We start from the raw sequence: 121896 nt of genomic DNA on the forward strand, positions 1-121896 counted from the left end.
ACTATCTTGCCTCTGTAAACAGAGCCCTCCTCCCAACATGGGTATCTGCTGCTTCTGGTTGTTGATATCTTTTTTTATTTGTTTTATTGAATTTGCCCAGTTTGGGCTGATTTTCAGCAATGCTGCTTCTGACATCCATCTACTTGATTCGCCTTTGAAAATCACGTCCTTAACTTCATATGCTGTCTACATAAAACAAGTATGGGAATAAAGTGGTGGCTTAGAGGGAGAGTGTCTGAGTCAAGATGTGAGACACAGCTAGCAAACACTGAACTGAAACCCAGCCTGCTCATTTTTGCCTGATTGTTTGTTTTCAGACCTACGGGTTGGACCTAGAGTCTTGTGTGTGCTAGACAAGTACTCACCACTGAGCTACATCTCTGGCCTTCTTTCGGATTCTTTTATTTGGAGAGGGAACCTTGATAATTTGCCCAGTCTGACAGGAAACCTGTGATTTTCCTGCCTCATCCTCAAGAGCAGTGACATATAGGCATGTACCCACTCCTTTAGGCTCCCCCTTGCTCTTCCTTTGAGTTAGGAGGCAGGGGACTGGAGCAGGCACCATTGCCCAGCTGGGAACTCACCCACTGGGACAAAAGTGGAAATGCTTTACCTTTCTAAAGAAAACGTAGAAAGTAGAAATGTCTCCTAGCATCTGCCATGGTGATAAATTTGTGGAATGGAAACAAACAGACTTGCTGTAGGCAGAATTCTAGCATTTACATGCAAATTAGAGCACATTTCCATTCAGCATGAGGAGCATGCAGTATGATCTGGGTAAACACAGGAGACATACACAGACTTGAGTTTGAGTCCTTGCTCCATTGCTTCCTGGCTGTGTGATCTTGGGAAAAATCACGTGTGCTCTCCAGAACTCATTTCCCACATATTCAATGTATTCCAAGTTGATCTGAGGATCAGGGGCCATGGGCACTTGGCATATAACTTAGTATGTAAGAGAGCTCACAAAAAATGGTCATCATGATTTTTTTTAATGTTGTATTATAGCTGTGTGACCCTGGCTACATGGGATAATCAAACAAAGCAGGGAGGCTCATGTGCCCAATAAGTGGAAGAGGCGGATTGAGAACAAGCCGAGTGATCCCTGATGTCTTTGAGGAAAGAGGGGTGGCAGAGTTTGAAGCTGCAAAAGACTTTGCCCCATTGCTCACCTACTGAGCTGTTATCACCAATGCTACTTTGAACAGACATCTACTTTCTCCGCTTTGACTCACCAATGGCCATTAATTCGGAGTCTCATTCAGCTCATCAATGAGATGACTCTCCCGGGGACACATGTCCAAAATAATCTGTGCTTCTGATAAAATGGTGGCCATTAGCCTCTGCTGCCCTTAACAACAGCCCCAGTAGTTTATGGTGTTTGTGAAGAGAGGCAGCCAGGATGGCAGGGCGCTCCTGCAACTCCCAGGGCTCAGGATACAGTCTGAGGAATTATCTTTCTTTCCCCAGAAATGTCTGCAGGATTTACAGAGTGGACTGCCTGGTCCCCAGGATGGTACAGGAGCCATGAGGGCCCTTCCCTGGTCCCCCACCTCCATCTATGGGATGCTCGTGGGTTTCAGATAGTTGGTCATTGGGTTTGGAATGTCAGGAGTGCAGCCTGACACATCTTCCATCAACTTCATTGAAAACAAGGATCCCAGAAAGACAGCCTGCCCTCATCTCCTGACCTCCTCAGCCCAGCAACTTTGGTCTTTATCTCTTCATTGATCTCAATCCTGCCTGATGCCCATCACTTGAACGCCCATTACAACAAGCCACACATTCCTCATCCTCACTGCACAGACCCCATTTGTCACGAAAGAATGGACAGAGTTGCATTCAGGGGGGAGGGGTGGCTTGAAGCAGCTTCACCTCATAAATTCTGACTGGGTACATCTCAGCCAGCTTTCCTTTTCCTTCACTGAACATTTCTGATTTGGGTCTCCTGAAAGCACAGCGGGTCAAATAAAAGCTCTGAAGCCACATAGCCCAGATTTGGCATTTATAATATAGCATAAAGCCATGGTGTGTTAGGCACCTCGTTCCGTGCACTCAACGGAGTAAACACTGTTGAAGTTAGCTGTCAGTATAACCGCAGGATCTTATATAAATTCTCTTTGCCTCTTTGGAACTGTTTCCCCATCTGGGAGTGGAGACAGCTACAAAGTGTGCATGGGAAGGAAGCACATCTTACACTCGCAGTGGGCTGGGCTCAGGCCTTACAAACCGTGTGTCCTTGGCATGTTATTCAACTATTGCAGAGTTCAAGGCTATGGATTGCAAATAAACATATCCATCTTTCAAGGAAGCTGGGTCGAGTGGAGATAACATCTGGAGAGTACCCTCTGTACTGACATCCACATGTCATTTCAGGTTTTTCTCACAGCAACCTCCCTAAAGGAAAGACTCTTGTTATCTGTGCTTTGTAGAAAAGAGACAGAGCCATGACCAACAACATAGCACCCTCTGAGTTGCCTTCCCGCTAGCTCACTGGGGATGCTGAACGGGCTCCTCAGGAAGTGTAAGGACCCTTTCCATTGTGTGCTTCAAAGCTTTCCCACATCACTGAGCCTATGGGAGTGAGTGATCCTTCACATCACTGAGACTATGGGAGTGAGTGGTCCTTCACATCACTGAGGTCACGGGAGTGAGTGGTCCTTCACATCACTGAGGCTATGAGAGTGAGTGATCCTTCACATCACTGAGGCTATGAGAGTGAGTGATCCTTCACATCACTGAGACTATGAGAGTGAGTGGTCCTTCACATCACTGAGACTATGGGAGTGAGTGGTCCTTCACATCACTGAGGCCATGGGAGTGAGTGGTCCTTCACATCACTGAGGCCATGGGAGTGAGTGGTCCTTCACATCACTGAGGTCACGGGAGTGAGTGGTCTTTCACATCACTGAGGCTATGAGAGTGAGTGATCCTTCACATCACTGAGGCCATAGGAGTGAGTGATCCTTCACATCACTGAGACTATGGGAGTGAGTGGTCCTTCACATCACTGAGGCTATGAGAGTGAGTGATCCTTCACATCACTGAGGCCATGGGAGTGAGTGGTCCTTCACATCACTGAGGCTATGGGAGTGAGTGGTCCTATGCATGACTTGTCGTGCTTGCTCACAGGAAAGCCATAGAGACCAGAGTGGTGCCTGGAACTAGCCTGGATTCAAGCTAGGGAACTGTTACATCACAGCAGAATCCTATCTGCTTGAGCATTTGCCTACTATATCACAGACGGGAGGGTTAGTCTGTGAGGTGGAATGTTGGGAAGCTAAGTGCTCTCCCATGAGCTGGAACCTTAAGGTCTCTAGGTCATTGGGGTATGCGCTCAAAGGGGACTGCAGGACCCTAGTGTCTCTCTGGTTCCTCTGGCAATGTCATTTCTCTGTCTCACATGATTGTGACATCATTTGCTGTTAGCCCCTCACCAGGGGAAAAACAAAATCCCTTTCTATGGAAGTAGGAGCTAAACGAACAGTATTTCATTATGATGACATATTTTTCCAGCACCCTTTCCCTTTCATTTTTAATGATTCTCACTGTGCATTATGGGAGCTCCCCTATGCTTTCCTTTGGGAAATTTTGTGAGGGCTTTGGTGAAGGATAAAAATGTGTACAATGGTGACCTCTCTAAACAGAATAATTCTTTGAAAGAAAAGCCCAGCCACGTGGATCCATAAAGCATGATAACTCTGCCTACTCCCCTACAAGTTAACACCCAGCTGCTAGAAAATATAAATAAGTAACATATGCTTGTAGCTAGATAACCAAGATTTATAAATTCCTAATGTCTACTCAGGTTCACGGTATTTGTCTAGCTTTGTCTTTGCTCACTTTTATGCTGTTCTATAATGGAATGTCTGTTCCTAAGGAACCTATATGACTCCATTTTGAAGGCAGGAGCCATTATACAGTATTTTTAAAAATGTTTCTGTTTACTGTGAGAGTTGGGTTGCTCTCTGTTTCCTGGAACCTGACCTTCCCCATGACCTTGACTCATTTTTGAGAATACCCTTACCCTCCCTGACCCTCCTTGCCCCCTCCCTAATAACATGGTGACCATATGATTTTTTTAAACATTTTATTGTATTCCCTTATTGCCCTATTTTCTCCCTTCTGTAAAACTACTTGTGATTTTACTTCTTAAAAGGGGCCCAAGGCACGGATTTGGGTTGTTCTCTTTAACCCAACTTAGGAGGCAGTCACTGGCCAGATCTTGGGTGCACCCCAATAAAAAAAATCAAGCTTGCTTCAAATTTGGCTCAAATTGTGGTAGTGGTATTCTTGCTGTTGGAATTAACAGTTCTTCAAGAAAGTCCTTTTCCCAAGGCCAGGCATTTAGATAAGTTACCATTTCCTCAGGAGCTTGAGGAAAGTTTGTGCTTGCTAAAAAGGGAGACAAAGTCTTATCTCTGGCAGGAGGAACTTGTGGCCCTTCCATTAATATGTGACTGGTGTCCATTGTCAAGACCAATGCTAGTTTCCTCAACCTTTGACCTCAGACACCCCAGCTCCCATGCCTCCTTTCTCCCATTCAATCCTATGTGCAACTTTAGAGCTTAAAGGGTGCATTCATTTTTCAATAAACTCACTGGCAGCCATCCCAATTCACTCTCAGATCATGTCAGCCTTCTTCTTTTCACCAACTCCACACATTTCTTTGGGACCTGAACCCTGCCGACATCAAAATATAAGTCATGAACAAGCTATTTCTACCACCTAGCTTCAACTGAAGCTTGCCTTCCTATTATACACTCCTCAAATTCATTTATTTCTCAACACACACAGTTACACATATTAGGAAAGGAAGACTGTAAAATTCATGATGATAAATAACCCGTCTAGTCGGCTCATTGTGATCTCTGCATTCACCAAGTGAACAGAAGGAAAAATAGGACCACATGACCAGGCAGCGGTGCACACACAGCACGACTCCCACTCAAAAGGAACAGCTGAGAAACATTAGCTTGGTACACACGGATGACCTCAGGACCTGCTGGTCAGGGTTTGTCAAGTCAAGTAGCAGCAAGCCTGGGGTAAGATTAGCTACACTCTCCTGAGGAGGTAAAGGTTTAATCTTCAAAGGTCAGAATTCAAGTCTCACCTCTACCCCAAATCACACTGTCTGACTTCACGAGAAGCAATCTTCTCACACGCACACACACAAAAATAAGGAAAGAAGCCCTGACAAGGAGCAGGTTAGGAGGCAAGGCTGCCATTTACTAGTGTTGTCTACTGCCTGTTCCCCAGATGGATCCTTTTTTGTCCCAGCCTGGTCCACCTGAGCACAAAACTTGGCCTCATCAAATTTATGCAAGGGACTAACCTTAGCTGCTCTGTTAAAATGCACATTTCCACGTTGCCCCGTTGCTCTAGTTTCAGTTTTGATGCTGTGATAAAATACCCTTCAATACCAAAAGCAGCTCAGAGAATGAAAGTTTTATTTAGCTCACAACTCTAGGTCACAGTCCGCCATTGCAGGAAGTCAACGCAGAGACTTGAAGACTGTCCTGTTTGCATTATTGCTTACTAAGGAACACACTTCACAGCCAAAGAGGTACAGAGTGTCCTAGTTTGTTTTTATTGCTGTATTTAAACACCATGACCAAAGCAACCTGGGGAGGAAAGGATTTATTTGTCTTTTAGATTACAGTTCATATTAAGGGGAAGTCAAGGCAGAAGCCTGGGGGCAGGCAAGGAGGGATGATATTTACTGGCTTGCTCTTCATGGTCTGTTCAACATGCTTTCTTACACAACACTGAACCACCTTTCCAGGGATGACACCGCCCACAGTGGTCTGGGCTCTCCTGTATCAATCATTAGACTTTCATGCAGGCAATCTAGGAAGACATTTTTTCAGTTGAGGCACCTACCTCTTCTTAGATGGCTTTAATATGTCAAACAAAGCTAACACACACAAGCAAGAACCATGACAAATCCTACTTGTTAGGCAGATGGCTGACAGGCTTACACTCAGCTAGTTTACTTGCTTTCCTGCTTGCTTTTAGACTTCTATTTATTTTTATGTGTATGAATATTTTGCCAGCATGTATGTATGTGCACCATCTTCATGTCTCGTACCCACAAAAGTCATAAGGGCAGATTCCCTGGATTTAGACAGTTGTTAGCATCACACAGGTGCTAAGAACTGAACCTATGTCCTCTGCGAAAGCAGCAAATTCTCTCAGCTGCTGAGCCATTGCTCTAGACCCTTAGCTAGCTTTCTTATATAGTTCAAGCTCACCTATTGAAGGATGGATGGTACCATAGGTTGGGCCCTCCAATATCAATTAATAACCAATAAAATCCCCACACACATACCCACAGGCTAATCTGATTTAGGCAGTTCTTCAACTGAGGCTTTCCTCTGAGATGACCCTAGGCTGTGTCAAGTTGATAGTTAGAGCAGGCATCCACAGAGTCACTAAATTAGCTCTTTGCACACAGCCCTCACTACCCTACCTATTTCCTATGCTTTATAACTTTTGAGGATCATCAAATGACTACATGGCTCAGTGTGGAGTCTCTCCAAATATGCCAAGCACCTAGCAGCACAAAAATAATGAGAGTCTAATAATCTACTACCTTTGAGCCTCAAAAACAGAGATTTCATGTGGTCCAACCTAATTCATTAACATACTTCCTTTAGATCTCATCCCCGAACTCCACAATGGCATGATAGTTTCTATTTTAGAGCAAGAAGACGGTTCCCAGGGCTTAGGCCACTTGTGTGGGACACATGCTTATTAAGGAACAGATCATTTGAAATGCCTGATGCGAGCAGCCTTTCTCTGATTTCAAACAACCAACCCTATTCCTCAGGGGACATAGGACGAATGTGTGTCACCTCAGCCATCTCTGTATCCTCAGATGGTGGCAGCCGCTGACTCCAAACAGGGTCCTGAATGTCTCTGGAGGCCTGAACTGTGAGCAAGTTTTCCCACAGCTTCATTTCTTGTTGAAACTGAAGTGTTTTTCCTGGAAGGGCTGTTGGAAGGCACCAGGACTGATGATTTGAACCAAGTGACTTAAACCTAAGTGTCTTTCTGAATAACTATGCTTACTCCTGCCCGGGTAGGAGTTGCCAAGGGCCTGTCTGGATTAGCTATGATTTTCACATAGCCTTTGGGCTTGATGCCCCCAGGGGATCTGTGTCCTCAAGTGGCCTGAGGGCTAAAGGGAGTGTCCACAGCTCTGCAGATTGAACCTTGAAGAGACTCAGCTCTGGGACAGAAAGGGAGACTGAACACAGATTGGCATCTGTGGCCCTAGAGGAGGGGAGAAGAGGACAGCCCTGTCTGAAGGATCTACTACATCATGTCTATGATCTCTCTGACTCCCCATGGCACTCTTGATGTACTCCTTGTATAGACCATTGTTTCGGGATTCCCGCCTGGGTCCCGTTGCCGCTTTAGCCCCCAAATAACACACAAGACACTGTATTAATTATGAAGCTGTTGGCCGTTTGCTAGGGTTTCTAATCAGCTAGCTCTGACTTAATCATTAGCCCGTAATCACAAATATGTATTTTTTATAAGGACTTATCTTTCCGAGAATGCCAGAGTTGTGTACTTTCCTTCAGGGATCACATTGTGACGACTCTTTTCACTACATTTCCCAGAATCCTCCTAGACTCCTAGTTCCACCTATCTTGCTTCCCTATTGACCAACAGTGCTTTATTTACATATACATAGAAGGACATTCCCCATCAGACCATGAGTTTTCTTTTCGTTTTTTTTTTTTTTTTTGGTCTGAAACATATTCTTGCTATGTATCCTGAATTGGCCTTTATCTTAGTCTCTTGAATGCTGGAATTACAGATATGTGCTAGCCTGTCCATCTGCCAATGGTTTTATAAGTGCAAAAACCAAGACAAAGTTAATATCCTCACCCCACCCCCAAGTTCTTTGAGGAATTGAGCCCAAGTCTGCCAAGTTCTAAAGTACCTGAGTTGATTCCACAAAAGGTGGGAAACCAAGGAAGGGAACTTACATTTGGCCCAGAGCTGGCCTAGGCTCTTCCTTCTCCAATGTCTTTATTTGTTCTGCTTCCTATAGAGAATGTATCATTATACCCATTGCACAGGTAAGAAAATTGAGGTCCAGGCCATCAAGGGCTAGTAAGTAATAGAATCAGGCTGAAGTCCAGTCTCGTATGAGGTCACCATTCCTACAGGCTGACCCTCGAACACTGTTCTTCCAAGTCTGAGTCTTTCCCTTACTGTGCAGCTACCCAGTGTGTGATTTGGAGCAAGTCAGTTAGCTCTATCAACCTGTTTCTCCTTCGGTATTATCAAAGGTCTCAAGTGACCTCTAACCAGGTCTTCCCCCTGCTCGGCTTGAAGTAAATACCCTCTTGCTGGCGGTGGAGCTGACTGCAGGTATCTTAACAGACGCTAGGGAACTCACATAATTAAGAGCAGCTAAGGAAAGGTTGGAGGAATGGGAGTGGGGGGAAGAGGCAAAAGTAGGGGAAATCCTTGAACCAGGGAGTACAGCAACGGAGCAACTAGAGTGCAGGGAACTGGGCACGGGCTTGGCTCTGGCCTTGCTTACAGGACATGGTGGCAGCAACGGTTTCTCTCCTCTGCCTGTCACAAACATTGCCCAGATCCTCACTTCCACTGTCTTCGCCCTCTGTTTTCTCTTCTCGCTCTCCCTATACTCAAGGAAGGGACCCAGGGCTGTGCACATGTGGGCAATCATTTCTACTGCTGAGCTACGTCCTCCAACTCCCCTTGTTCTTTGTCTCGGACCTCTCATATTGGCAAGAGTCCAGGCTCTGTGACCCCTTTGCAGAACTCAGTCCTGGGGCACCAGTTAGAGCTGAGTCAGACTAGACTAAGCACCAGGAGAAAAGGAACCGTGCAGCTGCTCAATAAGCCAGGCATATATTCAATAAGGAAACATACCACAGTCTGGTTTTATATGTAATAATAAGAGAGCAAGACTAAGACCAAAGGAACCGAACACATGGCGCCTTTTTGCGTCCTTGCTCTGGTGTCTTGGCCTCCACTGTAGTAATTGTTACAACTGAATAAGACAGTTGCTGGTTCTGTGCCTTTATGGTACACTTCCTCAGGCGCAGAGTGAAGGAGAATATTATTTTAAGGCGTGTGACTTTTGTTTATGTTACGCTGTGTTACTGTGCCTGTCTTAAACACCTGATGATCTAGTAAAGAGCGAGGCAGGGGCAAGGATAGGTGGGGCTGGCAGGCAGAGAGGAGAAATAGGAGAAATGAGGAGGAGGAGAAGAAGGACTAGCAATGAGAGAACAAGGAGAGGAGGAAGACAGGGGGGGGCACTCACCCAGCCACCCAGCCAGACATGGAGTAAGAAGGAAAGAAAAGGTATACAGGAATGAAGAAAGACAAAAGTCAATGAGATAATTTAGGTTAAGAAAAGCTGACAAGAAACAAGTCAAGCTAAGGCCAGACACTCTTAACTAAGAATAAGCCTCCACATATTAATTTGGGTGCTAGGTGGTGGGCCCCTCGAAAAGTCAAAAGAGAAAAACATCCCACAATAACAGAGTAGTGGAGTAACTTACAGGAAACCCCACAGAAGGCAGATTGGGCATCTAAACCTGCGTCTGTTTTACTTGAATAGTTTGGCAGCTCATCTTTAAGGCAGGAGGCCTCTGGGAAGACTGGATTCTCACACATCACCTTGGTCAAAGTGTTTAACTCTCTGAAACTCCACATCCATGGAGTAGAACTGCGTGAGGGCCAAAGCAGATTCTAGATCCTCTCACGGCAGTGAACAGTCATGTCAGACCTCTGGTTGGGGTCCCTTGATGTGTTATACCCAGACCTGAGTGAGACTGCACTTACCAGGACAAAAGGCTGTATCAGATGCCACCAGGGCATGCCTGTCTGCACATCCAGAAGCCCTTGTGGTTTTTACAAACCTTATGTAAATGATTATTATTAGTGCTACTGTGTGCAACATGGACTTCCTGACATTCCTGCTCAGCTCCCTCATTCCTCAGGAGGATGCCTGAGCCAACTGGAACTGTACATACCATTGATTTCAGACCTTGCAACACATTGGACTCTTTTTTTCTTTCAACCCTGCAGGAGTGTTGGGCCTGGAAAATCCCAAAGGTGACTCAGATTGCCAGGGAAAGTGACCAACTCTGAGACCATTGAGACTCTGGGATCTGTCCACTGTAGCCTTCCCTGAACAGGAGCCAGGGCTGAATCACAGGGAGCCCTGTGAGGGGGTCTCATCTCTCAGTGCTATTTGACCCTGTTAGCAGGGTTAGCAGCAGAGAGGGTCTCTGGGAAAGTCCCTTCAACATTGATGGCCTCGTGCTTAAAGTGGGGGCAGAGTTCCTCCCTTTACCCCTGCCAAGGCTGCTATAAACAGAGAAAAAGGGAAACACAGTTTTGTACAACCCTTACCTACATACCAGAAGTCATTCATTCTGTCAGCCTTTTACTTTATGTCCAAAACTAACAAGGTAGTTCTGATAAGCCAGCTCAGCAGGTAAAAGCCCTTGCTGTGAACCTGGCAACATGAGTTCAAAGCCCAGAACCTACACAAAGGTGGATGGAAAAAACAAACTCCCCACATATACCATGGCATACATGTACCCACTCACACAATGATAACAACAAATTATAGTTACTTAAATGTTTAAATATGTTTAAAAACTAGCAAGGTAATCATTACCAATGAAGCCTGTGAGGGCAGGAGGAAGGAGCCAGATGGAGACACTTGTGATAGGAGCTGTGGCTTCTGGCAGATGAACACAGATTTTTGAGGTAACAAAAAACAGAAGCATAGGTAGGAGCCCTGCTATGCTTTTCTCAGCTCTCAGCCTAGTTGTGACAGTTTGAATAAGAATGCCCCCATAGGTGCATATATTTAGATGAATAATCATCAGGAAGCAACACCATTTGAGAGGTAGGCATGGTCTTGTTGAGGTAGGCATGGCTTTGTTGAGGTAGGCGTGGCCTTGCTGAGGTAGGTGCGGCCTTGTTGAATAGGCACGGCCTTGTTGAAGTGGGTCTGACTTTGTTGGAGGAAGTGTATGACTGAGGATAGGCTTTGAGATTTCAAAAGTCCACACTACACCAAGTTCTCTTTCTCTCTGCTTGAAAGCCTTCATGCTCCTTTCTGTGATGATAAAGACACAGTGGAGACACTGTCCCCTCTCCACTTTAGAAGGATGCTCTGAGCACAACATGAAGGAAAATGAGACCGAAAGCCAGAGACCAGCAGACACACACAGAAAGAAACACACACACACACACACACACACACACACACACACACACACACACCGAGCAACTGACACCACCACCACCACAGCTGCCACCAGTAAACCACGAGCCATGGCTGGCCTGCATCTGCCCTGGTTCCCTTCTCCTTCTGATTCAGATCCAGCTCACTGCTCCTGAGCAGTGATATGAAATTAAACTCTCTGAGCCCAGTTCTCTCCTATGTAAAGACAGGGTGCTAATTCTCTTTACTTTGTGGGCTTATGACAGCTCTGCAGAATGCAACTAGAACTGATCCTGGCAGGAAGGTCGGTCTGTAAGTGTAAGCCATCATGGTGACTGTCTGGTGCCAGCTTGTTCCAAGGGGCACCATGCCACAGCAGACTGTGTCCCCCAGGGAGGAGAGAGATGCACAGGCCTTCCTGGCTTCTCCTGACACAGGGCTAGGTGTGATTTCATTCACATTCTCTCCAGGTCTGTGACCTGGTTGCTGGCTAGTTTCATGTCAGCTTGACACGGGCTAGAGTCATCTTAGAGAAGGGAAACTTGATTGAGAAAATTTCTCCAGAGATCTTGCTATTGGGCATTTTCCTAATTAACAATTGTTGGGGAGGACAGAAACTACTGTGGGTGGTACCATATGTAGGCTGGTAGTCCAGGGTTCTATAAGAAAGCAAGCTGAGAAAGCCAGTAAGGAAACCCCTCCATGGTTTCCACATCAGCTCCTGCCTCCGGGTTCCTGCCCTGTCGAATTCTTGCTCTGACTTCTTCAGTGATGGACTTTAATGTGAAAGTGTAAGCGAAATACACCCTTTCCTCTCCAATTTGCTTTTCATTGCATTGTATGTGAAAGTCAGATGAATTCAGAGACTTACAAGGCTCCCACAGCAATCAGGAAACCCAGCCAGGGTCACTCCATTTTCTGTTGCTGTATCAAAATACCTGAGGTTGGACATAGTTTATAAAGAAAAGTAGTTTATGTAGCAAACAGTGTTGGAAGCTGAAAGTCTAAATAGCATGGTCCTAGCTGTTACAAAAGCTGTCTTTTTTAAATTAAATTAGAAAAAAGCTTGTTTTGCATGTCAATCCCAGTTCCCTCTCCCTCCCCTCCTCCCCTGCTCCCCACCGACCTCCATTCCATCCCCTTTCTGCTCCCCAGGGAGGGTGAGGCCTTCCATGGGAGATTTTCAAAGTTTGTCATATCATTTGGAGCAGGGCCTAGGCACTCCCCCTGTGTTTAGGCTGAGTGAGTATCCCTCTATGTGGAATTCATACACTAGGGATAAATACTGTTCCATTTCCAGAGGTCCCATAGATTGCCCAGGCTTCCGAACTGACATCCAGGAGGTCTGGATCAGTCCTATGCTGGTTTCCCAGTCATCAGTCTGGTGTCCATGGGCTCCCCCTTGTTCAGGTCAGCTGTTTCTGTGGGTTTCTCTAGCCTGTTCTTGACCCCTTTGCTTATCACTCCGACAAGAGCTGTCTTATCTGAGTCATATCTTGGCAAATGGCTTTGCGATAGGGCCATTTAATGTAAAAGTGAGAATGGAATTTAGGGACTGAGGCAGAGCAGGGTCCGTTCTTTTTATAACAAACCTCTCTTGAGAAATAACCAAGGTCCTGTATAAACAGCCTTAGGTTCCGCAGAGGGCCATGTCCCAAATGTTGGAACTCCAGACATTAAGTTGACCCTACCCTCTGACAATGGCGTGGCCAGGTCATCGCTATATCACTCATTATGGGGCTGCATAAGGACTCAGTGCACATGGGCAAACTTCCCCTTTTAAGCTTGTGCCCCTCACTCCCCTCTCCCTGGTTGGCCAAAACCTAATCCCCCCTCCACTCTCTCCTCTCTTCTCTTCTCTTACCCTCTTCGTCTCTTCCCATCTCTCCCCCTCTCGATCTCCCGCCCCGTAATAAGCTCTATGGTTAATGTACTCTCTATGGTTCGTGTTCCATCTCGCCATAGTAATCTTAACCAAAAGAACAACACCAAAGAACCAAATCACCTTGCATTGGGCTCCACCTGTCGAAGGTCCCCCCACCCTGAGGACCTAGCTTCTTGACCTGGTAGGGTTACACCAGCCCTAGAAGCAAGTCGGCCAGGCCTGTCTATCCCAAATCTCCTCTTCACTGTGTGTGAAGCCGGCCGCCTCCTCTCCTCCTTTTGTTTAGCACCTCTCTTTCCTGCCACTAACCTTCTTGATCTTAGACATAACCCCAGACTAGTTTCCTGGCCCAAGGTATGTCCTGTGGGGTCCTCACCAGGCCAGGATGGTGGTAAAGCACCTTCTACTCCACAGGAAATCTGGGGTACTTCTGGAATCAGGAAGGCCTGTGTATCGCCCTCCTTCTCCAGGGAACACAGTCAGCTGTGGAGTGGTGCACCTGGGAACAAGCTGGCACCAGACAGTCACCATGATGACTTACACTTGCAGACCGACCTTCCTGCCAGGATCTGTTGTAATTGCATTCTGCAGAGCTGTCACAACCCCACAAAGTAAACGCTATTAGCACCCCCTCTTTACAAAGGAGAGAGTTGAGGCCCACAAACTTAATAATAACCAAAGGACATAGAGACAGCAAGCTCAGGGCTGGACAGCAGCCCCAGTGGGTTTAACCTCCTCAGAGGCTCTTTGTCTGTACCGGAAAGCCCCCAAACAGATCCAGTACTGCCCTGGTTTTAAACTTGAGGGAGAGGTGGCCTGTCAGAAACAGAGAGGCAAGGCTAGAGCCTGTGGAACTAAAGCCACAGCTGAGGCTACCTCCTGCCAGTCCAAGTCTCCCTCTCACCTACCAAACTCTGCCACAGGCTGAGTTTCTCACTCACAGCTCCAGAGCGCTAGGGTGAGCACTCCTCTCCAGGAAGCCAATTTGCAGGACCTTAATGGGCCTTGCTGTTGACCTATATTCTTCTAATCCAAACTGGAGCTCAGCCACATTGCAAGCAACTTCTCATCTGAGAAGCTTTGGCTAGGAAACAAACAAAGCCAACCCCATTTCCAGAGGCAGGAAAGCCCCCAAGGGTCCTATTCCCCAGCCTGCTACAACCCACAAGAAGATTGCTCTGAGGCCAAAGAACACTCTTGTCTTTCCTCCCTGAGACCTTCAGATGATCCTTGGCTAACCAAGGGTCACTGTCGCCTCCCAAACAACCCTACCTATATTTATTTACATATTTCATAAATTTAAAAAATGGTTTGGGATAAGAAGTTTAGTGTGTGGGAGGCAGTGTGGAACTAATTAAACAGTCAAGAGTGACCTTTATCTTCTGATCCTCTTGCCTTTACCAGCCGAGTGCTAGGTTACCAGTGTGGGCCACCAAGTCCACTTTATAAATGCTGGAGATCCAGCCAAGGGTCTTGCCCATGCTATGCAAGGAACTCTACTAACAGGGTTACATCCACATCCCAAAGGGGAAATACCTTCTCGAGACTGTTCCTTGAACCACTGGGGAAATGGAGGCTTGTGAGGAAAGCATGCCGTGCCCCAAGCTGCACAGTAGGGAAGGTCAGAGGTCACCAGAGGCAGCTGGAAGCCAGGCCTGTCCACTGAGTTCTAGCTCTTTGCAGCATACTTTGCTCTTTATTTGTGCTGACTAAATATCTTTCCAAAAGCTTTCAGTATTATCCTCAGTGCTCTCAGCAACTGGGGCCACAGAGATGGTGAGCACTAAGATGTTTGCGGTGCAAGTCTGACAACTTGAGCTGGAACCCTGAAACCCAGGTAAAGGAGGAAGGAGAAAATCAGCTCCATGGGTCCTCTGACCACCACACATGTGCTGTGACATATGCGTGCCCGAAGACACACACACACACACACACACACACACACACACACACCAGGCACAGACCAAATAGTGAATAAAGTTTAAAACAAACTCTAAATAAAACTATAGATGTCTTTTCAAAAACACATCTGTAGAAATAAGAAAAAATAGAGTTGAGAATTAAACTCCCTTTTCCTTCTTTACTTAATCTGTTTTATTGCTTAATCTGTCCTCCTCAGAATGGCCTGGCCACATTCAGTCTTCTCCTTTCCCTTGGGGACTTAATAGAGGCACAACAGTGACTTCAGTGAGCTGGTGTTGGAATTGTGTCTATCCACAGAATGTTTTGGATCACGTTTGACAAGAGTACTGTGAAGTAAAGTCACACCTGTGCGAGGGGCCATGTAGCCTGGCTGTGATGTTACCTGAGTAAAGCATGGTGACCCTCACCACAGTGACTAGACTATGGTGACCCTCACCATAGTGACTAGAACCATGGTGACCCTCACCACAGTGACTAGACCATGGTGACCCCTCACACAGTGACTAGACCATGGTGACCCCTCACACAGTGACTAGACCATGGTAACCCCTCACCACAGTGACTAGACCACGGTGACCCTCACACAGTGACTAGACCATGGTGACACTCACCACAGTGACTAGACCATGGTGACACTCACCACAGCACAGTGACTAGACCACGGTGACCCTCACCACAGTGACTAGACCATGGTGACCCCTCACACAGTGACTAGACCATGGTGACCCCTCACACAGTGACTAGACCATGGTAACCCCTCACCACAGTGACTAGACCACGGTGACCCTCACACAGTGACTAGACCCTGGTGACACTCACCACAGTGACTAGACCATGGTGACACTCACCACAGCACAGTGACTAGACCACGGTGACCCTCACCACAGTGACTAGACCATGGTGACCCTCACCACAGTGACTAGACCATGGTGACCCTCACACAGTGACTAGACCATGGCGACCCTCACCACAGCACAGTGACTAGACCATGGCAACACTCACCACAGCACAGTGACTAGACCATGGTGACCCTCACCACAGTGACTAGACCATGGTGACCCTCACACAGTGACTAGACCATGGCGACCCTCACCACAGCACAGTGACTAGACCATGGCAACACTCACCACAGCACAGTGACTAGACCATGGTGACACTCACCACAGTGACTAGACCATGGTGACACTCACCACAGTGACTAGACAATGGCAACCCCTCACACAGTGACTAGACCATGGTGACACTCACCACAGTGACTAGACCATGGTGACACTCACCACAGCATGTGTAAACTGGACATGGTGACCCACACTTTCTCCAAACCTCTGTTTCCTTAGGCATAAAGTGGGTGTCATAGAACTACGGTGTCCAGCACACTCCATCTCTCAGTATGTGTAACTGGAGGTTATCTTTGCACTAGTCCCTGCCAGGGACTACATTGGGAAAACGGACTTTACCCCTGGGGTCTGTTATCCTAATACAGGCGAAAACTGTGTCTGAAGGGTTTTTGATAGATTCCAGATGACAAATCCATAGTAGAAGCTAGGTGCATTCAGGATTGGCGTGCCATGGCTAATTTAATCAAAGGTCTTATGGGGATCTGCTGGGGGACATGTCTGGTTTGTTTCTCTTGGATGTGAGCTGAAAGAGTGTAGACCTAGAGCTAGTGGGTACCACCTTGCCACCCTGTGGATACTGAGAAAGAAATCAGAGTGGGGGAAAGGGACCTGGTTGAGAGGAACAGGTATAGTACCTGATGACATACTCCCCCCCCCACCAACTCTTACCCCAAAGCAAGGAAACTATGTGAATGGATTCATTCCTTCTGAGAGCATAGTCCTTCTACTTGTCTGTCACTAGTTAGTGGAGGAGCCCAGTTACCAGACAGTTGTGGAAAGGGCAGAAGTGAAACTGGAGTCTGGCCAGGAGGGTGAGACACACAGGGAACTCCAGCTGGGCAGTGCAAGCTCCCACTCCTTTATCCACATGATGGATATTGAGATGTATCTGATGCCCAGAAATGGCTCGCAGTGTATCTGTAAATTCTACCTGAAGAGTGCAACAGATATGTTCATGTGAGTAATAATCAAGTCTAGAATCATGAGCATAAAAAAATAGACAGGCCTAGAAAGTGAAATTAGAGTTCATTCTTTCACTTTCTACTTCAGATCATAGTGAACTAGCCAAGTTATTCCAACTGGGTAGGGGCCCCATAATCTCAGAACCATGCAAGGTGAGGGGGGGGGAATCCAGGCAGTCTTTGAGGCGGGCTTATTTTAAAGGAAAAGAAGGTTAGGGTTGGGGGAGGGGGAGTAGAGGGGAGGAGGACAAAGGGTGGACAAGAAAAAAGAGAGAAACAAAAGAGAAAAGAATACGTTATTTTCAACCAGCTTGTATTATTTGAAAAATGATGGCAAAAGCTATCTTAGTTTTAAAGAGCAGGGAGATGGTGGCGCTTAACTCCTATGATGGTAAACTTTGGAGTACATTATATAAAGCCCCAGTGTTTGAATGCCAGGGTCTGAGTGTACAGATCTAGACGCCTATAGCCAGCAAGCATGTTTCGAGCCTCCAGAGTGTGACAAGCAACAAATGAGGAAAAGGCCAGCCTCGTAGACATAAGAACCCCACTTAGATCTAAAGAAATCAGAGTGAGTTGACTTGATGAGAACTTTCTTTATAACCATTTTATCCCCCTGTCCTGAAGATTCAGTCGACGAACATTAGATGCATGGCTACACAGGTCATCCCTTTCACTGAACCAGCTTCATTCTTTCTCCTTTACTCTTTAACCAAAACACTGCCCTCGGATGCTATGCTCTCCTCTTATACGTGAGAAAATCGAGGCTAAGGTGATGGACTAGGTCATTGGACCCTCCATTTCTGACTTCAAAGCTCACCCTCTCTCTACTCTACTGGGAGAGCCTTCCAGCTGACTCAACCCCAGCTCCTTCTCTGGAAAACAGGGGGTGATAAGTGATAAATAATCCTCACCCGAGTTTCCACATTTCTTACTCCAGGAGCCTTAGTGTCTGGGACTTTCTAAAATTAAGCTGCTCGCTTCCTTCCCTACCTCTAGCCAGTTTTAAATATAGGCCCTCCTATCCATCTTCCGTGTTCTCGGATTTCCTCGGCACTTCATGGACCATCCCACCCTGCAGTACTTTTCCTTTGCCTTCTTGACTTCCTTTGAGAAACCTGTCACTCATTTTGAACTCACTGTCCTGTAGATGGATGTGTGTGTTCCTCTTCCCTGATGCAAATGAGGAGGAGCCTGCAGGGTTCTAGTCATCCCTGGCAATTGGTCTCTGGGATATCTTGAGACCTGTACAACCTGGCCTTGAGTGAATTTCTTGAAAGCAATGAGATGCAGAGAAAGGATAAACAGATAGATGTTGCTTCCTTCCCCCTACCTATGGGTGATATAGAATACCTTTTTCGCCCAAGCCAAACATAAGGGTTTAATTAAATATTCTCAGTATAAAAGTTATGTCTTCTGGTAGTTGGGAGTTTTAAGGAAACTTTGGTTATTATAGTCAATATTTTATTTATGTACTTTTATATTATATATTACTATAATTATACCTATAATTACTTATAGAAATAGTGGAAGCTGTAAGCTTCTAGAGCAATCTCAGCACTTCCTCTAGTTGCTATGTAACTTTGCATTGTTTCTTCAACTCAGAGTGAGTTTTAAGATCATACTTAGCACCAGGGAGGCAGGTGGGTCTCTGTGAGTTTGAGGCTAACCTAGTCTACAGAGCAAGTTCCAGTACAGTCAGGGCTGTTACACAGAGGAACTCTGCCTTGAAAAAAAGAAAGAAAGAAAACAACAACAAAAAAATCATACTGAGCTCATGGGTTAAGTCACTTAAACTAATCCTTGCCCCTTGTGACTTTGTGAGCAGGCATTTCTGTGGGATACCATTATTGTTACATTGGCAGGCACTGGGCTTTTCTAAATGCCAGGCTCTGTGATAGACTCCCTGCATTCTCTCCCACATTCACAGAAACATGGCACACATCACCTCCATCATCACCACCATCCTCTGAACTGGGAGAATGTGATTAACAGAGAGAAGATGAATTGCTTCAAATTCCATAGCTAGTTAGTGACAGCGGCTGGGTTAGTGTCAGGCCATCAACGTCATAGCCACCCCCCCCCCTTTCACCCACTGTGAGTTTATCACCCCTGGCTTCCAGCTCCTTCCCCAAGGAGCCCCCTTGGCTCCTTCCTACCCTGATATCTCAGGGATATATCCACATTAATCTTCGTTTCCTTCTGCTATTTATGTTCTGTTACCTTGCTGATAGCATATCACAAGAGTTGATTCATCAGAAATCATGTCTCAGTGGTTATGACCCTAAAGGAAATGTTCCAGAACGTTCCGGAACCTCCACCAACCTGTCCCATGACTTCAGTTATGAATGATAGAGTGCTTATCATGGGGGCAGAAGGCAGTCTATTGTGGGGATACAAAGGGAAAATATCTAGATTAGAAGACCTATAAGACGGGAGCCTCAAGGACCCGCTGAGTAAGCTGGTAAGCACACAGCCTACCATAAACAGGAGGGTGCAGTCCAGACTGCCGACAGGCTGAGAAGCACTGCGTCTGTGAGACAGAAATTCAAACCACAGAAGCTGCCATTCTCTACAGACTGGGAAGAAGCCACTCATGGTTGAGGCCCCCCCAGGTCACCATCTTGTCCTCAACCTCACCCAATGTCATTTGCCCCAAGGGAATGCCTCGGATGCTGCTCTGTCTCCACAGAGCAGAATGCACCTGCCACTAAAAACAAAATTCATAGACAAAAGTCACAGCAAAAGGTAACCAGTGTTTGTACACACCCTTGAATGCCATTTTCCCCTGAGAATGGTCCTTTGTCAAAGCCACTTTCCCTTTAAGACCGCAAAGTTTTCTGAGTTGGATGGCGGAAGGCAGAACGATGATAAATCTACCAAGCGCAGCAGCCCCTTCCATCAACTCTTTAATGAGAAACACGTGGAGGTGGAGGGGACTGAGGGTGGGGGTGGGCAGAGTTCAGGAAGCCCCACCCACTTCTGGTGTACATGGGGATTTGTGGTATATTTCAAACACCCTAGCATTCCTAGGGGGGAGGTGACAGACAGCAGAAGTCCCACTACAGCTGGCAGATACCGGTCAGCAAAGACATCAAAGGCCTCCAGTGAGAAAAAGTCACAGTCTGGCGTTGCCCTGCTTTCCATGCTGCAGCACACATTTTGTAATGAGCCATTGTTCCATCCTCAGCCTCGGTGCCCGCAAGACCTATCATGCTTACAGATCACATGAGGGTATAGTATCTCAGTACAGATCTAAGGGCTGGGCCTGTAGTGCACGTAAGAGTGCTTACTTAGAAATCAGGAAGCTCTGAGTTCAATATCCAGCACAGCATAAAAACCAGGTGCTGTATTCACCTGCAATCCCGGAATTTAGGAAGTGGAAGCAAAAAGATCGGAAGTTCAAGGTCATCCTTGGCTTCATAGTGAGTTCAAGGCCAGCCTGGAATACAGGAGGCCCTGCTCCAAAATGAACAAACAAACAAAAGTGGTCTAAGATTGATCCCCGGAGCCTGCTTGCACTATTGTGGTCTCAGTAAATAACAATAATAATCACCCCCCATTCGCTATCTCTGTCATTTCCATACACAAATGATGAGCAAAGGCAACTGACCATGCTGAGATACCTGTCCCCAGCATCACTCCCAGACCAGGAGCCGGAGCTCAGACCTCTTCACCTCTCCTTGGCCTTCTCGTTGCTGTGCTGTGCTCGCTCTCCCTTGCCTGGCCTCCTGCAAATTGTCCTGCTTATGCAGACCACTATTCTGTTGACTGCCTTTTGCTTCAGATCTGTCCACATCCCGCACTGGGGAGCACAAGACCCTGACTAACTATCCTGTCTGCCTCCTACTTTCCTCCCTAAACCATACAGTGCCATCACCCATCACTCGCTTCCTCGCATCCCTGTCTGCTCCTGAAACTTCCCACACCATCTCCTTCACATCCCTGTCTGCTCCTGAAACTTCCCACACCATCTCCCAGCATCTTCTTGAGGAAGCTTTGTCTGACCTCCCACCCTTCCCACAAGTCCCCATAGTCGTCTGCTGCTGCACGGAGCAGCCAGAGTGGCAGTCGTGTGTGTGTGTGTGTGTGTGTGTGTGTGTGTGTGTGTGTGTGTGTGTGTGTGTGTGTGTGACACCCTTCTCACTTGGTTCTTGTCTCCAAGACTAAGACTGCTGCATCTCTGCACCACCCACAATTAGCCCAAATCCAGGCCCAGTCAGAAGGGAAGAACTGATGAATTAATGAGTGAACGAACGAATGCTTCGTGTACCTGATGGACTTTTGAGGAAAAGTGAGGCGCCTAGGAGGACTTCAGGTTTGGGGACAGAGTGAGCGGTTAGCTGGAGATGCCTTTCGTAAGCATATGAAATGCTCAAGAAGCAAAGGTTTGGGGAGCAGGTGCCTGCTCTGAAAAGGGGGAGACATTTGGGCGGCACTGGATCCCAATGTATACCTGCAGTTTGAAACAGAGGTATGCAGGGGAGGTCACTGGAGTACCATTGAGAGGAGAAAACTTCAGAATAGGGTCTAGAGCGAGGAGAACAGTGGGAACACTGCGGAAGACAGAGAGAAGAGCAGCTGCCCCTGGCGGTGTCACCCATGCCCTTCTCAGAAAGCACATTCTGAGCAGATCTACTGCTTTCTCCAAAAGTGGCAGAGACAGCCACCCCTGAGAGAGTAGGCAAGGCTCTTTGTCACCTAGCCCCTGCCTGCCTCCAGGAGATGCAAACCTGTCTACAGAACTCAGGTCTTCTGCATATTCCACACCATTTCAAGAGAAGCAAACCTGTCTACAGAGCTCAGGTCTTCTGCATATTCCACACCATTTCGAGAGATGCAAACCTGTCTACAGAGCTCGGGTCTTCTGCATATCCCACACCATTTCGAGAGATGCAAACCTGTCTACAGAGCTCGGGTCTTCTGCATATCCCACACCATTTCGAGAGATGCAAACCTGTCTACAGAGCTCGGGTCTTCTGCATATCCCACACCATTTGACCTCCTCATCCCTTTGCCCAGCCACCCCATCTGCTTTCAAGGTCCCCGTCCAGGCATCACCGGACTCTCATTCAAGATGTCATTATCCATTCAATGACATCTTGAGTTTATGCTCCTGGAAACCCGGTCATACCCTGCCTTGCCCCCTCAGCCTCCACACTTTCATGAACTTGGCTCTTACACATCGTCTGTATTATATTTTTCTTCCCATGTCTATCTTCCTGGCAGATCTGAGCTCTATGGGCATGCTTTGGTTTATTTACCTCTACAGTGTCAAGACCAGACACAAGTTCTGGCGTCAAATCAAAAGTATATGCAGCTTAGTGGCAAAGAAAGGATGAAGGACTTTGTCCACTGATATCTCTCAGCATGAGTCAGTATAAGCATAAAGCCTACAAACGTTAGTGGAAGTTTCCCCTCTACTGGGTTTTGGTTAAGTGAGGTACCTTTGAAGATGCCTGGCTTAACATTGTACAGGATATGGAAAGGACTGTTGTCCTAGCCTATGTGAACTCCTCACTGAGGCTGGAATGAACTATTCTCAGTGGGAGGGATCATCTTCCGAGGGGGGTTATATAGAAACATCCGTTTGTGTTGAGGCTGCCAAATTGCCTTCCCCTTGCCCTCACTACACGAAGGGTGTCTCATAAATGCTAAATAATCATAATGACCATACTCAAGGGGATGTCAGTGGCCATAAAAGCAAGTTTTTATGGAGGCTTCCCGAGTCTCCTGGTGGGTGGCTAGAAACTGCGTAGGCCTGATGGCCAGAGGTCTCCATTCAGGCTGCATGTGAGAGACCTATAAGCTTGGGTGGCAAGAAGGCACTCCAGTCACAAGCAGGAACGCCCAACCATTGATTGATAGTGGAAGGCCACCCACACTGTGCCTTCTGGAATCTATTGGTGAGTCATGGGCCAAAGGATTATGTCTTCAATCTGGGTCATTGGACCTGATACGGAGGCATTTCCTGCTCACAGCTTAGGGGAGTTGTCCTGAGTAAGGGTGATGACCTCTAAATCCCAGAAACAACCCAATGAGAGAAAAGGCCTCATCTCATTTACCTCTCTGGATGTGGCTTCCTAGGCCCCTCGCCTATGATTCTGTATTCTCTGGGACCTGGGTGTATTCATTCTGCCACTTACCCATTGCATTTATTCAGTCTGTGGCCACTAATTGAGCTCTTGTGCTGGATGCTAGGTGTACAAAGGTCAATAAGAAATGAGTCTCACTTTTACTGGATCAATAATAGAGAGGTAGACTTTAGATCTGCCCCCTAGTCTTGCTTTCCATACTTCTTTCCTTACACAAGATTGTTAAATAGTTATGCATAGAACATTAGAATTAAAAGGACAGTTTAAACCAGCAGTGATGGCACATGCCTTTAATCCCAGCACTTGGGAGGCAGAAGCAGGTAGATCTCAGTGAATTTGAGACCAGCCTGGTCTACAGAGTGAGTTCCAGGACAGCCAACTGAGAAACCCTGTCTCCAAAAAAAAAAAGAAAGAAAGAAAAGAAAAAGGAAAAAAGAAAACAAAAAGGGGGGCTGTTTAATTCAAGTGATTTATTTTTCAGAAGCAGAAGCTGAGGCCCAGTGAGACTAATAAATTTACTCAAAGATAACAAGTCAACTGAGGATCCAGACCAAGGAAGATCCAGACTCAAATGGTTTTTTTTTCCTTGGTAGGCATGGAACACACCATTAATGTTAGTACTTAGGAGGCAGAGACAAGGGAATCTTTGTGAGTTCAAAGTCAACATGGTCTTCATAGCAAATTCTAGTTCAGCTATGGCTACATATACTGTATCCAAAAATTTAAAAAGGTGTTCTTTCCCCTAAGCAAATAGTTACCAATTTTGGCTATGTCTTCCTCTGAAGCATTGTAACTCCAGTGACCTAAGTTTCAAGTCTATGAACAAACACAGAGTCAGCATCCTTCTGTGGTGTGTGATGCTGATGAAGCCTTCAACAATTTAGTTCCTGATTGTGACCATTCTGTTTCCCAATGGTTGGCTACCAAATAGTGTGTGCAGTTGATAAGCCTGGGGATAAAGGACTGGTACTTCTTTGAAATATGACAATCTAAGTGATTTTCCACATAAGCAGATTAAACCCCTGGACATATTCAAGTTGTTTTAAACATAGCCAAAATAGTCAGAATGTCACCCATTTCCCAAGGCACCAAAATGAACATAGCACGTGTGACTCTATTTCCTTTGCCTCTTTCTGTCTTTCTCTTACTCCAGCTAAAATCCAAAGCTTGTCCCTCTCTCTGCATAAGGAACACACCCTTTCTCACCTGGCCACTACGTTAGTCATCTATCGACTTCCTTCCGCTCTATCTCTCCTTGACAACTTTGACCCTCCCCTGCTCAGGGCATCCTACCAGATACAGCCTCAAGTCTTCACGCTGCCTTACCTTGCCATTTTCAATTCTCTTCTACTTCTCATCATTGCTCATCTCCCAGGCACTCCCACTCCACAAGAACTCGTTGCTATTATTCACAGTTCAACAAACCCATTGTGTTCCCTCAGGCCCACATACTCCTGCTAGGATTGTTCCCTGTCCTAGGAATGCATCTCCATCCTCAAATTCATCCATCCAGTACATCCCTGCCTTGGTAGCACACTAGAGCTGATCCTGCGGTTGACACAGATGAGCCAGCCCTGAGGGCATGAGAGTAGGAGAGTAGGCCTAAGTCCCCTACAGCAATTGGGAACCTCACCTGAGCAAAACAGTAGAGCTGCCCCGATGGTGTGAGTGTGGGTGACCTGGATCTGAGGACCCGAGAGCAGTACTGGCCCTGCTCATTGCTACAGGCTGCACTGGTTGAGCTAGATGAGGCCATGCTGGAGAGCTCACTTGGGTGGTGATGCTGAGGAAAAACTGGCCGGCTGACCAATCCAGCAACCTCAACATCCACCAAATCTATGAACTATCAGAGTATATGAAGGGGATGAGCCTACAGATCCAAAACAGCAGGATCTCCATGACACAGGACAATAGATATCCATGAGGAGCCCCAGTGAGTGTCCATTATCCATGCTGTGCGTAGCAGGAGCCAGAGGCCTCTAGCCAGACTAATGACTCATGGCAATGAACACTTACAAGTAAAGATGAATGGACTAAAGGGCACACTATGACTTAATGATCCACACTAGAGCTTCCAGAACAAGATTTTTCTTTACTTTTTTGTTTTGCTTTTTGTTTTTGTTTTTCTTTTAAATTTGGTTTTGTTTTGGGTAGGAGGTTGCAAGGGCAGAGAGCAGATGTGAAGGGACAGGGAGGTAAGTGGAATCAGTGGAAGCATAATGCATGATGTGAAATCCACAACAAATCAGTAAAAGTTTAAAAAAAAGTCACTCTAAGAATTAATGATCATTCCAGTGCCCACTTGGCTATGGCTAAAATTTAGCTCCCTAGAAACTCAAGTTAAACCTTGTGTTGGGTGACCCCTGAAGAGATGGAACTGAGGTAGTAGCCTTCCACCTCGCTGCTGTTTAGCTCTTTCTTCATCTATCACTCAAATCTCTGTGACTTCATCCAGCAGTGGTGGAACATGACCTTTCACAGTAACAGGCTCAGAAAAGACATAACACAATAAGGGGCTTGGGTATCTACAGACTGGATCTGAATCCAGTTTCTCCTCTGAGAGCAGCCAGCTTTGACATCTGTGCTTCAGAATTTCTGGGCTCATGCTACCTACCTGCAGGGTTTCAGCTCCAATATTTGCTTCTGGGCTCATGCTACCTACCTGCAGGATTTCAGATCCAATATTTGCTTCCTAGCTTATTGCCTGTATTCTCCACAGCAATCTGAAACCAGTGAAGAAGGAGTCTTTATTTCCTGGTGGCCAGGCTAGGGTCTCACGATCGCTACACCACAATTTGTGTGCAGAAGGAGCAAGGTGCTTCCTAGAAGTGGAAGGCGTGGTGTCTGGTAACCATGGTGGTTTAGCGAGCATCATTGTACAATTAATGAATCCTTGATAAAAGAGTATGGAGGTCAAGGAAATGCAAGCCTCAGATGAAACAAAAACACTTGTTGGCTAGACTCTCAAGAGGAAAGCAATTAAAACTTTCCTAAGGTCCTAAATGTTTTTAAGGAAAGAATAAAAAAATGTCTTTAAAGGAAGAAAGAGAAACACACACACACACACACTGAAACCCCTTCTGGCAATCAGAAGAGTAAAACACAGGAAAGCCCCAGACATTTGGGAGGACTTCCCGATGACCCAGGCAGCATATTTATCTACTGCTTGACACTCCCTTCTTCTTCTCCAAGGACTGGGGAGCTGCTGTGCTCTGAGGGCCCCTGGTCAACTCTTTAAGAGTGGTGCTGTCACCAAACAACCTCAAATCATGTCAGGTTTCACTCCCTTCCAACTTAAGGCTGAAAAGCCAGTCCTCCAATGTAGCTTGAACTGTTCACCCCAATCAATTAAGAGCAATCCCATCACAAACCCCAAATAAGTTTGCTTGGCCTGACCCTGGTGATTTAGTTAAAGAAACATGGCTCCTCTTGAAAGGACCTGTCATGTTTAAATGGCTCTCACACTGAGGCAGAGGAATTCAGAGTTAGGCTATATCATAGCCCTGGAAGGCCAGGAGAAGCTCAGGACTTAGAGCCCATCCTTCATTACTGACGAGTAAATCAAGATTCAGAGGCATTTTTCTCAAGATCCCAACTTGGTTATCATACTGGTTAAAAGAATCCATTACCCTGCTCTGGTTTCCAACACAGTGCATTGCATCCTAACCCGTGACAGTGTTGATGGTTGACTGATGGGCTTCAGCAAGAGCTTGGCCAGTTTCAATTTCACTTCCTATCTGCTGTGTATCCCTACTCTTCAGGTGACAGAATGGTGGCATCTACATCTCTGCGTGTCTCCAAGATAAAGTGAGATGGTGCTGACTTAAAGTTGTCACTTTCAGTGTTTAGTAAGTGTCCCTCCCTCCCTCTCCCTCTTTCCCCACTCCCTCCTTCCCTCCTTCCCTTCATTTCCTTCCTTCCTTCCTTCCTTCCTTCCTTCCTTCCTTCCCCACCCCTTTCTTCCTAAACACTGAATAGGAAACTCTGGCAGAGCAAAGAAAGATGCATGGCAAAGGAAGCTAATCTCCAAATACACTGTGCTTCAGTTTTCTTATCTGAAACAAGGAGGGGACAGAGGATTTCTCCAGTTGTACCCCAACTCATTCATTTCTCTGCAGTCACAGATCTTGGCAATATCAATCCAGATTACTAAACACCCCATCTCCATCAGGTCCTCTGCCTGATACACAGATGTACCCTTCTGGCCCCCACAGACCTCTAGAAATCTGCAGTAAAGGCAAGGGGAAAACACCCACAGCAAGCATGAAATGTATGTAAATAATTAAAGCAATCAGAAGTCAGAGAGAGAAGGGAACTGTGACCTCATCGGCAAAGAGAAAATCAGAGGGGGAAACCCAAGGCATTCTGTAGTTCTCCATTAAAACAAGCAAAAGGGTTAAAAGGAAGTAGAATTTTGGGTAGGGGATGAAGTCCTCAGAAGCAACTATTGATTTACTCTAGGTGTTGGAATCAGTAAGCTTGTTAGGAAAAATACAGTACAAAATTGGAGGGTGGAGATGGGTTGGGGACAAGGGAGGAAGAAAGAAGGTAGTGAAGAAAGGAAGGCAACGGAGAGAGAGAGAAACATGTGGGAAGAACTGGAGGGAACTGCATCTAGTGTACACTTCTAAATCCTATTCTAGACTCCTTCACTGAGAATGCTCCATGAGTCAAGAGGAGAGCAGAGGGGAGAAGAGAGGGAGGGGGCAGCATGTAGAGAGGCGGGAGGAGAGGCAGGCAAGCAGAGAGGGAGCAGGGAAGGGGGAAAGGGAGGCAGGGAGGAGGGAAGATACTCTTGAGGACCATAGATATCCAGGAGACGAAATGTCGATGCAGCACCAGGATCTACAGGCAGCTGTCTGACTGCAACCACATCCCTTCACGACATCCTCATTGCCAGCCAGGCATCATGGGAGCATAAACCCAAAGGGTCAGGGCCTTTCCAGGGGCCCAGGGAATCCCAACAGTTTGTCTGCACAAGATTAACTTCTCCTACTGACCATGTTACTATGGACAGATCACCTGCTGCCTCTGGGTCCAGAGACGCTTTTTCTGACAAATGGGCCCATCATATCTTCACCAGATAAAGGAAGCTGAATTATCTAGACCTTTGAGCTGCTGTTCAGCTTGAAGTCATTGGATTCATCTCACATTGCCCAGCTTTCTACCTGGAATGCACTCTAGGAAAGCAGGTTTCCCAATCCTAAGAGAAAGCTTGGTCTCAGCAGCAGAATTTCTGTGAACTCCTTTTCTATGTTTAAGTAGAGGTTTTAATTGGTCACAAGACTATCCTACTAAAGAGATTGGCAGGGGGCAGGGGCCTGGGGGCTTCCCTTCGAGATAGATGGGTGTGGCCATAGGATCAGCTTCTGGGATTTAAAAATAATGTGTGTACCTGTCCCGAACCTAGAAGAAAACGATGAGTTCTCCTCTTCTCTCTTCCTGGTCGATAGAATAGACTCAATGGCAGGAGTGCTTTCTTGGCCTTCAAGAATGCAGAGCGACAGAAAAGAACATAGCTATACATAATTGTGGAGCTGTGGTTTCAGCTATGACCCCCTGAGCGGAGAAGGAACTATCTCCTAAAAAAACACACCTCCTTTTTTTTTTTGGTCTTTATTTTTAAATTTAAATTAGAAACAAGGTTGCTTCACATGTCAATCCCAGCTCCCTCTCCCTCTCCCTCCCCTCCTCCCACGCCCTCCCACCAACCCCCCCATCTCCCCTCCCCCAACCCCCAGAGAGAGTGAGGCCCTCCATGGGGGGTGTCCATAGTCTGTCATTTCATCCAGGGCAGGGCCTAGGCCCTTCCCCCAAGAGTCCAGGCTGAGAGAGCATCTCTCATTGAAAACACACCTCTTTTAAGGAAAAAAATAACTCACAGATTTTCCAGTTCGGAAAACACACAGCATGGAAATTTTAATGCTAATTTTCTCTATGTTTCCACAGTGTTGCTAGAGGCATATATGTGGAGTCATATGGAACTACAGAAACTTCATGGTGGGTGAAGGGGGGCGTGGGTTAACTAGATAGATAAACCAGACTGTGCCTGCTCACATTGAATGAGGAGGGGGCAGACGATCCCTTCAACATAAACACAAACTTTAAAATGTCACCAAACTTTTAGTTTTTCTTGCCCACTTCTGAACCCAGGTTGGAAGAATTGAGCTGAAGAAAAAGAATCACATCCAGTCATTTGAAACTGAATTCCTCTATGCCTCTGGAGTAGTACCGGCAGTGTCAGAAGCCTAGAGAGAATGAGGAAGAACAAACAGATTGAAGGAGCTGCCCCCCATGTTCCTGGTCTAATCTCCACCATAGTATACATCTTGATCTAGTTTACAGATTAGGTTGGAGAACCCAAAGAATTCTGCTGTAGCACAATTAACAAAAACCCAGAGACAGATATTGGGGTTAAAGCTGAAGATCAGAGAAGCAAAGCGGCCAGCCACTAGAGAGTTCTCACCTCTACCAATGCTCAGACCAAAGGGGCAACCCACTAAACCTCAGACTGCTCTGCTCTCCACCAAACCTCAGAATGTTCTCTGCTCCTGTCTTCTCCCACCTTATGTACATTCCTCTCTAATGCTGGAACTAAAAGCATGGGACCCCAAGTGCTGAGGTCACCTTTGTGTGAGTTCTCTTTTAGAATGGGTCAATTTTGTGTAGCTCAAGGCAGCCTTGAACTAACAGAGATCCTTCTGCCTCTGTCTCCTGAGTGCTGGGATTAAAGGTATGTACCACCACAGCTGGCCTCTATGGCTAACTAGTGTGTCTAGCTTTGCATTCCAATCTTCAGGCAAGCTTTATTTGTTAGAATGTAAACAAAACATTGCCACATCCTGCTGTTGTAGTTGATCAATTCTAATCTCTGGATTAACAAAGGAAGGAACGCTCATCTAGAAAGGGGTTGTGGTTTGCTCAAAGTTACACAGCCAGCGGTAGCAAGTTCCCCAAGCCTAAAACCCAGTTTCTGTCACCACATCTGACCTAGTGATCTGGCAAACCTACCTCCTGCCCGGGACTCACATGAGAGGTCCTCCTGGAACTGCAGGAGATCCTGTGCTCTAGAAGGAATTGCCCTTTGTTCATGGCTCCAGGTCCTGTTCACTCATTTCACCCAGAGGAGTCTTGAACCACAGCATGACCATGGCCTGGGGATGATGTGATCAGGCTCCAGGAAGTCATGGCCCAATAGCCTTTTCAGTCAACCCATCATCTCCTTAAGTATCCACAAGAAAGGCCAGGCAGGCGTTTGAGACTCAAATTCTGAGTTGGTTACCTACTCAGGGTTAGGATGCTTTACAAAACAAACCAGTGCTTCCCAGTTTGCTTTTGCATGCAGGCCCTTATTTAGAGGCTCACACAGAGTTAGAAAGAAAATGAGACAGAAACTAACACCCTTTTCTGCTAGACTAACATGACACTGGAGGCGTATCAAGGTCACAGTAGGTGGGGACCTCTTCAAGGGAAGGGAGTTTTACTAGCTTCGTTCCCTAGGACTCCATGGTATTTTTTATACTTCACATGGAATGGTGCCCAATAAATCCTTGCCTAATGAATGGCTAAGACATGGTATCTGCCAACTTCCCTAGCCTTCCCTGGTTTTGAATGCTATCAGTAAAGCATCTCAGACGGGGTACTTTCTAAAGACTAAATGTTTATTTGTCTCACTGTGGTGGAGACTGAGAAGTTCAAGGTGATGGCACTAGCATCTGCTTGTCATGTGATGAGAGGGTCCCCGGCTGCACTTTAACATAAAGGAGGACAACACAGGTGAGACCGGGGAGGCTGCCAGCTCAAGTCTCTGCTCCTTTCCTGCAAAGCCATTAATGCCACCACAGGGGTCCCTCTTCCAAGACATCATCAAACTCCCAAAGGCTTCACCTTCTACTGCCTTTAACATAAACCTAGGGGTTGTTTTCAACATACAAGCCCTTATGGGATACATTGAAACCTCAGCACCATCTTTATTCAAGTCCTTGATGTACTTCTCCGTCTCCATTCTGGTCATGTTGGAGCAATCACAAGTGTGCAAGCTTAGGGAACTTTGCCTAACCTTGGGAAGCTTGTACATTCCCTTCCTGAAGCCAGGGATATATTCTTCCCCTTTATAGCTCAGTCTTGACATTCAGGGCTGCAGCCCATTCAGTAGACAGGAATAATCAGATCATGGAAAAAAAAGAAAAACCTAAGGGTGAAAAGAATTCTCTGTGCTCAGCGTATCGAGCCAGGCCTCTGGTGCTGCAGTGGGTACAGAAAAATCAGAAACTGGTTTGTTTGTTTGTTTGTTTGCTTGCTTTTCCTAAACAGGATCTTCCAGCCAGGATCACCTGGATGGCCTGAAACTTGTTATATAGTCCTGGTTGTCCTCACCCTCACAGGGATCCACTAGGCCTCTGACTTCTGAGTGCTGGCATTAAAGGTGGACACCACCATGCTCGACCTAACTTTTTAAGTGTTCATAAGGACTCTGTAAGGGCTAACTATGCTCCTGGCAGGGGAACCTTTGTTGAGACCCCAGCATAGTCTAGTGTCTACACACAATCCTTTGGTTTGACTGTTTGCCCAAAGAGGATGAGTTCTTCCACAGCAGGGGCCCTGTGGTCAGAAGTGTCTCATCCCACAGGCTCATGGGAGTCAACAAATGCTTACTGAGTGACAAAGTGAATGAATGATGCCTGAGGCCTAGAGAAAAGGGACTTTTCCAGTCATACAGCCAGTAAGTGGCAAGCCTGGTTGAACCCCTGACCTCACGGAATGCCATCCATCCTTAGTGGTAGGTCTCCTCTGAAATGTTCCCTCTAGAAGCCAAGCCCTCAGAAACACCCTGTCAGTGGTGAAGACAAGCCAGACAAATTTCATTAATTTTGATTACTCTTGTTCATCTTCTTTTCTGAGGGTTTCTGCCACACAGAAATATTTCGGCAGATTCATTTTTGCACCTCCAGATTCCTAATTCTGCCTGCCATGACTCTTCATCAGATTTAAGAGGTGTTAATCAAGTTCACAAAACCCTCTCACTCTGTCCCTGCAACCCTACAGTGGCTTTACCAATCAGCTTCTCTTCAAAGCAATCTACACTGCTACTTGTTAAGATGACTCCAGAGCCCCTCATGACATGCTCCACAGGAGAAAATGAGGAGGGATAGGAAATAACCACATGGGCAAAAAGGAGACCCATTTTCTTATCCCTGCCTTGCCACACACTCAGGCAGGCTCATAGCAAGTAAGTCCTTATTGCAGAAATGAGGTCTGATCCATACTGGACTTCATCTGCACAAGCCAAGACTCCAAAGATAGGCCTGCTTGTCTTTGGAATATTTGAAAGACTATCAAGGTGTGTGTGTGTGTGTGTGTGTGTGTTGTGGCCTGTGTGTGGGGGTATGTGGTGTATATGTGTGTGTGTGGTCTGCGTATATATGTGGTGTGTGTGTGTGTGTGTGTATTTACTTACTCACCTAAAATAGGAGCTATGTTCAACAGAGAAACATGGTCTCCAATGTCAGCCCTATCATTCTCTAACTTAGACTGTCAGAAAAATCACTGGGCATCTACACGGCAGTTCCTCAGGTGAATATGAGGATCCAAAGATCTGCACTGAGTGTTTAGCAATCCCTTGCTTTGTGGTCTTAAGTCCTAAACATTCTCAGGGCCCCCTCCTTTCTTCGCTGTATCCTTAGCACCATAGCAGAGCAGGAAAGCACAAGATCAAACATGTAGTTCGATCTTGGGAAAGTTGCTTCTCTGTGTCTCTGTGTCTTCTCTGCAAATAGTGTCTGTTTAGTTGACTCAGTACCACAAAGGAATCTAAAGTACTCACAAGGCCCGTTGTTAAGTGCCAAGAAAAAAAAAAAAAGAGCTCGTTTTCATAGGTGTGATCATTATTGGTAAGCTAAAGAAACAGTGTTCCTTATTCTTTCACAATTTCACATGTATGTATATATAATGTACTTTGATCATATTCATCCTCATTTCTCTCTCTTACCCTTTTCCAACTCATGCTGAACCTCTTCTCTACAAGTTCTCTCCTCTGTGTGTGTGTGTGTGTGTGTGTGTGTGTGTGTGTGTGTGTCTGAGAGAGAGGAGAGAGAGAGACTGAGAGAGACACAGAGAGAGGGAGAGACAGAGAGAGAGACTAACTAGGGTTGCCTGCGTGAGTAGAAGAGGGTTATTTACTTAAGCGAAGGCAGCTTTAAAAATGCTGAAGGTGAAGTCTTAACGAAGACCCAAAGCAGCAGACTGAGCTCAGACGAAAGAGCAGTGCACCTGAGAGCTGAACTCCTGCCCTGTCTCAGACTCTCTGCTGCTGTGATTTCAAATACTTAGTTACCTCATCGTGTCTCCACTCATTTCTTAGTAAAATGAAGGAAAGCGCACTCCCCAGGGGCCTTCTCCTTCCTGCATCCCCATCCCGTGGGTACCAGGACCTCTGTCCCTGTGCACCTGCTCCTTCTGGGACCGAACCGCTTGGGTCTCAGCCTCGTTTTCTACGGCTAGGGAAATTTGATTTCCCTGGTGTATTTCTCTGAATCATGTAGACACATACCTTCCTTCTTTGAACTATCTTTAGTTTGTCTTGCTGTCTCCCTGCCCACCACAAAAACTGGGCGTTTCGAGAGGGCATGGCATGAAAGGATTGATGTAAAATGTTAAGAGTAAGGAAGGCAGGTGGGGTCCATTTTGAACTCTGCCCCCTTCTAGTTTGGTGATGTTGGATAAACCACTTCAGGCTTCTAAGTCTCGATTGCTTCGTCTAAAAAAGAGACAGCAACATCTGAATCACGGGGCTATGAGGATGAACATGCATCCAGTTGTTGGAACAGAAACAGGAAAGGGCTGGAAGTTTGCCTTTCCGGAAACGTAAGGTGTGGCTGAAAGGAAGAAGGAAATACAGTGTTGGTGTAGAGCATGCGGTAGGGGCGATCCGCTTGAAAACGCCAAACTCCACACACTAGGCCTGCCCTATGGATAAACTATCTGCACAAAGATCCTAAGGTTGAGCCACTCTCCCGGAAGCCGGGACTGATGGAAGCCACTAGCTGTTTCCATGACATTGGGCGGAGCCTGTTCTGCCCACCCACTGGCTGTCCCTGCCGCCCGCCTTCCTTAAGCTGCGGAAAGGAGGAGCTGGGGGTCGTGCAAAACTCCCTCAGCTGTGATCTCGCTAGGGATAAAGACGCGGCTACAAAAGCAGTATGTATTTGCATTCTAAAGTCACGTGACCTGGACTGAGACGCCCAGAATGAGGTCCAAGCAGCTGAGGGCAACGAAGGCCTCTCTGCTCACCTGGCATCTGGAGGGACACCGGCTTAGGGAGGACAGGTGTATTCAGGACCAGAGGAGGAGCCCCGCTGCGCAGTGATCCTTGTGCGCCACCCCCGGTGGGGGGTGTGTGTGTGTGTGGGAGGGATCCCTAGGTAAACCCCGGTGGAAAAGAAAACCCAGGCATCAGGAACTGCTTACGCGCTGGGGTCCTCGGCACAGTAAGAAGTGCCACCGGAGGCTGTTGCTGGAGAAAAGGGAAAGTCAGAATCATGATGCTCTTGTGGGGAATGTGTGTTTGTTGAAATTGACAATAGAGAAATTAGTGCTCTCCCCAGGGTCTCAGAAATGGCTCTGTCACACCGCCCCATTCCATCTTCTTTCACAGCTTCAGGCCCATCCTTGCCCACAATCCGTTGGATATATATATATATATATATATGTACATATACATATACATATACATGTATATATATATATAACACTTAGGCTGGTCCGTCCATGCTCACCTGAACCTGAAGGACAGCGTGAGACCGAAGGCACATGGATTTGCTATTACCCATAAATTCTCCACACCATAGAGGAGTGGGTCCTGACACTGCCTAATAGAACAACTTTCCAAAGGGCTCTCTCTTATTCTATTGTATTACACGATCCTCTTTGTTCTCAACCTCCAAAACCCTTATCCCTGTTGCTCATCTTTCCTGTTTTATTGCAGAAATAGAAGCAATTAGGCCAGAACTTTGAAAATCTCTCCCACCTACCCTATACCTGCCCTCCTGCCCCACGCCCCACCTAGGCTCCAGCAACCCCACCTTCCTCTGGAATAATCTCAGCATTATTTTCATGGGTGGGAGGGATAGCAGAGAGTTCCTAAGCATCTCTGGGTCATTTTGCCCAGCAAACAGATATTCTCTCTTTTCTTCGCTCTTTAAAAGTAAATTGAAAAAAAGAACAAAACATCTCTTTTAGCTTTTGATCTCTCTGTTTGTCCAGTGACTTCCCATTTCTCAATTCCTGTGTTCCCAACAACTACAACCACAAAGACCTGTCCAGGTCAACTACCTACAGAGGGAAAAAAATCTGCAAAAATGGTATAGTCAACACATTCTTAAATTGTCCAAAACCTTCATTATTAGATTAAGTTGTTGCAAAGAATGCAATTAATGCCAACTGTGAGCACTAGGATTTAAAACAGACTAGTTTTCAAAACATTGCTTGTCCACAACGTGGACATTTCTCAAGAATGGAAAACACTGGGTCTATGTTTCTGGACACCTTATCTTTTTTTAATTTTTATTATTTATTTTTAAATTTAAATTAGAAACAAGGTTGCTTCACAAGTCAGTTCCAGGTCCCTCTCCGTTTCCCTCCCCTCCTCCCGTGCCCTCCCTCCAAACCCCCCCAATATCCCCTCATTTCCCCAGGGAGGGTGAGGCCCTCCATGGGGGTGGACACCTTATCTTAAGAAGTAAGAGAAACAACAGTAAAAAAGACCAGTGGGAGAGACAGTGGGGTGACTAGAGAGCCAGTGTACAGGCCTGGTCTCGAACTATGTTGGAACACAAACCATGCTCCCTTGCCCTTCACCATGGAGACCTCAAGAACTCAGTAGGGGTGGGAGTTTCTCTCTACCTGCAAGCAAGCAAGCAGCTCTGAGGCACCATTGGGAGTCCTCAATCTGGTCACTGTCTTCCAGCTCACAGTGCCACATCCCATAGGTGGAGGGCTCAGTACCCAAGATTGTCTGCCTGAAGCTCCAGTCCCAACTCTCACCTTCCAGACCTCCTGATGGGCAAGTTATGTATGGTCCTGTTCTCACAACTATCTCCTTTGGTTTGATTAACTCGTCAAGTGACTCACAGAGACCCGAATAACACTTGCAGTCTTCTCTGGGCATGCTGCCCTCCATGAGTCTCCAATGTTCAGCAATCAGAAGGCCCTCAAGGCATGTCCTTTGGCTTATTTTAGAGGCCTTATCACATAGTAATAAGGGATGTCCTTCTGTATGCTGTGAATATGTTGCTTTTATTGGTTGATGGCTAAAGCTGCTTTGGGCTATGACAGGGCAGAATACAGCTAGGCAGGAAATACAAGTGGAGATACAGGGAGAAAAGAGCAGAGTGGAGGGAAGACTCCAACAGCCACCAAAGGAGTAAGATGCCAGAGCATTACCTGTGTAAAGCCACAGACCATGTGGCAAAGCATAGATAAGAAATATGGGTTAATTTGCAGGGCAGTGGTGGTGCACACCTTCAATCCCTGCACTTGGGAGGGAGAGGCAGGTGGATCTCTGTGAATTCGAGACCAGCCTAGTCTACAAGTGTTAGTTCCAGGACAGACTCCAAAGCCACAGAGAAACCCTGTCTCGAGAAAACAAAACAAAACAAAAAAATAAATATGGGTTAATTTAAATGTAAGAGTTTGTCAATAATAAGCCTGAGCCATTGTTCACAAAATTATAATTAATATTAAGCCTCTGAGTGATTATTTTATAGGTGGCTATGGGACAGAACAGCTTCCAGCTACAACACAGTGGTGACAGAAGTAGACAACCCTGTCCAGATGTGACTGGACACAAAGAACACCATCTTAGATTGAAAAGCAGAACAGGCTGGGCGTTGGTGGCGCACGCCTTTAATCCCAGCACTCGGGAGGCAGAGGCAGGCGGATCTCTGTGAGTTCGAGGCCAGCCTGGTCTACAAAGTGAGTTCCAGGACAGCCTCCAAAGCTACAGAGAAACCCTGTCTCGAAAAACCAAAAAAAAAAAAAAAAAAAAAAAAAGAAAGCAAAGCAGGTAAATCCAGATGGCTTTATCACTCTTCTGGGCCTCATGCAGCATTCCTCCTTTCAGAATATAGTATAAGATTAATCTATATTGAGGAGGGAAGGTTTTTATGGGCTAATGGCAGATTAGGTTGAAGTGCATACATGTCCTCATACATGTAAACACCAGACTTTCAGTGTTTTCCTCAATCAGTCTTCAGTAGTAAGTTACTTTATGGGTTTTTTTGTTTGTTTGTTTGGTTGGTTGGTTGGTTTTTGTTTGGTTTTTTTTGAGGCAGAGTCTCTTGCCCAAGCTGGGGCTTGCTGATTGGCTAGACTGGATGGCCAGAGAGCTCCAGGTATCCTGTCTCTGCAGGCCAGCACTGGGGCTGCAAACACTGCTGCACCTGGCTTTTTATGTCAACATTGGAGATTTGAACTCTGGTCCTCATCTAGTGTGTTCTGCTGCTGCGATTTAAAAACAACAACAACAACAACAAAAATCACAGCCGAAAGCAACTTGGGGAGGAAAGGTGTATCTCATCTTACATTTTGTAGCCCACCATCAGGGGAAGCCAAGTCAGAAACTCAAGTAGGCTAGGAACCTGGAGGCAGGACTGAAACACAGACCATGGAGTAGGAACCATGCTTACTGGCTTGTGCTCCATGGCTTACTCAGGTTCTTGCTGGGTTTCTTACACTTGCCCAGGGATAACACTGCCCCCACACAGTGAGCTACTCCCTACCCCCTGCCCCCACAGATCAATCATTAATCAAGATAATGCCCCTGCAGGCTAGCCTTACAGAGTAATCCGATGGAGGCAGTTTCTCAATTGAAGTTCCGGCTTCTTAGGTGACCCTACCTTGTGTCGAATTGATGGAAAACTAACACTGCTTTATACCAAAGGATCGAAGAATCGCTGTTGCGGAAGGGTGATGCAAGCAGAGAGCTTAGTGACAAGGAGCAAGGGCTGCGAGGCCACAGGAAAGAGCATTCCAAGTAGAGGAGCATTCCAAGCCCCCGAGGAAGGGAAGGTAGATCAAAGCAGGTTAAGGCTTCATCATCACTATTTTGGCAAACCAAGTCCAGGAGATATGCAGGGATTTGTCAGTTTCCCAGACAGGGAGTTGGGTTGGGGTTGATTTGGGTAAGAAAGTAGTTAGCGTGTGTATTAACATTTTCTGGTACGCATCAGAGCAGCGAGGCCCTATAGAAAAGCAATGACCTTACTGAACATGACCCCTAAACAAGCCCTCCCCCTTCACCACCTGCCTCAGCCATGTGACTCACCCATATCACGCGGATTCCCACCCACCATCTCCAGGTGTTGAGTCCTAATGTTTATCTCCAGCACAGATGTCTATTGTAACCATCGCCTGCCTGTTGATTCTGGAAGTCTGCCTCCAGCCCAGATATCTATACTAAGCTAGAGCATCTAATCACCCACTAGAACAAAAGCTCTACTCTGTTGTATATGTGACTGTGGGTCCAAGCTAGACATTTTGGGAGAACATTGTAGTTGTTCAGTAAATCAGTGAATTAAATTATACAACTGCATATGCAACTTTCATTTACTGGCCTTGTCTACCTTAATGCCCCAAGAATAACTCAAATTCATGTCCAAAGCAGAATTTAAGCCGTCTCTTTCTTCCAAACTGCTGTTACCCTGTGCTCCCTCCCACCAAAACTAGGGCACACTCTTGAAGACTGATCAGGTCAGAAGTGTGGGGACTGTGTTTACTTCTGGGTTCCCCCATATCCGTAAAGGAAGAAGTCTTTCCAGTTCTAATTCTTCCCATTTCTAGAATTCATATCTACTTTGTAGTCCTTCGTTGTGTTTGAAATCTCATCACCTTTTGTTTGGGCAGTAGTCATGTAATCTTCTCATTTATTTCTCTCCCTCTCATCTAAGACTCTTTCCGATCTATTTTGCACAGTGCTTCCCAGACTAATCATTTAAAAATTATGTCTAAACTGTCAAAGATATCGTCCTAGCTAGGGTTACTATTGCTGTGATAAAACACCATGACCAAAACAAGTTGGGGAGGAAAGGGTTTATTTGGCTTATGCTTCGAAAGGGTAGTCCATCGCTGAAGGAAGTCAAAACAGGAACTCAAGCTGGGCCAGGAACCTAGAGGCAGGAGCTGATCCAGAGGCCATGGAGGGAAATTGCTTATTGGCTTGCTCCCCATGGCTTTCTCAGCCTGCTTTTTTTATAGAACTCAAGACTACCAGCTCAGGGACCGCCTCACCCACAGTGGACTGACCCTACCCCATTGGTCACTAATTAAGAAATACCCTACAGCTGGATCTTATGGAGGCATTTTCTCAATTGAGGTTCCCTCTTCAGATGATTCAAGCTTGTGTCAAATTGACAAAACTAGCCAGCACAGTTATGGATTCATTCTCCAATACAGAGACTATAAAAATAACTTAAATAAAAAAATGAGGACAGCCTGCTCATCTACACAGTAAGTTTGAAGCCAGGTGGGCCTACTTGAGACACTGACTCAAAAATAAAAAACAAATCTAAAACAAACAAAAGTTTCTAAGGTTAACTGTTACATACTTTAATTTGTGGGTTTCATCTCATGTTTTTCCTATTACTTAGTAAGATAGACTTGGTAAAATAAAGCACACGTCTAGAAATTTGGTAAAATTTTACAAACTACTGTATCATTGAGAAATAAAGAACTTGACAAAAATTAAATTACTAATGCTCATTATGCAAAAGTCAGTACTATTTGAATTTGGGGGGTGGGTCAGGGTTCAATATTTCCTACTATTAATCTGCATAGCTCCCTCTTGCTCTTTTAAAATAAAATCAATTCATTGTGCTGTTCATTTCTTTTTTTTTTTCCTTTTTAAAATTTTGCCTGTGCTGGCCTCTAAGTATATAGTTAAGGCTTGCCTTAATCTCCCGATCATCTTGCCTCTATCTTCCAAGTCCTGGAATTATAGACGTGCGCTACCACGTGGAGATGGAGGCCTCTGTTCTGCCAAGTCTCACAGCTGTTTTAGCCACAAATAAACACAAAGGGGCTTATATTGATTATAAACTGTTTGGCCGATGGCTCAGGCTCCTTATTGACTAACTCTCTCTTAATTATTAACCCTTTTCTATGAATCTAAGTATCTCCACGTAGTCTTGGCTTACTGGAGAATGTCCAGAGGTCCTATCTTCCCAGTAGCTACATGGTGCGTGTCTCTCTCTCTCTCAAGACTGCTTCCCTACCTCCTCGTCCCAGCATCCCTAGTCTGAGAGCCCCACCTATACTTCCTGCCTAGCTACTGGTCAATCAGCATTTATTCACCAACCAATAAAATATACATATATTCACAGCATACAGAAGGACATGCCCCATCAACCATGTCCAAGCAAATCACTGTATTTAAAGTTTGAATCTTTTGTAGTTGAACTTTATCATGAATGCTGTTGTGTATTGTTAAAGAAAGCCGTATGTAATGGGGAGGAGAGATTGCCACAGTGTGTGGAGGTCAGAGGACAATTTTTGAGAGTTGGTTCTCATTTCTACTGCAGTGCTATGGGTTCCCGGTTAGCTGCGCCATGAACTTCTGGGCAATTCTTCTGCTTCTGTCCCTCATCTCACTATAAGATGCTGGGATCACAGAGGAGGATCGCTGCTTCTTGGATTGAATTTAGGTAGTCAGATTTGCACAGCAAGCACTTTTAAGGGTTGGGCCATCTTCCCAGTCCTTTCCCATATCTTTAAGAATTGAATACTTTAAAGTATATCAACTTTAAAATATATCAACTGGGCATAATCATAATTTATCTGATCATTTTCAATTACTTGCATGTAGTTTCATTATTATGAACAGACTTTGAAATTTAACGCAAGCATCCTTTATGTAAAATATATGTCTTCCATTTCAGTGTTTGTTGGGAATCAGGCTTGGCTTTAAAAATTGTGTCAATTATATCACAATGTTTATGCATAAGGCATGCCTTATCTGATCTGGCTGAAGAAATAAGTACAATTAATAAGTAGCTACCATGATGCGTGGCAGAATGGAGATTTAAGGAAAAAGATTTTTGTTTTGTTTTAACTCTAAGCCCACATTCTCTATCAGTATTATTTGCTTCCTATATAATCTTCTTGCCATTTGTATCCCTCCTCTCTGGGTTTTCTGAAACATCCCAGCCTGTGACATTCTCTTTGTCTACTGTTTCAACTGCAGTTCCCTGGCTGCTGGAGATATGTTTAATTCTCAGAGTACGAGAGATATTTGCCTACTGACTGGATTGTGAATGTCAAAGCGTTTTCACAATTCTGACCTCAGTTTTCCCTTGTTTCTTCTACTGTCACTGGGGCTGACTTCACGAGCCAGTGTCCTTGGGGACTGCCACTCATTTCCTCTGATGTCTTGATTCATGCTGGGGTCTCTCAGCCGAGGTGACATCATGGTCCTAAAACTCATCTGCCAGTAACAGGCCCTAGACAGCGTCCCCTGAAGCAAGTAGGAAGAGAACAAGACCGAGAGTGCCAGGAGGAAGCTTCTGCTTGCCCACATGTGCTAGACAATGAGTGGATTGGCATCTCAGGCACAGGACTGAAGCTTCGTGGGATGGAAAGAGGTCTCTGTGAATGCTAGGAACCAACCTCGCAGAAGGACAAAGAAAATGAAACATGACACTTGGCATGCAAACCATATATCTATGGGAACCACTGCCCACTGAGGTCGTCCTTGTACTGGAGACTCATTCACCTCCTCCCAACACTTTGAACCCACAAGAAGCTTGCCATTTACTGTTTTAATACAGTGGAGTCTATCATCCATAACAAGCACCTTCCTAGCAAGAAGTTCTTGACCGAGAGCTGTCTGGACCACATGTTCCACAATTTGGTCACCAAAGCACTAGTTGTTTATCTTTTCTTTCTCCTGTCTCATCTCACTGCAGACATGGCAGCATCTTTACAAATGTCACCATGCAGGACAAGTAGAGTGAGCATGCACATCTCCAGCCACACATTCAATCATGTATGTGAAGATAAATATGTATGTATGTTGACGCATACACATTCACACATCAACCAGAGGAGGAATACCCTCGTTCTCCATTTAATCGTTGTTCATCAAATAAAAACTGTGCTCTATCCTAAGAAAAAGAATTGGCATCACTCTCTAGGATGGGTATCACCAACAGATGAGATGATAGATAGGTAAGTAGTCAACTAGAGAAAAAGAGGCAGCAAAGCCACCTAACCCCCCTCTCCTCCAGACAGGTGGCTCTCAGCACCTGTGTGGAGGAAAAGAATGGAGAAGAGAAGGCAAAGCCATGCAGTTGAAGGTTAGCCAGCATGCAGGCCAGCCACATGAGGACAAGCTGCCACATGGCACGGAGGGGGCCTTAGAGGAAGAGTAAGGAAGCCCAATGTATGAGAAAAATCATACTTCAGTTCCACCAGCACCTGAAAGAAAGACATAGAAGACAAGACGAGGAAGGAGAAGAGAGGAGGAAGAGGAGGAGAAGGAGAAGAGGAAGAGGAGGAGGAACAGGAGGAGGAGAGACATGCATCTCTGAGTCAGGACTCAGAAATTCAGACAGCAAACTGAGCCTCAGGACAGCTTGTTGGGATGATGCTACAGAGCTTGAATCTGGGAAGGAACAGTCTGGTATCCTATTCAAGGGGTATCATTCCACCCATCTCTTTGGCAAGGCTTCAGGTGAGCCTGCCTTCCTAGGGGTGGTCTCTTAACCAGGTGATTGACCAGCCTGACTGGATCAACTCTTTTCTGTTTTGAGTAGCTTGGAGTGCTAGTTCTCCACTCAGGAGAGAAATTCAACCTTGGCCAGAAGGAACTAATTTTTTCTAATGGGTTTGTGTTGCTGCAGGGTCATACTGATGTGTTTATCTAGGACCTAGGAAGTAATTAGTAAATACTTAGTCAATGAATAACTGAAATTGTTTGAGTCTGAATCCCAAGGTTATCCCACGTTAGAGGTGTCCACTAAGAAAAGATTGTTTACTGAGCCTGTTTCACCCCATTTTGGAATAACATATCTTCAGCATTTTAAACTTTTCTGACTCTGAAACCTGTTTAATTGGTGGTTACTAATGGTCACACGGCTTCGGTATCTGGCTGCTGGTTAACTGGTTCAAGGGGGACTAGGTTGCCCCAACAGGAAGGCAGGATGCAATCAGGGTGAGGCATGCTTTTGACCCAGAGATCTCAGATTTGTTACAGAGAGTTCCTTGTGTAATTCTGGCTCATAAAGCTTTTGAGGCTACGGATGTCTGAACCAGCATGCACTGAAGTCAGCCTCATGGAGACACAGTGGGGGACCCACACACCTCAGCAGAATCCAAAGGTTTATGGGACAAATACAGATGAGTCCCCTGGGGATTTTACCTATAGGAAGTGTCCTGTTCCATAGGTTAAGGTTGAGGAGGGTGCATTACTTCAATGTTTCTAGCACGTTCCTCAGGAATGCAGAGATACTGCTGCTCTGTGGACACACTTTGAAAATCAGGGTCAAATCCCTGAAATGGGGCTATTTCTTGAGGATGGTCTAGCACTTTTGAAGAAGAGATGAAAGATGGATCATCTCAGGTGTTTTAGATTCTAGAAGCACCAGCCCCTCCCCTCCTGACAGCAGCAAGTCCTCTCATCTCTCTGAACCTTTGTTCTTCTGACGGTACAAGGCTGCAAAAATGTCAAAATGTTGCTGGCAGGTGGGGGCGGCGGCAAGGGGGGGGCATGGGGTGGCCTGAGGGCAGCAAATGGCAAGCTGATCTCAAAGAGGCAAAGCAAGCTAGGAACTGCATGGTGTGTGTGTGTGTGTGTGTGTGTGTGTGTGTGTGTGTGTGTGTGTACATACCAGGAATTGAACTCAAGGCTTTATTATGCTAGACAAGTACTGTACCCCTGAGCCATCCTTGGCCCTCTCTCCCCCTTTAATATAAATGTCTCTACTGTTATACTACACACGTTCCCCTCATGGAGTACATCACTTGAGTTTTATCGGGTCAGATGGTTCAGGTTCCTAGAATCTGAAGGCTGCGCTACAAAGCATGGGGATTTTAGTAGCGGATGGAATTAAGTTCTCTAGAGAATCAGATGACTTTAGCACTATCTGAGGGTTTGGGCAATTACCAGGTCACTACGTATGAACAGAAGAGACCAAGGAGAAGGCGAAGTGAGAAGGAGGATGAGGCCCATAGCCAAGGAACACAGGTGGCCTCAAGAGGCTACAAAAGGCAGGAGCTCCTCTAAAGCCCAGGAAGGTAACAGGTTTGTGTTGTTTCAACTCACCAAGCTGTAGTAATTTGTAATTATTTTTACAGCAGCAAAAATAAACTACTGTAAGGCCTGTCCTGCAACATACTGACAGGCTCTCAGACAAGTTACATCATCTGCATTCCACAGGACCCCTCCTTTCTCAAGCTAAGAACTGCTTTGGGCTGTAAAGGGACAACCAGGTGGAAATGGCTGCCACACAGGTGCACAACACAAGAGTTTCCAGCTTCCCTTTTCCTTCTAGGTGGTGGTGGGGTGTGACACAAGGCAGGAGAGCAGGAACCCAGTGCTTTGTCAATAGAGCACCCTCTCCCTTTGATATAGGCTGTGGGAAAGACTCTCCCTTAAGCTCCCCAAGCCCACATTATCTAGGGAAGTCTCCATATCTATCTTTGGGGGACCCACAGCTCCCACCTCCCTCAAGAAAACCCTTGAGAGCACAAAAGGCCCTTTAAGAGGCTGTAGAAGGGAGCCAGCCCCCAGCCTCCCTCTGCAAACAGGCCTCAGAGATGAAAGAGCAGCTTCTTCATCCTGCCTCTGCAGTGGCCATGATTGTTTCCTACCAAGACATTCAGGGGCTGGTGCCCCATTGAGGCAAGCCCACTCAGAGAGGCCTGCCCGCCATACCTCTTCCTCCCTCCCACAGACCCCAAACAGACACCCCTCAAACAGTCCAGGCAGCAGTGCCTTGGTTAGTCATGTTATGAGCTTTTATTTAAAAAGCACATTTAATACACGTTTAGTTTCTCAGATACACGTTTTCACTTTGTATGCCACAAGAAAATCTTTGAATATTATTCTCTTTACAAAACGGAACCTTACAAAAATACTGACAATTTAATGTTTTTATACAGTTTTTCTCTAGTTGCAGTTATTTCTCTCCTTGTAAAACAATGGCTACCACAGAACTATGACATTTTTAGTTGAGATTTAAAAACAAAAAACAAAACAAAGAAAAAAACCAAACAAAACTCAACGCTCCTTTAAGCAGCTAAAGTAAATAACACAGGTCGAGACAGTTTATATTCATAGTGGATATAGCTAAAATTGTTTCAGAAATAATATCTTACATAGTTAACTTTTAATGCTTTATACATTATTTATATAATATTTATATATAAAATCATAGCTTGCTATATGTTGAAATGAAAGGACGGAGTCTGGGGAAGGGTGTGCATGTGGTTGACCCATATGGTTACGTGTAGCCCTTTGAAAGATTTGAAAAGCACTTTTTTCTTCCTTCTTCCTTTCCTTAGAGGTTCAGTAGACGGGCCTCTGTCTACTGTCGAGAATGGGACCTTGCTTGGAAGGACACTTGTGGACAGAGGAGGATGAGGAAAAATTCTATGCAAATTTAACCCATGTGTTCTGCCCAGCAGAACCCACCAAAGGACTGTCCCAGGGATCAACCCTGAGTCCATAGTGCTTAACACAGCAAGATAAACTCCTGCAAAGACCCTCTGGGCTCCCTTATCATGAAGGGTGGCCTTTCCGGGCAAGAGACTGTGTGCTACTCTGGCTCTCTTCGATCTCAAGGAGCCAGAAAGTTGGTTCATATTTTCATTCTGCCCCCTCCCTCCCTTCCGGGCTCTTTAGATCAGCCAAAGGCTGACCATGCCTGTGCTCATCCTTGGCCCTCACGTGAAATCCCGGTAGACACCCAGCAAGGATCTCAAGGGGGACAGCAGTAACCGAAGTCTAACACATGTGCAAGTGCCCGGTGATTGATCCTGCAATGGCAGTTCCGCGTCAGTGTGTGGAGTCAGAAGAAGACACCTTCCCTGTCTTCTGAAATTGTGCTATTTGTGAAGCTCACTCTTCCACAGAGGGTCTCCCAATCTCTAAAAGTGACGACTGTGGTTGTCAGCATGGGGATGGGAGAGAGGGCAGAGGCCTCAGGGCCTGCCTGGGATTTGGATTCAGGATCTGATTGCTCTGAGCAAACGCGCCCAATCCTGGTATTTCGAAACGCAAAACTTCCTTGAACAATAGTCACAGTATAGTGGGGCAGGCAGAGGGGCTGATTCGGTGCGGGTTCGAGCCTTGTGTGCTACGGAGGAGCTCAAGCTGTTCTCACTGATTTCTCAGGTCACAAAAGGAGGCCACAGCCTCTCATCAATTATTCTAGTGTTTTTCTCCTGGCAAAGCCTGTGCTCACTACACCATGAACACTTAGCCAGCCGCACAGCCAAGACTCCGGTTCTGTTGTCTCCACACAGGCAAACGACCTATTTTGGAAGGCCACACGGTAAGACTTTTTTTTTCCCTCTCTCTCTCTTTAAATGTTTTCAAAATCCATTGGGCAAAAAGCTTTTCCCTACATTCTACTGTCTGATGAGATTGGAGAGCAGCAGGAACATGCTGTCAGCAGTCACTTCAGAGCAAACGCTCTGCAGCCGCAGTACCTACACCATGTTGTGATGGTTGTTCCTGTCGATAATGTCCACAGGTGACAGGATCTCCTTCCTGATCGCAGGGGCAGGCAGCGAGAGGGTCGTCTTGGTCTTGAAGAGATCTGACACGAAGAACACCTAGGGCACAGATCAGAGATCCAAATCAGTAAATGCCTAGTGTGACATGGGAACAGGCCAAAGGGAGGTTCGAGAAGCAGACAGTTGGAAAAGAGGACCCAAATCACAGCTCTTTAATCAGGGGAGGGAGCAATTAATGCCTTTAACTCTCTAAATGGGAGGCACAGGTCCTGTCTGCCAGCTATCACTATGCAGACAGGAAACTGAGGCAATGCCTATCTTGGACTGTGAAAGAATAAAGCCTACTTTTACGGACTTCTTGTCAGTGCTCTCAAGCTGGAACTTAACATTTCCCATTTCTCAAGGCAAATGTGTTATGAAAGATGAGTTCCCAACAAGGGAAGTGATCATAATTGCTCAGTTATTAATCCACACTGCTTTCCTTTTTGTCTTACAAAGGAATCCAGAGTGGGACCAAAAGAGATCAGCCAACACAAACTCTGACCAGCAGGTGCTGTAATATGGAAATAGTGGTGACCACATTTTCCTGAAAAAACCCAGGATATCAACCATTAAAGGGGGAGGAGCCAAGAAGCCTAGGTCTTGACACAGAGTCGGCAACTCACTGGGAAGAAAGATCAGTGGACAAACCTCCTTCTCTCATTCCCAGCATTCTTCCTCCTCCCCAGCATGTGACCTTCCTGAATCTTTCTCATAATGATTGGGAAACATTTACAAAACACCCACTTGCAAGCCGGCTCAGACGCGGTTGCTGTCGGATGAAAGAGTCAAGAACCCGATGAGCAAAAAAAAAAAAAAGAACCCGATGAGCTGCTAGAGTAAGAAAAGTTGCTGCCCAGGGAGCAAAACTAAACACACAGAATCAGCCTGAGATATTCAGCAACAGGAGTTTGTATTAAACAATCCAATTGTAAGTGGGGGCTGTCAGTGACCTAATTTAATAGGAAGTACATAACTGAGTTCACACTGGGAATGAAATACATAAAGATCCTGGCTGGAGACATGGCTCACTGATGATACACATAGGCACACAGATACACATAGGCACACAGACACACACACACAGATACACATAGGCACACAGACACACACACACACAGGCACACAGACACACACACACAGATACACATAGGCACACAGACACACACACACACAGGCACACAGACACACACACACATAGGCACACAGACACACACACACAGGCAGACAGACACACACACACACACACACACACACACACACACGCACACAGGCACACACATATACAAGTTTCTGTGTCCCTCAGCTTTTAGAGCTGAAGCTGTTTTGTACTGCCTGCATAGCACTGTGCCTTCATTGTGATCACTTTGTATGAAAACGAAGTTCTTTTTTTTTTTTTTTTTTGGTTTTTTTCGAGACAGGGTTTCTCTGTGGCTTTGGAAGCTGTCCTGAAACTAGTTCTTGTAGACCAGGCTGGTCTGGAACTCACAGAGATCCACCTGCCTCTGCCTCCCGAGTGCTGGGATTAAAGGCGTGCACCACCAACACCCGGCTAAAAATGAAGCTCTTAATTAGAATTCTCTGAACAGTCTCTAGCACCCAGGCCCTGGCTACAACCAGGCCTTGGACTGTTTGCTGAACTGATTTCCATAGTGTTCATTCTGCAGCAGCATAGAAATCACCAAAGAGTTGTAAAAATCCCAAGAGGCAGGTGCTGCTTGAAGAGAGAATAAAGTAGGTACGAGATAAATGTGTAAGAGCCTGCTGGTCACCGCCCACGTCCTTTGTGCCATTTAATTTTGCACAACCCAGTCATTTCTATTGTTGGTTATTATGAAAAGGGGGGAGTGGGGGAACCAGACTGTTTCTATGCTACTAAAGAAAATGAAGTATTAGGCCAGGAATGTAAACCTCTTAATAAACTTACAGCTTGAATGTTATTGAACGAGCCAAGGAAAAAGCTAAACCTTTACCCCTTTCCTTTTCCAAGTGTTGTCTTCTAGACAGCGTCAAGCTGGGATGTGTGGGGTGGGTGTTAAGAACCACCTGTTTCCCGCCTGCTGGGGGCCTGGGGCTCCGCTACTGGGGATCCTTACAACGTGGGAAGGAGACTGTAAGTGCCCCTAGTAGATGCTAACCAACACACTCGACTAAAGGTCAGTCTGCTCAATGCTTGAGCTTCTCATCCCCTGCTTACCAAGCCCTCCCTACTCTTCTCCACATCTCACACTTGCACTAGAACGATGTTATCACACGGCAGGTGCAGAAACAGCAGCTAATTCTCTACCCCAAAATTAGGCTCCTTTCATCTTAGCTTTGCAGCCCAGGGAGACAACAATGTCCCTGGCTCTCACCTCCACTAACTTAGCTTCACCACGAGGTGAGATTATTCTCAAAGCCCTGACCGGAAGACCTTCATCATGACTCTTTCCACCCATCACGGGCAAATACAGAAAGGAACAGCTCTCCATTCCCCACAAACACTCGCTTCTCCATTCCCCACAAACACTCATCTCCCGGTTTCATTTGATGGGCTCATGTCCTCTACCCATGAGTATTTCTGTTTCCTGAATGGTCTCGAGATGTGTCTTCCCTTGATGCTGTGGACTGGATGGAGCATGGTTACTGGACCCAGGCTAAACCACCTGTTCCGTGTCTGCAAAGATGTGCTTCGCTCCTTGCATTACCTACAGCACCTAATTTATCTGTGTATATATCAGGCACTCAATATGTGCTGGCTGTTGAACTTAACAAATGCTCTCTACTTTCTGGGAAAGAAGCACTGTGGCTTTGGACCACAGGTGCACATAAGTGAACCCCGTGGGAGGTGGGGGCGGGGGCACACGCTCAAATGCCACATGTACACAGCCAAGTGATGGGGGAAAAACTTGAGCCAGACCCAGTAGCATCCTGCCTACAGCTGCACTTTGCCTTTGGCGTGGCTTGAGGTTACCCAGACACTACTTGGGAACCAGGAAACATGATCTTGTCAAGACTCACACAGGGTTCAGTCTTCCTGATACTTGAACAGGAGAAGCATTAGATGTGAAATGGCCTTGGCTTGGAGACATCCCATTCCCTACAGGAGATGCTCCCTACCCAGAAAGGGAAGCCAAAGGCCCAGCTTGGGAAAGCTCTGCCCAGATTCAGAGCTGTGGCTGAACCACAAGAAACACCCACTTCCAACCCACAGCCCTGTTCCATAGCTCTCCTTTGCTGTCTGAAAGAATGAGTGAGAAATAAAATCTCAAGCCAGTGAGATCCCTCCAATAGCCAGCTCCCATCACTCCCCAGATCACTTGCCTTCAATTTCATTCTGATTCTTGGAATCTTATAAACTACCAATTTTGAGAGTACAAAATGAACACCATCAATAAACACCTATTAAGCCCCTAGTGTGTGGTAAGCCCCAGAACATAGAAGGCAATGTATATAAGACACAGTTCTTTGTTCTGCAGGATCTCAGAAGCAGTGCAGGAGAGAGCCAGGTAAAAAGCCAACCATAATACTGTGGTTAGAAAAACTGTATTATACTTTATCTACTTTGTGTTCATGTGTGTGAACATGTGCATACCACAGCATACATGTTGAGGCCAGTGGACAACACAGCTTGCAGCAGTTGGTCGTCTCCTTCTACTGTGTGGGTCCTGGGTACCAAAACTCAACCTGTTGGCTAGGTGGCAGGTGCCTTTATGAGCTAGGGATCTCACAGGCTCCAATCATGCTAGCCCCAAGGACAGATACTTGAGTTTGGCTTTGAAGACTCAGGGGGAGTTGACCAAGTGGTGAGTGGCAGTAACGTTGTTACAGGCAGAGATCACAGCCTGCAAAGACTCAGCAGTGAAAGAAACCACAGCATGTTCAGGAATCGAAGGAAGTTTAGTAGGGCTACGACAGAGAGATCGGTGATGCTGGAGAGAAGAGGGCTCCACCATTTGGGCATATTGAGAAATCTTTCAATCCAGAAATCATTGGAAGGATGAGCATTTAAACCAGAGAAGGAGCCAGAAGGCACAGCATGACTGAAGGTGGCATCGCAGTGTGTGGAGGAGAGGGAGATAGATTCTGGGATGCCGAAGAGGGGACTTCAGCTGACAGAGATGGGGGAGGGGGCTGAGGGGGAAGTAGTAGTTTTCTTCTTGCTGTTTTCCATTCCATAAACCTCAACACTGGTTACAACAAAAGCTCTTAAAATCAGGGTGATTCTGTCCGACTTCTTTCTTCAGCCTTCTAACACTTGGTTCCCTGAGGGATTGTCCTGGGGAAGTGATTGTGACCAACTGCTGAGTTTGAATGTTTGGTCATTCTGTGATCGGATGCAAGGGCGGAAGACGATCCCGCTTTACCCAAACACTCTGGACAATGTCACTCTTCCTCCAGCAGCAAGACTACACACAAACATGGTAGCTCTAGGAACCCCTCCCCCCACACATGATGAAGAGATAAGAAGCCCACAGTGAGAGGCTCCTGAAAGGCCTGCTTACTCTACTGCTTGCTCTCTGACTCCCCATCCAAACAGAGCGGCTGGTAAAATGCTTCCCTCTCTAAAGTAGACAGACTTATTTTCCAAATCCAAGTCTTGCCATTACTAGGGACACAATATACCTACCTTAGGGGTTACAGAGTACACATGTGGGATAGTGCCTGATGCCCAGAGAGAAACCAGTAAGTGGCAGCCATCATCACTGGCTGGTGTATTCAGTGCCTAGTTATATAAAAATTACTTAGCACAGTGACAAATGTCTGTAACCCCAACACTCAGAAGTCAGAGGCAGGAGGATTACATTTAAAGCCAGCTTCTGGTAGGTATATAATGTAACAATGATGTGTGTGCGCATACACACACACACACACACACACACACACACGAGAGAAAGAGACAAGAGACAGAGACAGAGACAGAAGAGACAGAGAGCACACATGTGAGGCAGATGCTAGGTTACAGTATCTGAGTGAATGGAACTTTTCCATATGACAGATAGGATCTACTTGCAAAGGCCTACAATTTCCAGGACTATTTTGAGGAGTGAGTCAGCATACTGGCAAAAGGTTGTTTTTGATGTCTCAACACGAATGTTCACCTGCTGTGGAGATGCCAGTCACCCCTAGGGCACACAGCCCCATCCTGCTGGGATGTTGCTCAGCACGAGACCACTGAGACCCATGCAGCCCAGAAACCGGATGTCAGCCAGCAGCCTGGCTTCTGCCTGCGCTGCAGTGGGTGGCTGAGTCAGCAGACTTTGCCGAGGCATTTGGCTCGGAGCTCATCATGACAGCGAACTTGCAAAGTTCAGGAATCCTTGAGGGTTTCAACTCCTGAGAATATGGAAGTGAGCCCCTTGAAATAGAAATATAGAAATCACCACACACACACACACACACACACACACACACACACACAGAGTTTTAGAAGCCCCCACCAAATCTCTGTACCAGCATGGGACAGATAACATAAAAGCAAGAGAATTTTAGGATCCCAGATGTAGATGAAAACAAGATCTGTCTGTCTGTCTAGTCTGGTATTTCGCCAAATGCAGTCCTTATACCACCTGTTTCGGAATCACCTGGAAGCTTCTCAAGGGAGCAGATGCCTGAGCATCTGGGTGTGGCCTGGAATGTGCACTTTAGCAAACACTGTGGAAATCTGTGATCTAGACTAAAGCTAAGAGAAAAGCGGTGGACAGTGCAGGAAGGGAATGGAGGGGTCCAAACCCTCCACCCGCCATCACACTACCCCACTGGCGCCTCAGCTTGCAACCCTAGCCTCCATCTGCACTGGGAACCACCACATCGTCTCCTGCCTGAGCTGCCCTCACCTTCCATTTGTTTCTCATACCGCACTGTTAATAACCTTCCATTTTGCTGTTACAACACAGGCTTTGATGTGCGATCTTTTAAATGCTGCATCATGCTTCTCCTTCTAGACCGCAAGCTACTCCAGGGCAAGGATTATGCTGAGTCATCAGAGCCCAGAAGTTGCAGCCCTCGATGGAAGCTCCAGGGTAAGTCCAGACACCACGGCGGCCTCTCTTCTTACACTTTCCGAAGTAGGCCTCGGCCTGGAGATTTGCTTTCATGTTTCTAGTATACCATATAGAACCATCTCTCAGATTAAGCAGAGAACTTTCTTTGGAGATGAAAGCCCTGGGAACTGACTCACCCTCATGGCTTAGTACAGTAAGCACTGTCTAAGGAAAAAATTTCACTGGCAGCTTAGGCTTTTGACTACAGGGGAGTTACTCAATTGTAGTCATTGCCTTTTAACCTCAATAAAAGGCTTTCAGTGGCTGCTGGCACCGCTACCCTGGTGCATCTGAGAGGGAGTGTGGTGGGGGAGGGACAGTGTCATGCTGTGTGACACACAGCTGGGCTATTGCCACCATGTTTCTCTTGCTGCACCAGTGACCAAGGCTATGTCACACTCCTGTGCAGCTCAGAATTGGATGAAGATCTTCTCTGATCACCTACTTGCCTTGTGTTTGTGTACTACTGTTACTTTAAAAAAAAAAACTGAAAAATACCAGGACTGGAGGGATGGCTTGGCAGTTAAGAGCACGTGCTGTTTTACCGAGGACCTGGGTGCAGTGCTCAGCACCCAGATGGCAGCTCACAAATGACCTCCAGTTCCAGGGAATCTGACACCTTCTTCTGGCCTCTAAGGGCACCAGGCACCCATGCAGCACACATACATACCTTCAGGCAAAATATTCACACACAGAAACTAAAATTTAAAAATTAAGAAAAAAACCAGAGCATTTGCTATTCTTGCAAAGGTTCTTGGCATCCACACCGGGCAGGTCTCAACTGTAACTGTCCAGCTCCTGGGGATCCAACAGCTCTCTGCCACCCAATGCATACCCCCCCACCCATCACATTCTCACTAAAAGTAGTAAAAATAAATCTCTAAAAGAATAAATCTAGCCGGGTGGTGGTAGCGCACGCCTTTAATCCCAGCACTCGGGAGGCAGAGGCAGGCGGATCTCTGTGAGTTCGAGGCCGGGCTGGACCGGCAGCCTCCAAAACAATACAGAGAAACCCTGTCTCGTAAAAACCAAAAAAAAAAAAAAAAAAAAAAAAAAAAAGAATAAATCTAAAAGCCAAACTGCCTTCCCAGCCGTGAATGGAATAAGAAATGGAAAGACATCTGGTGGTTGTGATGGAGTGTTCAGAACCTAGTCAAGTTACTATGTGTATGGACCAAGAACATGAAGGGAATTAGTTCTACAAAAGGAATTAAGAAGGTTTGGAGAGCTGGGACCCCTCTAAAGGAGAACAGGGCTCAGCTTTGCTGAGAAGCCTCCCAGAAAGGTCACTTAGATTATCATGAAGCCAGAGTCTGTAAGGACTGACCCAGAAGGCTACTGATGAACAGGGGATGCTGGATCTAACAGGAGCTGGGGCCCAGGAACCAGGCACCACTGGGTAACAGATCCGACAAAGGCAGGGGCCATTCTTTCCAGATGACCCCTGAAGCAGACGTGATGATCACCAAGCTCAGCAGACCCACCATCCCACAAGTTTCCCTGGTCTGCATCTCCAGGGTCAGAAGCCACACTGTTAGCATCCAGGCACATCTGGCCCTGCCCCTTGGGCACCTGGGAGAGCGCTGCATGACAAGCACTACCCTGGCTCTGTGTGCAGGTGCAAAAGGTCCCTTTAAGAGACAAGCTCCATCCTCTCTCTCCTCTCCCCTCCCTCCCTCCCTTCCTCTCTCTCCTCTCCCCTCCCTCCCTCCCTCCCTTCCTCTCTCTCCTCTCCCCTCTCTGCCTCCCTCCCTCCCTCCCTCTCTCCCTCCCTCCTTCCCTTCCTCCCAGCCTTCCTCTGTTTCTCTCCCTCCTCCCCTCTCTCCTGTTGTTCCTCTGAAGAGGCAGGTAGGTCTTTGCCCCCCCTCCCCATCTCACCCTTCTCCCAATAAAACACCCCATGTAATCTCTGCATGGTGTGTTTGTCCCTCACCCACTGTGGGGCTCCCCAACAGGGTCCCTTTCCATGAGATGTCATAGCACACGCTGGGTTGTCTCACTCATGTCCTTGTCTCCGCATCCTTCCCTGATATGTCTTACAGGAAGTGCCCACTCATCTTTCAGAGGTCGCCTCCTCCAGGCGCTCTTCCTAGTCCTCACACACCCTCAGATGTCTATTGTCCCTAATCTTTGGTTGACCCACAGTGCTGGGTACCACACCGGCACCTGGGCCTGCTCATTTCTAAGTCTGTTCCCACCACATCACTGTCAAGCCATTAGCAAGGCACAAGAACAGTTAGTGGGTCACCACTAGCATTTTAAAAGATAAAACAGAAAATGCTAAACATGACCTGCCAACAGGCCAACCAGCAAGTGACGGGGCACAGCAGCTCTGGGTTTCTACAAAGGAAGGAGATTCTTGATGCACTCTGCAAACTCTGAAGCACTGTAAACACACTGCTATCATCTCCTGAAGGCTCAAATTGCCGTGTGCCTTGGCTCCCTTTCTCAGGCACATCCACACCCCTGCCCACCTGACAGTGGGGGGCTAGGGAGCAAGGTCGCCTTTGGACACTACTGTCCGACTTTTGCAGGGCATGCGACAGGGATGCGGGTGTCATTTCTTTCCTTCCTTTGGACTCAGGCAACACCGGAACACATCCAGAGGGAGCAGGTGGGCATCTCCTACTACAGGAGGAAGAAGACTTAGAAATTCCCCAGGGGAGAAAGCATGCTTGGTACTGTTGGTATAGGCCCTAAAACAAAACAAGAGACCTGGGATCCGTTCTGACTCTGTGTGGACTTGGGCGTGTGTGGGGCTCTCTGCACCCAGCTTCCTCTCACAAGGCTACCATGGCTGAACTCTTACTCTTCCTCACACGAGCATTCTTGCCCCTTGCTCTTCCCAAGGTCACTGCTCTGGGGCAGAGACAAAGAATGCCCCCCCCCCCCGCCCTTCCCTGCATCCTGGAGGAAGATAGCAGGCACAAAAGAGCAATTGCTGGTAGGGGCCACACCCCCAGGAAGAGAAAACCAGGAAAGACTGCTGTGTGTTTATAAAACTTGGGAGCAGCTGCTTCCTCTACTGAACCCACAGCCATGGAGGCCTGCCCTCCTCTGACCCCTCCCAGTACCCCCCTAATTTACCATCTGTTAGAGGGTCAGTAAGGAGGTGACCAGATATGCAACTTGTCACTAGACAGGAAATGAACTGATGTCAGCCCCTCTGTCCCACTGCCTGGTTGTTGAATCTAGGTACAGGGTTTGAACCTTTGGTCGGAAGAGCTGCAGAGGTGTGCAGGCAGGAAGAGCAGGGGTCAGTGTAGCAGCATTTGGCTGTTTGTCTGTCTGTCCTGTGCACCTATAGGTCTAGTCCCTGCAAAGGAAAGATAATGCAGGTCTGTTTGTCAGGCAATGTCTCCTCTTCTGTGGCCTTCTGCCTTGTTCCTCTGTCCCCATCCGGCAAAGGTGTGCCTTGGTGAGCTGCCCTGACTGACTGAGCTCTAGCATCTGGGCTGAGTCCAATGCCCTGTGAAGGCTCTGTGTCATTAGGTTCCATAGTCTTTCTTTTCTGGAAGGCAACTAAATTCACTCTCCTTGGGCCTGTTGCTTTTGTCTAGACACGTCTGCTTGCTGTGACAAAACCAGCCTCCAAAGACTTGAACGAAAGTGCTGACTGTCAAGACTGCTGTCCGAGGCTCTGCAGGGACTGAACTGACTAGGGTGACAAACTAAACCACTGGGAAGCTTAAGGGTGATCACCAAATTTAGGGCATGGTCAGGGACATTGCTTCCTCTGAAAGAGCATACCCAGTTTATTACACAGACACTGTCCCTCAAAGCTTAACTCACGGATAAAGAAACTAGGCTTAGAGGGGAAATCCCACCTAAGGTCACAGCTCATTTATCATTCATGATTCCCAATGCCGATCAAACAACCGGTGTATGTCAGCTACCACACCAGACACCCAGAACAACCACAAGATTAAGCCGTGAATTCTACTATTACAGCACAATCTAGTTGAGGAGGTAGACATATGAGCAGGTAATTAACAGAAGACGCCAAAGTCATGGCAGAGCAGAGCAAAGCATTGGGTGGGGTCTGGGAGGATACTAAAGATTGGAAGTTCTAGCTTTAGGGACTGGGGAAGGTATGGTGAGCTGAATACTGGTCCCTCAGAGGTACCCAGAACCCACTCTCCAGACCTAATGATACTGTCTCACACCCAACTAAGAAAACTTTGCTGATGAGATTAAGGCAAGGCCATGGGAATGAACACATGACCTTGGGTTATCAGTGTAATCAACATCCCTGAGGAGGGGCAGGCAGGGAAAGAGGCCATACACCAAAGAACACAGGTAACTATAAAAGGCAAGGAAAACTGACTCCCCGTTGGCCTCTCCATGGAACAGCCTTTCCACAGCTAGATTATAGCTTAATGAGACTCACTTTTGATTCCTGATTCCCAGGACTTTAAAAAAAATCTGTGCTGTTGTAACAGCTATATTGTAGATTGGACTTACTTGTTACAGCAGCTATGGATGGCTCATACAAGAGGTTTCACCACAGATGAAGTGGAAGTAGACTGTGCTCTATCAAAAAAAAGGAGCGGGTAGCTATCAAGGATCAGAGCTCTGTGTTATAAAATAAGAAGTGTGACATGCCAGATGTGAGGGAGTGTGGGGGGCAGGGGGGTCTTAGAGTAATGGCTTTGTGTCACATTGTAGGAGCGTGTCAGCTCTGGTTTCTCTACATTTTCTCTGTGTGCCTTAATCCTCCTTGGCTCCTGCATACCCATCTTAAATGAAAACAGGTGCCACAAACAATGAGCTCTCCACAGGCATTAGTAAATCCACATCTCTGCTCAGGCAACAGGCCTCAGAAGCTTGGAAGCAGAGATTTTCTGGCAGAGAAGTAAGTGGATACTGAGCATGTTGCACCCTGTGGCTTGTGGAGTGCTACTGCTGCATCTCTCTGGAACCTTCTGACTCCCGGAGATGTCTCCGTATGTCAAGAATCTCAAATACAGAGTGGCACACACCTTTAAACTCAGCACTCAGGAGACAGGGACTGGCAGAGATCTCCATGAGTTTGTAGTCAGCCTGGTTTACATAATAGGTTTCAACCAGAATCACATAGTGGGGTCCTGTCATAATAACAACAATAATAAATATCACAGATATACTGTTGGCAGGATATTTGTTTACAGTGTGAAGATGTGTCTCTGCCAAGGCACCCTTCTTGTTGATTTAATAAAGAGCTAAATGGTCAATAGCTAGGCAGGAAGAGGTTAGGTGGGGACTTCCGGGGAGAGAGAGAACTCTAAGAAGAAGAGAGGTGCAGAAACTCCAGAAGACTCAGAGCAACTTGGACAGGCCATACTGAGGGAAAGGCCACGTGCCAGAATGAATGTTAAAATACGTGGGTTAATTAAGTTATAAGAGCTAGTTGGAAACAAGCCTATGCTAAAGGCCAAGCTTTCATAATTATTAATAAGTCTCCATGTCATTATTTGGGGGCTGGTGAGCCAAAATAGCCCAACAAGTAGAAAGTTTGCTACAATATACCATATCTGTAAGTTAGAAGAGCACCTGTTTTCCCCAGGACTCACTGATCTTAAGGGACACCTCTGTCATATGGTATAAGCAGAGCAGAGGCCAGAGACTATAGCCTAGAACACTAGGGCTTCCTTGCACATGGGAGCTGATGGAGCTGAGACCCTACAAGGCAAATAAATGTCCTCCATCTTCTTGGTGGGCCCCAGGCTGGACACTCAGTGTCCTCATCAGACACTCCCTTGAGTGCCAGCGTTTCTGAAAGGGAGCTTTCCTTGTAATCTGTCTGTCCTTCCTTGTAATCAAAACCAGGGCCACACTATCCAGTGTCTCTCTATGGGAAAGGACATGCTGGTTTCTTTTTTCCCTGCTGAGTTTTTCTCAAGTTCTACTGAGCAACCCACCACAGCTTCTGCCCTGAACTGTCAGATGATTTAAGCAAACCAAATCTGTTAGTGTTGTGCTTCCAAGCTAGTGGATCCAGGATGTCCGGGCTGTGTCCCAAGTGGAGTTAGGTGTCAATGAGACCTAGTTCCTGTCACACCATGTTGACAGGTAAAAGGGCAAAAGACAGGGGGAGATCTGTCACCTCTTCCCAAGATGTCTACTTGGTGAAAAGAAACTTCCAGACTGGAAAGGCTAACCGGATCAGCCCAAGGCTTGGGAAGGCCCTATACCACACTTAAATGACACTTTTCAAACAGGCGTCTATACAATTTCTGCCCCAGGTAGTTCTGGCTGGCCTACTGTCCCGGTGTCTGGTGCCCTTCCCCCACTGCTAAGCACAGAGGGCAGGGCAATGAGTCATTCTCAGCTCTTTGGCCTTGGGTGACCTCCGTCAGTTTCCCCATCAGTGCAGTGGCCCCATGTGCCTCAAAGAAGTCACAGGGCAAAGTATCCAGGGAAGTGCCAACCGAGAGTAGGTGCTTTTACAAACTCCGGGTTCAAATTCTCAGCCCACGCTACAGGTAACAAGAGCCAAACAGGATAAAAGTCAAACCCCCAGATTTCCTTCTGGAAAATAAGCCTCCATTCTTCCGAGTTTTGTCTAATTGCTCATGGCCAGCGCTTTGGAGTTGCAGTATAAAAGAGAGGAAGGCTAGGAACGATCCCCACACTTCTTGATTTTTTTTAAATTGGGGGTAAGGGAGACTCTAATTAGGGCAGTGGGCCTAAGAAATCGGAGAGTAGCCGGCTCCAGGGGTTGTCTCCTGCTGAGAGCAAAGCTCAGGAGGGTGCAGACAGTGCAAACACCCATCCCCCACTGTCATCACATATTAAAGGGCCAGGCACCAGGGGACAAGCTGGAGGGTGACAGTTGCTTTGGGTAACAATTGGCTCCTGTAATTTGCTTTCTCTTCTGGAGAGAAATGCACACACACACACACACACACACACACACACACACACACACACACACACAGAGAGAGAGAGAGAGAGAGAGAGAGAGAGAGAGAGAGAGAGAGAGAGAGAGAGAGAGAGAGAGAGAGAAGAGGGAGCACACACTGATGACAGCCATCAAGACACCAGCTAGGCCTTAGGTAGGTCAGATCTTTCTTTCTTCATATCTGCTGCTTCTACTTGGACACAGGGATACTGGGATACTGTGTTGCTGACCACACTGTGCCTGGCCTTTGCCGACCTGCTGAGGTCCCATCCATGGGTCTGTTGCAGTCCTATTGAAGTCCTACTGAAGTCCTCAGGACTTCCTATGGGAATACGGTGAGCACTTCTCTAAGAAGGGCTCCAGAAACTTAATACTGAAGCTTGTGAACACTCAGCATCTGGGATACAGGAAAGAGGCAGGGAAGGCAGGGAGAGCCTGTCCCACCTTCACTGAGAATCAGGATGAAATATGCAAAACAGCAACCCATTTGTTTTAGGGGGAACCAACATTAGGCCCACCCAAGTTCAGTCTGTATGGAGTTCTGATGATATGCAAGGTCCTTGGCCAGCGGAGGGTTTCTCCTACAGCAAATCTCTGGTTCTCCAGCCAGCATAGACCAAGGTCCCTGGAGATCACAGAAGGATGTAGACATTACCCAAGAAGCAGAGAACAGCCACTGACTAATAGTGTCCACCAAAGCCGTGTATGAATAGGCTATGTCAGGAGACTGCCATCCTGCCAGTTACTCACATGTGTGCTTGTGCAACGTTCTAGTCTTCCACGGTCACATACCGAGTCAGCTAGACAATATCTAAGCTGTCTTCTAATTGCAGCATTCTATAAGCCCAAACTCAGTGCTCATGGAGAAGAGGATTCACAGACCCTATCAGTCGATTCTCATGATTCTCATCTACCGATGGGGTGCTGGAGCCAGTGGCTTTTGGGACACTAAGAGAATAGCATGAAGACTCCACAGTTTTAGTCACTGAGCTGGAAACATTTAACAAGCAGCAGTTTGGGGCTTCTGTTTGCATGCTAAGGACAAAGGGCTACTTACTATGCAGCAGGCCACCAGAGCTCCTTGGGCAAATCCTGCCAGGACATCGCTGGGATGGTGTTTGTGGTCAGATACACGTGACAATCCCGTGTAGAAGGCCATCATGAGCAAAGTGAACTGCAGGAGGGGACGAAGCAGGCGAGCCCCTCGCCAGGTGAAGCGGGCCTGAAGGTACAGCTGAAGAAAAGAGATAAAAGAGACGCTGAATGACATCCGGTTCACAGACACTAGAACACCGGACCAGCAGGCTCTACATTTTGGCTAAATGTAACCATTGAGACTTGGTGTGATATAGCATGGATAGAGTATTTAACTTGGACATGATGCCAGCCACTGATCTTTAGTTTTTATAGCATTAAAAAAAATCGAGTTTATTTAGAGGGATAAGAGACTTGAGTAAGATAGTACATAGGAATGGTTTTTACACACTGCTAGGCATACAACAAGCATTTAATAAGTGTGACTTTCCTCTTATCTTCTGGACCTACACTACTTAGAGAGCAGTAACCAAAGTTTGCAAAGGCTTTGCTGCAGAACTGATAACAATTTACTAATTCATTTGTGAGCTTTCTCTGGGATTACAGCTGCATAGTCCCAAGGAACCAGCAATCCCCTGCCACAGCAATAAAATACCAACGAGGCTTTCAGTAAGTTTCTCGGTCACTCCCAGCAAAGGGGTGTTCCTGCTTGGAAAGTAAGCAACTCTATCCAAAAGACGCTTCCAGGTCATCAGTAGGACTGGGCATCAGCAAAGGAGGAAACATAAACCAGTCAGACAATGCCAGCCGGCTTTCAAGGGGAGGTTGACAGATACAGGACCTGGGTGGGGTGGAAGAGTAACCTGAAGAAAAATGTAAGAAAAAGACAAGGAAAGAAAAGGAAAAAAAAAAACCCACCCAAAACACCACCTCTGGCCCAAGGAAAGATGAAATGACGTCAACTGGGTATTGTCCCCTCTGAAGTTATCTTGCTAGAGTTTCCGCTTTAACCTCTGGGCACAACCTACTTCCCAGGTTCCTGTGGGAACTTGGGAAATGAGAGGGAAGAAGCAAGAGGAACAAGGGGGAACTTCCGACTACAAATCAAAGCAGGGGAGAGGCCAGGAGAAGGGAAGAGCAGAGGGAGGGGCTGCTAGCCACATGGCAGACCTGAGGCAGAGGCCAAATCTCCCTTCCAGAGACAATGGGGCACTTTCCTTTTGGTGGCCAGGAAGGACCAAGTCAAGGGCCAGAAGGCTAGGCTAAGGGGATACAGAGAGGCATTTGGGCTGTGCAGAGAGCCTTGTCTAGAACAAAATCCTCAACTACCTGGAAAATACAAAGGCGCCCACAGAAAACAGCAGGTGGCTCCTACCATCATTTCCACACAATGTGTCTAATATTAGGAAAGTAAAAGTACTGAGTAAAAACTAGTAAGAGAGGATACTATTGTTGTCTGCTAAGCGAATTTAAGAAAAATATCAATGCGTTTCTCATATATCAACAATAACCAGTTAAAACCTAAAAGAAGCAACAAAATCACCATCCCAAAGCTAAAGACAATGAATATAAATTAATGTGCCCAAAACTTCCTTTGTGGAGTAAGGAACGCAAAGGACACTTTGAATAGAGATCTAGAGTCTTCATTTGTAAGAACAATCAATGTATAAATTCAATTAGAATTTGATACACATTCTAGAACACCTGAAGAAAAAAACCAAAGAACAGAGCAATGGACTGATAGATTCTACAATAGGTGCTAAGGACAAAGAAATGAGACGTTTATCTCCACTCCGTACACAGTTATGGGTACAGTAAGTGTACTAATGTGTCTTACAGACATAATGAAAGAGGGTGGAAGGTGGCTAGTGTCATTGACAAGGGCAAAGGATGATGGATTTGAACCATCAAGATGGAAGACTCTTTGATGGAAGGTAAGGGAGATTTGTGAGGGCTGTGAGTGCAGTATTTCAGTCCAGCCTAGCTGGAGAGAAGCTATATGAGGTATAAGGAGAAATAAGGTTGCAGAGGGCCTTGGGAATCAAGCCAGGGAATACGCCTTTTGTTGGGCAGACCAATTCCTCTCAAACTGTATTCCACACTGTATACTAAGGGTCTGACAACATAGACAGGCGAATGCTGTATACTAATTCCTTAATTCTGTCACAATGCTTATAAAATTATTAGAGATTTTGAACCCTTCAGGGGAAAAGACCTGTTTATTCTGAAATCAATTATTTTAGAGAATATCTACCTACTGGGGGGAAAAAGCATTAGAAATTTGAAAATTGGCTTGAAGCAAGGCACCAAGGTTAACAAGAATAATCTAGATGCTTCATAAGGAGTATAGGGATCATTGGGTTACCATAGGCAATGTAAATGTCATAGTGACCCAGTACCCACATAGTGACACTATAGGTATCAGGCCATTGGCCATTCCCTCCTTCATGCTGCAATAATGACATCATGAACCAAAAGACTCAGCTGTTAGCAGCGTGGTGCCTATAATCCAGCAGGAAGCACAGGCCAACGGACTTGTGAGTTTGAGACTTGCCTGAATTACACAGTGTCTCACTATGCGAGCCTGGATGGAAATTCTGTTGGTCTCGCTGTGACCCAAAACAAGTTCAAAGAGGAATGGACATTCTATGTACCCACTCAGGCTTGCCTTCCTCCAGTAGCTCTAGACAGACAGGTGGATAACAGAGAGAGCACAGGTTTTAACCCGAATGCCCTCATGCATACCTCAGTTTACTCTCAGGTAAAGGAGAATAATAGCAATTGTCTTAGAGGCAGCGGTATGGATTTGTGGGCCACACAGATAGAGGACACAGCACAGCACACAACTCAGTTAGTGCCAGATTTTATTCTTTAATCACCTCTAACAGTTTTTTTCAGTATTCTTCACTGAAAAAGCTACAGACCTCAGAAAACACTTGTACAGAATCCCACCCTTCCCCTTGCTTGCTGCCTGCAGACTTAGGTCACAGGCTTTGGAAGCCAGGGTGGGGCAGAGGAAGGGCGGGCTTGCCAACCGGACAAGGCTACATCTCCCCTGCCACTGACTCAGAGGTTTCAGGCTGGGGGCTCCAGAAAAGAAAAATCTCCTACGGGAGCGGAACTGGGGAGGAGACAGGCATCAGAATAGCTCCAGGAAGAGAGGAAGGGAGTGCTTGTGAATGGGAACAGAGTATGGGCCATGGGAAAAGAATTCCTCACATGGACTGGGAATGACAGCCAGCAAAGGCAACTTGTGCCTCCATATCCTTCAGGGTTAGAACACCATGGAGCAATGGCCTCATGGTCAGGATTGGCCATGGTGATGCCCACAACGGAGACACCCCTTTGCCTTGACATAATAGTTATCCAATGACTGTGACAATCTTTCCAAAACAAATAAATTACTAAAGAAAGACCTTGTGCAATGACCTTCCACTTAATGGATGCAATTGATTTGAAATTAGTTAGGCAGTGGCAAGAGGCTTTGTGGCTGATAGTGGGATCCTACCACAACTACCAGTGCCACCACCAAATGGATGGGATCTTCTGGTGCCTAGCCCAGTTCACAAGAGTCAACTCAGGAGTGTGCAGGAGTTTCTCTGTATATCTTTTGGAGCTTAGGGACAGTAAGTTTCTCTAGAGGCTCCACTCATTCCCAGTTCCTGGTACAGGTTCAAATTACTCAAGAGGACATTAAACCCTGCTGACCACAGGGCAGCCATGCATGCCTCCAATCCTGAACCAAAACGTCCCAGTATCAGAGAGGGCCTGCAGGAACTTCTGCAAATTCCTCAACACTCAAAAACAAAAACAAACAAACAAACAAAAACAGCAAGTTGCTTAGGAAAGGAATGAGGAAAGCTGGTCAAAAACAGAGTGAGAGTTACCCTGACCACATCCAAGCTGCTACTGTGTTTGCTTCTCTCTGTGAAGGATGGACTCTGAGCTGAGGAAGCATTACTGGGACATTGTACAAGAGGTGAGCTCTGCAGTGAGAACAACTAGATTGCACAGGTGGGCCCCAGCGAAGTCACTCTACTTTTCTGAAGTTCTCTTTTCTTACACAGCTCAAGAAGTGCTCATTCTTAATATCTGCGAAGGTGTCAGAACTCCCTGGAGCTGGACCGTGGTGAGCTGCCATGTGGATGCTGGGAATTGAACCCGGGTCCTCTGGGACTGCTGACCAAGATGTGCTCATTTTTTAAAATGTTGCAAGTGTGTATTTGTATTCAACAACTGGAAAGGCACACGCTAATGAAATATGTTCTGCAGCAAAAAATACCAGTAATAAACAATACTCCTATATCCTAACAGTTTTCCTTGCTGGTACTGGATTTGTGCTTCCAGCTGCTAAAACAGAACTGTTGGCTGGGTATGTGAGGAGGATTACAATAAATGGTGCACATCTGCCTCCCCTCCCCAAAGGAATGAATATGGAACCTTGGCATTCACATCCCATCCATAAATGGTACTCTCTTCTGCCCTAGCTTTAAATCTGGGCTCCTACAGAATTGGAATTCCAACAAGATCTCCTTATACTGAGTTCCCTGTCTACCTGGGTCTAAGGCTGGTGTGTGAGCCAGGCTGTTTCTAAGACTCCCTAATTCTTGCTAAGTCATTTGTGTTTTGTGCTGTGATCTGCATACTGGAGAAACAGGTCTGTACAGTCCTCTCCCTTCATTTCCATTGCTCTCAGGACATATGCCTGAAGAGTGAAAAGGCAGCTTTCTGGGAGGCAGCATAAGTCACCCACACCCAGAGTGAGACACTTTCTTGCTCTCCAGTCTCCTCCTTGGCTCCCCACCTAGTCCGAGCTCTTGTGCTTGGCGGAAGGCCACATGATGTAAACCAGTTTCCCTCTGTAGAGTTATTAAACTGCTTTGAAGACAAAAGATTTTTTTTAATGTGACACTTTCTTCCTTTCCAGAAAAATCAAATCTCATTTTTCCATCACTATCAAGAGAAGGAAAGGAAATGGCCACTCTGCCAAGCACTGAGTTAGACACTGGGCTAGAAGCTTAATTACCAGCAACTGCCACAATCATCATGTTAGGTGGACACCAGGGAGCCCATGGCACAGATGAAGAGGCCATGTTGCTCAAGGCAACAGGGAGCTCTGAATTACACAGAAAAACTGCCTTTCTGAGTCTACAATCTAACTTAATATCTGCTGTCTCTGTAAGGAAATTACTGCTTTACACGGAGTCTTGATTTTATGAACTTCTCTCTTTAGTCTTTGGAGAAAAGAAGTTATCCAACAGAGTGATGCGGTTGTCATCTGAGACAAGCTCCAGGATTACTTGGAGCTTCAGGCTCCTCTACTGCACCTGTCTAGGCATTTATAAACTCCCACGTCTCAATGGCAGACATACAGCCTGTAGAAGTGAGTGGAAGGCACTGGCCTGGGAGTCTCTGTGCTGACTTAATCTGTAGAGCTAACAGCTCTTCCTCTCTGCTCCATCCATTCCCAACCTGAACCAGGCAGATTCTCTAACTCAGTCACAACTATGTGCTTTTATGGTTTTTTTCCACAAATTATGAGCACCTTTGGTGTTTTCAGGTGCTCACATAGGTCCTGAATCACAAGTGCCCAAAAATGGGTGGGTGAATAGACAGATGGAATGAAGTAGAAAGGGAAAACATCTGGTACAGTGGTTTATGCCTTTCTGCCCCTAGAAACAGCAATCAAGTCCCTATGAGAGGTTGGAACATGTTCTTCCAGGATCTGTGGGAATGCCTCATGGGCACCCCAGACCCCATGCTCTGGGATTTCAAACGTATTGAACAAAACCTCAATGACTAACAACCACAGCCTGGAGAATGTGGCCGTCGGAGGTCAGCCACTTCCCTGTTTCCTTGGTACCCAACAAATCCTGTGACATACAAACAGTTCTCACAGGACAACACAGAAAAAGCCAATGGGTAAAGGATCCAGGAAAGAGGTGAAAGCCTTGTCCCTAGACCACATGACTCTTAGTAATCTAACAAGTCCATGAGTAGGATGAGAAGAAAATTATTGGAATGGAAAAGACTATTGACCTCTGACAGTCTCATGACCTGAGATTCACCAACACGCATTCATTCATCTAACACTCACTGCACACTTGTTAAGGATGTGAGCGGGGTTAGGAAGGGCTTGTGATGGAGGATGCGCTGTCTATTTTAAACAGGGCAATCATGGAGGGCTTCTCTGAGAATGAGACCTGCAAAAGGACAAAGGGCAAGATGCTGTCTTCCAAGGAGGAGCCTGGATGTAAACCCGCTGCACCTAATGTGCACTGAAGTGAAAGGTGGAGTTGATGACCGCGGGCGTTAGTGATCGACTCTCAAATGTGTCCTTTCCTGCTGCCTTCCGGTCACCAAGCAGTACTCAGCTGAGCACCTGACATTCTGGAGGCAGCAGGCACAGGGTGTGCTTCTGCGTACTGTGGGTCCCTCCAGCTCCTCCCATTTTCATAGGACGAAGGCCTCAGGAAGCCTTCCCTGGCTTTGTCTTCATCTATCTGCTCCAGGGCACCACAGTCCCAAATAGCCATAATAACCTCCTCATCTCGTGAGCCCTTGAACACAAGGTGTCAAGCCATCATCGCTGTCTTCCCGGGTGTCTGTCTGAACTCTGAAGCACCTCGTCATCTCACCAAATTCCATCTTCCCACTCCTATCATGGTACTTGACGAATGTGCTGCTCACTAAATATTTGCCAAATGCTGAATGGGTCATTTCCTTGTGGCTGGCCCCAGGTCTGATGTGTCTCAGGAGCCCTAGAGGGTATCTAAGAGTCTGCTAGCACAGTGGAGACAACGGGTGTGCTACCTAAGTTGGTGTCTGCCCTAGTGTTGGTGTCTTATCCAGCTAACCACCATGGAGGCAGAGGATCAATCTAGATGTGGTCCTCTGGGATGTAGGACAAGGCCCTGAGGTGGGAGGCGTGGCGTATGCTTCTATGTGCTGTTTTTGTTTTGGTTGGTTTTATTAGAATCTACATCAATCCCTAACAAACCTTAGCCTCATCCTTAAGCTTCCATGCCTAGAGATAATTTGGTGTTTTGGCCAAGGTTTTCCAAGCCACCCATTTTGAAAATCCAAACCCAATCTGGAGTGCCCTTCAAAGCTATGCTTCTGTTGCTGGCTGAAGCTGACTGGCCTGCAGTGGGGATGCCTGGGGTTTCTAGTCAGCTCCTGTCTTTGAACGTCAGGGTTACACGAACAGAAGTTTGACCCTCAAGACATTCCTTTCTCTTTTTCATCACATAGAAGACTTTAAACTTCTTCAAAATAGAAACACATAGACTAAGTGATAAATAGCATCAGTCCCTGATCCTTTTGCTTTCATTTGACAGATGGAGAACCTAGGGCCAGATCACAAAAGTGGCGGCCACTCTACAAAATAGACGTGACAGTCCCCAATTTACAAATGGGTAGATAGAGGCTGTGAAGTACCTCCCTCATAACTCACAACTAGTTAATAGCAGAGTCCGCATCTGTCTGGTTCTAGAGGCAAAAGCAACCAGCGCTGCACTCACAGGTTCACATATGGTTCTAACCCCAGTACTCCAGTGAAGCTGTGGGTCTCAGGCTGTTAGAAAAAGCTCAGGGTCCATGGAGGTAGGTCAGGATCCAAGCCCTACTCTAGCACTTCCTGGAGTCCAACATAAAAGCACTGGGGGAGGGCCGAAGGGCTGTCTGACCTATCACAAGATTTCCACTCTAGGACAGTGGGCTTCAAACTTCCTTGTGTGAAATATCACACAAAACCAAGTTTCTAGGAAAGAGCACTGCTCAAATTTTCAGCTTTTATGTTTCTGAGATTATTCTGGCAGAGGTGGGATGGGGTAGGGGGCTATGTGTATGGATCTGCACATGTTGGCATCTTCAAGGAACCAACACTGAATGTGTGCATCTTTGCACAAGTTCCTAAGATCCTGTGGTATGTATGTAATCAGGTGTGTGTGTGTGTGTGTGTGTGTGAGAGAGAGATCATATACCAGGAGACAAGGGCTAAGCATGTCTCTGTCTCTCTGTCTCAGTCTCTCTGTCTCTGTCTCTCTCTGTCTCTGTCTGTCTCTGTCTCTGTCTCTCTCTCTCTCTGTCTCTGTCTGTCTGTCTGTCTCTGTCTCTGTCTCTCTCTCTCCCCCTCTCATTCTCAGCTTCCCTCCCTTTCTTCTAGCAATAAGAATAAGAAGGCACTATAATTTTTCTCTCCATCAAAGAGATATAAATAATCTTCAATAACAATGCACGTCTCACTCAGACATCCTTTGTACAGATTCCCTTCTGTGACCACAGCTAGTGAGGGTTGTGGAGGGGAGTGAACCAGGCCAGGGGAGGGTGTGGAACCACCCCAAGTGTTACAGCAGATGTGAAGAAGGGCAGGTCTCTTCTCCTTCAGGTGGAGTTGAAATTAGTTCAAGCTCACATTCCTTTCGCTTTTTTTCTGAGAAGGTTTGCTTTCAGGTTTTTGTTTTTTTTTTGGTTTTGGTAGCCAATATAATGAGAAGAAACCACAGTGCCCCTTGGGGAAGACCACCCTTTATGTTTTCCTTGCTGTATGATGTCCTTACTAACTTCTCAGATTCAAGTCTGTTTCCACAAACAAGATAATCAAAGTCAAGCCCACAAGCTACGAAGGGAAACAAATGTTTTGTTGTGAACTGTAAGCATAGTGCCTGGCACACAGCATGAGCCCCAAACCTGCACCCCAAACATGCCAGCACACACCTGGGCAACTGCAAAGAACATCCTGCCCAGTGCTGGCTTCAAAGGGATTCAGTATTTTTCTCTTGGAATAAAATGAAGGGACATGGGGTAGGGGTAGGGGAATGAACACGCAATTCTCCTAAGCACTGTTACAAAATCCTGAAATTACATTTGTGAAATTGCTTCCAGCCCTGGTAAAATACACACATGGAACAGAAACCTAAATATCTGCTAAATTATCCTTTTAAAGAGCAAAACAAAAACAAGCAAATGAAGAATGGAGGGGAGTGCCGTTCGCAAATAAATAAGGACCAGGTCGAATGTTTTTATAGGTTGGGGCCCACCTTCCTGGGTAATGGGAAGCCAGAGGCCTCTGAACTTGGAAAGGAGGGGGTAAAAAGCAAAACAAAACAAACTCTGTTTTTTTTTCCAATTCCCAATTATGTTTTTAAATAAGTTGAAATCAAATGTTCTTTTTCCGAACGGCTTACACTCTTCAGAGCTATGTCTGACCTCTCCATACCTTTTCGCTCTGAACTCTATTGGAGCAGCTGAATACAGGAAGTGTCTTGGCTGGGGACCTCATTCAAGGGGGGAGGAGAGGCAGGGAAGACCATGTTTAAAAGAAAGCAGAGCAGGGCCTGCAGTCCCCCAGGCAGCTAGAGTGGCTGTCCACCTGCACTGTCTGAGTATGTCCCAGGAAGCCGGCCAGGAAGGGGCAACATATGACTCCAAATCACATCCCCACCCTCCAAGGCAAAGCAACTGAGACACACTTCTCACTGTCTCTGGACCCAAGAAATAGGAATGTGTATTTTACACTTCGTGTCCTCCTGGACAAAGAGGTACCTTGTAAAAGTCAAAATCACTCTCGGCAAGTGAGATAAGGAAGGCCAGTGAGATGGCACTTGTTACTTGACAATACAGCAAGCCTGACGACCTGAGTTCAGTCCCTGGAAGCCAGGTAAGTAAGGGTGGAAGAGAGGATTAATTCTGACTGCCATAGGCGTGTCACCATCTATATAAATGACTATTAAAATTTTCTGAAGTGATATAATGGAACTCCCGGAAGTCTTTCTACCGGTGTACTATGGAAACAAACCCATTCGGTGCACACCACAAGGAGCCAGCTCAGAAGCCTGGGTCTTCTGTAAATTTAACAGTTCACTTGGACTCTCTGGGCCTAGTAATCTTTTCCCACTACAGAGCAGTATCTGTAACTTAAGATTACTCTAAAGACCAAGGGAATCGAGGCTTCACAGAAAGCAATGCTTATACCATAAACAACTACTCGAGTATCTTCTATCACTCTATGATTTCAAAATGGACACACAGTTCCTATCTAGCAGCAGGGTGACATATTTTTATCTAAAAAAAGAGAAAAAGCCTAGAAAGTAACAAGACTGCTGCTATGGCAGTGTTGAGCTCTGACAAGAGCTAATGTTCGGAGCATTTTTTCTCCCCAAGGATTTCACATGAACTATGTTCTCAGTGATGCCATGGGGGTAAGCTATGGTCGGGCTCTGCTCCTGTTAGAGGACAGAAACTTACCACCAGATACAGCATGGTAAACATGGAGAAGGAGGCATGGCCCGAGAAGAAGGACTTCCTGCAAGAACAAGAGAGGACCATGAAAAGACTATATTCACATCCCCAGCGTTCACTCTTCTGTCTACCCTGCCTAGACTCTAACCTTGACAGTAGACACAGATCCTGTTCATGTCTGCATCCTTGGTAGTGCTTTGGAGACTTGCCTGGAACGTAGCAGGCACATATAAATAAACAAAAGGATGGATGGATGGATGGATGGATGGATGGATGGATGGATTTACCAATGCTATATCACAATGATGTATTTACACATCTGTCTCAATCATTTGGCTATGAGTTCTCCTCATCTAAACCAGAGCCCAGCACCCAGGGTATTCAGTAGGTTATCTCTAGACAAGAGACACCGTATCGAGAAGGGCACCTGCTGTGTCTGTGTGGTGGCGGCGACCTACCTGGCCTCCTGTACTTTGCTGTCTTCTCCTCGGCACTTGTAGTTCTGAATGTAGCCCTCAGAGCAGTTGATCTGACTGAAATCCGGGTCACAGACGCTCAGGAAGTGAGGCCGCAGGCGCCCGATGGACACTTTGGCGATGTCTGTGAAGGACTGGCTGATGGCACATCCAAAGAGGAAGCAACCCACTTGCTTATAGAGAGCAGCCACATAAGGGTTCTGAATGGTGGATCGGGACTTCTCCTTGAGGTAATAAATCCGGTAGAATTCCCCTGTGATGATCTGAAATGAAACCAATAAGGAAGTCAAGGACAGCTGAGACATTCTCAGAGCTGATGCTGCAGGCCACATTTAGTGACAACCAGAGAATATATTCAGTATTTAACTACAAAGTATAATCTTCAAAATCCCAACTTCCTACCTAAATATGTATATTTCAATAAACACAACAGGAACAATCAGAGCGTGAATGACATGGCTGCCATTTCCTTCTTTAAAACAATCCTTACACTGCCATAGTTTGGATAATAAAACCCACGAAGTATAAATATGTGTATATACATAGGTGCATGAGACTGATGTATGTGTATATATGTACATCAAAAAAGGCTCTCAACTATAGAAAACAAAAGAAAATAAAGACTAAAGGCATGATTTAGAGTGGCTATATGTCAGGGGCCCATGCCAGCAAAACTTGGGGTTCTGGGACATGGGAAGCATTATTAGTACTAGCTTGACTCTGGTGAGGGTTCTGCCTTGGTGAGAGCATTGATGGGTGTTTCCACAGTGACTACCACAGGCGGGTCCTGAGTGAGTCCAGGCTCTGCCTGCCACCTACCTCACACACCTGAGCCCTAACCCTCAAGCTTCACAGGGTTCAGCCACCTTCCCCATAAAAGGAGGCTGCTGGCCTTTGCAGAGTCACTGGTTTATACGAGATAGCATTGGCAGGAAATGTGCTGAGTCACAGAAAGGGAGACTTCATTTATCATTTTTGTGTAACATTTACTTATTTAATTTTCTGCACCGAGAATGGAGCCCAAGGCCCCACACTGAGTGACATCTCTGGCCTCATTTTCCTTTTTACACATCAAGTATTATGAAAACAATAACAAGACCACTGGTCTAATCTGGGCACAGTGGCATACATCTACAATGCCAGCGCAGGGAGGCTTAGGCAGAAAGATCAAGGCTTCAAGACCAGTCTGGGTTTCATAGTGAGACTCTGTCTCAAAAATAAGCAGACAAAAACACTAAGATAAAAACCAACATTTCATTCAATATGGTGCCTGTAGGTGTCTGGATTCCTCAGTCAGGCTTTGTTGTCTCCGTAGGTTTGAAAGCCAAAGGAGGCTGGTTCATATGCCACGATGCCACGATGTAATTCATACATACATACATACATACATACATACATACATACATAATACATATCACTGCTACTGAAACTGCCTGGCTTTCCAATAAGCATGGGCCAGCTGTCACTCTATAAGGTGAATATGGACAGTGTCACTTTGCCATTAGGTCAGATTCCCTTGGGTGATGCACATGTGGATAGTGTCTCTTTGTCACTGGATTAAATTGCCTTGGGTGATGCACAACTGAGCAGCCTGCTCCTCTTTCTTAACTCCACAGCACAGCTGTGGCCACTTCCTGGTTGCAACCCCCGGCCAGGGACAGGGATGGTCAGCTCATCACTCACCACAAAATTCCCTTTCACACTTCCTCCCGTGGAGGACGATGAACCACACTCGCCCTTTCAGTGAGCAGATATGTTCACAACCACAAGGGAAGCAATAGATCGGCACATCTGGGGCACTCCTTTGCAGAGGTTCCGTTATTCCTTTACAGTGGGGTAAGGCAACAAGGCATGAGTTGAATCTAGGTCCTCAAAGGCCTCAAAGTGTAGGGAAGGATGGTGCACAGTGTAAACACACCATCAGGGTCCAGGGACAAGCAGGTGCTGATACAAGAGCCCTGGCTGACAAATGTACCGTGCTTGTAAGTGCCATACTTTTCCCAGATCACATTGAGGATGGATCTACAGGATAGGGATGGTTAAAGGCTAGTCCAGTCAGCCTACTTGCCTAGCTATTCCTTGAGAAAGCAGAACTAATATTTAACTCCCCATAGGTGCTCAGAAACGGTTACTGAAGGAACAGACAGACAGATGTCAGGGAGCAGGAGATGAGTCAATACTCAGAGGTGCACAACTGGAAATGTCCCCTAATCCTTGCAAATCAATGTCCCTCTGATAACAGGCCACAGAGATTAAAATCTGAGAGGTGTGGCAAGTCACATATGAAAGCAGCCATTCTATGCTGACAAGACTAGAGCCCGAATTAACTTGCCCCCAAAGATCGGACCCAGGTGCACTCCCTCTGTGCCCAACGTTCTTTTCTACCATTCCTGATCCAATTCCCTTTTCCAACCCGTTTAGACTTCTACTCTACGGAATCCTACAGACTAACACGTTCCAGATGTCCGTTACCACACCACAGTCTTGCTCGCTGACTCCTTCTGATTCTTATAAATCACACTCAGGTGTTTATATGGAGGGGGACGGACGCTGAATGAGAATCAAGCAGCCACGGTTGGAGTCCTCACCCACCAAGTGAATCTGGAATAGGTTCTCTGTTTGCAGAATCCTAGTTTAGTACTTCTGAACCATAAGGTCATTTACCCTCCACTCTGCTGTGCTAGCTTCCAAACTAGCTTCCTCACCAAGCAGAGGCAACAGGTAACAGACAACAGCAGGGGAAGGCTGCTTGTAAAAAACACCTACAAGCAAGTAGCAGAACCAAGGCCCTGGGTACCATGCCTGCCCTTAGATTGCTTCCAAGTTTCCAGGCCCAGGCCACTGACTTAGACATTGAAATTCTGGCTCAAGCATCATTTGGTGTAATTTTCTATTCATGGTAAGAAAGAACATGTGGGTTTCTACTGTAAACAAGCATTTTTTTTACGTGGATATACTGGTTTTTAGACCACAATCACTTTTGTTTAGTACCCTTTCTTTAGGGAGAAAAGGTTTTATTACAACTCAAGTACTCTCATCAGCCCTAACTTCTTCTACATTCTAAAACTCCTATGGTATGGCCATCTCAGGGAGTGAAAGAAGGTTCTGGAAGTGAGGAAAGATCAAGAGGGAAAAAGAGACTGTATGCTACCTCAAACTCTTGACAATGGTGTCCTCCCAGCAGCCATTTCCCACAGTTCCTTTGAACTGCTGTTTTGTTTGGTCTACAACTCTGTCCAGAAGACAAGCCCATTGCACAGATGGGGATTCCGGGGCTCTGAAAGATGGAGTCCGGTAAAGGACAGGAATAAAGCCCACTGTCTCTCAGGCCAAAGATACCCAGAGATTAGCTTGTTAGTTCTATTGTTATCAAAACCATTTTCTCTGGTGGAGGAGCAGTTGTGTGTCCCCAGGACAGCCCGGCTGAAGCCACTTTGCAGACACAAGGCTCCAGGACCACATGGCTTCTGGAGCCGCCCTGACAGATTGCCCAGTTAATGAGCAGCAAATTATGTATTTTCTCCATCCCCTTGTACAGAAGGGTCGAGGAGTCGACAACACAGCCATAAATCATCGTTATGAACCAGGGGGACTCAGCTTCTTGTAATCCTAACCCTTAAAGGCTATTTAATGAGACTTGGGCTGCACCTCTGCAGGAGAGGCGAGGGCTTAAACCGTTCCCTGACATGTTACTCTCCTACTTGGAGTCTCAGATTTACTGCTTTCGGACTTTATTTATTATTCACAATGTTTTCATTCCTGGGTCATAAAATAAGCATGCCCCCCTCCTCCAAAGGCTTGGTCCCCACCCCCTGGGCCCTCATTTCTGCCTCAGTCAGCAAGGTTCTGATATGTAAATTTCGCTTTGGAGAAAAATGCCTTCCATGTTGATCTCTTTCTGAAGCAGCTTGCAGCAGATCTGGGGGTGATGGCTGGCTGCCAGGCCGGCAGAGAACTCTCCCCTACCTGCCTTTTAAGGCCCTTGGCCTGGAGAGTGGAAACTCACATGAGGGAAGCATGGCAATTAAGCTACAAGGGGACAGAAAGGGATGGGTCCTGGCCAGCAAGCCAGTGGTTGGGAAGTTGTCTCCAACTGTAAGAGAGAGAGAGGAGAGAGAGAGGAGAGAGAGAGAGAGAGAGAGACAGAGACAGAGACAGAGACAGACAGAGAGAGAGAGAGACAGAGACAGAGACAGAGACAGAGACAGAGAGAGAGAGAGAGAGAGAGAGAGAGAGAGAGAGAGAGAGAGAGAGAGAGAGAGAGAGAGAGAGCCCCATCCTGCCTTTTGTGGTTAAGAAGAGCCCAGCTACCTAGGTAATCTATTGAGCCTTGGGCAGCAGATCAGTACCCATCCCAAGTATACACACGGACTTTGGACTCCCATAGAACAATGTGAGGTGCACTCTCACCCTGAACTCTTGGGGAAGGGTCTAGGCCCTGCCCTATATGAAATGACAGACTATGGACACCCCCATGGAGGGCCTCACCCTCCCTGGGGGAATGAGGGGATAACGGGGGTGGGGGGGAGGGCACGGGAGGAGGGGAGGGAAAGGGAGAGGGACCTCGTACTGACTTGTGAAGCAACCTTGTTTCTTATCTAAATTTAAAATGGAAAATAAAAAAATATTAATAAAAAAAAAAGAAGAGCCCAGCTACCCTGCATCTTTTTAGATGTTTAACTGTTCTGGAGAGGAAATGGAGAGGAACATTAGGCCAGCCTTAGTGGGAAGGGCAGGACATGGTATGGAGAAAGAGCCACAGACCTAGGAGCCAGCGAGTCTCCGTGTGATCCCCATCTATTACTTTTCAGCCAGATGACTTCACCTGTCTGGGCTTAGGTGTTCTCTTATAGAAAACAGCATCAATATCCACCCCGTGAGACTGGCGGGGGACTCAACAGGTGATGTGTCAAGTGCCTGCACCTCCAAAGCTTCATCTTGGTTTGTCCTTCCTCTTCCATGGTTAGGAGGGGTTGGGCAATATAATAATATTAATAAAAAATAATCAAAGCACTATTTAAGAATATATTTTCAAAGAGCTCAATCTGGATGTAGGGAGCATAGCCTGCCAGGGTAGAAGCAGAAAATACATGTGTGGTGATGCTGGTTTTGATCCTTCCAGGAAACAAAACAGGAGAAGAGAAACCGTTGCAAAAGGACCCCCTCACACCCCCCACTTGGCTGCTCTGTGCTACTTTAAACATTCCGCTCTAATTACAAATCACCCCCAAGGAAAGTAACATTTTTACACATGATGTCCTAACAATACCTCTTCTGGAGACTGAGAAGCCTTCCCCTGTGGACTCTGAAGGGCTAATGTCCCTATATTCTGTCCTGCTTTAATAATATCTACACAGCATTTTACAGCTTGCAAAGCGCTTTTCCCTCCACTGTGGAGTGCTTCTCACAGCTCTCCATGGGTCACTGTGTGATTACCAACGCTTTCTAAGTAAGAGTGGTGAAGGTCAGGGAGGCTGATGAGTCACTCTGAATGAAAAAAAGGGGGGGGGACAGTTTGGCAGCCCCATCGCCAGCACCTGGCATCCTCCCTCTGACGCCTGTGGTCTTCCTGATGGTACCAAGAAAAGTGTTTCTTTAAAGTCGTAGCAGGTAGCTGGTCCTCATACCCCCAAAATAGAGACAATACAGCTTTGATCGTCTACTCCTGGACTATGCTTGTACATTTATGTCCTTGTTAGCCACCATCCTGAGTTTTTTGTTTTTCCCTACTCCAACCCCTACATCTCATGTTTGTGGGTTAACAAATTTCTTTGTGCCCAGAAAAGATTCATTCAACAAACATTCGATGATGGAGAATCATTTTTGTTAGTCTTTTCTCAATCTTGAGGCAAAGGAAAGATAATATACTTGGGTTCTGCCTCTCAAGATGGAGTCAGGAACGAGACTGTACTTTCTTTGACACCAAATGTTCCATTTACTAAAAGAAACTGCCATACTTAAGTACAAGTAAATGATGGGACAATTCCCACAACTATCCTCAGCACTTGGGCTCTATGGGTGTGACAACTCTGGTCTCAAAGACATGAATGACAAAGAGACCAGAGAGAGAGGAGAGAGAGAGAGAGAGAGAGAGAGAGAGAGAGAGAGAGAGAGAGAGAGAGAGAGAGAGAGAGAGAGAGAGAGAGAGAGAGAGAGAGAGAGAGAGAGAGAGAGAGAGCTCGGAAGCCCATTATGGCTGCAATCAGTGTGGCTACCCTGTGTCCATTATTAGCCTCATGAAGAACATAGTTTCAAGTGCCATTGTTTTCCCAAATGGCAGGACCTTACAGCCTAAGGCCTCCTTGAAGAGCTCCTCTGCCAGTCCATGAGAGCCTCCTGGCAGCTCTCTCTAACAGTGTTGTACACTACCAATCCCACACTCCCTTTCCATGTTGAATTCGTCAGGTTCCCTTAACACTGCACCACTGTGCATTTCTTCCTATTTCTAAGCCACACTCTCCATTTCCAATGTTTCCACATCTGGTTTCTACTCAATAAATCCGAGTCTTTGGTGGAGTTGTACCCCCAGCTCTCTGCTGTGACTTTAACTGCTTTGACAGCTCTGTGAAGATGATCTCCTAAAGGGCAAATGTCCCCCATCAATCCTGTTCCGGTCTTCTGCCAGTTCACCAAGTGGACCTGATACCGTAAGTCAAACTATCCACGCCCAAGATTAAACCCAGTCCTGCCCTTTGCCACCAAACTACTTGTCTCACCCCGTACTCCTGTTCCATGTGTCCCTAACCCTAACTTCAAAGACCCAGAATCTTAAGATTTCTCCCTTCCCCTTATCCCCCTGCCAGCAATTCCTATTTGCCCTGTTTCAAGGTCCCTCATGTCATCTGTTCCCCTTGTATTGCCACCATGACTTCATTCTTACCATGGTTAGAAAACCGACCAAACTAACTTAAAAACAGTATTCTTGTCAATCTCTATCAATTAATTGGAGTGAAAATTCCTCAGAGTCAAAGACCTGGACAATCATGCCCCAGTCTTGTCTACCTGAACTTTGTCAGCGCCCTTCTGCCTGTTTCTCCAGACAAACAGGTCTGCTTTGCAGTTCCTGCAAGAACACTAGAGTTGCAAAATCTCCTCCATTGTTTCAGAAATCCCCTTCTCCCTGCGAGTCAAAGTCTCTGATGAAAATCCCATCCTTCCCCTTCAAAGCAGACCTCAAGCGCCAGCTGGTCTTGGCACTGAGTTTAGGCTTTTTCACCTTTACACCTGGAGTAACTAGGCATGCTAAACCTAGCTCGTTATGCTAAACCTGGCTCCTTATCCACACCTGAGGGTGGTGCTGGTATCAGCAGGTTGAGAGTTTTCTGATAACTAGATAGGACACGTGCTCATTAAAAATGATGATCAAGTCTGTGTGTGTGAAAATAGCCCACAGTCCTTTTCCCCTGAACTCCCGGGTACTTCGCACTTCATACTGTCTACATTTGGTGACCTCAAGGCAGGAGAAAATAATAAAATTTTCTGTTTATTTCTCTGTCCCAAGTAAAGGGAAATTTTTTGACCTGCATTGTCCTTAAAGCAATCTTGCCCCTAGGGCCCACTACCTTGACTCTTTTTATTTTTCCCTAATTCATTTCCCTCCTTGAAGCTTTAATAGCACAGCTGGTCTGGCACTTGTCTTGTATTCCCTTCAGACTACACGTTTCAAGGACAAAAATCTCATCTTACACAGCAGCTTATGTACCACAGTGTCAACCACCGGGACTGTGCGGTGTGTGGGAAAGACCCACTGAACATCTACCTACACACAGTAGGACATCATAGTCAATGTCTTCTTCTTCATCCTCCTATTGCTCCTCTTCTTCCTTCTTTTTCTCCTGTAGTGGGGGTTGAGTCAAATCATTTCACACAATCACTGCTACATCCGCTCACCAGTGGTCACTTGCCCGGTGGCCCGTATGTTCTGTCTCCACACATGTAGCGCTCCAAGATCCAAGAACTAAACGCTTTTATAGCTGACTAAAGAAAGACAAAGAACACTCTACACAGCACCAAATATATTGTAGACTATAAAACAAAAACAACAAAAGAATGCTGATTAGAATATTTGGGCCTTAAGCAAGTCAGACCTGAGTTTTAATTCCGGCCTTCACTTTTATTCAGCATAGTAACCTTGGATGAAATCACTTTCCTCTGGAGGCTTCAGTGTCCTCGCTCACTCAGAAAATGGGGAATATAATACCTGCCTCACATAGCTGCTGAAGAGCATTTAAGATAAGATCAATTAGTTTCTAGTCCCTCAGATAGCCCATAGAAGGATCTGACAACCTCTCCACACTCTGACTCCCACAGAAACGATCGAGACAGACACGACCGTCACCTTCATATTAGACACTGTTTGCAAATAGTCATGAATGCTAAGGGCTGTACCTAACTAGAGAGGAACTGCTATGGGCCTCACTTCTTTCTAGGTACTAGAGTGAGCTCGGGTGCTGGAGAGAGAACAAGCGAAACCCTAGACAGTGCTGGTCAATGCCTATGTTTGTTAAATCACAAGTACATGCCCCCTCCCACAAGCCCCCAGGGATAAGAGGGTCTCTGCAGCCATCTGATCAGGAGACAACACAGGCGAAGGATTAATGTGGCCTCTCTCTGTTGGTGGTCTTCGTAATTGCACAGATGGAGTGGATTGTAAATGGGGGACTGGGTCTCCCACTAACTCACTGCTGGGCCAGCACAGCTTCACCTCTTTATTTTTTTCTTTTTTCAGTTGAAAACTCAACTAACCTTTAATGAGGAGCAATGTTGGGGACCTTGTTTTCTTGGCAGAACTCTCGAAGATAAAGGGAGATGGTGGTGGGGGGGGGACTAATGAAGTCCAGATGCAGGGCCAACTGAAGCCCGATCCTGAATAAACAAACCCTGGAGGTATTAAGCTCTTCTTTTTGTCTCTCCAGTAAGAAATTTGCATGTGGCACTGAGCATGCTCCCATGTTCCACAAGGATTGTACTTAACTCTGGGAAACAAACTGGATGCTCAGGCGTCTCAGGCCCAATGCTAACGCATCCTCGGTGATTTTTTTGTACACTTATACCAAGCACCATAGCCTGCATCTTCAACCAGCAACATTACATCACATTGGACCAGTCCCCACCCTGTGCACTAATGGGACACAAACTTGGAAATGGACATGGTAAGTCAGCATCCCAGCTACAGGGCCAGAGGTAGGTTCAGAGTTCTCTGGGATTTTTGGAAGGTGGGGAAGGGAGTAGCCAAAGAATGTCCCTGGAGATACTTTCTTGGTATTTATTCAGTGCCTATCACATTGCATCAGAGACAACCTGGCCTCTGTCTCTCAGGAACCTGTCATCCAGCAGGAGGGACCAAACCGAGACAGGAATCCCATGACAGAACAATGAGTAGTGAAGGTACTATTGGCTTGTTGGAGATGCACCACCACTTGTTGCCTATGCCATGAACAATGTGCACTTCGCTGCCATGTGCCACACACCTGGTACGTCAGAGGCCTGAGAAATAGCTGTGGAAGGGATGCAGGCTACAGAGGACAGCGGAGGTGTCATGACTTTTAAAAAAGCCTTGGCCGGAGGATCAAGACCTGATTTTGCCAGTTGTAGGAAAGTCACTGATTATCCTTGAGCCCCAGCTGGCTCAGCTCTTAACATTCATTCTCCCAGAATGACTACCAGGGGCCAAAAAAGAGAGTGTGCAGAAAAGCTACTCCACAAACTGTGCATCGCTACAGAAGAGCAAGCATGGAGCTCACTGATCACACACATAAGAGCGCTTGATTTGAAGGCCAAAATAAGCCCAGGGAGTTAATGGCTGGCTAGCCCACTTTGACAGAACAGGAAAGTGTAGCTCAGAAAGCTTCAGTGGCTTGCTCACTGGTAGCACAAGTGAAAACAAGGAAGAATAGAAGCTGGGACACAAACCTAAGTGTTTTTTGAAGTTAGGACCATTTTGCACAACTGTGTCTTCGAGGGTCGTAGCATGTTATGGTCAGCAGAGAGGGAGATTGACCTATGATATACCCACACATCAGTTCCTATATATAAAGAATCTATGTGAGTCCACCTTGGGATCTGATCATGGCAAGTATCGAGTCCATGCTTATTAAGCAGAACAATGACCATTTGGGGGCCATATTAAGACCTTTGACCACAATACTCTTGATGGGCAACACAAGGCACCACTGAAGGAAGGCTGAATAGGACATGGATTTTACTATGGGCTGCTCCTAGCCTGACTGCTGGTAGAGTCATTAAACCTTTTCAAGGCAGGGTAGGGACTGCTGCTGCGTGGACCTGGACAGAATTCTTATTATGCTATAATTCCAGAATCTGATACACATCTGAAAAAGAGGTCAAAATGACGACGTTTTTTCCACAGGTTCTGCTTCAGAAAGGTGTCTGCTCTCTCTATCACGTCTGATGATTTGCATCTTGAAGCCACCCTGATCCCCTTCAGCACGTTCCTTTGTTGTGGTGACTGGGCAAACTGGATCAAGGGTAAGCGAATCAGTCAAGGCTCCTCTTGCTGTTTGAAACAAACCTGACATGGAACAGAAAGTCCAGGGCAGGCAGTCGGTAGCAAGCTGATTAGATTTCCAGTTCTGAAATCTGCTCCCTTGCCTGACCGTCCGTACCTCAGGCTCTCTGGTCAGAAGTCGATTCTGGGTGAAGGCAGCCAGGATCTTGGGGCAGGCAAGCTGGGAGAGTGGGAAATGTGTCCTGCTGCTGCTGTATAGTTTTTCCAGAAGCGAGCATACCAAAGCAAGTTATTCATCTGCCTCTGAGGTCTTCCCTGAACTTTTCTCCAGGTGCACTCTTGGCATTACGGCAAGGAAGCAGACTAGTAGACCTCTACCGGCGATAGGAGCACACATGACTCACGTGCCTCTAGCTGAAATGTACTGGCAGCTAGAGCAGGAGGTAGAAGTCCTATTGCAAAGAGGACTGAGAGGCAAGGGGCCTCAGACCTAGCTAATTAATGACATGAAAAGAGTGGCAAACCCATGGTCAGAAGTGGGGATTATTTTCCAGGCTCTATTTTAATTAGACATATATTGTCTTGGCTAAGTTGCACCACCATTTTTTGACATTGTGCTTTCATTTGCAATGAAGGAACAGCTAACATTTATTAGGTAAATGTCACTGTGCCTGGTATTGACTCTCTCTCTCTCTCTCTCTCTCTCTCTCTCTCTCTCTCTCTCTCTCTCTCTCTGTGTGTGTGTGTGTGTGTGTGTGTGTGTGTGTGTGTGTGCCTGGTGTTTCTCTGAACTATACAATGGTTTGATTGAAACCTATTTCACTGTCAGACATCACTGCTTATCCTATAATAAAGGGCCCAGCACAGGTGTGCGTCAAGGAAACCTGGTTCTCCAGGGAACATCTCAGTGAAAACATCAAGGTGACACTGGAGCAGGTATGAAAAGAAATAAGGAATGTTAGGACCTCTGGAGGGGGCATACTGGTGTAGAAGAACAGCTGACCAGGACTTCTGCTTGGGAAAAGAAAGACAGGGAGGAGAGAACAGCCTCTGGAGAAGTCACTTTAACATGTCCTGTGCCCATCACAGGGCCTGGAGGGACCAAGAGCTGCTCCCTCGTACGACTGCACACTTCATATAGTGCACTGTGAAGGGTGTTTAACTCTCTTGAGGGACTGTGAACACCATGTTGATTTTATGGACGAGGGTTCTGAGGGTGATGGACACCAATCTTTCACTTGTTTCACATTAGGGAAGGCGGCTAATTAACTTTCCACTGTGTACCCCAGAGCAGCCCCCAGGGCATGCTGGGAATATAACACCTGGTGGAGTGCCTGAATAGCACGTGATGTACCTGTCCTGGACCGGTTCTTATCACAAGACTCCGAGATTATAATGTGTTCTCTTAAAGCATTCAATTAGCCAATCCTCTTTCTGTCAAGAACACCTGTTCAAACCTCAGCAAGACATACTCTACAATTATCTGCCTTCCACAACAAATGCCCTTTTCAGGAAAAGCCATTCTTCCTGGAGAACTCATTCCCACAACCATCAATTTGGAGCAATAGTAAATTGGACCTTTCATTTTTTAGCTTTTGAACAGCGATCCTCAGTTCACCTTCCCAAGCCACTGTGGCTGCCAAATGGGTTGGTTTTCTTTTAAAGATTGGAAAGAATTCTACGATCTCTCCCTTGCTATTGCCCAACCCCTAGAGTAGGCAAGTCACAAGAAAAACTTGTGTTATCAGCAGCTTACCTGTCACAACTCGGACCAGGCCAGTTAAGCTAAGTACCTATCTATTCCCTAAAGCAATCAGTTCATCTGGAGAGGTTAGCCATTAGCCACCCTGAAATGTGTGTTTGATGGATGGGAAGGGGGGCTTTGAAATCATCCAGGCATAAGGCTTGAACCCCAGGCTTTACTAGCTATAGGCTCTGAGTATGTCCTTTATCTAACCCCTCTGGGCTATCCATTTTCCATCTGCATAATGGGGGTAGCAGGCCAAAGTTCCACCTCCAAGCTAAGTTCCACAGAAGAGCAATTCAAGGATCTACAGCTCCTAGTGGATGTGTTGCCTCTGCTTTTCACCCACGTGGCAGGAGTTCAAGGGCAGAGTACAAACTTAGAAAATGCTGGAGGAGTAGAAGTTGTAAAACTATAAACCTCACAAACCATAACAGCGGCTTTCAAAGAATGACCCTCCCCATCTCCTATCTCAAATGGACACACTCAAAGAGGGTAGGGCCCAGGTGGACCACACCCAAATTCCCACAAGCTAGTTAGTACTACTCGAAAGAATCCTGGACCCTGGCACAGCCTGTGTGTGGTACATTTCTGCAGTGTTGTTCATGAGGGCTATATCCTTTAAGGGAAACACGAGTCAGGATGGACTTTATACGGATACCCCAGTAACCCATTCAGCAATTAAGAGTTTGCTAAATATTTTAATATTCACTGTGTCGCTAGTTTTATAGTAACTTGATACCAGCTAGAGTCATTTGGGAAAAGGAAACCTCTATTGAGAAAAATGCTTCCACCAAAGTGGCCTGTGGAGCATTTCTTGATGGATGATATATATGTGAGGGCTTGGTTCACTGCAGGCAGTGCTACCCCCGGGCTGGTGGTCCTGGGTGCTGTAAGAAAGCAGGATGAGCAAGCCATGGAGAACAAGTCAGCAAGCAGTATCCCTCCATGGCCCCTGCTTTGGTGTCTGCCTCCAGGTTCCGGTCCTGACTTAGTGTTGGGCTGTTACCCGGAAATACAAACTGAAATAAACCCTTCCCTCCCCAAGTTGTTTTTGGACATGGTGTTTACCACAGAGGTAAGAACTCTAAGACACTCATGATCTTTTATGCTTTACTGTGACACTGTGAAGCAGCACACTCATCCTCCAGTTTTAAAGATTCGGGCTTTCTAGCCGAGGGTGAGGGCTGGATCCAGTGCTCTGAATTCCAGGTTCTATTTATCTTACCACCACAGCCACGGGGCAGTATGCTAGAAATTTTCAAGGCCATGGTCACTATCACCACAGCTGAGCAAAGGTGAGGCAAGAGCACAGAAAACACCTTGGCTAGCTGACAAGAATAGGACTCAACCTCATGGCACGGTAGCTCAGAGATGAGACCTCTGTGTAAGAGATGTCTCAGTTCCAGTCTCAACTCCACAACTTATTAACTATCATGGACAGTAGAACAGAAAACAAATATTTAAACTCCATCAGATCATCATGAGGATAGTGTACATCAAATACTTTAGAAGGGGTTTCTAAATGTTTATCTCCCAGTAAACGTTGGTTTCCAGAAATAGTATTAGCTGCAAAAGACAAAATCATACTGGATGAAGCTCTGTCTTTGGTGGAAATCTCTTTTGGCTGGCTGCAAACCTCCCATGGCTCAGATATGTTGCAGTACAACACAGGAGGCGGTCAGATCAGTATGGCATAGGCAGGACACTTACCGCCAGGATGGCAATGACGATCCCCACTGCACAGAGCACAGCATCGTTTATAGTCTCGCTGACTTTCAGGGGGTACTTGATGCTCTCGTCATTGCAGTAAAACCCTCGATGATAAGGCTTAATGGTGCTTGTCTCGATGATGAGGAAGGGCAGAGCCGCTGGGGGAACACAAGTGAGGGGAAGGGAAGAGAAAAGAGAAAACGTCAGTGCCAAGAAGGAGCCAAAGGGGAACATCCTACAGCAGAGACTACCCCAAGCATCAGACAGAAATGCTGATACGACTCCTACATTTGTGGTATTCTGCAGCCTCTGTGGAGCTTTCATGACACGGATCCCCTTCTCCCCTTTTATCACCACAGGGAAAGTGGCATTCCCTCCACCTTTTTTGGTCCCTTGAATGCTCAAAGAGAGGTAGTGGAAGAGTTGGAAAGGTGTCTTCCATACCCTGCTAAAAGTTCAAGTCAGATTTTTTTAAATGAGTGACATGACCCAAGGCTAATGATGTTCAAGGTGACGTCTCCTGCCCTAACCATTCCTGCTCTGAGATGCTCATCTGAGGACCATGCCTGTTCCACACAGTTGTACAGGCACCAGAGTCAGACAACTTGGAGCTGAACCCTATTTTCATCATTTCCTAGCTATCTGGCTCTTGTCCTCACCTCATTCACCTCTCAGTAACTGTGTGTGATGAGCAGTTGTTTCCTATACATAAAGCCTCTGGCAAAGGGGCTGGCTCGGTAGATGCCATTTTCAAGTCTTTTCCCTCACTGTTCAGAGGCATAGACTAGAGTTGAGCTCAACCCTTCCATCTGATATCCCAGATGGGAGCCCAATGGCACAGAAATACAAGGTCATTCTTAAAGCGGTGACTGGTTATCAGTGGTCACCTACTTCCATTCTCTCAAAAGTCACAACTAATAGATTTTACCACTTGCCCAGAAGTTTCTTAAAGCCCTGAAGCATACAGCAAATTTCCTACATAAGTCTTGCATGAGTATTATAGTCACCTTCTCCTAGGGTGCCTGGCCCACAGTGACTCCCTCCTACAGGCATCCACCAGTCTACTTCTTGTTGTTGTTGGTATTGTTTGAGGCAGGGTCTCTTTATGTAACTCTGGCTGTCCTGGAACTCATTATGTAGACCAGGCTGACCTGGAACTCCTAGAGATCCACCTGTCTCTGCCTCCCAAGTGCTGAGATTAAAAGCGGGGGCCATTAGTCCTGGCTGGCTGAAAAGCTTGAAAGGCTCTTACCATGAGCCTGTTAGTGGCTTACTAAAGTGCCATTAATGACTCTCCATTGCATGAATAACAAAATCTTTAGCTCTGATCCAAGGAAAGCCCAGGACCAGAACCTCTGTCCTTCAGCCTACAGCTCTGCCAGCCCTCCTCTGGACACCAAGGAAACAGGTACAGGGTCGGCCTCACATTGTCCCCAAGGCTAACAACTGTCATTATTTACTGAACACTATGGGAACCTAGAGGCCACTTTAAGGCATCATTTCAGCACTACTCCCTTCTTCAAGGGGAAAAACATGAGACTCAGAATCTTTAGCTCATTTAGGGCTTGAAGTCCACCCTTCTCAGTGCCTAAATCCCCAATTTAACTTTGCAAATTGCTTTCATCCAAATGTGAAATTCATTAGTGGGAGAAAAAAAAAAAACAAGATAAGCAGTTGTTTAAAAGATAAAATTCCCTTTTCATTTTTTTTTAAAATTACATTCATGTCACGTTGCTCAAAGCCCCAGACCACCTTTGGAAAAAAGTACCACGAACTCCACAATTTTTCAATTACCTTGGTCCAGACCAGCAGCGATAAAAACCCTAGCTTTCCAAAAAGTGTATTTATGTATCACAGTGCATACACACATGGATTTATTTGGTTTTATTCTTTGAATTTATTTGAATTCTCCGGCTATTTATTTTGTGACCTCTAACTGCTTCCTGCTAGAACAACAATTTACTTTATCAAATTCATACTGGTGCTTTGAAAAGAAGCTCAGCAATACACCACAGTATCGGGCCTGACCTTCTCAAAGTAAACACAGAGGGGCCCCGAAAGGCAATAACCATTCACTTTTGAAAGTCTCTGCCCTGGAGTAGAGGGGGTGGGGAGGCAGTGGATAAGTGTGTTGGCGTAGTAGTGACAGAAGTCGCTGATGTTCTGGGGTTGGGGGCCTGGGAGGGATATCATATGGGCTCAGCCTAGAGATTTTGAAATGGGATCAAGCTGGCTATGAAGAGGGGCTGAGAAGCCAGAAACTGCTATTATAGCATACTTTTAGAGCTCCATGCATTGGTCTCTGAGGTGCTTGAGAGCCAAAGTGTTGCTAAGAAAAAACTCTCAGGATCGGAACAGACTACAGTGCCTCTGTTTGCGGCTCACACTTAGATCTCCAGCATCTATATCCAATAGTTTTTAGATGCCTGATATTTGTGGTTCACATTTAGACCTCCAGCATCTATTCAATGGTTTTCACATGATAGGCCTGTAAAACATGTTTCTGGGGACAATAAATAAGACATTCATAAAAGAACTCTGGAGTTAGAGCTAGGCTAATGATCTCAAGGTTGCTGTTCTACTTGAACAGGTCATTTCATATCTTCAAGAATTCCCTTTCTGATTTGCTAAATGAGAAGAATGAAACCTAAGTTCAGTTTTCCTGGGATAATGGGATAAACTGATGTATTCAGCCATTCGATCAACAAGTGTGTACTGACATTTTAACTATGTTTGTTCAGTGCAGAAATACAAACCCACCCAGACACTGCCCTCAGGGAGTTTCCAGTCCAGTCAGGGAACACACACACACACACACACACACACACACACACACACACACACACACACACACACACAGAGCACATCTTTCCAGGAAGATTTGTTTGAAAGAAACCCAAAGCAGCACATGGGCAGTAATAGCACAGAGTGTAAGACACGCTAAGGACTCTTGATCAATGTCAACAGGTCCAAGGAGATGGCTCAGAAAGGAAAACCATCTGGTTTGTTCCTTTGCCCTCTCTTTGGCTGGGAACACAGATGCTTTCTTTCCCTGTGGCTCAGGGAGGGTTTCCGCTTCTGATTATACGGGTGATGACTACAAACAGACAAGAAGTTGGATCTAAATAGTTTCTGTTTATTTTCTTGAAAGGCGTGGAGATATCATTTAGAAAACCCAATGGCCTTTTCTATCTCCTTTACAAACTTGTGGTATTTAATGAGGGTGATGCCAGTCAAATCTTGAGTTTGCTCCAGAAAGAGTTGATGGAAACTGAAAGAACACTCCCCCAACTGGACAGTTAGTTCCCGGGACAGAAGACCACACTTTGCTTCAGGAGAGCAGTGAGAGGAAAAGAAGGAGGAGTCCTTTGCAAAGCAGGGTGTCTGTTCCCATCCCTGCCACCATTTTTATGATCTTCTATTGTCTTCATTTAGCTTTAAAAACAAAACAAAACTTCACAACACCAGAGAGTAAGATGCTTGACATAGCTTCTGCCCTGGAGAAGTGCACGTGGCTGTTAAGAAGTCACAAACCAAGGACCTGGCAGTGATGGTAACACATACCTTTAATCCCAGAACTCAGGAGGTAGAGGTCAGTTTGGCCTACAGAGCAAGTTCCAGGACAGCCAGAGCTATATAGAGACACCCTGTCTCAAAAAAACAAAACAAAACAAACAAACAAAAACAAGGCACCAACCAAGAGTGCTAAAATATTACCTGTGCAATGGCTGATGCATAGAGAGAACATAATTATTCTACCAGGGCACTAAAAGTGTCCTGCAGGGGATAGAGACTTGAGTTGACCTTTGCACGAGTAGGAGAAATTTCTGGGCCCCATGAACCATGTACACCCATGAATATGCAGTGCAAATTAAGAACTCTGATCCTGGCAGTTACAACTATTACGGAATACAATTTCAGACTCTGCTGTAGTCATGAAAAGATAGCTAAACAATGAACAGAAGAAAGAGAACACAGCACAAAGGCTAATAATGATAGTTAGCATTTACTGAGCAAGCACTATGTGCCCACCCTTGAGGATTCCCACACGCACTGTTGTAGTCTAACAACCCAGTTACTTACTGACTGAGCTGTGGAGATGAAAGAGGCTAAGTCCCAATCTCCAAGGGGCCTAAAGGCCAATCACAGAGAGCTAGCATGTGAAGCCACCCTATGGCTCAAAGAGATTAAAGTGGTTTAACAGAGTTACTCTGTCAGTTAATGGTGAAGCTGGATGGAGTTCAAATGACCTGACTAAATCTTGGGTGCTTTCTGGAGTGAGTCACTTAAAACAGAAGCACCCATAGGTATGAATAAATGAGCTGACCTCCCGAGTAACTCTCATGCAGGAAAGAGAGAGAGATAGAGAGACAGAGACAGAGAGACAGAGAGAGAAGTTTTTGAACAGTCAAGGCAGCCTTTCTAGCTAATGTTCACTGAAAATCCATTGTATGCCACACACACACACTAACTAGATACACACACGTCTAATTCTATCAAAGATCTGAAGTCAATATCCTAGAACTTAGATTTATTGATAATAAAATGTATATTATGAGCTGTCTGCAAATCAGAGCCAGAAGAAAGAGAATAATCTAAAGGGTCTAGACCTAGCCTCAAGCCTCTCTCCTCCTTTTTAATCAAGGATCAATTAACTTCCTATACCTCTAGGGGCTTTGTGGGATGTGTAGGCTGCAGAGGAGGCGAAATATGAACTCAGTGACAAACACTTAATGGGCAGAAAATCAAAGCATGAAGAAAGGCCGCAGTGTTGGGTTCAGGCCTTTGAAACTTTGCTGGCTTTGAAAAACTAACACTTGGGCAGGTTGGGTGGTTTGGGGGTGGGGTGTAAAAAAACACAGGCTAAGTTTTCATGGCCCACCCATTGATCAAGTCATGTGGGGAGTGTTACCAGAGTGACCCAGCCCCAAAGCCAACTCCCCGCAGCCATGGTTTCATATCTGCACAAAATTAAACACAGCCTCTTCTCTGAAAGTGTTTTTTAGAAGCCCTTGGTGAGGTAGGGCGAACGGAGCAGGAGGATAACGCTGAAATGACTGCACCTCTCTGCATGACCAAATCCCAGAGCACTGGAGAGGGCACTTCTCATCTGTCCCGTAAAACAAGTCCTTGCGATGCCTCTCCAGAGACTTGCCCATTTTCCACTTGAACCGATCTGTACTTATCTTCACTTAATCTTAGTCAAACAGCTGAGAAGCAGTTGCATGTATCTTCAAATAAGCAGAGTGAGAGTAATAATTAAGGCAACATCCAGAGAGTGCCTACATGCTTACTGGCAAAATGACACAGGACGCTCAATACATGCACAGGCATTGGCATGGCATAGCTGCCAAGGCCAGGCAGTTACCAAGACTGGCTGGTGGGAGTTTTATGAGCTTTATCAATAGGGCAGAGTTGTGAGTGAGTGTGCTGTTCAAACCACTTACAAATATAAACACCAAGGATCAGAAAAAACAAACAAGTCTCACCCAAGTGCAGGGCAAAAGACACTCATTTGGACCAGATACCAAAACTAGAGTTAGAAGACACTTGAAGGGGTTTAGAGTCTTCTTTGCAATTTATTTACTGTCTACAATTACTGTGAAAGTGTGTGTGTTTGTTGTTGTTGTTATTTTCATTTGTACTCAACAGATAATTGAAGACAGAAGTTTTGTATTCCCCAAGGTCTCCCAGTGCATCCATAGGTCACTGGGATTAGAACCCTGCTGTCTTTCTTTTGGTTCATATTTTCTTTCTCCCTGATCTGACCCTTCTTTATAAATGCATTCCCTGTCAAAAAATGACTAAGTAAAATCACTTAAGGTCAGAATGGTCAACCCAACAACTACTTAGAGGTTCAAAATACAAATATTTATGTTGCCGGTAAGTGACAGTATTTCTATTTAAAGTAATTAATTGCTACTGGTCTTAGAAGTGTGCAAACTTTCTCTGGTTTATAATATTTGTCCAGATTTTTAGACTGGACAGAATCCAGATGAGCAGAATCTAAGTTTACTATGAAGGCGTTTCTTTGAAACAAGCTCCATGAAAAACACTTGCAGTTGGCAAGTGTGAACAGGCCATATTCGGGGCCGAGCCTTCCCTTGATAAATGCCCATTCTTCAGGGCTAGAAAGTTCAGATAGAGTCCTGCTGCTTGTGTTTCCTGAGCCCAAATCCAAGGACTCTTGCTTAGGGAAACAAACAAGGATGGTCGGTTCCCTGAGAACCGAGCACTGTTGGGTGCTGGGGACACAGTGGTGAGTTTCACTTTCCCACCCTCAGGAAGTCTGGGGTTCCATGGCAAGGAGAAACCTGTCTGTGGCCTAATCCTCCGTATTATAAAGAACTTTGGGTACCGTTACTCGGGAGTGCTCACAGTGAAGACATCACTAGTTTTCAGGGCTCCAGGTGGAATTCTGGGCCTCAAACATGCTAAACAAGCACTTACTACTAAGCTACAAGCCTAGCACCATACAAGAACTAATATCAGTCTTCAAATCTTCAACTCTGGCTGTTTGGCCCTTTCTACTTGGATTCTTTGCAAACATTTATGAATTTTAATTCTTTAATGTGTCTGTTGCACAAGCAGATACCCCTGTGCCATAGCACACATGTCCGAGGACAAATTTCGTGAGTTAGTTCTCTCCCTTCACTGTAGGGTCTGTAGATAGAGTCATCAGGCTTACGAGGCAAATGAGTTTACTCAGGGAGTCATCTCATGAGTCCCTTCAAAACGCTACCACATTCGCCTAGAAACAAACCAGTAGACCACAGCTTGCACTTTCATTAAGAGAACTAAAGATCTTCCTTGCTTCCTTCTTTCTTTCCTTCCTTCCTTCCTTCCTTCCTTCCATTCATGTGTGCTGGTGTTTTGCCTGTATATATTCTGTGTGAGGGCGTTGGATGACCTTGGGACTGGAGCTACAGACAATGGTGAGCTGCCATGTGGGTGCTGGGAATTGAACCCATGTCCTCAAGAAGAGCAGTCAGTGCTTTCAACTGCTGATCCATCTCTCCAGCCCCCCTCTGTCAACTTTATATATTCCACAAACAAGATTTTCCTCTCCAGTAAAATGCAACCAACAGGTCTTACCATCTGTTCACCTTGGGTGAAACAGAGACACTTCAAGACTTTTTCTTCTCTTTTAGGCCCGCTATTCAATATGGATGGGAATAAATCCTCATTCGCTGGGCATCTATGATATTCCAGGAGCTTCAGATATATTAACAGATTTAAATTGCAAAACAATCCTTTCGATCGTTAGTTGCATAGTCAAGGATCAGAGAGGCTACAATTTGTCTGTGCCCACTAGCTGATGAGAGGAAAAACTAGGGCAGGTAACAGAACCATCCAGCCCAAAGTCCATTGGGCCAGATATACTCTTTTGTTAATACAATATCTAGGTAGACATTCATGCACTCAAACCACAAAGCTGTGGAAAGTAAATTTGCCCTGAACAAGGACAATTTGACCTGAACAAGGACTAAACCCAGGACCCCCTCCTGGCGCTACATAGATCCAGACTCTCTGCTGCCTAGGTCTCCAGTATAGTTTGGCTACTCGAGCTAAGGTACTGTGTTTCAGAGCTCATATATAAGCAACTACATCTGATTTCTCTGGCCAATAGCCATGTTTTAAGCTCTTGTATTAAAACACCACTAGAGATCAGCTACTTCTTTCTTTTTCCACTCTAAACCTGAAGTTTGCTTGCTTGACTTTGTGGTGGTCATTTAATATATATATAAGTGTTTTGCCTGCATGTATGTCTATGGACAATGTGTGTATGTAGTGCCTATAGAGGTTAGAAGAGGGCACAGGATCGCCTGGAACTGTAGTTAATCTGCTTTGAGCCAGCATGTAGGCATCGGAGATAGAACCCTGGTCCTTGGGAAGAGTAGCCAGTGTTCTCAACTGCTAAGCCATCTCTCCAGTCCTCATTCATGAACTCTGGCACATAGGATTTCATGTCTCACCGCCTGTCAGGACTGCGTACGACCCTGGCGAGGTCACTCTACCTCTCTCCATTTTTAACATCCTACAACAGAATGTTGTACAATAGTTCTCAATATATAGAACTATGAGGGTGAGATGCAATTTACAACATGTGTGATTGCCCGGCTCGGTGAATATTAGTTCTTACGCCTGTGTATGCCGGGGAGTCAACCAACAGGGAGCCTAGTGCCAGGAATCCTTCTAAGGAAGAGTAAGATGTGATCAGAGTTCTGTCCAGACTCTACTGAAGCAGCCATGAGCTCATTCAGCCACTTGCCAAAGGTAGTCTGATCCCAAGAGAAAGAAAGACATGCTTGTAAAACCCTAAAATTCTAGGGACTTCTCAAAAGTGGACAAACAGATGTGCCTTTGACAGTGCTTAGCAGGACCTGTTCCCTTGATGCCAGGAAGAACTGTCACTGCTGAAGCACTATCAAACATTCCCAGATCACTCAAGGTTCAAGGACAGCAGGTCCAAAACAAAGTGAAAAGAAAACACTGCTTCTTGTTTATCCAGTGTTGAAACATGCACTGGTCAGCATGTGTGTGTCCATCCAAGCTCTGCTGTCCAGGTGTACAAAAACACCACGTTCTTGGGGTGCAAAACAACATGAACTGGCAGGACATCAGACATACCTGGAGGACAGTTTGATAGTCAAAAGGCAAGCCCAATCGACATCGGGGCAGGGTTAGGGCCAAAGAACCCCTGGAGGCTTGTAGGAGCAAGACAGTGCTGGTTGGCAGTCCGAGGCATGGGTGGACTCCCAGGCACTTCAAGGTAGATGATCTAAGGTTAAGGTCAAGGCCACACATTGGCAGTCCACATCAAACCTGCCTGCCAGGGATGTTCTATTTGGCCCACCCAATGCTTAAAATTGTTTAAAATTAGTGCTCATAGTTAGTATCAGGCAGTCTCACATAACATCCAGATTCCCAGCTTCTTAAGCCAGCAATTCTGCATGTGGCAAGATCTGGGCCTAGGCTATCTCTTCAGTTGAAGCCTATATTCTCCAGGGGGGGCCATTGGTCCTCACCATATCCCTAGCACTAAGACCGTGTCGTGTATTCGCTGGCATACCCATCCCACCTGTGCTGCTGATTTTTTTATGCTTATTTGGTCTCTTTAGTTACTTAAGTTAACTCCCTGGCTCGGTAGATATCTGACTTTCCTAACTCTGCATTAAAGAATAAAGGCGTTTCTACAATATGGAGCCTACGCAAATAGAAATAGCCCTGTTCAACAATGTCCTCTGCTGGGGGGGGGGGGGGGTGTACTCCTTTGATCTCAGTGCTTGGGAGGCAGAGCCAGGTGAATCTCCGTGAGTTCAAGGACAGCCTGGTCTATAGACTGCGTTCCAGGACAGGCTCCAAAGCTACAGAGAAACCCTGTCTGGAAAAACAAAACAAACAACAACAACAACAAAAGCCAATGTCTCCCATGGTAAACACTGCCCACAGCAGACATGTGAAGGTGTGTACTGTCTGGTACATAGGTATATGTCTCAATCTTGAACCAAGATAAGCCTCCTATGCTTTCATGTAAGCACAGCACTAGGCAGGCAGTTGTGTATTTTAGATGCCAGAAAGTTGAGGACCAGTGAAAGGCAAGTCTTGTTGAACTCTGATGCCACCAGCAAGTTTCCTCCATAAGTCTGGTGGTGTAGCATGCAGGAGCACCTCCCTTATGAGCCAGGTAAACAAGGTGTGTCATAAAAAATTACATGGCTATGCAGCAGAAGATATGGGCTAACCTAACCCCTATACCTGTTTAGGTGATCCTAAGTGGTGTTATCATAGAGTTCTATTTTTAAAGGCAGTAGTTACCTGAAATAAAAACAAAAACAACCTCCATATATATGATGGAAGCTCACTAATCCTAAAGAGTCAATGCCAGGCGAGAAAAGACTTGTGTATAAAAGCCTATCAGATATGTTGGTATCACCAATCTTCTCAAAATGGAGTGAGGCATATACATTACAGCATTCTAACACCACAGTGATCTTCCATTTACCAAGTGGGAGGACTAAGACCCACCACACTGACATAGTAACTATTCTCCTGTACTGTCCAAGAATCACTTCAGAAAACAATCCACTTCTGCCTGCCTTGGAACAAAGAACAATCCCCAGCACTTAGTAGAAGCTAACCAAAATTCTCTAACTTGGGGGTGGGTCCTTTACTTTCTTGGTGAACTTGAATCTCATGAGTGGTTGAAGGCCACAGCACTCTAAGCTTCTTAATCTTCAGCTCCTCCGGCTTTTTCACAAAGTGAAGTTACTGTAAACACTTTTTGAGCTCTTCAGGGAAGGCCAGGAGTCCCAGTGATTCAGCTGCTATGTACCCCACCCCAGCTATCCCAAGAGTTAAGGGATCAATTTCAGCATCCCCCTAAGGTCCTCTTGGAGAATCAAATGAGAGGAAGTTTACGGATTCCCAAAAGGTAGCTCAGACCTGGGCTTGAAACTCATTTTGCCACTTGACAATCTATGTGATCTTCATCAAGTTGCTTAACTTCTCCCCACCTCCCCAGTAAGAGGAAGATGCCAATATCAGTCTGAAGAGCCCTAAGGAGTAAATTTAGTATGGTAGGCATTAACAATTAATCCCCTACCCCTTTGAGTCGAAAATCTCTTAGCCCTGTTCACAAGATGCCACTCAAGTAGGTTGAATGGTCTCCTCACTAAAGCAGCTGTAGTAATCTGGACAGGGGCTCTGTCACCTCGGACTAGGACTACCACTCGCATTGAGCTAGACTGGAACGGTTCCAGGGTGCCGTGGATAAGACAGCTCTCACCCTAGGAGCACACTCCCCATTCCCAGGCCTGTCAATGTTCCTTTTGTAAAACGTTCCATAAGGTGCTACAAATGAGCTTGGGAGGGTTAGCCAAGTTCCTGTTGCCAATACGATCTTTAAAAATCCGAGTAGACAACAGTCGTTGACGCCTGTGTTTCAGTCTTGGTTTTTCAGGGAGCTGCCAGTGCAGTCACTGGACCTCACTTTCACTCTGAACTCCGGTCCCTTTGGTGCAGCCTGAGTAGGGTGGTTTGCCCTAAGGGTTTCATCGCTTACCTAAAGTTACAGATTAAGGGCTTTGCCCAAAGGGTATGGAGTCTTTTCCAAGTGAGAAAACGTTGTACCCAAGATCCCTTGACAGGACACACGGGCTCACCAATGGTCAACCTCAGCTGAGAAACAGGTTCCTGCTGCTCTTTAGAGTGTGAAGGCGGATGCCAGGCAGGTTTCCAAGGTCAGAGATAATCATTTTCTTAAGAACAGCAACCAGGTGGCTGTACCCTTTCTCTCTTCAAAGAGTCCTACTCACAGAGGCTGGAACTGATACTTAGAGGCAAGGTCCCAGAGCATCACAACAGGGGACAGCAGGGGTCACCTGACTTTCTGCAGAACTGGGCAGCTGTCAAGTTTGTCCTTTTTACACTGGAGCTGTGAGGCGTGCCTCTCACATGACTAGAAATCCAGGTGCTCTGAGGCTGCTTTAGCAGGGCCCCTCCCCACCCTCTCCCGCACAGGGACAACAAAATGCAGGCATTTCCATACCCTAGGGAGAGCTGGCTTTAGTCACTAACTCCTAGGTGGCTAGCTATAGGAACTCCATTGTTCCAGGGAAGGCCCTCCAGCCAAGACTCTCCAGGAAGCCAAAGCCCTGGGACGCATTTTTCAGCTGTTGAGAGAAAGGGTTCTTCCTGGGATGTTTCTTCAGTGGTTCTGGAAGCCAGGTCCTTAATCCTTGCAAAGCAGCATGGAGCCAGCTTCCCTCAGAGGGACACAATGTCTAGAATCCTTCTTGCAAATCAAAACAGAAAAACTCCCTTATTTTTTCCCTCTACAACTTCTATCAAGCAGACAGGGGAAGGGAATAGTATAGTCCAAGGGAGGGGAGGTTCCAGGCCTCTCTAACCCCCTCCTTCCTTATGACCCTACACACCTGACCCTAGGCTGAAGTTACAAAGTCCCCACTGTTCTTTCTGCCTCTTTCCCCGCCCACCATACGCCCCTCCCCAAACACACCCAGACACACAAACACTTTTTTGGAGGGCAAAATGCCAAACAACATTATTCCCCTTCACCATGGTATTGCCGTGAGAGCTGCCTGGTATGTTTGCCAGAGAAATGGAAGGTTTTTGTGACTATCACATCACCCTCCACCACTGCTCCTCCCTTTGTGGAAATGGACTTGAAAAGAAAGGGAAGGATCCCCAAGTGGAATCTAATTGGGAAGACAAAAAGGAAGTACAAGGCTATTGGGTCAGGGACTGGGGGTGCGGGGTTGTGCTTCTGGGAGCTAACTTGCTTACAAAGCCCCGAACTCCAGCCTCTCTGGGTCCCCCAGCACAATGTTACAGTCTGCCATAGGTAACCCAGCTTAGAATGAGGGTGCTAACATGTGAGGTGGGAAGGCGGGAGCTTATAATACAAAGGGTAAGTGTTTACACGACCTAGTGAAAGAATACTGTGTCACAGCCACAAATAAACAAACAAATAAATAATGGTCTTGGTGGGTGGGGGTGCTGATTTGCTTTTGTGATTGTGGAATTAGCAGGCTTAGGTACAGTCCTTCACGCTTTGACCAAGTCAAGGCAATGTGACAGCAGACTAGTGGAGTCTCAGGACTCAGTGTCCTCAGGGGCAAAACAGGCCCTGCAAAAACAGTCTTGAAAGGCTACAGTGGGGATTTCCTGAGACGGTGCGCTGAACAGCCAGCCACGGAGCAGGTGCGTTGCTGAGGCATCTTCCTTCTCTTCCACTGGAAGCACAAAGAAGAGGGAGCTATTCCTAGTGAGGGGGCAAGCAGGTCCGTGAGAAATAATCCACCGCCCGCTGGTGCTGTGAAGGAGCCGCATATGTGGGCTGCTGCTTGTCCATCAAAATGACAGAACGAGTCTCAGGGAATTAATTATTCAACACACTCACCCTTCACAAATCCCATCCAAAGGAACGGTTTGATTCCTTTCAGTACACTGACTATACAAAATACTGAAAGTCCAGTCAGTACACTTCAAAAGCCTCACAAAAACCCAGGCCTGGCCTTGGCAGGAGTTCCTCAGCCACTGGGTTTTTCTGTGTGTGGTTTATAATAACATGCAAGCCTGATGCCAAGTCCTAATCTATTAAGGGACTGCCAATTAGCAGGGGGCTTAGAGTTGTAGGTTTGAGAACTGGGGAGTGGGCCTAATTAGGCTTGCAAATCATTTCTCTCCATTGCCGCTCACAATCTGACACAAGGTATACTAGCCAATTGTTCTAGAGAGAACACTTCTGTATTTTTGTTTATGTTAAGATGCCAGACCCAAAGGCTAGTGCTCATGCTCCTGTCTGCACTACATGGCAAAGGTGGGAGTGACAAGGCTGTGTATCTGGGCAGTACTCTCAGTCACACAATCACTACCAGGGGCACTTAACTAAAAAATAATAGTAAGAGCCGGGCTCTGCCTCGACCTACTCAAGCACTCAATCAAAATAGCAACAGGGGGATGAGAATGAATTAATATTCTCCCTCTCCTCTCCTCTCCTCTCCTCTCCTCTCCTCTCCTCTCCTCTCCTCTCATCTCTTCTCCTCTCCAGTCCCTCCCTTCCTTCTTTTCTTCCTCCCTCCTTTCAACTCTTAATGCCTGGGAACAAACCCAGGTAAGCAAGTACTCACCACTGGGCTACAGCCTCAGACCAAGAATTCCTTTTTTGTGGGGGTGGTTGGGGGGGGATTGAGACAGGGTTTCTCTGTATAGTTTTGGAGCCTGTCCTGGAACTCACTCTGTAGACCAGGCTGGCCTCGAACTCACAAAGATCTGCCTGCCTTTGCCTCTCAAATGCTGGGATTAAAGGTATGGATCACCACCACCTATTTTTAAGATGATTCTATCTCAAGGTGATTTGGCAATTGCTGCTTCTAAAATATAATGTCACCCTTGGCTAGAAAAGTGATATAAACATCATATATATGTACTTACATATAATACGGTTCACATATGCATACACTAGACACAATTTTAAACTATTGAATAGCAAATATTTCCTGAGCAGTCGTTGTATACTGGAGCTGGGAAACACTAAGGAGTTAAAACACGACTGTGGCCTCCAAGAGCTACTTTCCCTCGTAGATCACCTGCAAGGACCCCATGAGGATTCAAACCACCAGTCTCGCCATCCTTTCTCTTCTGCCCAGGTAGGAAGTAAGTTTTCAAATGCTTTGTCAACATATCTTCCAGAAAGACATAGGTGTGATTCTGGGAGCCAGACAGCAGAGGCTATTTAGAAGAGGAGGGAAAGCTTGAGAAGTGTGTGGCTGAAAGACAGAGGAGACAACCAGTGCCTTCTGATGGCCTAGTCTCCAGACTGAGGGCAGGGAATGGTGCTACAAGGTTTCTGTGGCAGAAAGAGCCAGAGCCAGGGCTTGGGGGCCCAAGGTCCTCAGTGATTTTTTTTTAAAGTCCCCTTTGCTCTTTGAGCCTCTTTATCTAGCAGAAAGGGTGGACTAGCTGATCGTTCTCACCAAGTTCAACAGGAGCCTGCCACCCAGAGCAATTAGCAAAGTTCACCATTACATTGTACAATCCAGAGGAATATGGTTCTCTAGTCATCTCTAGTCATTCTAAACTGATCCACTGCAGTTTTCAAACAAGACTGAGCTTTCACCTGCAGGCACAGTATTTAGCATGCATCCCCTCTACAGTGCTGACTACACTCAGCAGGCCCAACTAGGAAAGAGAGTGGCTGGGCAGCCAGTATTGAGAAAGGCCACTCTGGTGGCTGTGTGGGCAATGGTCTGTAGCAAGGGAAGTAGAGTCAGCTGGTTCCAGGCAGCCAAGATGTGACTAAACCACCTTCCACGAATAGCCTGGGCACTTCTCACCCACCCCCTTCCACCCAGAATGAGATGTGCTAAGGCCTCTGTCACCACGCTGCAACTCCAGATCCTGGACAGCACAACTCAAATAAACACTACCTGCTCTTCAGGAGTATCTGAAGCTGGCTCCGTCTCAGCCCCACATACCTCTCTAAACCGACAACTCACATCCCTCTATATAGACACCTTCAGGTGGCCTTAACACACAGCATAATTCCTTCCACCTGGGTCTAGGTTAGCGCTCAACAGTTAACAGACAAACCTATCGGTTGGCAAGGGATCCAGAAATGAAAATGTGGCTACAGTGTCCCTGTGGCTGAGTGGATTCTGGAGTCACACACCTGGGGTGTGGCCTTCACCTTTAATGGGTCCCTTGGCCTCCCACTGACAAGGGAGGAAGCAGGGAGTATGTGGGGATGCTCTGACAACCCCTGGCACACAGAAGGCTCAGGAACTATTACATCTGAGAACGTGGGGCATCTTCCATAAGATGGAGACAATCAAGTGTTACTTAGTATAGAAGGGAGTCCATTATTACAAATGTAGATTCTAAACATGAAGCCCACAAGCTTTTTGGTCATTTTCCTTGTTTTCATGACATTTGAGTGACTGGAAATGTCCAAACAGAGTATAGGCTTTGAGGTAAAATAAATTTGAGTTTGGTGTTTTGATTTGCCATTCAGTGAGCTACACAAACCTGTAGACCATCTGTAAAATGGGGACAAGATGACTAATCCTGACCAGTTTCCAAAGGCTATTATGGATTCCTGAGAAGTCAAGGAGTGTGTGCGTGCGTGCGTGCGTGCGTGCGTGTGTGTGTGTGTGTGTGTGTGTGTGTGTGTGTGTGTGTGTGTGTACGTGACAGTATTATCCATGAGAACATAATACATTAAAGAGGACGAAGATTACCAAGGTGGGGTTTTGTCTCTATGATTTATACAGAACCATTAAAGCAATTGATAGCATATGCAAAATTATATAAACAAATTTATATAAAACAGGCAGGCTTTCGATTCTCAGCTCACTGCTAAGGGAAGATGGGGAGTTTTCTTTGTACTCAATGAAGCTTTGAATGGAATGTCCTTGGAAGTTCCCCAGATTACTTCACACCGATAGCCCCATAATGTATTTGTTCATTCTCTCTTCATTTTCTTATTTGTAATAAATATTAAGCATTTACAATGAGCAAAGCACAGGGGGAATCACCCTTCATTTGCTCTTCATGTGGCGAAATTAGGGAGTGGTGATTTGCCTGAGAGCTTTCAATGGAAAAGGGGCACAACTCCCGGACTCATGCTTGAAGCTTTCAATTCTAGTGGGGGCTGAAACTAAGATGGCAACTTGTTGATGCCACTCTTCCTGGGGTGCTGGCTGAGAAGACACCATCAGCCCAACAGTTCTAGCAGGAGTTTCCTCCTCCCTGTGAACTAGACACACTAAAGACCAGGGGTGGCTGGGAACATTCATTGCTTGTTGCTATATTGCTTCCTACCCTTCCCTCAGATTACTAGAGCACACTTGTATATACCCACAGTATGTACACACACACACACACACACACACACACACACACACACAGTCTACTGAAGTCATTTATGCAAGAAAAAAATATCCTAAAACCTGGAGGAGGGAAAAAGGAGGTGGATAGTTTCGGTTTTGTTCCATTTTTATTGAGCAACTCATGTATTGTATTGGGGACTTAGTGAGCAGATAAGCTGGCTCTCTCAGATCTCCCTGTCAGGAGTCTACAGAAACCTGTTTCTTATGAACGCCTCTCTGTTTAAGACAGAAACACAGCATAGTCTCTGAATTTCACTGCCACACAAATGCCGTAGTTAGGTTCTGTGCATCACCTCTAAACACAAACAGCAGAAACATCTCTGCTGGATGCCCTACAGCTAACCAGAAAGCCGCTGTAGCTCAGGTCAGGTCCAACCGTCCAAGTGCTTCCTGTGTTGTCAATCCACACTGGGGAACAATCCACCCCCGGGTCCCATGGCAGCATGTATCTCATGCTGGGTATCTGTTTGCAACTCCAGGCTCCTGCACCTCCAAATTCAGATGTTTCCATTCTTGGATCAATGATACACCTTTGGGGAATGGAGGAAACATTCCTAATTTACGAAAATTTGTACCGTCTTGCCTGGGCCTCATCTGTTCAACAGAATCAGTTTTCAATTGTGTGAGAGAAGAAAGCTACAACTCCTCTTTAGAGCAGTGGTTTAGCTGACCCAGGCCCTCCCAGAGTACGTATGTCCTGTTGCCAATGCTTCTGACAACCCCACCAGTTTCCTTATTATTCCTATTGTTTGTTCCCTTCACCCGGCATCTTACCACAGAGCTGACAGGAAGTGGGGCTTTTCTGGTCACAGAAGATTCTGCGGCATAAGTAAGGTTTACACACACACACACACACACACACACACACACACACACACACACACGGCGGGGGTTGGGGGCACATCATGGAGTCTTCTCTCCTATGTCAATGGCCCTTATCTCAGGGTGCTGTCCCTACTCTTCTCCTCTTGATTGGCTTGCTGTCCTTTAGGATGTGTGTGGTGATGAGCATTACAAGTCTTATTTTCAGGAAGACCAACGCGGAACGCAGTTAGGATGAGGAGCCTGGTGGGTGGGTGTGAACACCTGGAGTGGCAAGTGTTCTTCCAGAAATCTGTCTCTACACCTTCCGGTCCTCAGTTTCTCCCAGTCACAGAGATTCTGAGCCCCTGAGTGGGAATTGGGTCTTGTAAATTCTGCAGCCGTGAAAGCCTAGTGTAAAGCTGGCAGTCAGTAGATACTGAGTGATACAGTGGAGAGATGAATGCATGGATTACAGTGATGATTTTGGGCCTTGTAAGAAAGTCTCTGACCTCCCAGTGAGACACCCTTACTAAAAAGGAAATATCCATGGACCTTTACGGATTGCTCCGCTTTCTGGCCAAAGAGAGAGAGTGTTGTCAAATCCAGGTTGTATAGAATGTGCCGGCTTGGCTGGTAAATGACAGGTAGCTTCTGAAACCAACCTTCCAGGGTTCCAGCAGAACCCCTCACTGTATGGGGAAACTCTATACTTCCTCCCTCGATTGCCTGAATCCCTCTTCTCGGCAAGTCCCAGGGCACTATTCCAATCCCACAGTGCTCTGTGCTGAAGCCAAAGCTCAGTTTCCTGCCTCAAAGGGCCCTTTGTTTAGGCTCTCTTTCCCAATCAGCGTATCCTGAGCTTGAACCCCTAGCTTTGGAGAACTCCGAAGCCTTGGCAGTAGAGGACTTGCCAGCAGGTTTGTGGTCCTTAACAGCTTTCACAAACCTCAATGTGAGGGAATGTCTCTAGCTAAGAAACGCTTTTCATGGGAGGGAGAGGAGGGAGTATTATTTTAAGAGTTGCAAAAACAACTTCAAATCGACTCTTTAGTCTTTAATTGCTACCAGAAGACTGAGAACTTCTTGTTCTCTCATACTTCATTAGGATGATAGTTTTAATCAACTTTAAATGATATTGGTTAATATGCTCTGCTCAATCTCTCGGGCAGATTTTGCATCAGAACACTGGAATGCATTAAAGACAAATTTCCAACATGGTCTCCCCACCTGGAAAACACCTTCAACCAGAGAGAGAGAGAGAGAGAGAGAACACAGATGGAAGGGAGCTACATCTGCACAGCTGCCACTCTCAAGGCTCAGATACACTGAGTCCAATGTACACTTTTACTCTCACTGCAAATCCAGTGGCCGCTTTCCTCCACATCTACTTCTTCCGAGGCTTGCCAATCATCTATGACACCTAGCAGTTCCCAAACACTTCCGGGGTCAGGGTACAATAATATCAAAGCACCTACTGTCGCTAGGCACCTCCCAATCTCCTGACAGCCTGCAAAGTAGAACTTACCCTCCCCATTTCACAGTTGGGAACGGGAGTTTGCAGAGGTCAGCTATAAACTAGCAAATGAAAAGTCCAAGATTTGAACTCAGAAAAACCTGACTCTAAGACATATTTTTCTATTGTGGCACACTGCCTCTTAAAGTTCAGAACTTCCTGCCTATGGGAATTATGATGGGAAATTATGTAATCTGTCTTCCTTAATGACATCTAGCGATTCAACCATCAAGACCTCCAGTGAACATTGTCTTATGGGCACAAGCCTTTGTGTCGCTGAGGACTTCTGAAGATAATGGATAGCACCATTTCTCTAACAGTAGTTTTGGCAACCAGCAAAATAACTCAAGAGCAGAGAGCTTGCCCATCATGTGTGAGGACCTGGGTTCAATTCCTGAAGCACACACACACACACACATACACACACACACACACACACACAAAATCGTTCATCCACACATCTATTCATTCATTCTCTCTTATTTTTCTTTGCCTGTTCAAAACCTGCTACAAGGTAAGGCTAGAATGAGGTAGGTTAAACTTTTTTGTAAAAGAAACCATCATGGTTAGCACAAATTTATTTTTGTTGACCAAATGTATCACATCATACAATAATATAAAAGCTAAATTTAAAAGCCTAAGTAGTTTTAAGTTAAGTACACACTCCCAGTCTCTCAAAGTTCCTTAGACTGTTATGGCTGTTATTGACTTTAGCCAATAACTTTTTTTCCATTTCATCATGATGACTTATAGGAAGCAGGTATTAAGCAGTACTTAACTTTATAATTACACTTAATAATGTAACTATTTATAGAAAAAAAGATACGTGCCAGTGGCTACCTTGAGATTGTGAAATTATATGAAACAAAAAAATGTACTGTCCTCTTTGCCTTTATGTCTTTACGGTCTAAAATGCCTTTTTTATTTATATATTTTCAATAAAATTAGAAACTGTTTTATAAAAAAACCTTCAGATTTAAAAAGATGGCACCAAAGTACAAGACAAACCCATTCTTTAAATTTTATTTTATTTTTTACCATTAGAAAGATCAACACAAAGTGGCATGGGACCCACTATACGGTGAAGTCTGCCCAGAGTACACACTTGAGATCTTAACTACCAAGAACTAACTGGATAGCACATTCCTAACAGGGATGGAGAATGATGTGGTAAGGGGAAGGCTGGGAAAGCCATCCAACACACATGTCTGAGGCACAGGTGTGCAGAGAAGGAAGACAGAGATGAGAATGGAGGGAATGGGGGGGTAGAGGGCAAGGTGGAAACAATTTCTGAGGGTTCCCAAGCATACTGAGAGATGCTTTCTGCAGTGATGGATAGGAACGTTTACAGTCATGGGAACGCTGTTCTGAGGAGAAAAGCCTGGGTCTTCAGAACTGCCATTCGGAAGCACAATTCTGGGTATCTACTGCCCAAGGACACCTACGGATTGCCACCTAGAAACACAATCTGCAAGGACGTGTTTCTCCATTTGTGGTAGCAGTATGTACTCAATGTGACGCTTCAGAAATGGGGACAATAGAGAGAAGAGAGGGCATTTCAGACACAATTGCATTCACACCATCAATATGAATGAATACTTCCAAAGTATTTCCTGTTCCCACGGCACACCATCTCCCTCAACAACGCATCCACATTTTACCATTCACCAAATGACAGCAATTTGTCCAAGGTTCCCCAGCGAACACCACAAATATGGAGCCTGGACAGCAGCAAGCTGCCTCATAGACCTTTTACTTTTATCATTTCATTAGAGTATCAGATCAAAACACCTGGCTGTGTTCACCAACTGCTGTGTGACTGTCTTCTTGTCTTCTCGCTTGCTCCTCCAGAGCAGGCCCCCACCTCCTCAGTGTATTCATTTCTCTGCGTCTTCCCCAAGGCATTGTATGTGTCTCGATAAACCCAAGGGACAGAGAAGACAGTCAGCCACACTCAGGAATGTACTCTGTGGTGGCTTTCTGACAACGGAGAATGGTGGGCAGCCAGGCATTCCCTTTGCCAGGTGCCTTGTGTGTATTTCCTGTTCACCCGTGAGCAGTGAAGGAAGAAAGCTGCTCTAATTCCTAAAGCCCATCCCTGGAGAGTCTGCTCTGCATTCTAAGTGTGAAGGACGTGTCCAAAATGGGACTGCTCTGAGCCCTATTTAACTTTTCCATGGGCCTGTGTTTGCAAAGCACTACGCCAACCCCCTCAGAAAGAAGTGCCACAGAATTTCTTTTAGGAGGGTAAAAAGACCTACTTTATGCACTCGGTCTCATGCTAATCAGAGCACCATTGAAATCCTGGCTGAATAGGAGCCCTACAATAGCCTGGGAAACACTCGGTGGTCTTTCCAAAGCACAGGCTGCTTCAGTCAAAGCATTTCGCTCCCTGGCTTTTTAACTCCTTTGGAGAAGATGGATAAGAAGGGGACTAAGGCTGGGATCAGAAACTGCTATTCCTCTACAGAAAAGTCACCCCACTTCGGCACAAAACTTGCTGGGTTCTCTCGAAGCTTCTTCTAAGACAGAACAGCTCCCTTCGGTATACGTGTAATGGAAGTGGACCCAGGGTCCGGTGACTGGCTCAAGGGAGATCCCAACACTACACTTTCCTGGGAATCTTAGTAAATGATCTCTGCTAGAGATTAACTAGTTGAATTATTAATGCGATGTGTCACCAGGCACCAACAAGAGTTGAGACCCACACTGCTGACCAGCTCTGTAAAAAAAAACCTGAAATGAATGATTGCCAGCCTCCCCCTTCACAGGGTTGTTGTGAAATTCAAGTAAGTTAATAATGCATGAAGCGCCTTAGTGCACAGCTTGCCACATAACGAGGATTCAGCGAAGCCCATGCCCTCGTAGCCCGAAGTTCAGAGTCTTGCCTCTATTCTCTTGAGAATCTACACAGGAAATTCTGACATGGACAGAGGGCTTTAAACCCCAAATCCAATTTAAATACTTTATAGGGCCTGATACTTTTAAGACATTCTGACTGTTTTGCTTTATTCATATGCTTGTTAGAAAAAATCCAAATGCCAGTTTTCACTCTTGGGGAAAAACGTAGGTGTTGGTTGGTTCATGGCCGAGAATGCCACCATTTTCTATCCCAAAGCCTGTCATTCAGTCTCCCTGAACAGTAGCTGCCTGGTCCAGAGCATCAATTAGAGGACTGGTTCCTTCAGGGCTATAAGATCTGATGAGATGATGAGGGGCCTGACTGTGGGATACGGGATACGTGTCCAAACATCCGCTTCCCAGCCTTTTCCAGCTTACCTAAGGCAATGCTACTCCAGGTGTTGTGATGGGGGGGGGGGGTGGGAGAGGGTTGTTTGTTTGCTTTGGGGAGTGGTGATTGGGAGCTAGAGATCCGAAGTGAGAAAAACTAATTGAAGCAAGACAGAATGCCCAAATATAAACTCTCAGACATATATAATGTCATCTGGCAAAATTTTCAGTGAACGATTTATTCATTGATAATAAATCCTCAATTTCACAGCTGGGACAATCACAACTGCAAACAATCAGTTTAAGGCAAACTCACGACGGAGCTTCTCAACTCCATCAATGGACTTAGGAAAATTAAGTCTAATATTCATGACAGCTTATTTCCCCCAGGGATGGAAAGCCCTGTACTTTGAATGCTTTGACCCAAGATGTATATTTTATTTTCGCAGCCAGTCCCTAGGAGGTCGGCACTCATACAATGCCTCGAGTTCAGGCCTCTCAAAGCAATCCCTCAGAAGGTGCTAGGAGCCCACTAGCCCTCCTGCCCTGCCAGCGGAACTGCTCTCTGAATAGACTTCAATGAGAAGCCCCTGAACAAAAGACTCTCTAGTAAGTAGTAACACCTTTGGAAATATTTTTAATACCTCTGCTTTCTAGAAGTTTCTCCTCACGAGCACAGAATGTGCAGTTGCTGCAAAGCAAAGTACTCCACATTTAATCAAAACAGCCACTAAGGGCAGGTTGTCAGCAAAGGCAAAGATGAGAAACGATGTGTTAGGCTGCTCCTCCCTAGAAGCCTACAGAGGCCAAATTGACCAAAACAGCCCCTTTGGGCAAGTGTCTAATGAAATGGGCTGTGTGGCTGAGAAACATTTCTGCCACTTCCTGTTGGTGGTTGCTAACTTTATAACAATGTGGGTCATTTGTGGGGAAGAGGCCAAGAGGAGAAGTTCTATTTACTACATTTAATGAGCGAGCTGCATCCGCAGACACTAACCAGAGAAGCTCAAAATTTACCACTACAGCAGATGGAACCCAAGGCACAGAAAGGGTCACTAACAGAGTGACCCATTATTGCTGCCTGGTGTGAGCTACAAAGGGGCTCTAGTTCAAGGCCCTCTCAGCCCACAGAAAGCCTTCCCATAGAACTCCAGGGTCCAAGCCGGGCGGTGGTGGCACACGCCTGCCTTTAATCCCAGCACTCGGGAGGCAGAGGCAGGCGGATCTCTGTGAGTTCGAGGCTGGGCTGGACCGACAGACAGCTTCCAAAACAATACAGAGAAACCCTGTCTCGTAAAAACCAAAAAAAAAAAAAAAAAAAAAAAAAAAGAACTCCAAGGTCCAGTCCTCTCTTCCCTTCTTAGTTCGAGGTTTTTACTTTTTTCAAGGTACCAGCATTTATTCCCAACAGCAAAGATCCCCCCGAAGCTTCTTCTTGCCCTCTCCCCTATTACTTCTATAAATATTTTCAATCATTCTCTACTTTTGTTAGGCAAAGCATGAGGAGTACCTGTATCTCCTAATGGACAAAAATAAGAAGCAGGCCCATAGTGAAAAGACAGGTGTCACTCAAATCACAAATTTAGAATGCTGATGCATGGACTAGTCTAGGTACTTAAAAAAAAACAAAAACAACAACAACAACAAAACCCACTTATTTTACATTGTTTTATTTTATGGCTCCAGATGTTTTACCTGCATGTTATGTCTGTTCACCATGTATGTCCAGAGAGACCAAAAGAGGGCATTGGAATTCCCACTCCCCCACCGCCCCATCCCCCCACCCCCAGGACTGGAGTTACAGTGAGTCTCCATGTGGGTGCTAGGAATTGAACCTGGAGCTGTCAATGTTCTTAACCAATGAACTACCTCTCCAAGTTAGTCTTTGCAAGCTAGTTGTTAGTAAAATACAGTACACATTAGATATTTCTGAGGTATCCAAACAGCTTAACTGACCTTATGGGTCCAGAAACCCCAGGTGAGAATCACAAACCTAACTCACTTTGGAGAACCTGGTCTCCACAGATGACTGATGGGGAAGACAGGGCTTCACAATCTGAAAACACAAGCAGGAGAGTTTGAGCGGTGAAAAACAGCCTCAGCCGTCAGACTTCTCATGCCGGTTCTGAAACACCGCTCCATCTGAGAGGAGTTATTTCAACCTCTCTGAACTTCTATAAAATTGAGATAAACATGATTGGCACTTTATAGGCTCCTCAGAGAACTAAATCAGAGTGTGTGGACAGCGCTTAACCTGGTACGAGGCCCACAGTTAATGCCCAATACATGTAAGCAGTTGTCAATATTAAGTCAGGCTTCAGTCCAGATCCCCATATGAACTGAGTGAGCTTGCACAAGCCGCTTACCCTCTCTGGGCGGAGGAACCAATGGTCAGCATTTGCTTCATTCTGTTTCTGGAAACGTGGAGGCATCATGGAAAGTGGCTCCTGGTAATGCAGATTATCTCTCCTTCCCTCTCAGAATAATATCTGTGCTTTCACACCCCACACATTAATCACTTGATGTTTCTCGAATTTTACCGTGATGTGACATCTAATTTGTGAAGCCTTGTTTTATCTTCTCTAATATCTCCTGACACCCAGCCCGTGAGTCTAAGTGATTGAAACCACTCAGATTCTGAAACCACTCCCCTATCCAGTGGGGGAGGGGAGACCGAATACACTAAGCAGATGGTATTGGATTGTGTGGCCTTAAGATTGTATTAACTAGGTTCTAGGAATATAAAGGTTTTCATATTTGAACTTCTTCACAGTTTTCAAGGCACTCCGAAGTGGTTTCTTTCGATGCTGTTTTGGTTTTTTTCACTTGGAAAGTTCAGTCTGTAAACTGAATTTGTAGGTGTTACTCACTATCGGGGTGGGCCTGGCTGACCGCCCACCCTCTGTTTCTCAGTCAGAATACTGTATTCTCCGCTCACCCTCCTTAAACCCAGTGACATGACTTAAAGGATTAAAAAGTCTGTTTCTTTGTGGGAAAATGCCCTTAAAAACAAAATGATGCTGCGGTGTGGTTTCAGAACTATCCCAATTCCTAAGACCTCTGGGAAAACCCTTGTCTTTTTCTCTTTACATATTTTATTTACACTAAAGTGGTGTAGACACGATGGAACTAATTTGGCAGTTCCTCAAAAAGTTAAGCATCTGATAATATGATCAAGCAACCCTACCCTTAAATATATAGATCCAAGAGAACTGAAAAACATGAGGACACCCTTTGGATTCATAACAGCCCAAAATGGAAATAACCTGAAGAGCCATTAAATAAGAAGTATATAAACTAAACATGCTATATCCATACAATGGATTATTATCCGGCAATAAAAATAAATGAAGTGCTTACTGATATATGCTACAATACAGATGGGACTTTAAACATTAAGTGAAAGAAGCCAGCTACAAAGGGCCACGTAGCATACTGCTGATTTATGTGAGACAGCCAGTATAAACAAGTCTATGGGAGAAATAAGTCATTAGTGGTTGTTAAGATCTGGGAGAGGTACACAGGAATGGGGAATGATTAGTAAAGATCAATTTCTCTTCCCAGAGATAAATTCTACAGTTGGTTATGGTAATAATTGTCTAATCCTGTGACTACAGCAAAGATCCCTCGAAGTTTCTTCTTGCCCTCTCCCCTCCCCTATTACTCCCCTCCCCAATGAATTGTGAGCCTTAACAGGCTCCATCACGTGGTGTTGTAAATTATATCTCAACAAAGCTGGTTTGCTTTGGATTTTTGTTTGTTTGTTTGTTTTGGTTTTGGTTTTTTGAGACAGGGTTTCCTGGAACTCACAGAGATTCACCTGCCTCTGTCTCCTGAGTGCTGGGATTAAAAGCTTGCACCACCACGGCCCGGCCAAAGCTGTTTCTTAAATATCATTATAACACGAGAAAACCCCTCACACAAAACCAGGAGGGTTTTCAGTTTGTTCCTTTTTAGGGGTATTTGAGAATATCTGAAGGCCCAGGCGGGAACAAGCAGGTGACTTGCAGTCTCGGTTTCGTCGTGGGGTGATACACAAGAAGAAGCACCCGCTGGCCATACCACAAGACTTTCCTCTATGGGCGCCACATGCAGAGGACTGAACAGGAGGCTGACCTCACTGCATTCCCCAGGCTCTCAATCAGAAGCCTAGAAGCACCTGTGCCGTCTTTTCCATGTCCTTCTTCCTTGTGTTCCCATGGCCCTAGGTTCGGCTCTCAATTGCCTCATGTTCCCCAACTCTCCAAGCCAGAGATCTCTCTCCAAAACCTGAGTTAGATTAGAATAATCTAATCCTCTCTTCAAAACTTTTCACAGCTATACTAATCTCAAAGACCTCTGAGAAAGCCTAACCTCCCTGTCGGCTGGAAAGGAACTTTGGATTTGTGAAACACTGTGGCCACTACAAAACACTGTGGAAATTCCTCCCCCAAATGTGGAGTTACTACTATAGAACTCTGCAAGAGCACCATTGGTGGCTGGATGAAAATTTCCATAATGAAAAGAAAGCAAATGACAAAGAAAAAACTCCCTTTGTTCTATTGGTCCTCTAAAATAATCCCCAAGGTCCCCAGCTGTCTGTCATTTTCAGGCCCTTTTCTCAGTCTGGCATTAACCCTGTTTTTCAGCCTCATCTCTGGCCTGATCTCTTCCACACATTCCTCCCCAGCTTCCACTAAATACATTTCCAATTTCCATGACTTGGAACCTGTGGTTCCCGCCCCTCTTCCCTAGGACACAGTTTCATGCCCATCACCTCCATCACTCCCCGCTGTGTTTATATAGGACCTCCTTTAAGGCTCCCATGTCATTATTAACCAAAGCTGTTTTCCCTTCACCAACCTAGGAATTCCTTTTGGGTAACCTACGGCACCTTGCCCATAGTAGGTATTCCAGGAACACCATAGAAAACAAGACTTGAAAGGCACGTGCAAACACAGACTTGATCAAATCCCTCTCTAGAAATTATACAGATTTACTCTGCAAACTAATGGGGGGGCAGATATAACAACAACATCAATGAGAATGGCTTCGTTCAGTGTAATTGTGTATTATACACTTTAGGGATACATAACACAGGAACCACGCATACTGCTTATTATGACAAGGCACTTATGCTGATTTGCATTTCTCTGCAAAACTCTCCAGGCATATAATTTTGATAATTTGTGACAAACCTCAAAAACACACCATCAATACCCTGATTACAATATGTACTTTGAAAGCACCCAGAAATCAACTGTGTCTTTCAAAGACTTGCCCGTGGGCACCGCTCTTACCCACTCTGTTTGGCATTTTTACTTTTGGGAATTTTGCTGCAGATCATAATTTATAAATTTACCTGGACCTAAGCAAAGAATAGTACCAAGCAAGGCCTCTCTTGCTTTTGAGTGTTTGCGCGTCCAGTCAATGTATCTTCAGAAAATTATTTAGTCCCAGACTCTGCTTCATCCTGTCAGAAGATGAGAATAATTTCTACCCCAAGAGTTGTTCAGTGGCATTTAGAGAAGCCCAATCTTTGAAAAGGCTGAGTTCCTTTTCTCTTCTCCTGGGATACATTCTAACAGGCGGTGCCTGTTAGAGCTCCATCCTGTCAGCAGTGAGCTGAGTTAAGATGCACCTTCTAGAACAAGTACTAGTCGGAAGAAAAGGACACTCTCAAAAACTGCCCAGTCCTCTAAACTCGCCCCATGAGCCTCTGGCCTCACACATGATGTGGACTAAAAGTGAAACCTGTTTGTCTCGTTCCCCTTTTGACTGACATTCACAAGGGAAATAACAGGAGACTCTCAGAGCTGTACCACATGAAAGGTATCCAATTTCAAACACACAAATATCAGAAAGCCTAGACCTTGTTTCTCCTCCTGCTCTTTCTCAACCCCTCAGCAATTACTAGCCAGTCCAGGCCTCAGGTGAGCGGGGCATTGTGCTCCTATGTCCACATTGTCCCATTTCTTACAGATGAGAAAAGAGGCCTCAGTGGGGGTTAGACCACGTAGTATAACTAACGGAGCTCTCGTTGCTAGAGACAGAGCATGCGCGCAGCCAGCCTCTGGTTGACAGCTCCCTTCTCAGGCCCTCCACCATTCACTCATCTCTTCAGAAAGACCTGCTTTTCTGACCGAGATTAAAAATATGATGATAGCCGGGCGGTGGTGGCGCACGCCTTTAATCCCAGCACTCGGGAGGCCTGGCTAGACCGACAGCCTCCAAAACAATACAGAGAAACCCTGTCTCGTAAAAACCAAAAAAAAAAGATGATAACCTGGGTACTGTTGACATCATGATTCTGAAGATTCCGTGAATCTAGGAAATGAAGAACTGTTCCGATGTTTATTATTATGGCCATAGAGAGGCTGAGCCCACCTTAAAATGATACACAGCTGAGAGGTACAACTGCCAACTCCACTGTCAAGTGTGTTCTCTAAGGTTCCCGTGCCCTGTGTGGGGCCCTGTAGAACAGGCCGCCTATATTTGGACTTTAATGAAATTGAAGCAAACTAAACTAAACTAAACTAAAGGAGCACGTCTTCCTTGGACTGCACTGAAGAGCGGGCGGTGAAGCCGCACAGTGTGGTGACCAGCAGGTACGGCTCTGGCCTGCAGCCTCCCCAGCTTAGCATCACTGTCTAACCCACCTGATTGGTCGGGATAAGTAAAGGTACCCCTTCCTTAACAAACAAAGAGCACCCCAAACAAACAAGAACCCTAGTCATTTCCAAAGACTAGGTAGGGTTCAACTGATGGGCAAAGGAATTAAGACTGGGCTGGTTTAACCCACAGAAACAGTTGACCTGAACAAGGGGGAGCTCTTGGACTCCAGATTGATGGCTGTGTGGAAAGCATGGGACTGACCCAGACCCCCTGAATGTGGGTGTCAGTGAGGAGGCCTAGGTAATCTATGAGGCCTTGGGTGGTATTTATTCCTGGTGTACAAATAGACTTTGCTGTCCATCCCACAATGAGGGATGCTTTCTCAGCCTGGACTCTTGAAGGAGGGCCTAGACCCTACCCTGGATGACATGGCAGACTCTGGAGATCCACCATGGAGGGCCTCACCCTCCCTGGGGATCAGAGTAGAGATTGGGTGGGGGACTGGGGGGCCTAGTGGGGAGGGATGGGGAGGAGGGGAGGGAGAGGGAGCTGGGATTGACATGTGAAACAAACTTGTTTCTAACTTAAATTAAAACAAAAACAAAGACTAGGGTTCTTGGATTCCCCAGTCAGCTTCCTCTGCACTGCCACAGGACAAAAAAAGAAGACCTAAAACGGGTCATTTGCCCAAATTCTCTCCGCCCTTCCTAAGACAGTTTGTGTTGTTTTCCTCAGATGTTAGGACCATCTCTCTTCCAAAGGGAGAGAGTATCAGCCACCAAAGGTGACCCAGGCACCTGCCCTCTGCCCTTCCCAGACAGGTCAGAAACTTGCCACTGTTTCTTCAGCTAATGGGAACCATTCACGTCCACTCTGCCAGCTTCTCTTCCTCAGACGTTTCCAACTTTAATAGGTTTCAGGAAACTTTGCAAAAACAAGAAAAAAGAAGGCCTTTGTCACAGAACCCTAGGGGGATGAGGAAAGCGGAAGAACTGAAAACACTATCATTACTAATGCAGGTCATGGCAACAGGCTTCCTTCTGACGGCAAGCACACACTTTAACTCTGCACACCTCCGCTTCAGGACACAGGCCACAGCCTGTCATTGCTTTGCTGAGTTTACAAAGGAGGAAGCTGGAGCCTAGAGAGGTCAAATGACATTTGTCCAGATCACACCTATGGGTGTTAGCTTTATGTCCCCTTGCAGTCCCAATCCCGGTGACTCCACAACCTGTTTTTTCCCCAGCCTTTGTCAAGTTAACTTTGATCTGTTTAAGCCTTCACTTAGCAATCCCATGTATGCCTGTTTTACCTTTCACCCACACACAAAATTCACGCCTCAGAAAAGATAGATGGATGGCCAACAACAAAACCAGAAACACAGCCTAACAATGCAGAAAGTGCTGGAACATTCAGTGCAGGCACAAAAAAGCCCACTACATAATTCAATCGCCCTTAAGACATCAAGCGTTACACAATATAGTGATTCTAAAACAGGCCTGATAAAAATCAGCCAAGGATTTTATAAAAATACAGAATCCCAGGGCCTGCCCAAAGCCCCTGGGGAAACTTAGAATTTATATTTCGTACCAGATGGTTCTCTCATCAGGTGAGTTTATTAAACAGGGATGCAATAGGCACTACCCACATTAAAGATTACTCCTCAAATACTGTATAGAACTGAACTGACACACGAGGCAGGGCTTCTCCAAAAATATTACTACCCACACAAGGAAGAGGTCCCTGACTACTGTGTCATCGGCATCATGCTGTCACCAACTGGACTTTGCCAGCCCAGACAACTGCAGAGGAAGGAGCAAAGAATCTCAAATTGACAGGCACACAAAGGGCTGAAGACGGAAGGGCCACCAACTCCAGGTCTCCCACCCAAGCAGCTACACCCCCAAGGTATCTCTTAAGAAGACTTTCAGAAAAAAAGAAAGAGAAAGGAAACGAGTAGGGTGAATGGAGCCCCAAGTTTGGACAATAAGGACACAGAGGTTTTCCACCATCCTAGAAAAGCCAAGCTAGACCACCTTTCTGCTTGCTACAAGGCATGCAGGATAGCTGGCTGGATGGCTCCACAGCAGATTTTGAAAATTTGTTCCTATATTCGGTGGCTCGATGGTAAATTAAGTGATCACAACCAAGACTGCTTCACTGAATTATTTAAAACCCAGTAAACACAATAACTGAGCAACAAGAACTCGAAATGCCATGTGCTAGGCTTGTTTGTTTGCTTTTGATTACTATGAATTTCAGAGAGCAGGTCAAAGTATATATTCGGCCAAGAGGTGGGGAACTTTCCAGTTAATGCTAACTTAGGCCAATTGTCTTCATTATATTTTGGTCAAATCTGAGGGTCTCCAGCATATCTGCCAGCATAGTCACAAAATTGTGAAGAGCTAGGAGTTCAAGATGGCTTAGTCTCTCTCCTTTGTTGCCATGATAAAGAAATCTATGTCCAGAAAGCTCAAGTGAATTTGCCCAAACCACATGGTAACAGGTTAATAAAGATTGGAACTCACACCCCTGGGCTCCTTAATTTTTGTAATAGTTCCTAGAAAAATGCAGAAATGTGTTCTTCTCTGTGAGATTTGGGTCTTAGAGTATTTGATGGTGGCCTGGGACTTCAGCCATAATGCCACTCAACAAGCCATTTTGTAGGGGATAATACTTAAAGCTCATAGATAAATCAGTGTGTCCACAAACACATAACTAGATTTTGGATCAGCCACCACCTAAGAAACTTTGGTTTCTGCATGTAAGAGTTCCATTGTGCTCTCCATACCCCACCGGCCCTCTCATCATCAAATAGTACAATATTGATGAATAGCAGATGAGTAGTAACAATGACACTATGTATACCAGGTATGGAACCATCTCTATGGCTCTTATCACAACTATTGCAAATCAAAACTCAACATTTTGGAAGAGCCAGATTGAATGAGTGGTGTGGTTGTTAGCCACCTCCATTCTGTACTGCTGACAGAAAAGTTAGAAATCATTTATCCTCTGCTTTGGTCCAAATGGATACCAGGGGAAGGTGAAGAGGTAGGTGAAGAGGCAGTCGGCTCTACAGCTGAGCTAGAAGATTTCAAGTGAGGTATGAACTTCAGGGGACTCCAGTTGGGATAACTGAGAATCGGTGAAGAACTAAAGCCCACTTCCTTGAGAATCTATTCTTGCTACATTGAGAGGAACCTTTTCTGGTTTATAACAAGGAGATGGCTTTGTAGGCAGTACAGTGAAAAGCGTAGCCATTGATTTATGCACACACACACATTTGTGTGTGGGGGGGACCAATATATATATAGGTTTTTTGAGACAGGGTCTCTCTGTACTTCTTTGGAGGTTGTCCTGGAACTTACTCTGTAGACCAGGCTGGCCTCGAACTCACACAGATCCACCTACCTCTGCCTCCCGAGTGCTGGGATTAAAGGCATGACTCACCAATGCCTGGACCTTTATTTATTTATTTATTGGGTTTTTTTATTTATATTTTTAAAATTTATTTATATTTTTTAAAAAGACTAACAACATAAACAATAGGAAATCTCTGTGACTCTCATGGAACTCCACACACCAGAACTAATGTGGAGGAGAAAAAAGGTGATAAGGGGCACTTAATTGAAACAATAACAAAAAGCGTTTCGGGAAATCTACCATGCAAAGATTGGCAATTGTATTTAAAAGCAATCAATGAACAAAGGTGCTGTTGATGGGCAGTGAGCTCTCAGCAGGGTTCTCTGACTTCACATTCTTTTGGCCTTCAAACAAGAGTGGATCTTTCGGTTTTCACCCAGAATTTAACATACTGAAAGGTATGTGAAGCAAGTTAAACTCCTTGCATATTTCCACTTACATAACAGGCACAAAGCACATCAGCTTTTAGTTTTTCCAGATACTAGGAGATGAAGCTTGGTCTATATTCCTATGGGAGAATAAACAGAAAACTGTCTCTCTTCCTAATATATTAGTACCCCATAATGCAGACCATATGATCAATAAACTGTAGAAAAATTAAATCATACTGACAGTCTTAGGCAAAAACTGAACCAAGTAGAAACATTTTTTTAGGACTGCAGTGTGTAGAATATTAAAATCACATGTTGTATTATTAAATCTTCTTTTGGAAACCAAACAGAGTTATGGTGCATAACCACCTCAAGATACATGTTAATCTTACAGATAGTTTTTCCAATTAAAGGTGTTAGAGGGTGTTTTAACCAGTAATACTGTAATATAGCTTGTGCTTATGCTTAGGTTTGACAACTGGTTTAGAATTTTCACTCTGGAGAGACACTGGCTGCAAATAAGGAGCTGAAATGCATGCAAATGCACCACACCCCTTAATTCCACCCTGAATACCCAGGAAACATCTTGGGGTGTCATTGTCCCTGCTTACGCTAAAGTTGACAGGCATTGCTCTCTGCACATTGCTCAACACTGCTTTCTTTATAAGAATGCAACATCTTTGAGAGTATCACCCCCACCCCCACCCCGTCATTGGAACGTCTAGAAGTGAGAGCAACAAGTGTAAAGGCTGTGGGGGGAATCCTGCTCTCCTAATGATAAAGCAGGAGGCAGGGGCTTGCCTGCACAGGCAGCAGAGAAAGCGCTGATCCCGCCCACTAAGGGAGGCCTCAGACAAAATTGGCCCACACAGCTTTCCACCTTTTTAGTGCTCTCTCCATTGCTCCCCACCCCCACCCCAGGGCCTGAGAGGGTCCTTAAAAAAAAATTCAACAACTTGATTATAAGTCCTCATCTCGTTCACTCTGCATGACAATAAGCCTGCCGCCACCAGGAAGGTAGGCCCCCCAGTGACAACTCCTCTACATAGCATCTAATGTTGAACCACTATGAACTGAACAGGGAATGGGATACACATGAACTACAAACGAGCTCCCTTCCCTTTCACCGACTGCAATCTTACTTCCAGCCGCCTCTACCTGATGGGGGCCAAGCTTCATTTTAAATTCCAAGAAACCCAACGGCTCACGAAATTCTCTGAGGGGAGTTGGGCAAGAAGAGGAGGCCACTGCCTAAGAGTCCTCAGCAGGCAGCAAACCCCAGGGCGGCACAATCTGCACGGACTAACTAATCCCTTTCCAAGGGCCTCCCTCCGTGCAGGAGTTCTCTTTGGTGGAACTGGTCGGGGAACACAGATGTTTCTTCAGTTAGCAGTGTTGGCAGAACAGCACCTGGACGGCATCCGAGTTCTTAATGCAGGAAGGGGCCTCACAGACCATCTACTTGAACCCACTCATTCAACTGAGGAGGAAACTGAGGCCAAGGGGGGCATTTAGGTGGCACACCCATCTAGAGGGCAGAGGGGCAAGGTTCTGGTTTACATCGAAATTCGCTTAAAAGAAAAAAAGTCCTATTTTTTTTTAACTTCAACCTTGAAACGACGGTGGATTCACGTCAATAGCTTCTCTCTGCCCCTAGCCTGGTTCAGTAGCCCCCCCCCACTCCTTTGACTCCCACCATCCCTTCCAGCTGGAGCTTAACATTTGTTCTGCAAAAACAGACACACGCTAGCGCCTCAACTTTGAAGGAGAGCAGCTCAACTGTAGTACACCCGCAAGCAAGACCGTGGCTGGCTTTCCTTCAGTGACCTAGGTGAACTCCTAAACGAATCAGGGAGTGAGCTGGTTTAAAACTGAAGCCCGCGAAGCTGCCTACTACCTGGCACACAGTAGGCGTTCAACAAGTGATGCGCTCCTCGGTGCCCAAGACCCAGTTGGGAAGAGCCCAATCCCACTCCCTGGGGCTTTCAGCGTAGTGGGCAACGAGTGACAACGCCAGCTTGCGCGACTAGCCCTGCAAGGCAGCACGACGGAAGGGGTGGATGTTTACATGCAGCCGGGACCAGCAGCGCCACTGCCGTGGAAGCCCAGCTCGCCCAGAGACCTAGATGGGACTCGCACAGACTCGGATCCAAGGAGGAGAGCCACAGGCTACCTCCAGATCCTGGAGGTCGAGCCCACACCTCCCAAGGGGCCTCGACCTCCGCTCCCAACTGGAGATTACCCCTAAAGAGCTAGTTCCAGTTGCCGCGAATACACAAGCACGCCTCAACTGGTATTCGCAGGCCTGGGACTGAGGGTCCGGGAGGGCGGGGAGCTCGCGGCTAGCACGGCGCCCGGAGGGTGGCTGCGGGGCCTCGGGGGCTGACAGCGCGGCAGGACCCGGGGCCCGGAGGGGGTGGGGGTGACCCGTGGGGCTGCACTCACCCATGAAGAGGCAGAAGAGGTCTAGGCAGATGAGCAACACTCGCTTGCTGCCGCCCTTCCTCGGGTTGTTGTTGAGCGCGGGGCTGCCGCCGTTCTTACTCTCCGGAACGATCGCCTTGTCGTACTTGTAGTTTTGCATGGCGCTGGCAGCGGAGAGCCTCTCGGGACGCTGCGGGCCGCCGCTGCTCAGGAGCGGGTCTGCGAGTTCGGGATGCGGCGACGAGAGTGAAGCCCAGACGAGTAGTTCCAACTGCAGGCGCGGATAGGTTTCCCCTCTGGGCGCCTCTGCTTTCCTCTCAACCCCAAACTGCTCGCTAGTCCAAGGGGAAGAGAGCCAAATCCCGAGCAGGAACTTTTGCAGAGCTGTGCTGCCCGGGACGCGCACGGCTGGCGTGCGTCTGCGTGCTGAAGTTTGCAAGTGGGCAGCGTCGGCGTCCCGCCACCGTCCTCCGCAGCTACTTAATGAATGGAGCAGCACGGAGCCCTGCAACTCCGCCGCGTCCTGTCCTGCAGCTCTCGGCAGTGCCTGCCCAACTCCAACTCTGCCTCCTCCTCCTCCTGCTCCTGCTCCTCCTCCTCCTGCTGCTGCTGCCGCCCGGGCTGCCGCTGTGATCGCTCGGTTTGTTTTCTGAGCTTATATTTCACGAGCTCTTTTAAAAGCGAGGGGGGAGGAGAAGGACCTCCTTACTTGGCTCCGACGAGATTCTGAAAGCACAGCCCCTTCCTTAAGCTGCCTAAAACGTAGGATAATTAAGGCCACATTTCCCCCACCCCCTTTCAAGAAAAAAAGAAAAAGTTGCTCTCAAACCAAAGAATCCGGGAGCCCCTAGCGTTCAGAAACTCCAGAGTGTCACAAAAGGAAAATGCATATAAATAAAAAGAAACCTTTTCTTGCTGGCCTTGGATTGAGTGGGGGGCGCAGAAGGGGGGTCTGTAATATCAAAATGCATTTTTTATTTATTTACAAATTTCAGCCTTGAATGGGATTATCCTAAAAATACAGTTTTTAAGGAAACCTGGGTTTGTTGTTTGGTTTTAACACTCAGCGCTGGATAGTTGTTCTAGGTTCAGAAGATAATATGGTGTAAGAGACTCCGGAGCCAGACCCCCTGTTCTAGAATCCTGGCTATGTCTCTGTGTCTCAGTTTCCCCACGAGTAAACTGCAGACATTGTGTTTCTCCTCAAGCAGTCACGGTGGGGATATAATTGACTAAACTTCTAAAATAGCACGTGTACATCAGAGGAACTCCATAAATGGAGCCGATACTTCTATTCCTGAATGTGGGCACCAAGGCCAAGCCCACCCACAACTTTGCTAGCCCAGCTGGCCCTCAGTGTACCTGTGCCATCTTAGGGAACTCCGGAGCAGCAAGAGCATTCTTGGCCTTGACTTCCAAGGAATCTAATGTTTTTCCTTGGATGTTGTCATAATGTTTATTATTTTTATGTGAGTTATTTCTTTCTTCAAGACAGAGAATGAACACTTGTAGGGCCAGGGCCATCCCTTATATCTTCCAT

The 121896-nt window shown here is 46.1% G+C and overlaps 1 protein-coding gene across 1 annotated transcript; it reads right to left on the minus strand.

The window, feature by feature from the left end:
- Positions 1 to 45215: 45215 nt before the first annotated feature.
- Plpp3 (phospholipid phosphatase 3) lies at positions 45216 to 121013 on the minus strand. Its single transcript, XM_005072183.4, has 6 exons — positions 120378 to 121013; positions 85579 to 85736; positions 71636 to 71916; positions 71184 to 71241; positions 60958 to 61134; positions 45216 to 47054 (listed from the first exon to the last, which is right to left on the minus strand). Exons 1-6 carry the CDS (start codon positions 120514 to 120516, stop codon positions 46929 to 46931), a joined length of 939 nt encoding a protein of 312 aa, XP_005072240.1. The 5' UTR covers positions 120517 to 121013; the 3' UTR covers positions 45216 to 46928.
- Positions 121014 to 121896: the final 883 nt, after the last annotated feature.

This window comes from Mesocricetus auratus, unplaced genomic scaffold, assembly GCF_017639785.1.
Source record: "Mesocricetus auratus isolate SY011 unplaced genomic scaffold, BCM_Maur_2.0 Super-Scaffold_100014, whole genome shotgun sequence".
Taxonomy (NCBI): domain Eukaryota; kingdom Metazoa; phylum Chordata; class Mammalia; order Rodentia; family Cricetidae; genus Mesocricetus; species Mesocricetus auratus.

Coding starts and splice junctions, on each gene's coding strand:
- Plpp3 (XM_005072183.4), bottom strand. CDS start 120,516: ATGCAAAACTACAAGTACGACAAGGCGATCGTTCCGGAGAGTAAGAAC. Junction 71,242..71,635: donor AGCAAAGTACAGGAGGCCAG/GTAGGTCGCCGC, acceptor TTGTTCTTGCAG/GAAGTCCTTCTTCTCGGGCC. Junction 61,135..71,183: donor TTACCATGCTGTATCTGGTG/GTAAGTTTCTGT, acceptor TCTTTTCTTCAG/CTGTACCTTCAGGCCCGCTT.